Source organism: Nesoenas mayeri, assembly GCF_963082525.1.
Source record: "Nesoenas mayeri genome assembly, chromosome: 3".
NCBI lineage: Eukaryota > Metazoa > Chordata > Aves > Columbiformes > Columbidae > Nesoenas > Nesoenas mayeri.
The window spans coordinates 119,478,115-119,622,293 of NC_137544.1; the positions used below are offsets into that span (position 1 = coordinate 119,478,115).

General features: G+C 38.6%; 2 protein-coding genes across 2 annotated transcripts; one reads left to right on the forward strand and one right to left on the reverse strand.

Annotated features, from left to right (window-relative positions):
• Positions 1-26,512: 26,512 nt before the first annotated feature.
• Positions 26,513-48,006, forward strand: FANCL (FA complementation group L; the record flags this gene model as incomplete). Its single annotated transcript, XM_080341732.1, has 14 exons — positions 26,513-26,608; positions 28,990-29,048; positions 29,979-30,039; positions 30,921-30,977; positions 32,646-32,743; positions 34,835-34,931; positions 38,195-38,263; positions 44,479-44,629; positions 45,419-45,502; positions 46,051-46,096; positions 46,186-46,267; positions 47,070-47,186; positions 47,404-47,475; positions 47,971-48,006. 14 exons carry the CDS (start codon positions 26,513-26,515, stop codon positions 48,004-48,006), a joined length of 1,125 nt encoding a protein of 374 aa, XP_080197858.1.
• Positions 48,007-48,067: 61 nt separating this feature from the next.
• On the reverse strand, positions 48,068-87,322 carry VRK2 (VRK serine/threonine kinase 2; the record flags this gene model as incomplete). Its single annotated transcript, XM_080341512.1, has 13 exons — positions 48,068-48,313; positions 50,512-50,688; positions 51,019-51,192; positions 54,931-55,112; positions 56,800-56,858; positions 59,356-59,476; positions 67,489-67,621; positions 76,470-76,562; positions 77,808-77,916; positions 78,027-78,114; positions 78,922-78,991; positions 79,525-79,580; positions 87,187-87,322. The coding sequence occupies 13 exons, from the start codon at positions 87,320-87,322 to the stop codon at positions 48,068-48,070; spliced, it is 1,644 nt and encodes a 547-aa protein (XP_080197638.1).
• Between the last annotated feature and the right edge of the window lie 56,857 nt (positions 87,323-144,179).

Sequence of the window (144,179 nt, forward strand, 5' to 3'; positions counted from 1 at the left end):
ACAGAAGGGAACGTGTTGCTTACAGCAACTCTTTGCCTATTTGTTGCTGTCATGCTCCATGGTTATATTCTTTTTACCTTTGGTCTGGTGGACTTGCCAGTTGGGACCTGGTGTAGTTACACAAACCAGCAAGAAACGTACGGATCCAAGAGCCAGTTTTCCTTTCTCTTTACCTGCTGTGTTCTCTTTTTTTCTTTTCTATTTTTTCCCTTTCTTTTCTGGCTTACACAAGGGTGGAGCAAAGGGGCATATCTGATTAATCCTTTTCAGACTGGAAGGCTTTGCAATTTTATTACAGGACAAAATTATTATGAACAGCTAAAGCTAGAAATACTCTTTGATACGAGGAAATTTATTTAAAAGTGTGCCTGCAATGCCTGGTAAGACCAGAGCTAGAATATTTGAATAAGCCCTTTGAAGCTTGCAGTCGCCTGAGTTCATTGTCGTCCAAAGCTATAGTCCAAGATGACTGGAGCTGCTCCAGGCTTTGCGAACTTATTACAAGCATAGGTGAGTTGCTGTCATGAAATTGGAGTGTCCATTAAACTTCAAAGGATAAGCTTGATCTAAGTTTTCCTTGTTATAATGTGTAATACTTATTACAGAGAGATTTATTAAGCTTCTCTCATTTTATAGGTTGAATCTAGTGTAGGGTCATGGAACATATTAAGGTTTTGACCAACAGTAAAGAGCTGAAATTTTCATATTTTGCTATTCATGACCTTGGGACTACCTAAAATGGCAGCCACCTTTAATTCAATGCAATTGTGCCTAAGCACAGCTGTACTTTCGCTCCATTGATGTTTCAAGAGACAAAAAAAACATGAGAAGATGACTGTTGAGTGGGTTTAGGAGGCATTTTAAAAGCCAGGCACTATGCTAGGCCAGAAATGAGGGACCCTGTCATGTAAAATAGTCTAACGCTCAGGTGGTAATGCCATAAATTGAGAAAAAAAGATATATAATTTAGTAAATTGAGTGCTCTGTCCTATCCTGAACTAAGCCTGTGTCACTGCTGCACATTAAAGACCTATACTGTGTGCCTGAAAAATCACTGTTAAAACAGTGAGGTTTCACACATACTTCAGTATTGCATTCCTGTCTACTGGGAGTGAAATTATCAACCGGCACAGCACAGCTAATAATCTTATTTTTTCCTAACGGTATGGGGCAAAACTGCAAGGCAGATGAGAGAAGTGTTTATACTGCTTATGCTGGTATAAATCTATAGTAGCTTCTCAAGACTGAGAAAGTTTGGAAAGTAACTTTATTTCCTTTGAGACCGGTTTTACAGACCTGAGGGTGGGCTTCATCTGCCTAAGAACAGCCCTGATATCACCCAGACTCTCTTGGTATAGTTAGTTATAATTGAGCCTCAGGCACAATTAGTTTCACCTTGAAAGAGACGCAAATACTTCAGTGACTATTTTTCTCGACCTACAAGGGAGGTTTGTGTGCAGTAGGTACCTCACTGCAGATGTCGAAAGCTTGTGAGACAAATTTCTTCACTGTGTTTAGTTTTCAGAATTTCCAGGGCTCACTTTCATCATTGTTGCTCAGGCATCACAGATGTATGTGGAAATGTGAAAAAAAATCTTAAATTGGTAGAAGCCCTGTAATACTGGAACACAAACACATACACTACAGAGTGGATGGAGTTGTTTTCCATGTATTGTACTAATACAATGAAAAGAAGCGTTTATCTGTCTTTCAGAGTCAACTAAAAGCCAAACAAACAAACAAAAACCCAAACCAAACCAACTGGATTTCTTTCCTTCTTATGTTCTTTATGGTACATAACAAAAACCAAGTAACAAGGTTGTTTCTGCTTAAAAAACCCCAAACATTTGCAAGGGTTGCAAACTCCATCAGGTTTACAGGACAACCACTCCAATTGTGTTGAGCCACTACACTCAAAGCAGTTCTTAGTTACGATAACAGAAGATCCTACTTTCACTTCACATAATGCAGGATAATTCTTTTATAAACTAAGCTAAATCATCTTTAAGGGTATCACTGGAGTTATTCTGGATTTACAATGACGTCACTATGAGCAGAGCGTGAGCGTGAATTTGTGTCTCACTCCATTTTTAGACGCAGTTCTCACAATTTTGTTTTTATGAAATTGGCCACACTGGGAGGGCCAATGGTACGAATGTGTCAGGCAACAGGGATGTATTTGCTCCTCCTGAGAGCTGACAGTAAACAGAAGGTTGGCCTAGCGAGAAGGTTAGTCTGCAAAAGCTTCCTGCATAACCCATGCAGAAAGAATTAAGATCCTCAAGAGCACCTGAATTGGGCTGCTGCTCTCAACTGCTCTGTGAAGGGTCCTTTCACTCTTTCACCTTCCTCCCAATATAAACTGGGTGGATAAATGCCCATGAAGGTGAAGAACCTCCCTGGAGAATCTATTTTGTGCATAGACTACATGAGAAGTGGGAGGATGCTTTTTATTTTTGGGGGGGTTAATTTGGACTGCTGTACAAGTGTATTTAAATATTTTTGCAAAGAACAACCTTTTGCCTACTGTCCAAAAGAATTTATTTGTTTTCATGAGTTTGTCTCAACCTTCGAGTTATTGTAACAGTTTTGTGTATTTAATATACAGCGTGTGTTAATATCACAGACAGTTTTATAACAGCATTATAACATACACCATTCCCTCCAGCTTTTTATGGACATCTACGCCTCTGCATTAAACTACTGTAGCTTGCGGAATTTACAGTAGAAATCAAGAATGAAGCCTGACGAAAAGCCTTTTAAATTGTGTTGTATACATCCGCCGCATCCATCTTGCAAAAGGACTAAAATGAAGAGAACTCTTATGTGATAATTTCTAGCATCGTATCTTAGTAAGACTACAGGATTACCATTCTGCTACACAAACCATAAAGGAAAAAAGATAGTAGTACAGTAGGAAGGCTAACTTCATCTTTTTATTTGAAGTCAAGTTTAATTATTTATGTTTTCTGAGGAAAATAAAAACAAAATGGTAACTATGTGTTCTTAGTTTAATAGAGGTCTCATTTTAGATTCTGTGGCATTAAAATACAACTAATATATCCTATCTAGAAAAAAAAAAAGCAGAAGAGAACCAGGAGAGAAAGACAGAGGGAGACAGACAGATACCTCTCTCCCTACCTCTGCAAAAAAACGCAGCTAAATAACAAGGAGTTTTATAATTACAAAGTAGTCTAATTATTTATTGTACTCTGAAGATATATTAATTCTTAATTTGAGAACTTCTAGATAACGTTTAATGTAAGCTTTATGCAAGAGATTAAAGATTTTATTATATTTAACAACCAAAAAGAGAAGACACAAAAGCCGGACTGTTCTTTTTACCTTAGAAATGCTCTGACTTTCTATTGAAAAATATAACAGACGACACGAGTTATACTTCACATTATCAGTAAATACCACCATAACCTCACCATGAGGCAACACAGGTTGTCATATCTAGTTACTATGTTCTTAGGAAATAAATGACTTTTGGTTATCATGGGCCGATGTGACATGACAGTGTAAAATCATATTCCAGTCTGTGCTGAGCAAGATGATAACATATGTCGCCACTCTACTAAACCTGTGAAAATCCCTTGCAATTTCTATTTATTAAACCTCATGTTCACCACACTGTACAGTATATGGCTTCTTCACTGGTTACAGTAAAGCACTGCTTCCTGCTAATTGCTTCGGAGGATACAATTTCAATAGTAATCGACCTTAAACAAACTACTCAAAACTCTCCTTAAAGAAATACTATGAGCATTTTTCAGAAGTACGAGTATGCTACCAAATTACCTCAAGGACGGCTCTTCAGTAATCTGTGTCACCTCTTTGCAGTCTACTAATTCAACTGAATTCAGCTCACAATTAAATCACAGCTGACCCATACTAAAAGTACATTACCTGTATTTAGGTTCTATTTACATAATGGTTCTTATCTTCTTTATTACTCTGTCTCTCAATTTTTCTCTTGTTCAGTTTACTACAGATATGCTTAATGGGGAATTACCATCCTGAAGAAATGCTTTGAGGACAATTATGATTAAACAGTCTCTGTATATTAGACAGAAGTAATTCCTGCAGAACTGTCTTTGCAAAGCAAAGAGCCAACTGAAAAACAACTCCAGAGCTCAAGACCAATATGTTCATATAAATGTTCCATCTCTCTTTCACCAAACTAACATGCCACAGTAACAAGCTCCACATTGGGTGAGAAGTTCGGTCCTCTGCTTTCAATGCCACTGAGTGTTGTTATTGTGCATGACAAGATCCTAACCAGCCTTATCAAGATGTTATTTCATAGCTTTTTATCATATCTCTCATGTAGCCCTTGGGTGAAGCTGGTGATGCCAATTGTTTCAGTCTTTTCTTCTTATCCTCTGTTATTCTTGCCAGATGGAACTGAGCTGCCTCTAGTTCTGCAAAACTTCTGTTTGCAGTAGGTGACCAGGACTGTACGTGGTGATTTAAAGACATTAAAGAGTTTTTCATATTATTCTTCCTTCCTCTACCAAAACTTTTTACTATAGCTGCATGCCAAGTGAAGGACTTTATTGCACTCTTGGCAATGCTATCTAGGTCCTTTTCCTTTGATACAATTAATTTAGAACTCACTAAGGTGTAAAAATAGATAAAAAAATCCTTGTAAAGTACATTAATTTGCACATATCAACACTGAATTTAATCTGCCATCGGGTTGATCATTCATTCACCTAACTTGTTTATTTTCTTCTGAAGTTTCTTATTACCCTCTCTGGACTTGATTAACCTGAATAATTTTGTGTCACCTGCAAATTTTATCACCTCAATGCTCATCCCTTTTTCCAGTTCATTAAAAAATGTATTAAACTATGCCACTTCTGCTGAATAGCATGAACTTGGATGTCAAATTCTACTATGGTGAAAACTGAGAATTCATTTCTTCCTCCTCTTTGTATCTCCTGGTTGAATTGATCCATGAGAAAAACTAAGTAAAATCTTTTTGGCTGAAAGCTACAGGAACTTTGTTGGGTCTGGAATTTCTATTGTTGTCGCCAGTTTTGTGACTACTTAATTTCTTTAAATTTTGTGAGGCTTTGAAAGGCTAGACTTCAATGATTAAGCAGTTTATCCACATGTTTATGACATATTCAACGAGTTCTAATAGACAAATTGGTATGCAAATGTCCTGTTGTACACAGATAATCAGAAAACAATTTTTATTTACTAGATCAGGCTCATTTAAAAGCAGTATTTATATTATTCCAGTTCTAGGGTGTATTGTTCTGAGGAGTTTTGACATCGCAACATGTGTCTTTATCTAGAATATTTGTTTGAAGGGGTTAATTAAATTCCTTCAGAATGTGTGGCTCCCCATATTTGTCATTTCTGTTTGAGAGGACACTTGGCACACTCGCAGCCTCTTTTAGCCCTGCAAGGTTTCATTTGCAGAAGCAAACAAACAACCTGTTTCTCCACCTGACATGTAATTGCTCCCTGGGATAGTCTGGCAAGCAAAATCATTACCAGCACTGAGAGGCTAGGTTTCTTGTTCCTGCAAAGAAGGATTTGCAGTTGTTAGTTCAAACATAAAAATTCTCTGTATTTCTAACTAGTAGATTTCCTTGGTTCTCTGTCCCTTGAGAACAAGTTATCAGTTCAATGAAGGCCAAAGAATGGACCATACTATTAATAGTACTCCAAAAGTAACCACACTGTAGGCAGGGGTGTCAGGGATACCTGTCTTCCCCCTGAATGATCAGCCACTGCTATACTGGTGTCCTCTGCCTCATGACGAACGTGAAATTAATAGCATCATTGGAGCCTTCCACTGTCTGAAACAGACTTTTCTGAAGCCAAATGATATTTTGGAAGGTGGAAAAGGGAATGAATAACAGAGGATAGAGGGAATTATTTAATCCACTTGCTGACCTCCCTAAGATATCTTGGGAAAGCTTATTGAGTTTGCTGAGGATTTAGTAGAAGGAAGTGACTGGAAGCTATAAAAGTTTCATTGATGCTTCCCTAAAATTGTAAAGTAATCCTCTAAGTTACATTAATATTTAACTCTACATCTTGATCCTCTGTAATTCCTTTAAAAGGAATCTATATTATTATTTTCCCAGGAACATGGGTAACCATACACTATACACAGGATTAACATGTCTGTCTGGTAATTATGTAATCTGCATGTAACCCATGTTACAGATTTCTTTGCCCTGCATAACATTTTTGGAGCTTCTTGAACAAATGAGAGCTCAATATGCAGAACAGAAATAATTTTACACAAAGGAGTCCTTTTACAAGAAAGAGCCCCTACCTCTTTACTAGATTACCTGTTGTACACACTGTCAGAAAAATTCTAGTGAAAGGGTGGCACATGTCAATTTTTTTTGGTTCTAAATTTGCGGAGATACTCAAAACTTGGAACCAGTTCTGGGCAAAGCAGCTGTGGCTGACTATGCTTGAGCCAAGGGGTTGGGCTAGATGATCCCTTTTAACCTAAACAGTTTGGTGTAAATGTATACAGAATATGTAATGATTATTGTTTAAAATCACTTAATGTTTGCTGTAACTACTAACAGACAGTCTAAACACAGGAACTAATTAACAGGTCCAACAGAGTCCAAGCTCTGTCAAACCAAGCAACAGATGAGAGTAGTTCAGCCTTTGATGAAGCCTGGGATTTCCACTTAACCAACTCCTTTTGAAGTTAGTCCTTCAAAACTTCTGAGATGTTTCAATACATTTACAAAATTTATACCTAGTGCCTCTTCTTTGTGCATAAATTTAGTCCAATTATATAGGTCCAGTAATGAATACAAACTATCAAAACATCGCCAAATTTATGCACCTCTGTCTTGTGAAGAAGTGAAATATCCACCCTTTACTGATTCAGCCAGTAACAATTCAGTTCATTGTCTCAATGTAGTTAAATCCCCAAGACATGATTTTATGGGGGAGAATGTGAAAAATGCTTTAATAAAAACTAATGCCTCATTATTTTTTTCCAGTAAATTAATAGAATGAAGTATTAATTAAACTATTAAACTCTTATGCTCTTTTGGAAAGACTACCTTTTTTCATAATACAAACAATGTATATGTTTCAACAACGGTACTTAAAATTTTTGAAGGAATCTTAACGCCATTATTGCACATTAGACATGTTTTATGATATGTTAGTGTTTAGAGCATGAAGAAGAGACTTCCCACTTCTTCCAAAGCAACATAAAGGACGTCTTGAAAACAGAACCCAACAGAGACAGGAAATGTTTATGGGTTAGAGGAGCATGGGCTACCAGAGCCAACTTAAAATAAGAGGTATCAGATGCTTCTGGTGATGAAAATCTTTGTATAAGGTGAAATGGGCTACGTTCTGTTCCTTTTATTCCAAAGATGAGATGGATTTGAAAAACCTACCTGGCTCCTTGATGCAAGGACTCGCCACATGAGATAATCTCCAGCACATTACTATTGGCAAGCAGATCTTTCACCCTTTTTTCTCCATGCATTACAGAAAATATTAAATCAGTTTGGTGTCCATAAAAACTTTTGATCGTAGGAATAGCCTAGGGTACTATCATTATCTTCAGGAGAACCATTTGTAGATCTTCAGTAGGTAGCACTAATTTAATTTCTTTGCTAAAGTGGCTGATTTTCTAGATCAATATTTGATTGAATATGTTTGAAATGTCTGCAGATAAAGGCCCCTTTTTCTGGCCCAAAGAGTTTTTGAACCACAGAGGTATACTGTTCTAGCTCCCCTGGGATCTGACTGCAAGGAGGTCTCAAAGATCTGTTAGAAACCTTCCTGCTGTTCCTTGTGTTCTTCCAGCAAGACTTTCTAAAGGTTGAGATGAGAAGAAAGAAGATCAAGAACCAAAATGTCTTTATATCCATTTTTTAATCTTTCCTAGTGCTTCTCTTAACTAAAAATAATCGTTTATAACACCAGTTTACAAAAAAACTTCTGTAATAGGATCATGTGAAAGGAAGAAAAAAACCCTAGTGAGGGCCAGTCCTTCAGATTTGCTTTAAGAAGATGCTCCAACAACTTTTGCAAGTCATTGACATTTGAAGGGCTTTTTCTCTTTCATGACACTAATTAAAGCAGAATATCAATGTATCGTCATCTTGAAAGTGATCTATTAAAGAGAGACGCTCAAGGCTGAAAAACCAGGGCAATGGACACATGTTTTAGAACTTCAGAAGAAAAGTTGCCCAGTTATGTTAGATAACTACAGAAAAGCTTAAAAGTGAAAAGATATTCTTAAACAATGATAAGAGATGCTGTTGCAAAAATGGCATGATGTGAGACCCTGCATCAATATATTCCATACAAATTCATGCCAAATACATGCCCACACAGACATGGCCCTTCCTCAGCCCCATGCAGAATGGTGCTCGTGTTCATGCTGTTCAAATGGAGAGGTTTCTTTAAATCTTCAAGACCTAGACATACATTTCTCAGAATGAGACAATGAAATATTGTGGATGGAAACTTCTTGTAAAATTGAGATAAGAATTGCACTAAAGAGTAAACCATATCTCCTATCTTGACTACATGTAGAGCTTGATGTTAAATGATTAACAGTATACGTACTTCTACATAATAAGATTAATTCATCTTAACATTAAAATCAAATCTAAATAAGAGAAAAATGATGGTGATTTGCTTCATAATATTTTAGTTAGAGTTTTGATATTATTTTTAAAAGTATGTTTAACTTGTTAATAAAGTATGTGCATACTTTTTCAATTAACAAATTAGAAAGAAAACTGTATCAAAGATAGTGAAAGCATGTGGTTCCCTATCAGTTCTATGGTAGGAGTTCTAAATCATCTGCTGCAATGTCTAATACCAGTTTTCTGCCATATTTATAAATATTATTTGCAGGGTTCCAAAGTCCCCTGCTTTACAAATGCCTTTTCAATTGCCTAATATTTGAGCAACATAGCATACTACTTGAATTTATTTCAATGTGAAGTAAAACATATCTCTGTCAGCCAAAAATACATAAGCTACACCAATAGCTGTTTAATATGCCATTTCAGTGACCCTGGGAGAGCCTTTCAGTCTTTCCACTTCTTTTAGAAGCAGCAAAATGCACCAACATTTCTGTTAATCTCTTGGGAAATACAGAAAAAAAAGTTTTAAAAAAAATCACTACCACTCTTGTGTCTACCATGTAATTTAGAAAGATGCTCTAACTCCAGTGCCTCGTATGTAAATTGAGTGTTGGGTTTATTTCATAAAAAGAAGAAAAAAAATAGCAGCTTTGCCACCCATTATTTCTGCATCATACCTAAATGAGTAGATTATATCAAAAACACCTCATCCAGTTGCTGTACCAGGTTCTGCTAACCGAAACCATAAGCCTCCAGCAGCGAAGTCAGCTACCCAATAGTCTCTGCATGGATCAAAGTAAGCCAAACAAAATCTATGTTTTGTACTTTCTTCCAATATGTTTTGGAAGCACTGTTAATGAAAAATGAGGTTGATGTACCTATTGCACACTTTTGGATTATTGTTCACAACCATCAATCTGAAACCTAATGAAACAGAGACCACCTACAGTGGAGGGATATTGTGTCCATCTGACAAACTGCATCCAATTTACTAACTGATGGGATGGCATAAGCTGCCACTGGTCATATGATTTTCAGCTTCTGATTGGTAATACATTAAGCATTAGTAATGGGGCAATGCCATTTCCACTATCATTCTCTGGCAAGAGTAAAAGTATTACATAGCACGCTATAATTCTGTGATAACGATAGCATGCAATGTGCTGTCTTCTCCCCTCTGCGGACACAAAAATTGTAGGAGACTTGGCTCTTCCAGACTGTCTTTATGGAATTAACAAAGAAATATGCTTGCTATGACATATATTGAACCTTTTCAGTGCATTTCTGGGTAACTTTATGGGCACATGTGTTATGTATGTCACAACCAAACTCTGCAGGAAGAGATAAAATAGTGCACACATCACACAATGGGTATAAACAATGGACAACTAAGGCTCCAACCTGCATAGTACAAAGAGGTTTTTTCAAAGGAAACTGCTGACTCTCTAAATGGAAGATGCTTTTGTTCCCGCACCTGTTTTGCTCAGTATCTTGTTAGGCTGCTTCTACGATATGTCATACTAATAGGGAGAAGCAAAACAGGGAGAAATTATGATGGATATTAGTTGATCTTCTTGTTATTGCTAGATGTGATTATTGCTTTTTCCTGCTTGGGCTCCCTCAGTGTACTCCTAACAGAGTGCAGCTTATTAAAAACCTTGCTGTTTAAGTTTTACTAGCATAATAACCAGTTCTCTCTTTATGGTTGTTCTGAAGTCGATTCACTGGCCACCTGTCTGTTTGTGAAATAAATGTTAAGTTTTCCTAATGACTATTAAGGTTTTTAATGGATTTTTAGAACATTGTAACTCTTTGAACTTGTCCAGTGCTGTGTTCATGCTTGTGATTTATGCTTAGCAGGTGTTTGTTTGCTATGGGTTTCTAAATGTTGGCTTCCTACTGTAAGAAAGGAATGGGAAGGTGGGAATGGGTTTATTGTATTCTGTATATTGTTCCACAACTACGAAATGGATTTCCAGCTGACACTCTATGTGCTGCTACGTATTAAGCCACAAAACCCTGTCTATGTCAACAATATACCAACTAATGCAAGGGAATTCACAGTTAAGACTGAAGCTCCATTATTAACTCACTAGGTTGTGCCTAGGTGTTGCTGTACATTTTGTATATTGTTTTGATATGCAAGGTGTTTCAAAAAGATGGACCCAATTTCACAGTAGTACTGCTTCTTGTATACATCCTGTATACCAGGAAGACTGCAATAGGTAAACAAAAGCAGGTGGGCTCACTATACAACTTCAGTCTTCACTATGAGATTATGTGCCCTGACTGTTTTAACCAGACCTTTTATATTTCCTGAATTTTATCTTTTGTTATTTCAGTTTTTCAACTTTAAAAAGTTTGTTGAGCACTTGTGATCCAGTAAAAAATATCCTTGGAGACCTCTTGTGTAAATACATGAAATGTTTATCTAACTTCTTTTAAAAGATGTCATTATTCACATCTACAAAACTAAAATCCAGTGCAATTAGCTAGATTAGAGCAACCTAATTTTAAAATGTGTATTACTTACCTGATAAACTGTAAAACCTCTTGTCAGGGTCACTGCAGTGTTTGTTACAAATATTTTGCCCCTAATTCTCACAGACATTATTCACTTTAGAAAGGATAAATGCCACTGTGAAATTACGGATTGTTAAGTGTAACTGAGAGCACTGAGAGGGTTTTCAGAACTGTGCCTATACAAACGGTGCAATGCTGCAGAAATCATACTTTTCGTTAGTCTGCAAAAGCTTCTGAGGCTGCTTCTGTCACATGCAGTTTCATTACCCATAGCCTCCCCAGTCAGCAGAAAAAAAATGATTGTTTTCAGTGGGCTTTGGCTTAGTCCACATTTTAATATGTCTTTCAAAGATGGGGGTTATACATGCACAGCTCCTCTTTTTCACCCAAAGACAGGTCCTACTTTACCTATAAGTCATAATTTAGTTTTGTCCTCAAAGGGATCCATTGCATTTTGGTCACCTTTTCCCCACAAGTTAGGTCATCTTTTTTCCAGTACTGCTGACTGAGCATGATTTGGGGCTTCCTTTTGTTATTACATTCTCATCTTGTCACTCATGTTACCCAAGTAGTCACTGGCATGATTTGTAGTTGACTCTGATAGTTTTAGAAAATGTTGACTTTTTTTCCTGCTAACTTAAAATGGCACTGGTATGCCAGAAAGGGAAAAGAAGATACAGCTCAGCTTTCAGGAAAAAATACAAACCAACCCAATACAAGATACTGCAAAAACCTGCAGCTGGTTATCACACTTACTACTGTGGGCTGGCTTTGATTTACCTTAAGATCATGATTACAGCAGTTTAAATCAGTATCTCACTTAAAATTAAAGCCTACTATAAAGCATGAAATCTTAACAACAAAACCACTACACTTCATGATGTTTGTAGGATTCTATCCGAAATTGATATTTAAACTAAAATAACGTCATATCTCTCCTTTGCAGTTTAGTTACTGGTTTTTATACTTCAGCCATTCAGTGTGTTTGGGAAGTTGCAATGCATACAACTTTATTTATCATATAACTCTCCTCCATATCACTGAGATATCCACTAGAGTTAAGATTGGCTTGGCATTTGCCAACCAAAGGTTGTTATTTTTGTTAAGTGTCTGCATGCTCTTTTGACAATAACTCTTCTGTTTCCTTGTCTCCTCTGCTTAAACTTCATAGTACATACTAGATAATTTAGAAGATCTTCTGAAAATTGCTACTTATCAATGTCTGTTAGCTCCACTTTGTAACTCTCATTTGAGAAAACATATGATTTTATAAACTGAGGGGAAGCACCTTGTAACAGTTCTAAGAGAGATGCTTCTCATACCTGTAAGGCAACTTAAGAGAAGGGACTGGATGTAAGAGATCCCAATTATATCATTTTAATCTTTAGTTTTAATCTGGCTCATGAATTTCTGTGGATTTTTCCATAACTGTATTGATTTAAAAAGAACACAGACAAGGTTATAATAGGCCTAGTTAGCAGTACAAGAATACAAACTACCTGCCAAACAGAATCACGTATACATGTGTTTCTGTAAAATCTGAAGTCTGGTATCGTACCACAGTGGAATCCTATTTTTCTCATTAAGTCTGCAACAATGCTGTTGAGAGAAGGACTTTTTTCTATAGTGTTTGAATTACCTTCCTTTTAAAATGCTGCTAAGTGTGAAATTAGCGTTGTCCCTCAAAGTGCATGAGAATAATTGTCAGTAATTGAACACAGTTTGGGGGCTAATTATATAAAAATTGATATTAAAAGAATAGTACAGGAATGATTGAGTTCCGCAGTTCATATTTAGTTTTCAAATTACTAGAGTTGAAAGGCTGTGGTAGGAAACAAAAATCCATTCAAAGCTGCTAAAGCAAATTAAGGTTTACTAGTCCTATGAAAGACAAATGATTCAGGTGAGGTAATGTAGGGAGGACAGTGAAAAAGCTCTTGACATTTCCCACAGATTTAAATTATCAGGTGTTTTCCGATGTCATATGTTGATTGAATTTAATTTTTCCACTGAATTTCTGTTTAGATAGTTGGGATTTCTGTTTTGGTTTGTTTTTAAAAAAGGGAAAACTCGTCATGGAAGAAATGCCTTTTTTAGGTGTATCAGCTCCAGAATTCTGTTGAGGATCCAGTGGAGTCGGTACATGCTGAGATGTGAGAGAAGCATAGCCTGGCATGACCTTGATCTATGCTTTTGAGTGGGAGCAGGAAATTAGTTTGGGGGAGAATTTTTAACCACCACTTGCTCTAATTGTACAGTGTCAGAAATAAACGGGATCTTGACAAAAGTAGAGTAAATGAACTTACCACTGTTCTTCACGCTGGAAGGAATTTTGCAACGCCAAAAGCAGTTGAAGCACTCCCAAATTTTCCTGGAAGAAGAACTGTAACAAAATAAGACAGAAGGGAGAGAAATCATGTACCCTGTTGCATGTCATAGGCACAGAGGGTTTCAAGACCTATTGTGTATTTCTTTGCAACCAGAAATAGCTGGAAATTGTTGAACAATTAAAAGGAAAAGAAAAAGCCAAATAAACATTCTTCTACCCTAAAACGATATTGGTACAGAAATATTTCCTTTTTAAACTAGTAGCATGGAAAGACCATTAACTGGTATTTTGAACATGCACACGACAGTGCAGAATGTTTTAGATGTGAACAGCCCATTCATGGAACATTCAAAAGACTGGACAAAACCAATTTAATTCAGTTGGTCCTTTTCTAATTGAAGCTTATAAGTCTTGTGAGGAAGATGATACCATTTTAAGATTTGTTTATTATTTGTTTATTATTGTTATTCTGTACGTATACAAACATTCAAAACCAGATCCTTTCAGTAATAGTTTCTGATGCTAGAAATAAAAGGCAACACGAAGGAGCTTTGCAAGTTCTGTGAAATGTAACAGTGGCAAAAATATGCAGAAAAACTAACAGCCACTCAATGTTCAAATACTAAAGCAATAACTATGATTCATTAGCAGTCAATTAAAATGTTCAGGAGATGAAGCCAAACCATTCTTTCTACAGAGGAGATGTCACTGACTGAAGTCGTAAGTAGGGGAAGAGGAAACACGCTCAGATATAACAGCCAACTGTAAAAGCATATGATCAAACAAATTTGTCTACTGAAATGGATGTTCAAACTACAGTTAATGAATCTGATGAAGTTTTTAATGGATTGGGATGCATTAAATCTGTAATATAACACATTGCTATAGGCCCCAATGTGCTTTCTGAAGTAGATGTGCCACATAAAACCCAATTAACTCTCAGAGACAGAATACAAACTGAACTTCACCAGATGGTTCACTCATTTGGAGTTAATTCAGACACTACTGACTGGGTTAATAGTATGGTCACTTTACTAAAACAACAACAACCAAAAAGTTATGAGAACTTTATAGATAAGAAAGACATGAATAAAGCAATCAACCTAAAGTAGTTCCCCAGAGGAGCAGGTGAAGAGGTCACATCTAGACTTAAAATGCAAGAAAGCTTTTCGTTTGGGATCTCAGCCAAGGAGCCTGGCAAGTCTAACTCCGTAAAGAATTTACTCCTTCAACTCTTCTCAGAAAAGGTTTGCAAGAATAAATAAGTTTCACAATTCCACCGGCACCTGATATTTAGGGGTATCTTGTCTCAGATTTTGAAGGGTGTAAGCAGCATGGAATCAAGTAATTGCTACTGACCTGCTGGGAAGCAAAGAAGATCACCTCCCAAATAAAAATGTTTAATTTCTATAAAGGAGAAAGAATATTAGACTGAACAGAAACACACTTTGTGTTTGGCCTGGAGGAATTTGTATATGTAGAAGAAAACAGTGACAAAGAACTAGACTTGACCCTGTAGAAATGGATTTAAGTGTATGAATGGAATACCCCAGAACAAGGGGGTCTGCATACATTAATGGGCTTGCTCCCATTCTTGAAACATATTCATCCATATCTTCTTATGGTTAAGTACTTGCATCAAAAAACACATGACAGTATGTTGAATGGCAGAAGAAAAGCCATTGGAATACAGAAAAGATTATCCTGCAACTACTGCTATATTTTGAGATTAAGCAATGTCCACAATCTCAGCTGCGTTATACACTATTTTAATATTTACTGACATGTAGTTCTAACTCTATAAAACACAACAGAATGCTCACACTGCTTTTAGTTCAGAAATAGTCTCTTGTCTAAGGCCTAAGAAATCACAACTATTTAAAGATAAAATATCCCATATACAAACAGTTATTTTCCTAAGTCCTGCTGTCCTTATGAAGCCTTATTTTATACTAGCATTTCGATTTCAAAATATAGGTGAATTATTCTGCTGTTTCAATCTAACACTGCCATTTAAAAACATGCTTAACTGAGATCTGAACATTACATAGACGGCAGAAATCTTCAATGTTGTGAATGCTGCCTTCTCTTTAGCTGCCTTAGAAATACAAGTCCAAGGTCAATCTGAAAACAGATTTTTCTTAAAAATAACCCTTCCTTACAAATGGCTAGCACGTATTACTGAGTAGTACAACATAACCGCAACATTACTCAGTTTCACCAGAAAAATCTTTCAATGGCTTCAAGGCCATGTTGTTTGAAGGCTGAAACTTCAAAGATCAGCCTCAAATCCTAGGCCTTCTATATGACTGCACTCTTCGCAAAACCCTTCCCGATTTTCTTTGTGATCTTTCATGATTTAATTAGAAACATTTTTAAAAGGCACTTTTTTTAAACTATAGTAGTAACATCTGCATTTTCAGCAGTATACTATTTAATCACATTGGGTTATAAAGTGAAATTCTTAGTACTCTGTGTAATATCTTGAGAAGCCATGCATTTGGTCTTTTAGTGTCCCTGACTCATCAACTTATATTCTTTCATCAACAATTTAATAGCCACTCTTAAGAATGTAATTTGATGGATAATTCTCTAAACCTGTTTCAGTTCTGTTATTTCTTTGAAAAGCTGTGCCTGTACACGTTTTCTTTCTGTGACTACTGCACCTGAAACTAATTCCAAGCATTCAAACCTACAGACTTCAACACAGGGCCAGCATAAACTTGATAGAGCTGTGCTAGAATGTGTTGTGCAAGATTCTGATTCCCAGTTAAGAGAATTTTGTCAGTGTCAAGAATTTGACTTTTAGCTTTAACGAAAACATGTTTATTTACTATATATCTAATGTATGGTGTGCAGTGTAGTTCAACTTTAGACCCCTGAAGTCTCTCTTAAACCCTGTGCTCAGTCCTTATGTGCTTGATTGGATCTAGCACTCGCTGTTTACAGATAGTCCTCTGTTCCAATGTAATTTAGTCAGTGACTCTGAATACCAACTATCTGCAGCTATTTTGCAGCAGACTGGGTAGAGCATTTATTCACTTAATTTCCTTCTTGTTAACTTGACAAAAATAAAACTCCATACAGTAAAGCAGAATATCTATGAACTTCAGGGAATTTTGAATCAAACCTTCCCTGAGGATAGCACCTACTTAAAACCATACCTGACCTGGACAGCTCTGAAGAGGATATTTGTTAAATGTTTACTTAGACAGATAGGCTCCTCTGGGGAGTAATAAAGAACAAAAGCCTAATTTTAAGTGCTTTAAATTGTTTTTGGAATGGTTGGCTTCTTGCTATACAGATATTGCTTGACAGTGCTAAAGTCAGCATGTGTGCACAGTCCTTAAAGAACAGGATTGAAGCACTGAAACTTGAGACTAATCTCTCTGCTCTCAATCTGGATATTGAAAATAAAGTCTGCAGAAATGTGGCCTTTGCAGATTCTGCATAGTTTACCACCCTTGGGACAATTCCACCAATCCTTCTAAACTGAAACCCATAAAAATTCTTAGTACTTCTACAGCATGCACACAGAAAATAAGTTAACCTTATAAGTTATTTTGGATAAACAACATCTTTTTTGTATTTATGTACATCTACATTATACCAGGTGACCAGTCCTTATTTCCAGGCAGTATTGCTAAACTCTTCATGTCTCAATACACCCGCTTCTTGCTTTCTTAAACAAAGTCTTTACAGCACTTCGGTTGTCAAAGCACCGTTGGACTGAATGTATCTTTTGACCCACAAGTGATAATTATGAGGCCTTGTTTCAAAGGTGGAAGGACTCTGTATTGCAACTTACATCACTAGTTAATTCTTGAAAAAAGTAATAAGCGAAGCCATTGTCTGAACTCTATTTCATTACACATGAGCAAATCTGGAATAAAGCTACTGCAGTCAGGTTAAAGTCAATGAACTATATCAGATTTATATTGGCTCAACTGAGATCATAAATTGGTCCTATAATTGAACCTTTAGTTTTAAATATAACATTTGCAATTGGCTGTTCTGCCTAGTGAACACACAACTGTATCTTGACAGACTTCTGAACTTACTAGAATTAGTTGGGAGAGGGTGATTATAAGAGGAACACCTAGTTCCATCAAAGAGAGAGGTAAAGGTAGAAATATGGAGGCACTGACTTTGAAGTAGATTATCCTTGAATTTCATTTGCATTAGCTGTGTTTGTAGACCATAAGGAGTGTTAACTTAAAGCAAAACAGGAGGTGGTAAGGGTGTGATGTTTCTGTCATGCTTTTTTTTTTTTTAAACTTGAAGGAAAAAAAGCTGTAGTTGAGTATAATTGACTGAATGCCCATTTGCAACTGGAGTGTATTAGATGTATTACAGCATTTTCCACTTCAGTTTAATCCAAAAGGAATTCAGTTCATGTGCTTCAATACCATATCATGATGTGAATCAAAGCACAGAACATCGGGACAATCAGAGATTCACTTCAAAAGCACAATGCTGATCTAAACTAAAATGACACTAAAAAGAGATGAACTCCCAGCTACAGAAAGGTATTTGTAGGCTTTGCTGAAGATTGTTTAAACACTCACTGGAAACTCTCCTGCAAAAAGGCCCTGAGTGAATCCTATCTGCATTCTTCCCTCAAGTGGGAAGACAGGCCAAGAAGGCCTGTGAGTGAATTTCTTTTTAAACAGTAAGATAAATGATCTTGTCAAGATCAAACTACACTTCCTGTTTTTTAGCCAGCTAAAACTGATCATGCAATATAAGAATGGCATGTAAGACATCTCTGAGGACTGAATTGTTCCTGAAAGAAACTATTTGGAGAGGAACAAGGACTTACTGAGATAACATTAACTCCTCTGCTGACCTTTAAGAGAAAACATCAATTGCAGCACAGATACCTTTAGCCCAAGCCAGCCAACCTGGCTGGGTTAAGGGCTGAAATACAGGCGTGCTCCCTTTTATATAACATCTTCCATCTTCAGTGCAGATGAAAGCCCTCCTGTGTCGACAGTCCCTTTATGTCCTTTCCACAGCTCACCCTCCTGGGCCAAAAAGGTGTCTTACAAGTCAACTTGCAGAAGAATCCCATGTTACTTGACAACAGGTCATGTTCAGGGGAAGGCAGAAACTGAGAGTGATCCTTCATACAATCAGCAAGGATGTTCACAGGGTGACTAGACTGTCATGCTTACGCACCCACAGCAGCCATCTCAGCTCTGAATTTCTGCTTACAGAGATTTTCTGGAAAAGGCAACATAATCTGCTTCAATCACCTTCATCAAATATTTAAATCAACCTGGATGGTTTTGGTAGAAGCAGAAGGATCTACTGTGTTCCCTCACTCAGGCCGATCAGCTGACAAAGCACTTTTTGGCACAGGAAGGACAGTCAGGTCAAGTGTGTCTTCAGCATCTTCAACCAGTACAGCTATTCACGAAGGGAGTATCTGCCCATAGCCTGACCTTGGGGTACAAACCAGCAAGTTAACTGTAGGCTGCAGACACAGCTTAAATGTAATTAGCTCTTTTGTTTAAGAATAAACTGACTCTAACCACTTCTTGAGTATGTGGTTCTTTCAAGACAAAAAGGCAAATAACTCAGTTACATTTAGAAAAATGGCTTTAATGAACAGGAAAATGGCATTTAATCTTTTGGTGCATCCTGCATTTTATGAGTAAATTCCGTGGGAAACTGTGTAAATGGAACGTAATTATTTTTAAAATAGAATCCTTTGTTATTAGCTACATAACTGTCATGTGTACATAAAGCACCCCGCTGTACAGACAAAAGACTGGAAAAGTTTCCTGGAGAGTTTCTGCTATTGAAAGAATAAAAATTGAAGCAGTGGGGTGAACTTTTGGTTCACAGACGCAAATACTGAATGTTAAACCTGGCTGAGAGAAAATCACTTTATTCTGATAACCGGATTACTTAGAACAAAAATAGAGAAAATTAAGAACTGAAGAGCAGAAAATTAAGGTGGAATGCAATTTAAAGAGTAAGTAGATGATGCAGGCTTTCATTTTCATCCCCCCCAGTGTCCAGCTAATTAAAATCACAATCAAAATGGAAGTCTAAACTTGTAAATATCTTTAGCTAATGATTTTGTCTTTTTAATCATCTTCACATTCAAAGACTTTATTTTATTCATTTAGAGCTTTACAATAAAATGAAATTGTTTTTCTCTAGTAAAATCCTTTTAATTTTCGTTATCTGTTTCTTTTTACATCATACATTATGTATTTCTCTTTTTTCTAATTTCTACACAGTATTCTCTACTTTTATAGTCTGTGCTCCTCTTAAACATTTACTTAACTATTATAAAGTTAAATGTAATAAAGTGCTATAATGTAAACTTTTTGCTTTGCATAAAATCTCTGGAGTTGCATCTACTGGCTTGAAAACTGATCTGAACAAACACTAGCTTTCTTCATAAGGTGCATAACGCAGATAAAATGAATTTTTAAGTCACTGATTACAAACAACTGTAAAATTAGTCAGACGAGTATTCATCTTCTTTGTTTCTAAGACAAATAATGGATTTTCCTCAATTTATAGACTGTGATCCAAGAATAATGGCTGTTTTTCTGTGAGATTTGAGGCAACTCTTTTAAATAGTCCAAGAGCTAAAAGTAATGAAAGACATTCGTCACATAAAGGGCAGCAGTGATTCACCTTTCTGACCTTGCTGTTCTAAAAATTAGTATTTGCTGTCAGTATACATTATACTTCTCAACCATCTGGGAATATGGATTAATTTTATAATCTAAAAATGCATACAAACTTAGAGCCTTTGTTTTGCATGTTTACGCTATGAAATTTACTAAAGAACATATTTAGTTTCTCTCCAAAATTTGGTTTTGTTATGTCAGTTTTCTAAACTGAGGGCAAGTAAACCTTGAAAATGTAGAGAATATGATGCCCAGTGATATAACTCTGTTTTAATGACTTTACTTATTTGGATAATATCGGCATTTCTAGACAACATAGATTTACAATGGGCACTAAGGTCAGAACTTAGCTAGTCGAAACAATATACTTTACCACCATACAAATACAACATTTATTTAGTAACACAGTTCATTTTGACCCCAGTGTTACTTGCACAATCCAGCCACACTGTGAAATCTGAAGATTCTAAACTGGATCCTGGGAGTCAGACTATGAATTCTGAGCTCTGCTTGAGAGATGGTTTTGTATTCCTACAGTATTTAGAAAACCCCACAAAAAGGCAGTGCCAGCACCCAAGAGAAATACCATAGGTTCAAAATTGTTGGATTCAGTGGCTGTTTGATTCGGTGTGAATACATCTCAAGCTGCTAAGCCTTTAACTCTACAGGAAGACAATTCTCAAGTTTCCCATCTGTAATGACTGCCATGGATCCTACAAGTCACATGTGTACAGGAGATCCCATTCACATGCAAACACAGACCATAGGTGCATTTGCAGCCCTTAACAGTTTTCAACCTACCTGGGAAGATTTATACTGTCAGTCCTCACTATGGTATCTGAATTATTTCCAGGTAAACCTATTAGCAGCACAAAAGACCCTCACAGAGCTATCATGAAACATCAGAGAAATATTTTGGGGTTTGTTAAATTGCTAGCTAGAACAAAACAATGTTTTTATTTGTTTCTTATCTTTAGTTTGGTTTTCTCAGAAATTAACAGGAAAGAAGATGTTAGCTTTATACTCTATCTTGCAAGATAATGATCAGGTGTATATTTATATTGGTGTATATACACACATCTCCACTGAAATATTCTCACTTAACACTTGCAAAAGCATGGCCAGATTTTGGCCCAGCATCTTTTGGAATCTCTAACAAGATACATTCCCTGGTTCTAAAAGGCAATTTTCAGCTGGCTGCTTGGAAGATCTCCAAGAGTTTGTGCTCTGCAACGTTTGAAAGGGATTAACTGCATACGCTTGTGCCTCTAGAATCAATACAACATATGGATTGGCCTCATCTTGAGTTGCCACTGACTGCAAAGGGAGTATTTGTACAATTCAGGAAGATGTAATTGGGCTTAAAGCCTCTCTGTTTTTTATGTGCAGAAGTTAATTTATGTGAATGCATTAATGTTCATACATCAGTCACTTCACTGCCAAAAAGAGTGCCAAGATTTTGCCAAGACATACAAAGATGAACATGAGCTTTGAGGGCTCTCTAGACCCAAGACATTTTAAAATATCCAATGCTTACTTAATCATTTTATAGTGTTAATAGATCAATCAGTTTTCTTGGTTTTGGTACCAGCATACATTTTCAGATATTAAAGTTCTTAAATACAGAAGAACATTTGCATTTAAAAATCATCAGGACAGACACACTGGCTGCTTCAGACACTTTTGTTAACAGCTGTACTGCTTTGTGCTGAGGTATTATAACAGAGATGTCCAGAGTCTCCATCTGAGTTTGTGAACTGCTAATAACGCAAAATGGTTTTAAGATAGCCAGAAATAAAAGTATAGTGCAAGATAATTATATGCAAATCACTAAAAATATTTTGTAGCAAAAACTTCTTGGGTAAAACAGAGGAAGGGGGATACAGCAAAACTGTGCCAGTTACAGGATGTGGACTGGGAGGACTGTGATAGAAGGGGAAGTCTGGTGACTCTCACCTGTGTGCTCTTCCAGTGTCTGATCTAACATTCATTTCCAAAAACGTTGGTTTGGCTTGTGGATGAGCCCTCCTGATGCTTTCTTCAAGTCAGCTTTAGTGCTTGTGTCACAGCTTCAGCAAGCCAGGCCAGCCTAAAAACCAAATAATCAAAAAACAATTTTTTGGTCAGTGTACAAAGTAGCCCAGTGCACAAGGGAATCAATGGGCACCAGAGTTGGCACAAGTGAAAAAACAGGGCTGCAGGGTCAGAAACAAGGTGAAGACAAGAGCACAACTGTCCCTCACAACAACCTTTAGCTCTAGAAAAAACAGTACAACTGTATACCATTTAAAGCATTCTTTTGCTGTACTTAATTATGAGACCTTTCATATTTTTTACCTTTAAAAACTCGTTAGGGCTGAAATTTTTAAACTGTGGTGTATGGTGCATTTTGCAGAGGCCTGTGAAGCTGTTTGTGTTTTTAGGTCTGCTTAAAAGGCAGCTAAAATATACTAAATGTTTTTCTAGTATGCCTTTTCCCTACAAACAACTACTGCTTTTAACACCAGAATGTGTGATCACTAGGTAGTTGAGGAATTACCTCAGAAAGAGGTGCTCTCTGAAATAAGAGATGTTCTTCTGTATTACAAAATAATGGAAACTATGAAAGTTTAAAAACACTTGATCGATAGCTTTGCACTTAGTAACACTGACCTTCAGTGGTGTGAAATACTATTGTAATTTTTCAATTTGCTATTATAAAATTCAAATTTTATAAACATATTATTATCTTTCCATTATGATTACTTATTCTCACCAAGGCCTACAATGCTTTTCTATAACATCTAAATGGAAATGGGATTAGGATGAGATTCTGTCACTCAGGGGATTTGCGGAAAAAGGTGGGGATTCACACAGAAAAGGTCATTTCTTAGGGGTGAGATGAATAAAATGACACTGAGTTATGATGAAGGACAGCAATAACAGTATTAGCAATTTTGCATGTTTTAAAATTGATTAGTTTGTGTTGGAGATACTAATGCCGGAGAACAATGCACTGCTATTTTCTTGCCTTTCATAATATCCTTATATAAATAACTAAATCAAGCTCCTAAGAAAACTATGTTAGTTCAGTGAATTTTTTTTAGCTTACTACGTGATTTTACATGAACTCTGTCTTCTCTAAATATACTTGCTGTCTGATTGTTGTGGGATAATTTTACTAACAAAATCTACCCTATTAGATATTCAGAAATTGTCTCTTTCGAGAGCTTAGTCTGCACGCTGCCTTATTTTGTCACTCAAGTCATGAGGTTTTTGATTATTTAACCAGATGAATGTAATATTTGAATGGACAGATGATAAACTCAATTATGATTCTTCCAGCAAACAGTGATTGTAATTAATTTAGTAAAGGTGGCCCATGGCTAAAAGATCAGACCAGGACTCCCTCACCTTAAGAAGAATACCTGTCAAACCTCTTTCTTGCTTTTATTTTGTTATTTTCCTGTTTTAAAAATGCTTTAGTCTGTGTGCCAGACTGAAGTAATGTGAAGTTTCAAGTAATTGCATTTTTATACAAATTTTAAAAGTGTGCAATACATAAAGTGTAAGATAATGATTAATGTTCTCTGGGCTGAAATTCTACAATATTTTATAGTTCTGATACTGCAGTGTTTTTAATTTAGATATGTTACTCCATAACTGCACTTGGCTAAAGTGACTAGACATTTCTTTTAATGTCAGAGACTCTTAAACACAGCCAAAGGAAGAAAAAAACACCAAAAAACACCAACTGTCTGGTTTTGCATTTGATGTAATTATGAAATAATCTCTGTACCTGGTAAAGTACAGAGATACTTCACAATTAAATAAGGTAATTTCTAATGTAATGCATATTGAGAGAAAACAGCCCAAGAGAATAAATGTTTTGATCAAAATGAAATTAATAGATAATCTGAAGGATGGAATTTACTATGAAGCATTGGATTAACTGCTCAACGTGAGCCATGCTGGGTATTGAAATGCACATGAACAGCTTTAAGGGAGCAAACTCTGGGCATATAGGTTTAACAAAATGGTTTTTAAAACCTGTTTGTCCATATATTCAGAAAAATTTCCTTGAATTGGTAACTGAGTCTTACACTGTCCAGAGTTCTCTGGACAAAAAAAAAAAAAGTGACTAGAACAACATTCTTGCAAAGAACTGAACTCCTAGAACTTGACTTTTTCAGGTACACCAATAACTTGCTGGTAGACTGGAAATCAGTGACACTTGCAAGGTGTAAAATCCATGTTAACCATCACCGTATATGTATTTGTATCAGCATGTATTCCTGAAAATCTTACTACGATGAATTTAAATGGCAAATCTTAGGAATCTTTCACCTCTCTATTGGCTCTTAGTGCACTGTACACCTGATGCTTGGGCAAATCATTGGAAGAATTCGGATACAGGACAAAGGAACTTTGGCAGCATATAAAAAGAGCACAAGAGACTTTAACATCCAGCTCAAATGAGCCAAAAAGGCTTCATGTTCATTCTCCCACATAGTAGCCATATTTCTAATAACCACAATATAAAACCACAAAGGGTTTGCTCCCTTTTGACTCCTCCGTTTCCACGCTATCCTCATGTACAGGTCTCCCAAGATAAGGGTACAAGAACTACCTGCAGGTATAAACACTTCTGTTGTTTACTTCTCTTCCAATTTTTCTCTTCCACAGGTACTGAGCTGCTGCCAGCACAAAGAGACAGTGGCTTTCTGCCATAAAAATATACAGGAAACACCTACAGCCACTTCCCAGGTCTGGAACAATTGAGCTCCTGCCATCTAATATTGCTTTTTCTACACTTTGCTGAGCCTTCTGTACTCAAATCCACAGTGAGCACTGGTTTAAAGATACGAGCAACTCAACATGTGTAGGGAGAAATAACTTTTCCTATTACAAGAGATTAATAACTGGAAAAGTTGACAAGATTTAGCCACTTCAGACTTTCATACCCTATCCAACAGTAGAGGCCTTACCAGATGGCCTACATATATAAGGCCTTGTACAAACATGAGTAACATACTGGACGCTAAATAGATCACATTAGCATTTGGTTCCAAGGGAAGAAACCTCTCTCAGGTGCTAGTCCTGCAACACACCTCTTAGACATCATTGGTAAACCACTCATCCCTTTGTAAAACTTTTTTTTTTCTCTTTTACACATATCTATTTCAGGAGAAGCTGCCTCTCCCTGTGCTTTGCATGATGATCAACCTTAGTGATGTGCAAAGCCTTAAAGCCTCCTGAAGCACAGATAATAAACCCCAAAGTTTTGTTTAAGTGCCTTTCCTCAGGCTTTCCAAAATACACTGTCTAAGTTCTGGTGGCAGCCAACCCAGAAAAGTGAGGAGAGTTTTTATCTCAACACCCATGGGAGAGGTTAGAAGAGTTTTTATCATTCTAGACGTGTTGCAGCACAAAACACCACACGATTCCCAGAAAAACAATGCACAAATTGAACCAGCAATAACTCCTTGCCTTGGGTGGCACTGCAATCTGCTCGGCCCAGCTGGCTGCACATCAAGATTCTCCCTCGACGGTTCTCACTTCACGGTGCTTGTCCCCCCAAGACGTGCTACAACGCCAGGAGGCCCCAGGGCTGGTCGGCAGCTCGGCCCAGCTCAGCGCCCAGGAAGGCACCGCGCTCCTCAGGGCTCCAGATGCTGTTCCGCCCGCCTTAACGGCCGAGACACCTCCGCTGTGGTAACGGCCGACACCTCCGCTGTGGTAACGGTCGGCACGCGCCCGCCTTTAACGGCCGACACCTCCGCTGTGGTAACGGCCGGCACGCGCCCGCTTTTAACGGCCGAGACACCTCCGCTGTGGTAACGGCCGGCACGCGCCCGCTTTTAACGGCCGAGACACCTCCGCTGTGGTAACGGCCGACACGCGCCCGCTTTTAACGGCCGAGACACCTCCGCTGTGGTAACGGCCGACACGCGCCCGCTTTTAACGGCCGAGACACCTCCGCTGTGGTAACGGCCGACACGCGCCCGCCTTAACGGCCGACATAGCCACTCACGTGACGGCCGGCACGTGCCCGCCTTTAACGGCCGCGGAGCGTGCGCCGTCTGCCGTCACGTACCGGCGCCACCCCTCAGATAACGGTCAGCACACGCCCGCCTTCACGGCCGGTAGCCCCGCCAATGTAACGGCCGGCACACGCCCGGTTTAACGGTGGCGCCGCGCGCCTCGCCCCTCAGGCGCACGCGCCGCCTGCCGTCACGTGCTGACACCGCCCCCTCAGGTAACGGCCGGCACGCGCCCGCCCTAACGGCCGCGCAGCGCGCCCCGCCCCCTGCCCTCAGGCGCGTGCGCAGTGTGCCGGCGCGGGCGGGGCCTCGCCCGGCGGCGCGTCGGATTCGAACGGGCGGACGGGAGCGGCGCGGAGCGACATGGCGGGCGCGGGGGCTGCCCTACTCCGCCAGTGCCCGCTGCTGCTGCCGCTGAACCGCGAGGGGACGGCGTACGAGGGCTTCGTCACCGCGCAGGTACTGGGGCCCGCGCGCCGCTTGGCCGGTGGCCGTTATCGCACGTCAGGCTCTCCTGCGCTGGCGGACGGCCCCGGGGCTGTGAGGGGGGAAGGCGCTTCCCGCCTTTCCCCTCGCCGGGGCCGGCAGCTGCTCGGCCGAGCGTGGAGCCGCCGGGTTCGTGAAGCAGGAAACGTCGGGGGCCCCAGCGGAGGCTCCGCGGGTTGTTCTGTGCCCTCGGGCCGCTGTGCGGAGGCGGCCACATCGCGATCCCGCGGGTCCGCACCGCTGCGGGACGCGGAGCGGCTGCTGCTCTCGCCGGTGCCTTGTGGGCTGCGTTTGTTGTGCTGGCGAGTGTTTTGACAGCGGAATCAATGTGCCGGAACTCTTGACCTAGGGTAAAGGTTAAAACAAATTACTAATTTTAGCTTTTTTTCCTCTTACTGTTTTTATGAGGTTTCAGCTTAAGTAGCTGCATCATTTCTAAGAGGATGTGGTAAATTGCAGAGCAGGGAGAACAGCATGGACATGATACTGTGAAATCAGTTAATTAGTTAGTCCAGTGAAGAGCTATGACAGGTTGACAGTGAACACTCCTAAGCCAACTTCGCCACCAAAGACACTGTGCAGTGACACTGCAGCCACGTCTCATTGAAATTTCACACAGGTTGCTGCACGCAGACCACAGAAACAGCTCCTAACAGGTGTATTTTCATTTAGAAATAGCATGGGATTTTCTTACCATAAAAATAAGTCAAAAGACGTGGGCTGGGTCACACTTGCATTTTCAAAATTGTTTTGCATTTCAGAGAAGTTTTGCTGTCAAAATTAGGGAATGTTTTCGTGACTCATTCAACTTTCACAATACATTTGCAAGCATATGTTTATATTTGCGTTGTTCCAGCAGCTGCAAGTTTTGAAATGCCCTGTGTGTTAGAATGTATCCTGGAGTTAATGCAAAGGTTAAGACATGAGGTGAGCACCTGCTCTCAGATGTGATATTTTGATTAGGGCTAAGGCCACAATGTAGCCAAGTCTGAGGTTTTGTGCTTAATTTAAGCAGGCAGTAATCATGAGGTTTGGAGGCGTTTGGAAGCAAGTGATGCCAATGGGCTGTATTCTGCTCTGAAACTGGTATCTGGCTTTTGCTTGTGAGAATCACAGGAACACTGAGACTGGAAGGGACCTCTGGAGATCCTCTAGCACGGTCAGCTGGACTTGGGGATGTTCAGTCTGGAGAAGAGAACGCTTTGGGGAGAACTTATTGTGGCCTTTCTGTACTTAAAAGGGGTATATAAGAAAGATGGGACAGACTTTTTAGCAGGACCTGTGGCGATAGGACAAGTGGTGTTGGTTTTAAACTGAGGATAGATTTAGATTAGATACGAGGAAGAAGTTTTTTACACTGAGAGTGGTGAAACACTGGAACAAGATGGCCCAGAGAGGTGGTGGATGCCCCATCCCTGGAGACATCCCAGGCCAGGCTGGATGGGGCTCTGAGCAACCTGAGCTGGTGAAGATGTCCCTGCTCATGGCAGGGGGGGCACTGGATGGGCTTTAAAGGCTCTTTCCAACCCACACTGTTCTATGATTCTATTCACTGTAGCAATCATCTAATCACAGGAGGAAATCTTGTTCTGTTCTTCCTGCTGAAGAAACCTCAGAATTTGTAGACACAATTCAAGGAATGGTGAGCTGGAACAGAGTCTGGAATAAAAGTCTGGAGATGACTTAACTGCCCTCTTCACTTCAAGAAGGAGTTACTCACAAACCTCTTTTATTTCAGTTTTATTTTGATCCTCCCATAAGAAAGTAGGAGGAGGATGATAAATAGGGATAATAACTGAAAACACAAGTAGGTAACATTTAGGATCTGCCCCATATGGATTGCACTAATGGGAAAAAAAAATTACATTTGTGTACTTGGGATTGTTTTTGTTTACAGTTTCCAAAACATTACTGAAATGTGTTCCCAAGTTTCTTGTTATTGTGGTACTTTTATGGTAAGAGTCTGTTTGGACTTGAGGACAGACTTTCACATACTTCAGCATGGCTTGGATTAAATTATACTTCTTGGTTTTGTCCAGATTTGGACAATATTTGGTTTTCTTCTAAAAGGTGTTATTTCTGCTTTATCAAATGTGATGCACTGATGAGTTTTTACTGAATTCTGTGAGTTGGAGATCGAGAGTGTTACAACTTCAGAGTTAAAATCAGCTTTATTTCTACCTGTCACACATGCTGCTTTTTGTCCTAAGTAAAGAAATTCTGAATAATATTCCTGAAAGTCACATAAGACAAACTTTATGTCTTAGCAGCTGGTCTTATGGGGAATACTTCCTACAAGTGTCTAACTATTTTTCTTTGCTGACCTTACTGTTAACTAAATGTTTACTTTCAAGGGTAGAGACTTCCATATCAGGATACTGTTACCAATGGATTTTCAACTGAAAAATGCAAGGTAAGATAGTTCTATGAAAGCAATTTCCAAGTGTATGTAACAAAAGCTTATTTTGCTATAAGTGATGTGGATATGCATATGAATTATTATTTTTCCCAATATCAGTATTGGTAATTAATTCTTACGGATTTCACTTAACCTTGAAACAAAATTGTACAGCGTCAGTGTTAACAAACACTGACAATAAACATTTGCCTATATCAAAATATTTTGTTGTTAATTAACTTTGAAACCTGTTGTAATTAATTTGTTGTATTTATATATAAATCAATGTACTTGGAAAAAATGTTCATTTAAATCAGATTATTCATATGTTACCATTTGGGAAACCGAAAATTCAGTGCAAGTTTGTAAATTTAAGCAATTGTATACTTCAAGTTTTCTCTTTCCTGCCAATATGTGTTAATTTCCGTTACCCAACTTTTCTTTAAAATCTCTGTTCTTATTACTGTGAGTGTTTATCATGGCTATTTGTGGGGGGTGTATTGTGTGCATGCACACAGACTTGCATTAGGCTTTACTGTTGTATTCTGCACTTCTGCCTAGGCCATAGTGAGCAGATGTGGTATTACATAGCTTTGTTATATTCTAGGTTGGATAGTTAAAACCGCATTACAGGTAACTTTGACATTTTCAGGGTATAATTTTAAAGTATTGGTATATTTTATGAAGGCATATTAGCTTGCAAGAATTATGTTGTTGTTTTCAGCAAAGAACAGAGGCTTTTGTAAGTAAATGTTTAATTTTTAATGGGCTTTGGGATAGTGACATTTGAAAGTTTTACATGACTTTGAATATGAAAACTCAAAGAAATATTGAAGTATTGTTTTTTGAAGAAAACTTTTATGTTGTGGTGTAGCAGGCTTTCTGATCTGTTCTAAAAATTATGTACTGTGAATTTAAAATTTACACAAAGTACTGTTTGTCTAGTATAGAGTGTAGCTGGCACCTAAAGAAGATACTGCATGGATATCGGCATATTTTAAAGCAGGTATACAACATTTCAAATAATTTCTGTTACACGTATGCTTATAATAATTTCAAAAAGCTAGTACTTGCATACCAATTCTGAAAGTGTTAAAGAACTCTCCTTGCATTGTGTTGCCAAGATTTATTTTGAAAGGCTTGAAGATTTGTAGGTTGACCTAAAGAGAGATGGATAGAATTTAGTAAATATTTATTTTTCTTCAAGCTTTATTTTTTTGAAGATTGAGATAGAACAATATTTAATGAATAGCTGCTGACATTTTACTGGAATATTTCTTTAATCTCTCAATTAGATTATTGTTTTCTGTTTTTAATAGATATATTTTTTACAAGCTGTTCGCAATGCAAAGATGATAATTCACATTGATTATTGATAGATCTAGCTCATTCTGTGTTGTAGACAATCTCATGGACTGTGAGCTCCTAACTAGGGAGTAAACATGGACACAGAGTTGAGGAAATGGCAGTGTAAATATGTACCACATCTGAAGATAGACAGGGATCCTTAACCATGGACATCATCGAGAAGCAGACAGGTCTGGAGAGTTCTCAAAGAAAATGTAATCAAGAACATTTTTGAGTTATTCTAAAGCTTCTGTTCTCATTGGTGAAGACCAAAGTCTTTATAAATATCTTCATAAATATATAAAGTGTAAAGTCTTCATAAACTATCGAAATGTGTAATGGCATGTGATGTGACAAAAGGAATGGTTAATTTTCAGTAAGATCCCTGTATTCTGGGAGGTTTATTCTGTGACTGAAATATTGAAACATGTTCTTTTATGTTCACTGGTTTGACAATGCTAGAAAAATAGTTAGGTTGGAGTTGTCTACCACTAAATGTTCTCAGTTCAAGAAAACAAGTTGATACTGTGTTCCCTCCAGAGGTTGCACAGCTGTCCAGATCTCGTCAGTTTTATGGTGGAGCTGAAAACTGTTTTGGTAAGTGACAGAATGTATGTGGGAGAAGGGATGTTCTTAGAACTTCGTTTTTCACTTTCAGTTTCTAACAGTTTGTGGTTTGATAGATGGATTTATGGGGGTTTGTGTGTGTGTGTGTTTTGGTTTGCTGGGGTTTATTTGTTTACTTTAGAAGGGGGCATATCATGTGTATGCTGTTTGTGCAATATTTGTATAAATATTCTTCAGGATTTTAAGTGACTGTATTCTTTGGAAATTGGAGTGTTCCAGAAAAATTAAAATCCTGGCCAGGGATGTCAGTATAGAGCCATGCACTTTACAATTATTTTCTTGGAATTCCTGGTATTCTCCAGGTGGTAAAAAAAGCTTATACAGTCAGTGGATTGCTGAAGGTGTTTTCACCTATGTGATGACTTGCCCAATAAATGCAGAAAGCTTGTTTTATAGTTTCAAGACTGCTGTTTACTCTGTTTTTAAAAAATTTTCTAATCTGGGATGGAAAAGTTATAAAGTCTTTAGTTAAGAACACAAAATCGACAATTTTATGTCAAAGATTACTTGCCGCAACCTACTTAACTTGGAAATAAAACACAGTAAGTGTTCTTCAAAACAACAACAAAAATACCTTCCTGGTATTACATTCGTGCTCTAAGGCAGGAACACCTTTCCTCAGTATTGGTTCAATCCCTGCCAAACTGGATTACACTAAACCAGGCAAAGGCACTTGGAACGGGACTGAATAAGAATGTCTACATGTGGCTATTTTGGAATATTTAACAATAGTTATTCCAATCTATATGCCTGGATACACAAGCACTCAGAAAACAGGAGTGCAATGAAAGTAAAATTAACTCAAAAGAGTAAAATAGTAATCCTCAGTGCAGATAGTAAAAACAGAAGACGCTGTGGGAGAACTGGGCAGAAAGGACTGTTATACTGATTTTTTTATTTGTTTTGTTAAAGATGCTTTTATTTTAAATTACTAATAATTTCATTATAAACTTTATTAATTTATTTGTCATGTAAGCATAATTTAAACTTAAGTACACTTCTAAAGAACAAGTAGTACAACATAAATGTAGAACATACGGTTTGTTTTTTTTTTTCTCTGTAGCGTGGCATTACCTTTTTGTTAAACTTTTTTTTTGAGGTATTATGACATAGTTGATAGATGTCTGTACCAAAACTTACTTTCTCTGATTTTTTTTGATGTTAAAATCGAGAAATAGATTTTGTTTTTCTTTTAATTGCTATATAAAGTTGTATATAGCTACTTAAAAATAATATGAGGATTTCATATATGTGTTTTCTTTTGTGGCTGTGGAACCCAGGACACAGCTGTGGGCTTAACAGAACCTTATTTTGAAATGTTCTTTCTGTCAAGATGTTTGACTTCAAATTTACTAGCTGAAAAAAAAGGCACATTTGATATTTGCATCTGAAGACTATGTTGTCAACATCTGTGTGATTTTTTTAAATTGCAGATGTTTTCATTACCAGTATCTGAAGTAATTTACCAAACAGCTTCTTTGTCTGCTTTAGCTGGAGGCTATAACAAAACAAATGCAGTGTACAGTTAATTTTACATAAGCTTAATATTTTTGAATGAATTGCAAAAATCACATGACTAAATAGATGCAAAAATATTGAAATCTCTCTTAATGATGTTTTTAATGTTCTTTTAAATAGGAAATTGCTCTAAGGAATACACAAGACCTGCATATACCACGGCCGCCAGAGTACTACTCCTGTCTTGTCAGAGATCTAGAAACATTGGGTTGGAATAAGTATGTTTATTTTATTTCTTAACAGACATTATCTTTACAATATCTGTTCTTCTTTTGTATTTGAGGTTTGAACATATCAAATTTACTTGTTCTCTTAATTTATCCTGTTCAGAAACTGTTTTGCTTTAAAAACTCTGCTGCTTTGTTTTTAATTAAAAAAAAAACACAACAAAGCTGTACCAACTGAAAGTCTGTTTTCAGTCTCAAATAACTGAGCTGAAAGGTGAGATGCTACTACCAAGAAATCAATTCTGCTTTGGCCTATAAACTATTGGTATAGTAAACATTTAATACAACTTTATAGTTCTCCTTTTTCTTCTTTCCACTATTTTTTACAGCTTTTTTGACTATTCCCATATGCTATGGTTGATCATCGTGTACCTTTATGCTTTCATAAAAACAGTTCATACATTTTTTTAGAACTAGAATAATTATCTTTAAAGAACAATTCTGTCTTGCTCTCTATAGCACAAAGATCTCCTTAGACAAAGGAATAACATTGTTAATCCACAAAAAGGTAAATCTACAAAAAAAATTTTGTGAGTTGAGGGGAGAATTTTGAAAGCTGTAAATCCGGAAGTCCAAACCAGCCAGGTTTGGGATTTCCCCACCCCAGGTGGCAGTACATGGAGGGGTGAGATATAGGTAGTTTCTGATCTTTATAAAACCCTGTGATATAATTTTTGGGTAAAGTTAGAATAAAGCAGGAGTAATGAGGTTTTTTTTTTTTTTTTTCAGTTAGAGGAAGAATGCTCTAATTTTTTCTCAATAAATTGAGTTTCGTTGACTACAGTTGAATTACACTTTTATCAAGACTTTTATTAAGATTTTTTTTAGCTGGTGTAGAGAAAAGAGGTGTCAGAATACTTCCAGGAATCTGTAAGTCTATTGCATTAAAGTTACTCAATGTTGAACATGGAGTAATATATCACATTCCCCACTTACTACCGCTACTGCTTTTTCCAGCTGTTTTTTTCAGTTCCTTCATCTTGAGGCTGTGTCATTTATGTAGATAATTTTTTCTTTTCCCTTCCTTCCTAGGAGTCTGCACACCCTTTGGTGTATGTCTGCTTTTCCTTGTACAGGTGTCTCAACTCTGTTGCCCATTTCACTTGAAAGAGAACCGTTTTTCCCAACATTCTGGCTCAAATGACTGGGCTAGTATGTATTGGTGTAAAAAATATCTTACTTAGGTCAGGAAGCAGATGCTGTCTTTGAGCTCTGATAGGCCTTTCCATCCATCTAGGTGATAAGTTGTACTTATTGGACTGCTTTTTATCTTTATACAACAATGACATAGTAAAAATGCCAAAATATCCACATGCCTGTTTCACTGGTAAATAGGGAAAAGTTTGGACCTTTGGGGAGTTGTTGAAGCTACTCAGCAGAACATATTTCTAGAGAACAATGTATTTTATAATTGTATCCATCTTTTTTGTTGTGGGAAGCACAAATCAGTGACATCTTAAGCAAAGAGTCAGTGATTATGTCAGAAGTTTTAAAACTTATTTACATTTAGTATGTACTTGCTACTTGCTTGGGTGCATGTGTACTGTGTAAAACTGTCATGAAACAAAGGCAAATCATCATAAATAACTCATTTTGTACCTGTTCGGTACTGTTTTCTGCAGAAAATCAATTTCAGAATATGAACCAATACCCACTGAATTTTCCACAATAATAGTATTGATAATAAAAGAGAAGTTCATTGAAGAGAAAAGCAAATCAAGAGCATAAAAGTCTCATACAGTAAGAAACTGCAGAAATGGATCAAAGATTTGACAGGAAGTTTAATGTGTACATAAGTAGAGGCTGACAGGAACATGCTGTGTGTGTCAAAGGTTCCAGTGATGGAAAACTGAAACACAGTGCTCACTGACCACAGCATGAGCCTTGACACAAGCTGTAAATAACCTCAAGATGTATGACTGCATTAAGCAGTAGGCTGGTGTATTAACAGGAGTAAATCTAGACCAGCAGAAATGGTTGGCATGTAGGGCTTCCTCTGATTAATATTTGTAACAGACTAATAGGAGTATTGCAGATGTTTCAAACTGTATTTCTTACAATGCTGTTTCTCTTCTATTTCAGAGTCGCGTATGTGGATACTGGTCTAACCACAGTCAAGCTAAAAGCTGAAGACTCCTGTGGTCGACAGCATCTCATCATTCTGAAGTTAAATTCCAAGGTGAATTTATGTGGGAGAAAATATTTTAAGGCTTCCTTGAAATAAATGGATTTTTGTTAACTCGTAAGGGTTTTAGAGACCTGATTTATTTGTTACTGAGTCTGTTCTGCAAGATAATGGTGGGGTTTTTTTGAGAAATATTTTCTATAGAGTTTTGAGACTTTAACTTAAAATTAATATTGCATTATGATTATCTGTAAGAATCTTTTCATATGAAACTGCATCACATGAAAAGCATCTTATGATACTGTAGTTATTTTACTGGGTTACAGACAAAGCCATTTGGGAGACTTTCATTCATTATCACTCCATCCAGAGACTATGCATATAACAAGAGTCAGAGGATGCTGGGTTGCTTCCTGAGGAAGCCCTACTGTTAAAGCTATAGATAGAACGATTTGTGAAAAACTAGCTATGGAAGTAGAATTCCTTATTTTTAAAAAAATCTTGCTTTTTAGTCTAAATAATTGGCTGATTTTGGCAGTGCTTGCAAAGCAAATCTATGGTATGTGCAGAAGTAGGAAAATGTTAATTCTTCCTAGTACTTAGAACCGAATTCAAATTGCAATATTTCTTCATAGAATTTCTCATTTCCAGGCATAAGTCTCTTGTCAGACTTTCTCCAAGTGATTGTTATTATGAAGGATCAATTGCTTGTCCTTTTTAAACCACGTCTGGCATTTAAACTTGCCACGAGAGGCAGTTCATATGCAAAATGTGGTTTTGGTGATGTGGGGATTTGATTTTCCTTGCTAGACGTACCTAATACATTTGAAAAGATTTTGCTTTTTTTGAAGGAATTCCTTCTTGTAACCTGCTTTAATACAAGTATACTTATTTTTGTTACACTGTTGCTTTGGTTAAGGTTAGTATGTGAGCTGAACCTTTCCTCCCAAGTACATACCGCTGGCTCTTGTCTATGTTCTGGCAGATCGGTTTGGTCAGCCTTTGTTTTCTGAAAACAAGGCATGCATCTTTGCAAGTATAAAATCAAATACATTGGATTTTATTTATCAGAGTTCATTTTGTATCGCATGGGAAGCTGCTTGGGTTCTTGCCATTTCAGATCCCAAGCGTTCAAACAGGCCACTGCAAGAATTTGCGCACCAGGTAGTAATCAAAGTGCTTTGGTAATTATCGGAATGATTTGGCAAGGGTTATGAAAATGCTTTTTCTAGATAAAGTTAGCTGTGTGCTCAAAAATGCAATAAGAGTATTATGTTTAATAATTGCTTAAATTATTCTAAAGAATAATTGGATGATTCCAGACATATAAATTTGAATGTAACTGTAATAACATGATGTCATTGATATGCTCTGGTATAGTATTTTAAAATACTATCTCCCGGGAAATCATTTGCCTTATTTTATAAAGGATTTTACTCAGTGGGGTCTAAAAGCATTGTGTACATATGTACAGAATTGTTGTTGTGTAGTTCTTGGCTATTATCCGGTGCGCAGTACAATATTGTGCTCTTAAAGAAAATTTGACCTAAAATGCAGGGTAAAAGTGCTGAACGTTTTTTGGTTTGTGTTTTTTTAAGTGATAGGAAGTTAGTAGAATCTGTTCGGAAGCCGTTGTTCAAAGGCACCCTATAAAAACTGCATTAAATGAATTTACTTACCAAGAAAGTAAACACATAATCGACTAATGCCACTGCGATTTAAAACCAATCCTATGGAAAAATTGTTGTGACTTAGTTCATTCTAGGCATATTTTTATACCTTGAAAACAAGTTTATTTTAATGCAAGTATTGAAATATTTCATGAAAAATAATACCTACAGGACAAAACCACTAAGAGTACAATGCCTACAATACAAGATCAGTAACGCTACAGTAAAATAAACTCTAATAGCTTTTGTGGATGTACATTTCCAAGTTGTAACTGCTCCTGTCCAAATTAGCTGTGCTCTGTCACTGGTTTTTAACTTGTCTGCTTCCAATCTGATAAAATGGTAAAGCATGAGATATTCAGATTGTAGGAGTTGTTTTCAGAAAGTGGATACCTAACAGAAACCACTAATGAAGGCGAATGAAAAACCAAGTTTGAACAAATTTCCGTGAAATCCATAAATCCACTAGATTATTATTAAAATCAAAGCAGTGAAGAAAGGATGCTGTGCCTCTTTTTTGCTCTTTGCCATGGAGAACAATTATGAACTAATTGCTGTAGAATTACATTTTACATAAAATGAAGACACATTTAAAAACCTCTGATAAATTAATTGCCAGATGTCTGGTAAATAAGGACAACGTCTATGTCAGGAGGTTGACTTTGGATGGAGAATAGTTATGGCAAGCAGCACAGCTCAATTTCGCCTTTTTGTCTTAACTCTCTTTAAGATGGGGCTTTTTTTCATAAATCTCCCCAAGTAAATATCTGCAATATTTTCTTGTGTTGGCATTTTGTGCAATACTAATACAATTTCTATAAAACCACTGTGTACATCACTGGTAGGATTTGAAAGGCTGCATAGGACTAAAGGAGGGAACTTCTCAGGTGAACAAAATTTTGAATAGGTGCTCTTAGAAATGACAGTTTATTTGTTATTAGATATTTCTTTCCTTTGCTACTTTATTTTTCAGAAAATACCAGGTTTTTCCACGTTTCATATTGGATGCTGAACAGCAACAGATTTACTAATGTAAGGAATAGTCAGTGGTTATTTTTAGAGTTATCAAACATTTTTATAGTTTCGGTTTTCTAGATACAGCTAATTTTTCTTTCTTTCATTGATACCTTTTAATTTGAGGAGGGGGTGTGTAGCTGTTTTCATTTAGGGTGTATATTCTCCTTCTAAACAGTTACGTATTTATCTGATTACTTTCAGTTCCAAAACAAAAACTGTTGCCAATCAGAGCAGATATTCTAGTTTAAATGAAATTGAAAGGCGGGGTTTTTTTTATTGTGGTTTTGTTGTTGGAAGTAACCAAGGAGAATTTTCTTTTTTAATATTTGATCTTTTTTTGTCTTAAATTATTTTTGATGTGTCTCTGAACACTGAACAGAGAAAACTCTGTTTTTTCTGTCTTTACTAAAAACTGGTAAATAAAAACTGTTTACATGTAGATTTCTTCTCTAAATGGTAAGTAACATTAATAACCATTGCTGAAAATGCTCTACGTACAGTTTCCTCTAAGAACCAAGTTCTCAAGATGCTTGAAGTGCTCATATTTTATTATCGAATTTGGCAGCTTAGGATCAGTCTGACTTCAAATCGCTTTTAAAACCCCTAACACCTGTATTTTCTTTCCCTCAGTATCCAACAGAACCACCGGATTGCCTTGTGGATTTTCCTGTTCAGTTTGCTGTTTCTTGGATGCCCCAGGTAAACTGCTGTACCGTGCATGTTTTTTTAATAACTGAGATACATATGCAATGTGTAGGTGGTAATGAGGGCTTGGACTTTATTTTTTTACCTCTAGCTTTTTTCCCAGTGTGCACTTCTACACATGCTCATGTAATAATACTGAACTTCATATTTCTTATGATACTGTTTTAAATATTCTCCTTGCCGTGTAGTTATACGTTTTGCAGTCATACTGTCTGATTTTTTTATCTTAAGCTGTTCATACATCTGAACCATCTTTAGGAATGATATTAGGAAAATACATACACAAGAAACAATTGTCTTATAGAAAAGAAGCACTGTCTGTAGTTGACAGACATTAAATAAAAAGGTTGTTCCCCAGTTTGTTATCCTCTATAGTTTCCATAACATAATAAATTTTGTTCACTTGCAATCAAAATAACAACAGGAAAGTACTTAATAGAGTTCTGATTTCATAGTGTAACCGATACTGTTAATATAAAGAACCAGGAGCCATTGCCTTTTTTAGTCTCTCTTGCATTATTTCATATATCTTTTTTCTTACTAGGGCATTAAATGATTAAATGGATTAAATCCATTGATTAAATGGATTTAAATGTGACTGCTTAGAAGTTAGTTTGAATTATCTCTAGAAAATAGTTGATGTTTAATTTCATTTGTTTCAGGAAAATAGATTTTACTTAGATTTCATAATTTTAACTCTCATCAATAAAGCCTGTCTTTATGGTACTAAGTTTACATAGGGAACAGGGCTGAAAGGTTGAATCAGAACGAACGGAAGGTGGGCACAGAACTTTGACTGCAAAGCGCAAGGTTTTGTGTGTCACCTCAGGTCCTCCAAGGCGAGAGCTGGAGGAAATAACTGCAAGAATGGACCATTGCAAATGAAAAACGTATTTAGTTCTGCATGTAATTTTAGATGTCAATTCTCTGCTGTGGTTTGGAACAATTTAAACAGATACTGGTTTTACCTTAAATTGTACTGGATTCCATATACTACAAGCAGGATTTCAAGTAGTGTTTCTAACCTCAAACTTCATACATACTTTTAATAGTGCTTTGTTAATTTTATGACATTGCAGTACATGTTACCACAAATTAACAACATTTCAAATATCCTTGGCAGTCTTTGCCTCTATGTTTACTGTTAGTCACTTCAAAGCTACTAGCTGGACTAATGTTTTAATAAAATATTCTTGAAAAGCATGATAGGAAGCAGCCTTCTTTGACAAGTTGAAGATGGGAGTGAATATATTAATATTGACACTACAAGTAAAAATCTAATGTTAAAAATATGACATTTTAATGCTTACAGTTATAATTACCTGCGGACTATCTGAACATGTACGTTTTGAAATCATGAGATACTAATTTTTGCTGCGGATAGTCTGCTATAATATTGAACCAAATACCAGGCACCTGTGCATTATGCTGATAGAAACGCTTTAGTTGCACAGTAGTTTTTGAAAATTAACCTTATCTGCGTGGGTGACATGAACATAACATGTCTGGGGAAAATAATGTGAATAGTAATTGTCTGAATTGTATTTCTTTTCAAAATGCGTGGAAATCATTGCAGTGAGCAGTCTTTGTGCTGTGGTAAATGCAGGGTTAAGGTTAGATAATACTGAAACACCACTGATAGTAGAATTTAGCAGGTCCTCAAGTGGCTGAAAATTTTAGTTCTTAAGAGGGAAAAAGAACATGCTCTGCCTGTTTTCCAGTAAAAGTTTTGGTACTGATGTGTCTCAAATTTTAATATTTGTTGGTCATATTTAATGTATAAACTGTCAAGCCTTAATTAAAATTATTCAATTGCACTAGAATATAAACTCCCATGAAAGAAAATATAAATAGATTTCAGGTAATTGATTTTTTTCCACCCCCCTGTGTGTGCTGTTGTTGTCTATTTCAGGTTCTTTTCAGTGCTCATGGACTTGAAACTTGAGGGGTTGTTGGATGGTTGATTTTTCCTTATTTTTCTTTTTTTTTTTTCTCTGTATAATAATAGACATGGCTTTATGGCATCCATATTAAAAATGGGTAATTTTCCTTATGGTCCCTGTCTTCCTGCTGGGTTGATAATGTTTTGATGTATTTTTCTTTTGCTCTGATGAGAGGTCTGCCGCTGCTGCTCTGACATATTCATTTGGATGAATAATTATAACTTGCACAATGTCAAGCTGAAGATGGCAGGGTTTTGTGCGTCATGACAAGCCTGGTAGCCAGTGCAGGTGTCTCACAGCATGAGCAGCAACAGCCAGTGGATTCTGGCTCAGAGGAGACATTTTAGACTAGTAAGAAATCAGCACCAAGGGCAATGCCGCTGCTGCTGCTACTGCTGTAAGTGCCAAATAAATGCAGAGTGCTTCTCAATGACAAGCGCAAGAACATCTACTTATTTCAGTTCTATTCTTTTTTTTTCTAAATAACCAGATAAATGTGCTGTCTCCGCATTTCAGCGTACGTTCTGCAGTTTAAATGCATCTATATTCTGCTGCCCTCACATCAGGGTGTTGTTTCTATACTGACCACTGCCCACCTGGTTGGCTACATGAAGGTCATGAGAGTGGAAATTAATGACTAATGAGGTCATGCAGCCAGCCAACGATGAAACTAATATGAAATTCAGAAGGTAAAGTGGAATGAATGAGATTGTTTGGATATTTTAATGAAAATCCAGGAAAATGCATCATCATTGTGCTTTTTCTTAGCAAATGGGCTTCACAGACACCAGCTTTAAATGCACCTATAAATACAAAACCCAGAGATGGCTGACAAAACACTTGCTAAAGATTTCAGAGTGTTTGGTCTCGGTTTCATTGGTGCTAAGGAGAGGGGAAAATTGTTAAAACTTCTGTTAGAGAGAAATAAATTGTTTCCCTATAAGGCATAAACTATTTAGGTGATAGAGGTGATCCCTTTTCTAGCCAACAACTGTTCACTTTATTAAACTGTATTTTATCTATGAATTTATAAAGGGCAAACAATTAACAGCACCTATAGTTTAGCCTACTTTACCTTTTCCATTAGGAGGTTTCCAGTTGTTTCAATTTTGGATAAGCCAATTTCATGTTAGGAAGAATTTTAGAAAAAAAATCTCAGAATAAAGATATATTTTTTTTTAATTGTGCTGCATTTACCTTAATTAGAACATTCTTACTACGATTTGATTAATGTTTAGTTCATCAAGGATTTGGAGTGGGTGTTTGAAGTATTTCCATATAATACCTATTAAAGTTACTGAAAGATGTCATGGATTTTAAGGCAGGTGCAGACTCAAGATTTCCTCGATTCTTCCCAGCCTCTACGGCTCTAGAAACGTGAACTAAGAGTAGAGTGATTTTGTTCTATTCCTTCTTATTCCTAATTGGCACGAGGAGCTTCTGGTGATGAGAGGAGACGAGAGTAGAAACAAAAATGTTGCAAAGCTACAGCAGCCTCTTTCCTGGTAGAAAAGAAGGTGTGTTCCCCTCAGAAACAGGGCCAGAATCTTCACCACCCAAAATAAGCGCTCCATCTCCTACCCGTTGTTGAAAGGAGTGGAGGATACATACAGTCTGAGAGTACAAAGCGAACATTTGGGTCAAAGTTTTCTAAAGCTGCTGAGGAATCATCAAAGTTGATATGTTTACGTGTCTGTTTTCCTGTAAAATAACCAATTTCACTGAGTGGCTACAAACACCTGTGTTGAGAAGTTAAGATCACAGAATCGCAGCCCTCCAAATCAACATTAAATTGCTGTTCAGTTCAGAGGACTGCGTTGGTATAGTTTGTAGCAGTATATATCACATTTCTGCCTCATAGAGCTTCGGACTTTGAGGCGGAATATATACTTTGCTGAGCGAGAAAACAGTCTGTACTGAGCATCACTTACAGCGCCTTTTCACAACTCAGCACTAATTGTATTCCTCGATTTCTACTCTTGCAACTTGAAATTTAAAAAATCCGGAGAAGTGTTGCTGGTTTTTTTTTAAAGCTGTGACACAGGTCATTGGGGGTGATGCTCTAATAAAACCAGCACTGTTAAAGCCAGATGAAAGGATCTGAAGTGGAGTGCTCCAAACGAACGTTTTCTCAGCCTCTTATTTTTCCATATGAAAACTCAGAATGAGTCCGTCTGATCCGAAAATGCATTTTGATGATGAGCTTGGTAATGGTGGACTCTCCAATCCTCATCTTGGAAACTTCTTTGTCCCAGCTGTGGTTGGTTTGGCTCAGGTCTGGTCAGAATCACGCAGGGTGTTTCAGCTTGGACTGTTGTTGCGAAAGATTAAACTGCCCTCAAGCTATTTGTTTTTATAATGGAGTAACCATCTGGGGTTTTTTAGACTCGGGTGGGCAGCCAGTGGTGATACCCTGAATTATTAGTCTTCTTTTCCAAAGAATAGTTGACATATTTCATAATGCATTTGTACAAAGGTTACCAAGAAACAAAGCATTTGTGTTTTTGACATTATTAACAACTATCTTGGTGTAGTGTAAACCAACAAACAACAGGATTATAGCAGTGTTTTCTGAGAGAGTGTTGGGCAATGACCAAAAATTAGTTGGTTAATCAAATAAAAAGGAACGTTATAGTTTGCATGGTTTGCATGACAAGCATGTGATGTCTTTAAATAGCTATAGATGCATTTATGTATATAGCAGGAGACAGCTGGCAACATCAATGAAGCATGCAAATAAGATCAAATGAACAGTGAGTGTAAAAAAAAAAGAGATTTAACTACCTTTTTAAGGAACATCATTGAAAAATTACAATTAGTATTAAAATTAATTGGATTTTAAAACTTATCTGTGGGTTATAATCCCTTGATGTTTCTTTTTTCTAGTGAAACCCTTTGAATTCCCGGAAGATAAAGATAAAAATGATTATGAGAGGATTTATCTGTATGTGATATAGAAAAATGTAAAAAATCAAAATGGAAAGCAACTGTTGCAAGTACCAGAAAATTATGCTATTAATTTAAGTGTCATCAGAGCACAAAAGATCACATTTCAGGACTGTGTGAAAATTATTAAAATACTGGAAATAATAGTACTTAAGATGAAGATATTCTACTCTAAGATGTGGTTAAGTGACTGACACTATTATATCACTTCAGGTATTATAAAAGTAACAAAATGCTTTTAAAGATAATAAGCGTTACATTTGGAGATTGGCAGTATTCACACTTTTCTGCTTAAGTGCTTTCCTACTTTAATATAATTTAATAACAGCGGGGAAAATGTAGCATTTTATTTCTAAGCTACACTGTTTCTTTCTAAAATATGTCTGCATAAGATATAAAAACTTAAATTTCCTCATCTGAGAATGTTCATGGGAGTTGCTGCTTTTTGTCCAGGTGAGAAAGGAAGAACATAATTACTAAAAATGAAAGGGAACCTTTCTGTGTGGATTGTGTTATTTATGGGAAAACACCTCTTGCTTTTCCTTTTGGACCCCAAGAAGTTGTTCTCAAGCCAAAAGAAATATTTTGGTTATCTCTCAGCTTGGAGAACAGTGATTCCTTTTGTGCTTTTCGAGAGGCTTCTTTTGCATTGCTGTTCTGTACATTGTCCTGTATAACGAAAGATTTTTCTGATTCCAGCTAATCCACTCGCAAACATTGAAATCCCTGGAGTGTAATCCGCTGGTTATTAGATGGTTTTGCCTTCTCTTACTGTATTTACATGGTTTGAAATCTAATGTTAAGCACCTGTTTTTATACTCCTTAATTTTGAGATAATGATGACATGGGTAAGCATTATTTCTTAGAGTCTTTAAAAAATAAATAAGCTACTTTAGTGATGTGGGTATTTCTGTGCGTTTAGGAAGTAGAGACAAAATATCAGAACGTTAGAAGTTTAATAGCAGATAATGACAATTTTAACTTTCTTTTTACAGTAGTTCATTACAAGTTAAAATGCGAAGAAATAGCTGTCATCTCTTTGCAGAAAAGTTTTCTGAAAAAGAGTACAAAACTCTATTAAATGCAGGTATGATGGATGTACATCACAACATGTTAGAACCCCCAGGATTAGAGAATTGATGCTCTACTCAGGATACAGTCATTCTTTGCTTGTGTTAATGCAATTACAAAATCTATGCGGTTCAATGTTTCATTGGACACAGTAGATTTTAACACTTCTTAAATTACCTACGTGTTGTTTTTTAAATATTTTGTAGGTAGAAGCTAAAGAAAATTAATTTAAATGTCTTCTTTTCTCAGAACTCCTTAATAGACATTTACAATCAGTTCCTGGTGGCATTAGAATCACTGAAAGAATTCTGGGATGCCATGGATGAAATCGATGGCAAGACCTGGGTGCTGGAGCCAGAAAATCCCACCCGGAGTGCTACAACAAGAAGAATCGCAATAGGTATGAAAAGGTTTGGGAACTAAAACTCGGGGTGCTGCTTTGCGGGAAAATATTGTGTATTTATAAATTATCAACAAAATATTGGAAATATTGGAGTGCAGCCAAAGGGGGAAAAAAGGGGGTTACAAGAGGCAGGTGGAAAGGACAAAGAAATAAAAGAGGAAATAAGAGGCTTATGGTGTTAACCATCTGAAAAGTACCTTAATTCAGATGCTCATGTCTGGCATTTTAAGGTCTTTATATGTATATATATATATAGAATAAGGAGTCTTGTAATTGGAAAGGAGAAACTTGCCACTGTCAGAGGTTAGAAATAGGGGGGGGAATGTAATCTGTGAAAGAATGCTGGGGAAGGGACTGACTTTGATTTTACTGTTTAAAATTGTCTTTGTACTTTTTGACTGTAAAAGTTGATGGGAAATTAATAACAATTGCATCTCTACTACCTTTAAAATTTCACGAAGGTTTCAAATGGATGATGCCATCTAGCTTGAGTCTGATTATTCAGAAAGAAGTCCAAGTGTTAAAGTTAAGACTAGTCTATAAGAAATGCAAGACTGGCAGGTTTTTTTAATTAGTTGCTATTTTTAATTACAGCCCATTGAAATGCAGACATTTAATATATACTGATACTTTGTACAACTAATTTGGATACCTACCACCTTTTTTATTCTTTGTCATAGTGGAAACCAGCCTCAATTAACCCATTTAAAACTCCTTTTAAGAAGGTGAATATTTCTGTTTTGAAATACATGAGTACAGAGAAGAGCCTTTGCTTTCTCACCACAGGGAACAACGTCTCGGTGAACATAGAGGTAGATCCTCGGCACCCAAACATGCTCCCCGAGTGTTATTTCCTCGGAGCAGACCACGGTAAGGCAGCAGCCGCGGGTGTAAGTTCTGTCGCACTCCTGGGGTAAGCTTGGCTTAAGCAGAGCTGGGAATTAAGCTGAATATGTGCTTAGGAGAGTTTTTACCAGCCTCAGGCCATAGCATGCTGGTTTGCTCCATGAGACACTTTTTTTTCTAGTGCTTTCCTAGCACAGTTTAGAGGGAACCCAGTGTCCAACAGGTGACTACCCGATCATCTTTACATTTTAATATAATTTTCTGGGGTTTTAAAAAAAAAAATACCCTGTACATCCTAAATGTTTGGAAATATTTACATCCTTTACTCCACGTCCCACAGCTTTTTCCTAGCTTTTTAAGGTAAATAAGATCATATCTTCACCAGTAAGATATTTTAAATAGTAGTGTAATGAATACCCAAAAGCAACAAATAAGAGCAGTCATTTTACTAAGGTGTCTTAAATAATCAAGAAAAGCTCAAGCCCTGCCTTCCCCTTCAGTGCTGAAATATGAGAGTGGGGGAGCAAAGGGATCCTAAAGATGATGTAATGATTTACGTCCGTTGTTTGCAGCGGTTAACCCTTTGAGAATCAAGCTGAACAACAACATGCACTCATGGTAAGCACCTTCAATAATACAGATTTGAAACCAACATGCTGTTTGCCATTCCTAGTGTTGACTTTTTTCTCTCTCCCTCCTACCTGCAGGGATCCAGAAATCAGTTTATTACAAAACCTGCAAGACCTCTTAGAAATTGATTTTCCATCTCGTGCTGTGTTAGAAAAAAGTGTAAGTTGCTTTTTCGTTTATGATCAGTCGTTATTTCTCCATAAGTAAAATTTAAGTGGTCACTTTTTAACTGCCAGCAAAAATAAGAGACTTAGAGAGGTAATTGGATTAATGTATTGTCATAAGGACTTCTGAACTTCAAGCAACAACTGTCAGAGCTTGTTAACCTTTGATTAGAGGTGCACACTTTCCTGAGGCCTTCAGTGTAGTTTGGCGATTAATAATGGGCTTCACTATTAAAAAGGAAAGAGGAAGTTCCAGAGTAGCTAATGAGATGTGGAATATCCAAACATTCTGTTATGGATGTTGATGACTGAAGTTCTAATTAGGTAGAGCTGCTTAGAGGGGACAAGAGGCCATCCAAATACTGGTGCATCTCAAACAAACTTGGAATTAATTTTTGACAATGCTGTAGCACTGGATTACTAGCTTCCCTTTCACTTGTGAAATCTTTAAATTAATATCTGTGCATCTTGCCTCTGATGTCCAAATGTAATGACGAATCATTGTGTTGAATTAAAAACTCACACTAGGGCCCAGGAATATGAAAACGCTTGTCTAACTAGACTTAATTCAGTGACAGCATGAAGTACAACCTAACAAAGCCTTGTACATCTGGCAACTAATCTCACTCTTTATACCATAAAGGTGTAAACATCTCTATTGAAGGAAAAAATAGTTAGTAATTCTAAGTAACAAAAAATGCTGGAGCAAAGACAAATAGATGAATATCTGTTCTGTGTTACCAGCCCCCTTTCTTCCTTTCAGTTGTACCGTAAGCTAAAACGTGTTGTGTTTTAAGGATTTTGCCAAGGACTGTGGAATCTGCTATGCTTATCGACTCGCTGGTGCTCCTCCCGATCAGGTGTGCGAAGATCCTCGATGCGGACAGCCTTTCCATCAGGCTTGCCTTTATGAGGTAAGGTAATGAACGGGGCAAACCTTGCTCATTAACTCACAGATTCTAGAAAACAGAAGTGAACCCACTCTGCTTTGTGGTTATACAGACTCTGACTTGACACAGACCATGGCAGATGCTGATCAAACAAACTGTTTGGAAAAAACCCTGGTAATGGATTGTTCTCAAATTTGATATGAAACAAATATGAACTTGAATCCACTTCCTTGTGTTGCAGTGGCTACAAGGACTTCCTTCCAGCAGACAGAGTTTTAATGTCATCTTTGGTGAATGTCCGTATTGTAACAAGGTAAGGAAATCTGATGAAAATGAGGGAGCTAAGTAGTGTGTAGTAGCCAAATAAAGGCAAAACTGTAACAGCGTCTGTCATACAACAGAATTTGTGGCTAGCATTTTCCCTTTACACATTATAAAGAGAGGAAAACTTCTAATTCCCATGCATTTAATGCATCAGTATCAACCTAAATGGTGTCTAAACAGTATAAAGACAGCTACACGCCAGTTACCAACAGGCTAGTGTCAGAATAATTAAATAACACACTCCATTGTATAGCATGATACTTTTTTTTAATATTGCTGTAGCAAGGTCCAGTTTCAGGGAAAAAAAAAACAACAGTAAACAAAAAACCCAAAAAAACAACCTCCCAACATTCATATCACAAAATAGTCTTGTACAAATAGTTTAGTGCATATGTAATTACTGAGTGCTGATTTGGAAAGGTTAAGAGAGAAGTTGCCTTTAAAAGATGCATATTAACAGTATTTTTTAAAAATCTTTTTCAAGCCATTGACACTGAAATCTTCAGTGAAGAGACTCTGAGGAAAAACCTGCACGATGGAAACACCGCTGCGCTTACACTGAAGACACTGAAACAGCGACATCAAAGAAAATACAAGGAAAGTACTATAAGTAGCAGCAGTACAAGTATAGCTATAGTGTAGTGGTATGTTTCCTCAGCAAACGCAAGCCTCAGTATACTCGATAAAGAAGTACTAGTGATTCCAGAACCAGCTTCTTGTGATGAGAATGGATGATGATCTGTAGCTAAGTGCTGATTTAGCATTGGTTTTGATTCTGAGAATATTGCTTGGGAGTTGAATGGTGGCAACTCACTTGCACTGTAATGCTGCAGGAAAAAAAAAACAGTAATAATAAACTTAACATTGAATAAGTGTGGCCTAGAAAACAAAGATGCCATCCAGGTATTTCAGTTACCCTTGAGAAAGAAATGCAAAGTCTTAACTCCAGAATTTGCAGGTGTAACTATATTTTCTATTAAGTGTATAACATTAGGTATGGTTAAACACCTTCTAAAGAGATATACTCTATATTTATTTCTGAGGTCAACCACTGAAATTCTTCTATATCTTTAACTTGTTTCCAAAAAAATGTTAATATATTCACTCCTTACACCATCCTGCTAATAAAGTTTCAGCCTGGAAACCCTGGACATTACTCTGTTTGCTTTGCCATTTTAATTAGTGGAAGTTTTTGCACTTCCTAGTGAAGCTCAAGTTCTCCTGGTTTATCAGAGATAGCACAGATATGCCAGAGTAAGGCAGTGGTTGGAGTTTTTTTGGTCTCCAGAATCAATGTCACCCTTAGCTTACCTTTTTGATCTCCATCTCTGGAAATAATCCCCAAACGCTACCATTCTGTTTCTCACATACCCAAGACCTGACAGTGTTTTCCACTGTCTCTTCAAAAAATTCCTACCTTTGCTTTCCTTTCCATTATCCCATTCACAATGTTATTTTTAGCAGTACATCCCACTTCATTTCAAGTCTAGAAATACGGCTCTCCCGGTGAAAATTCGTAACCTAAATTATATTTCTCTAATAGAAATTTCCTGGCTTTTTGTTTTATTCCTCTTTCCAATTAGTGACGAACATGTCTGTTTCTTTTTCTTTAATGAAATGTGGGCCCTATCTAATAGAAAGATACTATTATATTCAACATAAAGACAGCTCAGGTTTTTTCTTCTCTGCTTTTTGTTGTTTCCATATTGTTTTCTAGATGTTACACATATACTCTGAACACTAGGCCAGTGATTGGTCCCTTTACTGTAAAAATGTACTTTTCCCTCCTCCCACAAACAGGAGGGAAACAAAGAGCTAAGTTACTCTGCAGGGGCAGGATCTACAATCCACATTGTGCTCGCACTTCAAGTAGACGGGAAGTTGCACCAACTTTTTTCCCTGCGTCTTGCTGGAAACCTAAAGGTGTCTCTCCATATCTACTTCTTTTCAGACTACAGTAGCTTTTATATAAAATATACAAGAGGGAAGAGATTTGCTGCTTTTGCCGATATCTTTTAAATTTTACATTTGAGGCTAGGAAGCGGCACTGGAATACCCTCATGTTCCAAAGTTGTGTTTGTTACTTTGAGGCGCTGTTCTGGCAGGGCTCCGGAGACTTTTCAGAGTCTGTCTGCCTTGCTAGCAGCCAAAACAGCTTCAGAAATTGTTCTGCTCACCACTTTAGTGCCTGATGCTCGCATGTACCGCTGTGCTTTTTGTGCTTCCTTCTCCTACCTGTCCCCAAGTCTCCAGGCAGTGATCAGCACTCTGCCTGAAGCAAAGGACTTTGGATTAATAAGAAAGCAATCGTTAAAGTTCCTGGTTAGTGCTTATTAGAAATTGTCCTCATTTAGCAAGCTTTTTTCTATATGAAAGAAAAACAGGGTAGAATCTCTTTGTTAAAATACACATAAACTCCATAGAAAAGGAGTGCAGTGTGATTGCTAACATGTACGTTATTCTGCATTATTTTTACTAAAAGCTTGTTTCATTTTTTTCATGTACAGTTGAAGAGTAAGACTGAATATATTCATACAACCCTTTCATGAAGTAAATTACCAGTAATCTTTGAGGTGAGTTAGTTAACTACTAAAATCCTCAGATTAAAAAGTCAGAATTTAAGAACTTAATTAAAGAAGGTTTCCACTATATAGAAAAGGAAACTAGTGAAGTAAGTTTCTACCAAGAAAACAGGGGAGTCCATAAAGGGAGATTATAGTTTCTCAATGTTTTTATCTGCATGCTGGTGCAACCTCAAAGTGTAGTGTTTTACTATCAAACTATAGAAGAAAATGGGGTGTTAGTTTGCTAATTGTTTGGCCAAGCAACTATACACAAACTTTTAGTGTTTGTAGCAAACACACCTGTAGTTTGCACTTCGTGGTACTGTGGGTTTGGGTGTTGAGGGTTTTTTTTTGGTGGGGGTTTGTGGGTTTTGTTTTTGTTTTAAACCCTTATTTGTAGAAAAGCTGCTATTTCCTTCCCTGGGAACTACAACTGTTCAAAGGTAACACCAAAACCTCACCTTGGGTGGGTGGTCAGGCTCCTGGGTCGCAGTGTGAAATCTAACTGGCGTTGCTTCAGGCTGGAAGTGCTGCCGTGTCACCCGAGCGTGGGGCCCGCTCAGGCCATTCGTTTCTTCCTCTTTCACCTTGGTTTGCTTCCGGTGCGCTGGTTTTGGTGACAGCTTCCGTACGTGAACCTGCTGGGATGCACAGACAGGAATTCTGTATGCTGAAGAGAATTCAATAACGTTCACATTTATCACAGGTAGCATTCCAATACTTGAACATGTCAAGCTTGAGACAGGTAAAGGCAATGCCCTGTTTGCACCTATTCCCTGGGCTGACAAATTTGAGTTTTATGATTGGAATAACACAAGCCAGTAGCATACAACAACTTCTGGAGTTTGTGACATAATACTTGGCTATTTTCAAACACTCTTCTTCCTTGCTCACCCCAAAAGGTGGACACTGAGCAAACAGAGCAGACAAACTCCCAGGAGAGACCATGAGTTATTACAAATCCTCACCTGCTGAGGCTCTGCTTGCCGAACCACCCTATTTAATGGACTTGGCTTTCCTTCATCATGGAGTTGTTTGCCTGTTACTCCCATGCAGGCTTTGTTTTGACACATGTGTTCATCACCTTCCATCTTCCTTTGCTTCTGCTGAACTGGTTTTGGCATAGGCTTTGGTAACTGAACCTGTTATTGTACAGGGAACAACTTTGGTTAGCAAAAAGTATTTCAAAAAGAAAAATGTTGCATCTTCAGTACCAGGAACATAGAATGAGAGTAAGGTTTTAATCTTTTTCAAAATAATAGTTTTCAGTGTTTGAATTATCAATAAATGTCCTCTTCAAACAGCACAAAGTTAGAGCAATGCTATATTATGAGTTGTATGTTTCAAAACATTCGCTAGTAACCTTTATTGGGAATGATGCCAGTAAGTCACTGTTCCATTAACAGGTAGAGCTGAATGCATTCTGCATCTCTGGACTGAGTCAAACATAAAACTCCCTAAAATAATCACCAAGTTTTCTGGCTCCGGTAACCTAACTGAAGAGTTAAGGCTTATATTCTTTTACAGTCTTCTAAAATGCAAATGTGGAATACACAGTGAAGAGTTGCATGAGTTAATGCAAGTTTTTTCCTGTGCTGCTCTAAGCACTAAGTATCAAATGATGTCTGGTTTTGGCTCTTGTAACTTGGAAGACAAATGTAGCCAAAACACAGGCTGTATGCCACATGCCTTTGGTACTTTGGCACACTAATAACTCTGCAACTCTAACGTTTGCATATGGGCCTCTATGCAGCAGCTGGATCTGAATATAGCAGCTAAAAAAACTAATGGGCTCCTTTTTCCTACTGCAAATTAAATACATACAGGAGATAGAAACTGCAAAACCTACATACCGTTTAAAATGCCACTAGCACCTCATACATTGCTTAATCCAAAACACCTTTTAAGGATACAATCTGTAGTTCTGCTCTGTGAAAATTACTGATGGTTAGCAACATAAAGATCTAGCTGCTCTGAATAACTCCAGCTGCTTTCAAACAGTCCACCCCAGAAAAAAAATGCTGCAGACAGCCCTGAGAACCTAAAAATTACAATATTCCATACTAATAAAAATGACGGGTTGGTTTTGATGCAATTATTCAAAGTAAGCAGTCAGCTGGCCTTATCATACTTCAGCTGGCCCTAACACTTGCACTGGGGTGAAAAAGCTGAAAATATTTATCCAGTTCCAAAAACTGTGGTAAGTAAAGTTGAAAATTAACACAATATTTTCTCATCTATGTTTGGTGTGCCATTGAAACAAAGAACCAGGATGTAGCCACTCAGGCTTCTTATGTCGTCTCACGATTAGATTCTTGTACTATACAGGGAGCTGCATCTTAAAATTCATGTTTTCTAGCAATTCCTCTTCAAGAAGCTGGTGTTACAGGATCCCTTTCTTGGTACTTACGGGTGTTTACTGGTCTTCAGAAGGGAATTAACCCAAAAGCACCTCTTTCCTGTGTACCAAACGGGTAGAGGTGGAATCAGACAGGTCATCTGGAGTCACATTCTGCTCATAAGCAAGAAGTGAGGAGACAGTGGATTGTTTGTAGTGGCTCCCACTATTCTTAGGTTGCCTCTTTAATGGGAGAAGTGTTTGGTGAATAAAAGGAGAGGTGGAAAGGGAATGCAGAGGGCCGAGATGAAACGAGTCAGCCCCAGGATAACGACAGACAGTGCCGTGAAGAGATGCAGTGGGAAGTGCCTGCCTGTCAGAGAGCAGCATCAGGGCTGGAGCACCGAAGTGCACCAAGCCTTGAATAGCCACAGCCAAACACCACGGCCTGAAAAATCCAGTTCTCCGAAAATAGCAATAAACATAGAGCAAGTTCAGTTATCTGCTCTCTCCAGTTGTATTTAAGTACTCCTTAAGTCCTTTGAATATCCCTAGAAATTTTTCTGCACCTGTTTTGCAGTGAGCATTGCAGGAAATTCGCACACAGAAGCAGCAGAGCTGGCCAAAGAAACACACGTAAATCCAGGTGATCATGGGAGCAGCGCTAACATTCTTACTATCCAACAAGCAAGACACTCAACACAGAATTTCTCTGAAAAAGTGATGACAGGTGCCAAGTTTTAGTAACATGCAGACATTCCCCCTGATCTTGTTCTTGGCCATCAAAACCAATTCTGCGTCAGCCTACGGCACGAGAGTGGTGAGAACTGACACTCTTCACTCCTGGAGTTTTCAGAGGGGTTGTGCACTTGCAAACAGCAAGTGCTACAGCAGCTTTTACAGCCTGGAAGGTCGGGATCAGCTTTGGTGCCAGCATGCTGTCATGTCTTAGGCCAGGCAATAAACATTAAAAAAAATAGATTTACTAGTCAGTATCTGCCTCCAAGAAATCAAAGACTCTTGTGAAGCAGAGATCCAACTGGATCAGCTGGAGATCGGTTACCAGCTACCTGATATCCCAGTTCAGAAAACAGTACAAACATTTTAAAAAGCCTCTCAAATTAGTGAGGACAAAGTGGTTGCCATCCCAGCAAGAGAAATCCTGTCATTGAATTACCTTTTGGGTTTGTTAAAAGACAAAAAAAAAAAAAGTTATAAAACCAGAAAAGTCAATAAAATTGCTAAAATAAGTATCTGTAATTACCAAGATCAAAACCCAGTGCCTTTTTATTAAACATGAACTTTTGTTCTGCCTTCCATAATACGTAAATAGTGCTGACAATTGGTTTGCGAGGCACTTGCTACAATAAAATGTAATTGTATCATGAGAGAAAGGTGACAATCAGGAGATCATGAAAAAATTACATATTCTCACTGGTGGTTAATTAGCCATGCAAAACCCCCTCAAACAGATATTCTCTTCTATTAGGAATGATTACTATGCGGGCCTACAGATGTCAATACCACAGTCATTCAAATACTTCTTTCCCTACTAATTGAAGGTTGTAAAGCTCTGGTGCCAAGGTTTTGCTTCCAAAGAGCTAATTTATGACTAGAAGGATATTTTATGTCTTCAGTTGCAGCAGCTACAAAACTCAGCAAATCAGAACCATCTGTGCACCGATACTTGAATCACCATTCATCTAGCAGCCTATCAGTCACATTAGTTTGCATCCTGCATTCTTGGCTCACGTACGCTTGTGATGGTCCAAAGTTCACCAGAAATATTAAAAATGAATGGTACCTTGACCCTGCCTTATTGCACACGCAGCAGAGACAGAAACGGGGCTCTTGCATACGGGCAGTTGCGCGGCAGAGGGATGCTGGGACTGACATTTCCCAGCAAGTCCAGTAAGACTGCTAATTACCTCAATCGCCACTTATTAAAACACAGCTTTATTAACTGTGTACTTTCAGACTTAAAAGTACAAAAGGAAGAAAATAACAATAGCTGTCAGTTTTAAAATTCGGTGTTAGTGCATCATATAGTGTTCCAATAACAGTTAAATCTCAGAATAATACCTCCTCCACGTTCCTGGCTGCAGGAGTATAAAGGCAAATGACAAAGAGCATTTTGAAAGTGAGAAAATGAATTAAATGCTTTCACTAATAAAGGTAACTTTGCTTTTAATCTGGAATGAAGGAAAAACCTGGCATTCAGGCTTGTCTTCAAGATGTTAGCGAACAAAGTCCTTGACTTCCCCATTATCCTGAAAGTAAATCATTCTCCACAGACCTACCGCTTTGAAGTGAGAGGCTGCAGGTCAAAAGGACTCATGACAGTTCTTCCTCCTTAAGGGTTGACATCCCACGTTTTAGCAAAGCCAGGGGAAACAGGAATTAACAAACATGGTGTATTTCAGGCATAAGAACTGCTGTGTCAGTCTCATTTTGAGATCTTAAGCTATTTCCTCTTCCACAAAAGAAAAGGCAACAATCAAGCAGGAGATGGCAGAAATGATCCCAGAACTGTCTGTCTTACTTTTGAAGCCGTAGCCGCACGGTGGTTTCGCGCGCACGCTGCGGCAGAAAATTCCAGAGGGCCGTCGTAGCGAGTTCCGCTCGACTCTAGTCCAGCCAGCAGGATTTTCTTGAGCACTTCATACTTTGGCTTCTCATCGTAAGCTAAGCCGTAAACACATGCCAAAAACTTGGATGTTTCACCTGCGGAGCATATTTTAATGGAAATTTCACTTGGTGCAGACCTAGAACTTCAGAAAGAATTTCATTCCAAAATGGTTGCCAATCCTACATTGCCAAACAAGATGACACAATTTCAGCTACAGCCACGCTCAAAACACAGAACTGACAGTATCTTGTCTTGGTGAGATGGGAAAAGGAAAAGACAGACTTGGATAAACAAGCTAAACCTTGAGTGCTATATCTCATTATGCACACGAAAGCGAAGTATAAAAATTAATGAAAAGACTTTATCGACAAATATTGATAGTTGTGTGTAAAACAGAAGTGTTTCGTATTTGATAGATCATAATACCCCTTTAAATATTAACTACTCTCACCAACACTATTTCAATCTGCACAGATACTGTACTCTGAAGGCTTTGGAAAAAAGCAACATATTGTTTAGTTCTAATACTCCAACAAATATTGGTTTTGAGATTACATCCTAAAGCAGTCTAACAGCAGCATTATTTTGCTATTATTGAGTGGTTCTGGAAACAGGGAAACCACTAAATGGGCAGAAATAATGCCATTAGGAAAAACATATGGGGTGGATCAAACTTCGCTTTCAGTTGGAGACCCAAGTGTATCCTAAAACCCGAGTACTACACCAGATATTAGCATCTGGTAAAATCCCAGCAGGAAAGATTGATTAAATATGCATACACATCATGAATATATTTTATGTCATACACGATGCATTCCAATAATTCCAATACAGAACGTGAATAAATAAAAAAATAGATCCTGACTTTTGAAGGAAGTTTGGTGTTTTCCCTGGGTTCCTTTTGTATTTCAGTGAAGGAAGAAGCACAAGACAAACTGTCCATTCATTTGCTTTTTCAGACTCTGAATACTGAGCGATAAACCTTTAGTAGACAGTTGCTTACTATTTCCATACCAACAGCTACTTCTGTTTCTAAAATAGTTACTAACACCTTGGATTACATACGGCTAAGATCCCTTATGTCACTCTATGGCGTAGATCACAGATGAGACTGATCAAGATTGTTGTACTACAACACATTGGGGCTGAAAATTTAGTCATCTTTATATCATCTACTTAGTACTCGATGATGGGATAATGCAGGAAAGCAACAGAAAATGAGTTCCTGCAATAAAAGCGTTAAGTATCCGGTGTCAGTAAGCACCATGTATTGCAGAGTGACCAGCGTTCAACAGCATCCATCAATTTACCTTCTCCCCTTGCGCTAACAAGCCTTTGAGCTGAAAATGCTTCAAGTATAAGAAGTTTTACCTGAAGGGCCTGATCCAGTTCCACTAAAGTCAGAAACATGAGTTCAATTTAATTGCGCCCTGAATTAAGGAGTGTGACATAACCTAACAATGAGTATTACATAGATACTGTGTCAGCAACTAAATACAGGCAAAATTCTTCTGTCGGATAGGTGTGTGTAAGAGCGGTTCATGCAGGCTGGATTTCAAGGGCTTGATTCTGCTTGCACACTGTAGCTTGCCCTAAGAGCTCAGCCCTGGCAAAAGCGTCTACCTTAAGGTGCAAAACTTCGCAATACGTTTAAGATTTTAAATTGAAGACTGTTAAATTTGTGTTACTTTTACTTCTGCTTCCCCCAAGTAGAGTAAGACATTTAAGTGGTTTTTGGAACAGGCTAATGAGCTGTATGGTACATAGTGCGAGCACACTTACCACAGCTGCTTCCAGAAGAATCCCATTCCAGCACTGAGTGTGGGAGCTCATCCATGAGTCTGAAACAACATGAGAGTGCAACAATTCAATGTGGTTTTGGAGCAGGTGATTCTTCATTTGGGATTTAGGAAGACAGCAAGCCTCAATTCCAAAGGGAGTGGACCTCCAGGATAGCTAATGATTCACAGTACTGCTTTTAAAACAAAATCTCCTCTTACCAGCTATATTTTTAACTCTTTGGAGACTGCTGATTTCAGCAAGACCAGGCTGACAGCTAAGGCTGCACTTTAAGTTTTTCTTTGCAGATGTTTTAAGCTTTCTAGAAAGAAAAAGCCTTTGAGCTGAAGTTGCTTTTTCTGATTTCAGCGCAATGATTAATATTTGTATTTTGGAATGTACGAAGCACTTCTGGTCTGCCTACTAGTCATTTAGCATCAGGTTCTTTCTGCCACATGGCTCATGGGCCGCGGGGTGATGGCCCTCAGGGCTGCAAGTAGGGACAAAGCGGGAGAGGGAAGTTAGACAATCTTAAGCCCCATGCACTTCATAAACTGAAGGGCAGGGCCACAGACGTACTTTCTGTCCATCCAGAAACAGAAAGAGCAAAGGACACTGGAGCTCAGAATCAATCACACACTAAGAATGGCTGAAGCAACAGCAGCTCTCACCTTGTGCAGACATGAAGCCGGATCATCTCGCAGCAGCTGAAGGAACCTGCAGCTGCACGAGCCCTCTTGCCCCAACGAAGTGAAATCTGTTTGTCTATCTATTAATACTGTTAAGGAACCCTTTTTTGTTTATTTGCTTAAAGGAGCCATAAAGATCCAATCAGTACCAGGATGTGTTCTAAAATGCAAAAAGTTGGGATGCATTGGCTAATAACCTTCAATTCAATTTTCTGCTGTGTAGTATCAGAAATAGGGGTTTCAATTTGGGGGAAATGAAACATTTAAATATAAATATTTGCCTGTAATCTATCTTAAATTCTAATTCAAATGGAGCTTCTCTTCTGATTACAGCATGGCGCAAACATTTCTAAACTGAAACATACCAGCAGTCCTTAATGGCCAAAGCTTCGGCACAGTTGCCTCATCAACCCAGCGTTACTGGAAGACTAAGAACTTGTAGCAAAGGGATGAGAGGAGGAATGAAGTGGTGAGTTTGGAGTGCTGCTCTGGCTCCTGCCTTTCGGCTGCACCCCAGTGCCAGCCCCAGCCCCACACAGACCCCACAGCAAAGGACCCGCACGCTCAGAAGGGATTTGACTGTGCTGGTAATGTATTAACTGATAAGCAACTGGATACACTCATCTATCCGGATGTCTATTTCTGGCCTTTGAAAACAGTATGGGCACTGAAAATTAAGATAAACAGAAGGGGATGACCTGGGGAAGTTACTTAATACCAAGAATTTAATTCAATAGACTAATAGGATATTTCTGATACATGGAATCTGTATCATTTTCCATGCATTTCCTCTGAGCTTCTGTTCACTGGGCATCCTGCAAACGCGAGCCATTTAAGGGTTAACCGCAAGGGAAGAATTAGTGAAGCAGCTTGATTGATTAAATTGATTTAACATTGAATTGTATAAGTGTTACCTTGCAGGGGGTTGTGTAATGATCAGAACTTCTAAAGGAGAAATATTAAACATAACATCCGATGTCAACATTTACAGATGCAATCTGTATTATCCGCAGTCTGCAGGCTAACCTTTTCTCTGCTGAGAGCCCATGCCACACTGAATTTGCAGATTGATTTCTGTGGATCAGCTCTCCCTATTGTGTACCTCTGTTGTGACTTGCCCTACTTAAAAGTTTGCTGCCTTCTCCAATTGCGCCCTTACATTTATGGGCAACTACTCTTCTGTGTAGCTTTCCACAGGCTACACTGGACCACATACAATTAACTCTCTCAAGTCCCAATTGTAAAAGCAGAGAAAGAAAACACTAATACACTCTGTTGCTTTAGTAAGCTGTAAATGAGTCATGCTGGGAAAAAGGAAAGATTTTAATCAAGTTCTTCAATATTTTTGTAGTTAATTGTTTGCAACAGCAGTATGCTTATATAACATTAAAAACCTACATAGAAACATCTGAAAAATAGTATCATATAGAAAGTAAAATAAATTAAATGCACATGTGGAAAAATCTTTCCAGAGACGTCTGTACCATAGTCTCTGGAAAGTACCCATGAAGGTTCATGGAAACACAGAACTTTCTGCTGTGCAAGACGACCTGTACTAAGTCACAAATGCTTTCTTCAAAGAAGAGTATTAAAAACACTACACAGCAGACAAAGCAGCTGTGTACCGTGCCTTTCAATTTCTCACCTCTCTGTAGCAGCACATACATGAGCATGTGCAAGAGGGTATATATGCACAGAGTCCACGTTTAACCACTTCTAGCATCTCAATTAAGGAAAATGGTATTAGCTTTCTTGTAAGGTGCTATGCTAGGAGATGTAAAGGTGTCTTTTTTCAGACCTGTTTTGTTAAACGATGAGGATTTTGCAAGCTGGGATGCATGTGCGCACGTATGTGTTGGCTTATACTTACTTTGTTTTCGCAGCCTGGACAGCTACAGGGTCGTTGAGGTTCTGTTCCCAGGGCAGCCTCCCACACAACCAGTGCAGCATGCAGTAGCCAAGGATTTCAAGGTCACCTCGTCGGGACGGGGCTAAAAAGTAGGGAGGGAGGGGTGGGGAGGGAAAGAAAAGAATAGGAAAAAAAAAAGATGAAGAATAAGAACCTCTTCTTAGGAAGTAAAAAAAGACTTTGATTGAGCTAGTGTTGATGAAATATGAAAAAGCCAAATGGGCAAAGTGTTTTGTTTATTCAGCTGTATTAGCCCTAAAACGCCCCGGCGTTTGGCTGCAGGCCACGGGCAGGCAGTGACTTGTTGCTGCTGTGGCCAGGGTCAGCTTCCTCACCTCCTCCAGCTCCATCCTTCCTCAGCCTGGCCTGTCACATGGACTTGATCCCCGTGGCCTCTGACATGATCCAGACAGCCCATAACCGAGTACCAACACTTTCTCAAAGAGCCAAGCAGTAAAACAAAGAAATAAATGTCTGCTGCTAAATTGCTAACACATGTTCCAGGAAGTCCATGGGGTCCACATTGGTCATGCAGGGACCCTGCGAGTGCAGACTAAACACTGATGGCCTTTCCTGTTCTCCTACAGAGCTGCTTGAACTTGGAAGATATGACAAAAGTGCCATCTAGTGTACATTTACACACCAAAGTTGTCTCCTTACAAGTCCCGTGTTCAGAGTCATAGCACAGGCTAAAATACACTTGCTGTTAGCTTGTGTAAACTTACCACTACTACTTCCAAAATTAAAGTTATTTCAGGAACAACTGACTCTTCTCTTGCACACCCCAAACAGATACGCTAACTACAGAACACAAATACAGTAGATACAATTCCACCAAAAAATAACCCCATCCCCAAACATCATCTATGCAGGAAAACAGGTAACTGAAGTTAATCTACAGATTGACGTTTCCAAGAGAAAGAGAAAAAGAAGTGTGATACTAATAGAATTGCTATTGCTTGCTGCTATTCAGAGGAAACGAAACTTGAAAATATTGCTGCGATCCTGCATGTTCAGTTGCTCTTTGTACACATTTGACTTGCAACCTATAGTTTGCAAGTGAAGACCACGCAGAATCTGCAAAATCATCATTAAAGAAAGACAGATGTACAAGTTAAATTTAAGATCTTCCCAAAGGAATCTGCACTTTCCAGGAAAAAAAAAAAAGAGGATTTCAGATTAGTTTGGTACTTTCTGTCTAGTGTGAAGACGAGTAGTTGAGTGTAGTGCTGTTAATCCAGCTGTAAACGGTTATCACATTTTATGGGCCTTCATTACATAAATTCCAGAAAGTCACTCAGCAAACCTATCTTTTAATTTTAAAAGTCATCTGCTAAAAGCTACGGTGCCAACACATCATAACTGTTTCTTGTTACCATACACACATTATTGTAAAAGCAGAAGATTAGTTCTTCTATGTTCTCTATCTTAACTGCTATTAGACTACGGGATTATTAAAGGCCCTTCAATCTAACAGAATGCTACAACATCCCTTGGGTGTCGTTTATTTTCTGCACTAGATTCAGCAACATCCTAATGCAAGACTTGGCTCTCATATTAAAATAAAAACACACAATCTCTACCACTTGCTGTTCGGTAGTGATTTCTTCAGCCATAAATCTCCTGTTAACTGTGGAACAATTCCATTCATACACATGTGTTCACAACTCCTTTTTCCATTATGGCAATTCCAGATTACAACCATATCAGGCAGCACTTTTGCTTGCAGATCCTCTCATTTTCAGCCGACGCTTTCCTGGCACCTGTTAGCGTAAGATGGGCTACAGAAAGTGGCCTCTTGAGAAAAATTGCCAAAAAGACAATGGGCCGCTTTTTTTCCACTGAGGGACTAATTGATATGAATCTGTAAACAATGCTAAGTCAATCAGATTTCAGAGGCTAACCTAAGATAACTCATTTTCTGACAAAACAGTCCCCAGAGAGTCAAGTTTACTTCACAGTTAACGGTTTGGCCATGACTAATTACCTTCTCGCTCCCATGCAGCTCGTCCAGCCATTTCCTGACTAACGAGGGCAAAGCCATCGCAAACCGGGAGGTGCGTGTGCAAGTGAGACCTATAGAAAGCCGTTTACATGTGTTTGTCATAGAACCACATACAAATGCCAGCATTGGCTGATTTGACTGCACAAGCTGATTGTTTCTCTCTGCTGCTTTGTCAGCTCCGTGTTAGAGATGCCAACTTCCTCAACTTCCTAAAGAATTCAGAGACTTAGTAGAAAATATTCAACTAACTGACCTTTAATTAATATTATCCATAAACAATAGATTTCTAAGCCTAAATAAAGCACTAATACCTAAATCTCAACTATATGTTTACTTGAAAAAATAGATCTGCTAATACAATTGGTGGTTACAAGAATTTTTGATAAATATTAACTGAGAGAAGTCAGTCTGGCTTAATTTTAAATGTGATAGCCATGCAAAAATAAAACAATTCTGCTTGATAACTTGTCACTGCTACAATTCAAAATAGTACTTATTTAAATCAAATTCTTTTCTCTGTAAACTAAAACCTTGTTGGCTCTTTTTTTTTTCTTCTTTCTTTTTAATAGATCTTTGATTTCTGCTTTTCTATTAACCAGAAATTGTTTAATCATTACTTTAGTCTCATATGGAATACTATTTAGTGGGAATATGTTGGCAATATTTTATTTCACAATATTTTTATAGTTTATTTTGTTAATTTTAAGATTTAAGGTCTGATTCTGTCCTCACTCCCGCAAAGATAAATCAGGAACAATTCCACTGAAGTGAATGAATTAACAGCCATGTCAACGAAATCAGAGTCAGGCTCTAAGGAGTTTTATACACACCACAAACACACTCAACATGCAGGCACGGGGTTCAACGTTAACTCAGAATAACGTAACTGGAGCAATCCACCCTGAGATGAAAATATATTCTGTATCTCCATATACTGGATTTGGCAACTATCTGAGCCCTTAATTTATATGCAGATTCCTATTCCAAACCAGAACATAAATGATATCACACCAGCCACAATATGCTCTCCAAACTACACTGCTCTCAAGAACTCGTCTGAAACCCACGTAAAAATGGGAGTGTTCCTTGATGGCCCTTATTAAGCCAACTTTCTCAAGCCTTTTAGAACGATCTAGGAGGCTAACGAGTGACAGATGAAATGTTCTTCTATTATTTTTAATTAGCATTGTTGCATTATAATTTCAACATCAGTGATTCTTTAGATTGGAGGCTTTTCATAACAAGGATCATTTCAGTTGCTCAGATTGCACTGACACACAGTGGAACCTCCAGCTCTCGCTGGCGTTACAGCACACACGCTCCTGTTCATTCACAAACGCCAACTCATACCATAGCCATCAATCCAAAAGCCCCTAAAGGAAAGGAGTGTTAACATGACCACGGAGCAATGTAATTAGGTTTAAAATGTATTATCACAAAATTTTAATATAATAAATGAACTAAAAGTGATGTAACTTCTTGACTCAAGGTTGAGATGATTAAAATAAAACAGACAAATACAAGACTTGTCAAAAATCAGTGCATCTATTAGGGGCAGGAGAAACAAAAAGACCAAAGAAAAAGCTAAGTATTAAATTAAAAATTAAGTATTGCTTCCCCAAGGTCCTGGTCAGTCTGAGGAGTTCACTGCAGCAGGATAGTCACTAACTGAATAGTGGGTGGCTACAGGGAAAAGGTTAGATAAATATAGATAAATTTATGATAAATGTTACTGCTTAGAGACCATTCTGTACAGTTATCCAGTCTCAGGCAGGGCAACTGCCAGCAGGAGCCGGGAACAATCTCTCTTTCCCTTGTGTCCAGTTCTGCAGCGTTAGCTTGGCACATTGCTGGAGTACTCGCTGACAAAAACCACCACCGCGCAATACCGCAAAGAAATCCAGTGCAAACACGGCGTCATCACATCTCTTCCAGAGAACCCCGTTTGGGACATGGCAGAGCTGTCCTGGAGAGTCACAACAGCCTAACGAGCGGACAACATGCATGGGAGCTCCACCACGAGATCTGGCTGGGAGAGAAAACTGTGGTGGCAAGAAGTGCAAGGTACCTGCTCAGAAGCTGGGCACACATTTCTAATCCAACACTCAGAAACTGCAACGTTTTATTTATTTCACACGGCAAAGTTCCACCCATTTTTCACCAGAACACTTCTATTTTCCTTTTATTTTTAGGATTTACAGTTTGTCCCACACATGATCTTTGGGAAACACACACCGAACTGCAGCAAATCAATAATTCCTTTGACTGCCAAAAAAATCCAACAGGCTTCCCCTGACTCTTAACTCTGCATGGACAGACACCACATAAACCTCTCGATCCAGAACTATTTAGAGCTGAAGTTCTCTGGAAGTCATGCAGGCTCAGAAATAATATGTTTCCAGGCATGGGTGTTTATATTCTTGCACATCTTTCCTCACAAAATGAACCCTGCATAAATTACAGTCAACCCCTGCATGTAAAAGAAAAATGGCCAAGCACTGAGCTATGTTTTTAATATCAAACAGCAGCAGTAGATACAGGTTCTGCAAGGATTTGGTAGGAGATCTACGCAACGCAAGAGATGGCGAAACTGGTAATAGTTACTGTGAAGCGTTGTTAAAAGGAAGAAGAGAGTTATCTTGAAATCTATGGCAAACACAAACATATGCTGGAGTGAATTCAGCATAGACAGTTCATACTCTTACGTTCGTCAATGATAGCAAATTAAAACTGGTCTTACGCACTCAATGCACAGGACTGGAGTATTTAAAAAAACTCAATATGTTAAGCGCAGTATATCTCCAGAGAAATTAGGTATTGACTGCATGCCTCAGTGAGTAGAAAAATCTACAAAAATCCATAGGAGACATTGATCCAAATATTACTTTTTAACACTAACTATGTAACAACTTTTTAAATGCACACTGGGTAGGGATATAATTCTCTTTAATTATCAATGAACAAACAAAAATGTAATACTGTTTGTACAGGATGGTCTTTAGAAATGAATACAATTAATACACTCAAATACACTACAACTAACAGCATAGTTGTGCCATATGAAATTTGCATCAAATTAAAATGTTTTAAATGTAAAAAAAACCCCACATGCTCGTTGCAATAAGATGGAGCCACCCAGTACAGGAACGCTGATGGGGTGGGTCAGATCCTGTGGCAAAGCCCAACATAGGGCCCTGACTGGGTTCAAAGTGAAGTCCGGACACAGCCAGGGATGCAGCTGATGTTGCAAATACTTGTGAACATCCGACAGGCCTGGAAGGCCCCAGATGAGCTGCACAAAACTAAAGGGAATAAGTCATCATGCAACTGGGTTAAACTGTCCATTCGACTAGGGAACACCAGTGTTGATTTAAATTAGGGGGAAGTGGTTGCATTTGATTGGCGTTATGCAAGGAGGTGATCAGCTTCAAGCATTGCCAAGAGAAACTTTTGAAAGCAACAAATTAATAATTTGGTTTTACATTTCAGCATGTACCTCAAATTGCTCTATATGTTCAGGTCGCTACTTTATGAGCAAGTCAAAATGTTCTCATTTGTCTAGCTCAATACAGCAACTGGTACTATTCAGGGGTTTTGAGGTTTGAGATATTCATGTTGCTACGTACATTCAGGAAATGCCCTCTGGAAAGGATCTCATTTATATAAAATAACGTTTTAAAATTAGAACTCTATTCCAAGAGCACTGAAATAAAAAAATACTCCACTCTGATAAATTGGGTAACACCAGAATGAAGGCCGTTTATGTAGCTTCAATTTGCCAACAGTGAAGCAGACTAAGGTAACACTTTAGCAGCTACAAACAGTTTCCAGAAGAGCACCCACCTCACTTGGTGCGTGAAACTGCACCGAGACTCAATCCCGAGTTGGGAGTACGGGAGATTGTTGAGCAAAGAAGCCCTCTGCCCCAGCTGGTGGAAGTCTTTTAGTATCCTGAAACATCTCCACTCAACAACTCTAAAGCTCACACAAGGGATGAGATGAGGGAAAGCAGTTGCTGTGTTCTGCCATCTGGACCCGTGCAAGCTCCAACAGAAGTCGCTGCAGATGCGTATTTTCCCTGGGATGCTGAGAGACCTGCTGCAAATAGGAAAGTCTGGTAATTTGACCTTAATGGCTTCAGGCTGTTCCAAGGCCAGAGCTGAGTCATTCGATGTGAAGAGTTTGGATTCTCCGCAAGATACCAGATCATGTTGCGCAGCCTTTTCTGGCAGGAGCATCAGAAAAATCTGCGCATCTTCCATTTGCAGCTATTAACAAGCACTACATTTTCAAGTGTAAGATGGGGATACTCTCCCTCAAGCTGCCTTTCTGAATATTTCATTTTCTGGAGTCCTCTGCTTTTCACCAATTCCGTCATGGCTTTAGCTACTTAACAAGGTCAGCTAACCCATAGATTGCAAAAGATAACAAGTCACACTTGCCTGTGCACACCCTTCACCACCCACGTCTGTAAAATTTCTCTATTCCTTCAAATAAAAGGAATTATTTGTCCTGCAACCACACGCCCATCAACAGACACCTGCCCACTAAACAAACTACCTGCTACCACCATCCAACTGCCAAATCCCACCTACTCCAGTTTCCATCTATTCTCCAAACAGCATCCACATCAAATACCAGAACACAGCCACATTGCTCACGCTACCAGGAAAAACAGCCCGAGTCAGATCTGCAGCAAATGCACTGCATGCTTGGGAGGGCTAGAAGAGCCTGAAACAGATGCCCTCTTCATCACAAAGTATTTTTTAGCAGGTGAAATTGTGCAATTGTCTTAGTAGCAAATACTTGACAGTCTTATTTCATTTTTCCTAATGACCAGAGTTAAACGATTTCAGGTTTTAACAGCGCCGGCAAATTATCAAGACCCTCTACATTACATGGTCAATGGTCCTTTTAATAGAAAAAGCAATAATATACAGTTGTTTGTGCCAACTAAAACTCGTTAGAAAGTATTAGTTTAAGGTAACAGTTCAGCAGCTATTAACAAGCACAAATTTCTACGACAGTTTTCACTTGTGACACTATGATCCTAGCAAAGCTGGCAGCAGAAAACCATTCCTTCTGGTTTAGAAGATTTTGGGGCTGATGGGAGGACAGGGGAAAGAAAAGTTAACAAAAACAGTGGTTTGTAGCAAGAGTCAAAGTTTTTCAATAATCACCATTTTTTTACCTAGCATAACATTAGAATTGACTTTTTGTCTTGCTGACATAGCAACTAAGAAAGTTGTGTTGCATTGACCATATTGATTGCGAACAATGCAGCCATCAGTGGGACTTTGCACCATATATTTTCGATATTGACCTCCCATTCCCTTTTCCATGGCTCTATGGGTCTGCTATTGGATTTGGACTGCAGTGTAATAAACAGCTAAGGTTTAATTAATGGTAAATGAATACAAGACATAGGTTATGACTTTAACTAATTAGGGAATTGTTGAATTAAGTCTGCCTTGGAATGCAAGGCAGTACAATCAATATCCAATAAAAGGACTATGTATGTAATTTACCTGCAAATGTGTTTCCAATACCATCAAAGTGAGTTTAAATAAGTAAGATATATGAAAGGCTACTGGAAAAAGATTACAAAAAGTTAACACTTTATGGCTTCAAAAAAGGTTTTTCTCCTGGCAGAAGGAATGTCATCTTGAAATATCCTCTCACAACACAGATGGTGACACTAGACACAGCTCTCCCTAAAGGACAGTGCAGACTCGAAACATTTTTCCTTGACAACACAACGTTAGAAAATATTGCCTCTGCCTCTACAGAGGAGACCAAACACAAACCAGTACTCCCGACATGAACTAATTAAGTTGAATGGCAAGCTCTTCTTGGGGCATCTTGGTCCACCTTCCAGTACCGCATGTCCAGCAGCCTTTCGGTTTGAATCGTGCTGCCCCCTTCCCCCAGCAGCCCTGGAAAAGCATTCCCAGGTACAAGAAGTCACCACACAAGGGTCTGATCAACCCTGAGCAATTCCCAGGACTACTTCTATTGTATACATCAGCTCACACAGCCTGATTACTCATTCTGTAATCACTTCTCTGAAATAAAAGAAAGAAACCTACCTACTCCCTTGTGAGCATCTAGGCTGGTAAACTTTATTGTCCCATTATGGCCCTTCCTAGGATTTTCCTGATACTGTTTGTGGTTCCCATTGGGACAATATCTGTAGGAAAGTCCATAATCTGCAAGATAAACCTGGAAGACATGAACAGACAAATGAATAATGCTTTTGTCCTTTGCAAGTATAACCTTTATAATTAAGTCTTAAGAAACTGATAGGTTAAGGACAGCCTTAGATCTAAATTTTATTAAACCAAATGGTGCCTCAGGATAAAATATGTACAACTGGGGGCTATAACAGCTGCCCTCCCCATTTAAATCCTTCCACTACTATATTCTTATCTTATTCCAGAGTCGAGCAGAATTTCAGTCTTTTTATTTTGCTCCTAAGCTCTCCCCTCTCCAGGTGGGCATCGAGACATCATCAACTGCAATATGCCTTTTATGTATCCTCACGTTGCTTATGGGATCCCTTCCTCACTTTACTTAGACAGGCACATACACATCTCTGTTCAAATTTTCCATCAGCTGAGACTGTACAATTTCATAAGAGCAACTGAAAACCAGAGGAAAGAAGAGGCAGCAGCTTCCCCCAGCCAGCCTGGCCACAGGGCTCCAGCACTGACAGGGACCATGACCATGTAAAGTGTTAAGATAAAGCAAAATAAACTAGCCCTCCTGCCCCAAATCGCTCCTGAATTCATAATACATCTTAAAAAGTCACAGACTTCACTGTAAGTTACTCTGAAGCAAATCCATAGAGCTAAATCAGCGTAAAAGAAAAAACATCTGTGTATGTTGCAGCAAGCTCACGCATTCTGCCACATTTACCTTTCCACCCCGGCACAGCTGATTTTGTTTCTTATTTTTCCAAAGATACTTTACTATAGCCACCTAATAACCATAGGGAGGAAGCCTCTCAGTTCTCGATGTATCCAGGAGATGCACTTGTATATTGTTGAGACTTAACTGTGAAAGCATGAACTGACTTTAAACTTAGTCCTGTTCACTTTTATGATATTTGGAGCTGAAAACAGAACAGCTCAGGAGAGTTGAATTTTACTTTCAGTTCTTCTGCTCCCTGTCAAGACAAACCCAAACATGCCATCTGGCTCCTACGCCTCTATTTCTCTATAGGCATCGTGCACGCAGAACCGCATCCACGTCAATTCTGCCACTCACATAATTTAGATTAAGGGCACATGTCTGTACTATGCAGTTCAGATTAACATGTTCTACCCCCCAACAGGGGTAGACTTGATACACGCACACGGGCAATTATTGCAGCGCAGCTGACAAGCAGTAACTTGTTGAAAGCAGCTGGAATTTAATCACAATCTGTCCACCCCACAATATCCCATAGGTTATTTTCTCACTCTCATTTTCACACTCCCACCTGGCCTTTGCTCCTCACATTGACCAGTTCTCACATTAGGTAATTGCTTTTTTTTTTTAATAACTATCCAAGTATGGTATTTTCACTTAAAAATTTAAAAATACTCCAGACTGGTATTATATTGCCAATGGAACTGATCTCTGGGGCAAAAGCTAAACCATCTGAAAGAACACAGAGATCATTTCAACTGAATCTTATTATATTATGAAGGAAAACTTCTCTTATTCAAACCTCAGCTTTGTTTCCTCTTTAGCTAAAAAAAGTTTATACATTAAAAGTCCAGAATAAACTCTTCTGTCACTCACTGTAATTTCATTATGTTACTCCTGGTAGAGGAAAAACAAACACAAAAACCCTCAAGAAAACTTAAACACATTATTTTGCACCGCATTCTGTTGAACTACTGATTCCTGTTTGTGCTCCAGGCAACTTCAAATCCTGGGCTGGCCGGTCTCTTGGTTTTACTGTTTGTGCTGCAGGATCTGTGCTGATTTGGAGCGTGTAAGCTGGGATGCACACTCACTTCCTGCAGGGTGAAGGCTTTTAAGATTCCCAATGATGTTTTTCACCTGACAGACTATACAAACTGTGATACAAGATTAAAGACCGTAGGCAGGTTTAAAAAATCTAGGACAAGGCATAAGCTTCAGTGGGTTGACCGATTTGATTTTCTCCTGCATTTGTTCTCCAGCGTATTCCTGATGCTCTGGTACCTGCCCTAATTGAGCCCACAGTTGGTGTGAGAGAATTAATTTCAAACTACTCTAATATCAAGTTTTAAGAGTCTTCTGCATCCTTTGTGGGCTGGGAAGGAGACAGTAGGCTAGAAGGTGTATTCTTCCCAGGCTAACTGGTATATTTTGGATTTTGCTTACTATAGATTTCTGACACATACAGTTGACCAAATAGCATAAGATGAAATACAGAGCGGATGTAAACCTTTAAAAATCCAGGCTATGTCTTTTATTAAAAAGAGATTTTTAACTGTTAAAAAAAACAATGCAAGAAAAACATCCCTGCCAGCTCTCTGGTTCTGTCTGGGCTGGGAACGCTAGCTTATGTGATAGACATTCCCACATGGCAGCCCAGCTTTGGTGGGCTTTCAAACTATCTTAACAACCAGGAATCTAGAAAGTAGCCACAGATATTTGCTTGTCAAACTTGAACGACATAAAGAAGTTAGTGGTTATCCTACAGAGAAATCACAGTAGCTACGTACCCTTAATCCATCTTTAAACCACAGATTTGTTTAAGGTACCCTTGGTAGTATCAGCAGAGCACTTTTACACTGAAAAACCCCTCTAAAGCTGAGAAGTAGCTTTAGGTTACCCTGACTTCGGTGGGAAGACCTGGAAACCAAGCAGCAAACACTTCTTAAAGCCACTCACACGCAATTGCAGAAACATCTATGATTGTATCACCGTTTCCTCCAGGAGCTGGTCACGAATCTCACTGTTGAGCTTCCTTCTAGCTCTGCCATTTTTCGCTTCCACAACTTTTACATGACATTTTTTCCACAAACATGGCAGAGGCTCTTGGCCACCAACAAAAATCAATCCCCTCCAGCTTGTACAAAACCAGCAATGCACCGTTACAACCTTGCCACAACCATTATCAGAATGACTACGTTATTTTAAATTACCGTTAATTTCTTTTTATCAGTTCTCATTATAACCCTTTCATCATTAAAAAAAAGATATATAGTTCTTTATAGCTAGCTGTCACTTTTTGTCAATGTAACACAACGTGCCCTTCCAAATTTGCTGAGAACATGGTGAGTAGGGATAGTTAACAGATTTGTAGGTTGATGTGAGTTTTTTAAGGATATAAGAAGGGGGAAAAGACGATGAATATTAAATATTGAGCAAAATCAAGTCAGTGTTAGCATGTGTTTCAATATCATAAATATTTTTCCTCTGCATGCTTTTTTTTAGGAACAGCAAAACAAATAAGAACAAAAAGAGAACAAAATATATGCAGAGTAAGATAAACAAGACACTTGAAACAAGAAATGATAACATGGGTGATGAAGGTGCAACAAGTGCCAGGAACCTGGACCAGCTGGGTTAAGCTGTGTTACCCTGTAAACTCCTTCCTACACACTTTATTTTAATTCATTTTTGTTCAAGTTTCTCTTTTTCACACATCCCAGCCTGCACTAGACTCAGCAGTGCTTAGTTATTAATAGATTTTGTTATAGATTAGGAGCCAGATTTCTGAAGTCTTCACACTTAATTTCATGCAAACATGAACGTGCCCATCTTACTCAAGCGAACTGCCACACAGGCACAAACAATTATTTATATGCAGAAGCAGCCAGCTGTAGACTCTGCAGTCCTCTTGTCCTTTCTGTGCATGACTCCACCACAGTGCTTTATACCTCAAGTGCTAAATATTTGCTAAACATATAAAATTCTTACAATTTGTATACGTTATGATATATAACTGCCCTGATCTGGGAAGTTACAAGCCTGGCACTATGCATTCTTGTAGTATTCTCTTTATCTTGAAGTACACATAGCAGGAGATCCATTGCTGAAAGGATAACAATGCAGTGATTTTCTTTGTACACTTTCTTTCCAGTGGTTCCATTAATAGGCTTATGTAATGCGCTGTAAATAATTAAGTAGATACCTACTAATAAGAGGGAGATTAGTTGCTAATGGCCATAGTGCTGTCAACTTCAGCTGGATACATGACAAAAAGGCTAAAGGTCGACTGAAGTCCCTCTTGGGCCAGGAAGTCTGAAGCACATGTTTGGGACAGAAACGGCATCTCTCACAAAAGAAAAGCCAAGGAAGGAGGAAAGCAGGTTAAACAAATGAGAGAGGGGAACAAATATTACGTGACTTGTCAGTGGCAACTCCTAATGCTGGAATCAATTGAACTCTGAGATACTCGGGTCATTACTACAAGAAGAAAATAAACCAGTGTAAACAGTTCTATCCAAATGTAGCAGCAGGACTGATGAAAAAAAATAACGCCATCCAGTTGTGAAGTGACATCTCAGATCAGGCAGCATCCATGACTTAAAACTGTTTCTGTATGGTACCTCCATATACTGTATCCTTCCTAAAAATGCATAAAGGAGAACAGAAAAGATTCTCATTTTTCTCAATTCACCTGCTCTTTAGCAAATCTGTCATACTGGACTAAAGAGCAGGAAGCAAAATGATTCACCTCACAATGAAAGAGAGCTTAAAGTTGGAATTGTTTTCATGCATGTTTTTCCCATATGATCAATATGTGAGCTCTGTATCCTCTATGCTGTTCCACTGAAAGCTGCTCTTAAAACTTACGATTTCAAAACATTTTTGTATTCTTTTTTCCTTTTTGGTTAGGGCTATCTATGATAATCACATCTGAGAGTTTTATTCTGTAACTCTCTTGCCTAAGAAATGCTTAAAATCAAAATCAGAACTGAGGTACCAATGCAATTAAAATTTACAGCTTAGAAATCCAAATAGGCAACTTCTGGTGCAGACTTGAGTCTGCAACACTGAAATAAGTCTGCCCATATATTCCATGGGGGGTGAGGGGGAAAGAAAATATTACACGGTAATTATTTTGAAGAGGCATTCTTCCAAACATTATTTCATTTATTGAAAACTCTTATTTTAAGCTTTTGTCTGGAGACCGTTCGGCCATTTTAATAGTATCATATTTTAAACGAGTTTAACGGATTTGAATTTCTTTTTCAGAGCCTATATCAGTAACACATTTTCTGTTTCATGACACAAACAGGTACTACTGTGCACCGAATTATCTTTAACTCACCACAATACTTGGACAGTGCTTCACTTGTTCTGTAATTTATAGGTCTGATCACTTCAGGTTTTGTTCCAGGCCTCTCCAAGATCCGCGGGCTGCGCACTTCCCTCAGTGCATCGCTCTTGTTCTGCCAGTCACCGTGCTGGCTCCACGTTCAGAAGCATATTGACTAGAGAATTGATCTTCTGACCTGTAACTCACTGAATGGCCTCGCTCCCTTCTACTGAATAGATCTGCAGCAAGCTGCTCTTTGAGGTCACTTGATTCTGATCTTCTAACCATTTCTAAACATCATTTGGAGGTCACAGAGTGACAGGACCTTTACTTTATTTGTTTCTCAGCCTTGCCACAGAAGGTAGGGGATAGCAGTATGGATTTCACATGTTCTTTCAAAAAAGGGACTATGATATTTATTGGCTGTGGTATAAACGTACCAGGTTAATTTACAGAAGAGAGAGAAGCAGCAGAAAGTCTAAGAGAAAAAATGATGTCTTTTGGAACTGCAGGAAGTCCGTGACAAATTCGCACATAAAAGTTCACATAAACAGCCACTACATGACAAAAAAAGCGCCAAGATGAGTATAAAGGTACATATGATTGTTTTAAGAGATATATGTCTCTTCACCAAAACAGAATATGGAAATATATTCTGAATATATATATTATTTTTAAGATATTAGTTATGGGTTTCCTTTAAAAACAGATTTCTAGAATTAAAGAATACTTCAAATCTGTTTTCTTTTAAAATCCTAGACCCTAAAGAGCGAGAACTCACTGGCATAAAATTCTGACCAAAAACTCACCACAGAAATTGTTAGGTCAGACAGCTTTGTTATGCCAACTCCCACTGGAACTACAGGTTTCTCAGCTTGTATGCCTGAATTTGAGTTTGCCACCGGCTAGATGCTCTCACTCCCTATTTTGAGCTGAGGTTGATTACTTCACCTCTCAGTCGCACTGTTTTTAAAAACGAGACCAATACACTGCCGATATCCACCATTTCAGCAGAGAGAGAAGGCTGGACAAAACACTTCACAGGCATTTGGCAGCACTAACAGTGTCTGAGGTTTTATCTGAAGTGTCCAAGGTTAGTACAAAACTGCCAAATTAAAACACAGCATTTCGACACCACCTTGGAGGCTACAGGACAGGAGATTCCACATTGTTGTCACACTTAGTCAGCAGTAATACTCCGCAGAGCTTCCCAAAACACAGTTTTGGTAAATACATATGACATTTATTACAAATATGTGGGGGTATAGCTCAGTGGTAGAGCATTTGACTGCAGATCAAGAGGTCCCCGGTTCAAATCCGGGTGCCCCCTTAAAATCCTTTTTCAGGCTAGACATGAGGAAGCTATTTTTTACAATAAGGGTAGTAGATGACTGGCCCAGGTTGCCCAGAGTGGTGGTGGACGCCCCATCCCTGGAGACATCCCAGGCCAGGCTGGACAAGACTCTGAGCAGCCTGAGCTGGGTAAAGATGTCCCTGCTCATGGCAGGGGGATTGGACTGGATGGGTTTTGAAGATCCCTTCCAACCCAAACTATTCTGTGATTTTATGATTCAACTCACCAGCATGTTATAAAGACAGCTTAATTGATAGAAAAGGCTGCTGCAACATCGTGAAGTCTTACTTGGGATCTGGACATGTTTGGAATAGGAAGAAGCAACTTTCATGGCAAAATTACATGTAAATTAATAGCACATGCAAACAGCCAGGCCATGACAAACGCAAAATCCTCTTTGCGAGTACTCATGTACCTGAATCTGTGAGAGAATGTTGTCCAGTACTGCTCCTAACCCAGGTAAAGAACATTTACTGAAGTACGGGGGCAGACAGCACATCAGAGTCAACAGCACCAGGGGAAGGATATTCAATTAGTGGCATATCTAGGTCTGCAATTCGAAAGTTTTAGCTTTGGTGTTGGTGAGATTATTCCTTCTTTTTATGCCCCACAAGCCACAGAGCATACGTCTTTCAAGATATTGTGCAAGCTGTGTCCGGAAGATATTTTTTTGTTTGACCAGAAACAATCCCATTATGCCTCTGATGCACAAGCTAAAGTACAGTACACACTACCTTAAAATACTTTTAGAAATTATCATCACTGTCTATACAGCTGTAAACTGGTGCGGTATGGTCATCATGGCTCCAGCCAACTCAGCACACTGTGGGCACTTGCAGAATTTCTGGGGCCCATGACTGGGAAGCTTATCTGAATAATACCTGAAGAGCTCTAAGTTTTGTTAAGCATACAGAAATGAAAGTTTAATTCCTACCTTACAAATGCAAGCAAATAGTAGAAATTCTCTCCTGCTAGCTCCTCTGAATCAGTATGTGAACTTTTAAAAATGTTTTATAGAAAAATTTCAATGGAAAAGAAATTTTACTGAAAATGTTACACAACAGCTTTCAGCAGTAACGTACACTTTGTATGTTTCGAGCTAGGAGCTACTTAAACTGAAATGTCTATTGATTTATTTACTAAATAGAACAAGTCATATTTCCACCTAAAACCTCTGTCCAGTAATTCATAAGTACGTTCTTTTTGATTTGTCATGGAATTTAGTATTCACGAAAACAAAATACTAGTATAGCACAACCTTCATGCGGACAACATGAGAAACAAATCGGAAAATCACCCCACAAGCTGGCTAATTCAAAAGCAGACAATCAAAGTCAGCTACATGGCTTAAAATTTTATGATTACTGTAAATGGACATTTCCAAACTTATTTCAGTGTGAGAAACAGCAGCATATCTCACTGTCATAAAAATACACAATAGCCAAGACAAAAAAAAAAAGCCATTTGAGTTATGTTAATGTGTTTGGATAGCAGATTGGTTTGCCTCTAAATAGCCTCCTCCTTTGGATTCAGCAGGCTGGTAAACACCATAAACTGAGATTATGTACTGGCTGCTACCACTGTCTAAGAACATGGTTGTTTTAAACAGCCATGATAGTTTTCAAACTATGTGTTTTAGAATGCTGAAAAGTTCAATTTGACTCAATCATTTAACTTGAAACCTGTAAAAAAAGCAGACATAGTTCAACTGTTTAATCTCTAATGGCAGTGAACTGTTTTGCAAGATCTGTTCTTTATCACTGCAGTAGAAAAACAAAAATGGAAAGAAAAGATGAAGTATTGCTCACAGCTAATTACATTGAAGTGAAGCTAGAGATGTCCTTTTTTTTTCCAATAAAAAGGCATACTTAAATTTTACTAGCTGAAGAAAAAAGATGACATCAGAAGAGCATGTAGAATATGACAGGATCAAGACATTTGTTTCAAAACATTTCACCAAAACACTCCAATTTCAAAGCTAGCTTTAGTTTTAGACTGTTATAGAGAAGCAACCTTAATCCTACTTACCTGTTATATCCACTACAACGAGCACGGCATAAGAGTTAAATGCATGGAAACACAATTCATGACAGTCTTAGAAAGCTAGAACTTCCTGAGAATGAAAACACAATGGACCATATCCTTAAACTCTACTAATATACTTAAACTGGCATAATCTAGAACAGCAATTAGATCCTCTAATTTACCACCTTGATTAGTCTACCATCCATACCAGTACCCCAGTCAGCACAGCACAAAGGGAACAAAGTAGTTCCATTCCGCTTTCTCAGACCTTAAGCTCCACAGAGCCCCTCTCAGATTTGTCATGAGGATGTGTATGTCCTTGCATAAACTTGTTTTAATAAAAGAACTGTTAATGCAGAATATTTAAACTTAATAATAACTTAAAACTATTAAGCAGTTTTAAACACATTAGAGTAACAGTGTAGGTAAGTAAACATGCTTACCTCATGTGGATTGGTGTAGCCCAAAAGTAGATTTGCTGCTTTAATGTCACCATGAACATACTCATTTTCATGTATATATTCCAAAGTATCCAACTAAAAAAGGAGAAGAACAGAAAACATCATCATCATCATCTCCACTCTGCCCCTAACCCTACCACCAAATAATTCTCACTTCTTCAGTGAAACCAAAGGCTCTACAGACTGAGCTGTGTGGTTTGAGTAAGAGCACAAGGGCCACCTGGTCTGTCCCCATCAGGCACAGAGCCGATGGGAAATCATAAACAAGCCATATATTTGCATGAGGTATCCCTGGGTAGCTACCTGTGAGTATCAGCTTCTAAGGTCACAAAGCAAGAATGAAACTAGTACTTTATAAACACTGGAGGAAATGGTGAGACCACCAAGCTCTTAAAAAGAACATATAAACCTTCAGGGCTGATTGAATAATAATTTGATCCTGCCAGTTATTATATGGCCTGCATTTCATGTCTCCATTCCCCTGCATCATCATCCTTCTTCAGGTCCTTATTGAGATACGGTAGCCCTAATTGTTATTAAAAAACACATTTGCACTTGGCAACTCATACAAAAGACAACCTAATCCTGGCTTTTGGAGAGTCCAAAGAGTGTTACAAGTTTCTCAGTTATGTGACTACAAACCCTAAATTATTTAGGTTAAAAGACACTAAGACACTCTTTCTGCGAAAACTTGTCATTTTTACTCAGAGTTGCTCTTCCTGTAACATACGACCACTGCCTCTACTCCACGTGCTGTGCAGCTCTGTTCAGTAATAACAGCCTTTCTCAATACAAATGATATTACAAAGGAGCACAAATACAATATTCCTTTAATGTGTGCCAGTTTACACACATTTGAAAACAAGACTGATATTTGCAGGCTGGCCTAGTCCTGGTCTGTACAATCAGTGTGTTCAAACACACTGAAAATTTTGCATTCAGGCATGCAATTGTGAACTTTGACAAATATGGATGTCTAATACAATAGCCTTCAGACACGAAAGAAAAAATCAATACATGTTAAAGCATATGAGAATAGGCTTACACATCTCAGTCTAGACACACATTTTGAAGTGTATGGTCTTTTAACCTATTAGAAAAAAAATTTAGTTTGAGCCCACCCACTTGCAGTCTGCAGAGGTTCTTGAGTTTCTTCAGCTTTTATTTTTAAAAAAGATGAAAAATCAGAAAATACATAGCATTTACACGTGTTTAATTCTAAACTCAAGATCTAGCTAAAGGAACTATATTAGAAAGACAATTTTCTAGTTGAACTCAGCAAGTTTGAGACATAGCAGTTTCCTCTCACTCTGTACATACTATTCGTGCCCCAAGTTGCAGAACAGTCTCCTTCTTAAATCTGCCTCCGCAATCTTCGAAGATTCTTTGAAGGTCTTCCCCCAGTCTCTCCATGACCATGAATCTATAGCTACCAGGAAATAAAGAGAGAAATCCTTTAAGACAAGACTGCAAGTTTGCATCAGATTGAAAGGACTTCAGTCAATTTGAGGCTTAATTACAATTCATCCATCACATTACCTTTTTCCCTTGTACTCAGCCAAGCCTGATCCCCAAAACACTGGAATTCCTAAACATCTTATTTTTTTGAGATTCATCCATTTTCTTACTGTAATAATAACAAAAACACAACATTGAGTTAAAGGTTGCTAGAGTATTTCAGTTGGGGTGTGGGGTTCTTTTTGCTGGTTTTGTGTTCGCTATCAAGCCAAGACTTCGAATGAAACAAATACGACTTATTTGCCAGTTTGTGTAGGAAACAATTCAGACCATAACTTTACTCTGAATTTCTCTACATTCTGCAAGACACGAAGCAGGTTTTTGTTCTAGCAATGTGGTACTTCGTTCTCCTAGAAGGCAGATAAGCAATTATCAATAGCTGAAGAAATAATTCATTTAGAAGCTCTACTTTATTCAATACAGAATGCTTCAAGCTATCTCAAGTGCTTATGTCTACCAGCAAACTTAAGTCATCTAAAGTCTTTAGGACAGTTCTCATTAAAAAAAAAAATCACATCCATGCTTAAGTGTCTGTAGAATCAAGTGCCTTGATTATTACTAAATCCTGTGAAGATTACACACACTCTTAGCTCTGCACATGGAAAGAGTTACTAGCAGAAATACGGTCACCAATTAGTCCATGTAGTACCTGTGTTCAACATTCATTGTTGTGCACTCCGCAGTGTACACATAATAAATCTGATGTGCTTCTGTTGTCCCTTCTGATCAGAAAAGACCATGAAGACATTCAAGTAAAGAAACCTATAGCCATTTAAAATTATAGCGTCAACTAGGACTAGTTCAGTGTATATGGAATGAGCTGGCTATCAAGCTCTAAAGCAACAGTTTTTATTAGATGTAGTCAAACCCAAATTTTTCTTTAAATCTTCCTGAATCAAACTGATATGTTACTTACTATGCTCTAGTTTTGCAGCCCGCTGGTAAAATTTCAGTTCAGAAAATAAGGGGCCATTTTCAAGATATTCCTGTTGAGAAATAAACAAACTTAGTATCAAAAAATGCATTAGAAAGACAACGGTTTCTAATGAAAAGTGTATGAGAAATTCAAAGAGGATGAACCCCCCTTTTTCCACCTCCCATATACCATACCATGTGAAATGTAATTTTAATAGGTAGCTAAGAAGAAAAGTTGTTTGGCAACGCCTTTTCAGAAACAACACAGATTCTTTCAGGAATTATTTAAGACACTATTTTCAGTAATACTGTAGATCAGGTGTGTTTAAGTTCAGAGTCTGACTTTGCTTATGAAACTGTTGAGGGCAGTAACCAAGGAAAGGAAAGAATCAAGTCAAAGAAATACTACGTGTCAGGGAAATGCCAAATACATCCCCAAGCAGAGAAAGTAGATTAAGTTACAAAAAAAACCCCCAAAAAACAGGGAAAAAAATCCAAAAGCCACAAGCATGAAATACAGACCCAATGGTGAAAATAAGGATAGATAATTAAGAGAAAGGACTGCATAGAAGTTAACAATTTAGAAATGAGATCTGCACATTACCACTTTAATTACATGCACTGCATCATCTTCTACAGGAATATGAGTTTGGGGGGAGGCTGCAAAATGAAAAAGAGATGGAGATCAAACTGTATGCAACAAAATATAATTGCAAACAAAGACCAAGCTAGGGTCATATAAGGTGACCAAAAAAATACACTCTGAAGATACCCAACATTTTGTCTGAATTCTTGTTTTTAAAGGTCAGAGTTTTGCCAAGTTCAAAGAAAAACAAAATGAAAACAACACACACACACAAGTTTTAATTAACAAGTCCAGAAACTATTTTAACCCACATTTTCAGAACTTTCTCTCTCAATGCTAATTAAGGAATAAGCAGGATGTCCCCACTGCAGGTTTGCACCACAATGAGGCATTCCATTATAACGGATGATGTTTAAGTCACTGCAGTCAATTGGATAACCTCTGTGCGTGGCTGCTGTCAATCCACTGTCGTGACAAAGACACCACTTAAAAGTTACAACCTACATTATGCCCTTGACAGGATTGTCTGCTTTCCTTTATTACAAATTAATTTGGCCCTGGAACCTTGATTTCCGTCCTGACATTCTTTAGACCCTGGCCTAAGTTAGGGGTAGCACAGCCAGCACCTGCCTAAAAGGGAGACGAGGGATTTTGCCTCTTAGTGCAAGTAGAGATTTCAAAACAATAATTGACCACATGTGCCAATTACAGCCCAGGAGACAGAACCTCTCTGCACAGACAATGCAATCCTATTTTCTTCTGACCCTGAGAGAACTATCAGTTCTCTCTGATACTACTGAAGCTACATGGAGCTATACTGGGATTAAAATTTAATGAGACTAAATCATCTTTCAGAATCATCACTGAAAAAAACTAAAAAGAATACAGTTCCAAGGAAATAAGTGTCCCTTTCAAACTTCTTATAATGATCAAATACCAACAACAGTCCAGGTGTGAAACACTTCAACTATGAGCACACACAAAAATAGACTACTTTTATCCGCATAATAAAAATCAAGTAAACTTAGATCTACTCAAACCAACCAAGCTTACATTTTTTGATGGTCAGGGAACAAAAATATTTTTATAACAGACTCCTTCAGCTGCCATCTTCCTTCAATTCTATTCAGCAACTGGGTTGAATTTGGCAGCATACACACCCCAAACACCCCACTGCCTTCTGCTTGACACTTTCCCATGTGAATTCTTCTGTGCTAATAACTCATTAAGATAAAATGAACATATCCTGAAACAGTAGCTCTGGAAGGTGTGAACTATCCACAGACTCAAATGAGTAGCAGTCACATTCAGAATACACTTTAAAACTATCATGCAACCAGGAAGGAAGTTTTGGTAAACTTTGTTCTTACCATATTATTGCATGGAATTGGGAATTAAGGCACAGGTGCTTAAGTCTTTATCTTTCTCTGCCACATGTAGGCTGTGTGTTAATATCTGAAGACATTAGCTTAAAAGAACACATGCCATGTGTTTTGTTATATTCAACAACATCACATTACGCAAACAGAATTAGATGTGCTCCCTTGCTGACACAGATCAGCAAAGAACCTATGTATAAGAAAATGTATTTTAATACCAAGTTACTTAACAGAGGTTTGGTAGGTATAGAAAAGTACCAAATTTAAATGTATTTGAAAGAGTCTGATCTAACTTCCCTGTAGACATCTTGACATTTTATAAAGAGAGGCCTCGTTCATGGTAATCTGGAACAGACAGTAACAGCTGTCAGGGTAAGGAAGAAGAGCAATTAACGGGAGGTAGCCCAGCAAAAGGGTCTAACCCCCACGGTTCTTACGCTATGCCAGCGTGGATGCTTTTTGGAGTCACACTGAAAGAATATTGTGAAGAAAAATAAAACCAAAACTAACTGGCAATCATTACAGTGTGAAAAGGGAGAAAAGTCAAACAAAGCTCAACAAGACACAGGAACAGATGCTCCATAAAATGGGTAACACGGCATTCAAATCTACAAAAGGAGAAACAGTGTTATTATTTTTACTGCACATGTATGAAACAAGGCATAATATTCACAATGAATAACACTCTAAACTTCTTACACAATTAACTGCATACACACAGATAGGCAAAAGCTGCATGCGTACCTTTTGTAACATCATTTTAATTAACCATTCATATATCAAGCAGCAATACTTTAGCCACTGCTCAGAAATAAGACAGACTATTTTTTGTCCATACACATACATAAATTGTTTTTTAAAAATTGTCTCATTACTATGTATAGTTACTTAACAGACTGGAAAGGCTCCCAAGGTTTAACAAACAGTCTGATTACATACCTCATAGACCACCACCACATACTCTCCTGCGAGTTTAGCTCATAGTTAATTACTGTATACTCGTAATTAGCCATGTGCTAGCCTCGTTCTGTGTGGTAGCACATGGCTATTTATAATATTACAATCAGTTAAATGCTAGACTGCAGGACAGTAAGCAGACACCCTGCAGGAGAGCAATGCTGATAGGCGGGAGGTCTCTGATGGCACATAAGTACACACACAGAATACCAGGAGCACTATATGGTGAAATTATGTGTGCAAAGGATATCTTAAAATAGCATAACAAGTGTGAGAGTTCCCAGTTTACAGTTCATGGTGCTTTTATCAACTAGAGATGCACAATCTCCTTACATCTTGGGGGAGGTGTGTTTATGTAAGCGCACAATTGAAACCATTGTCTGCACAAGTGTTAACTGGGAACACTGGTGCAAGATGAAGCTGTGTAGGGGGCTGTGGCTGTTTTTGTGAGGCTCGTTCTTGCATGCGACAAAACACTGGCAAAGGGCAAAGCTCTATTTTCCCTTCATCCCACCGTTGCAGCTACCATGCCAGTGAAAAGCATACAAATTTAAAATGCACTCTAAAATAAAGCAGTGCAGAAGGATTCACATTCTTTGCCATAATTTCCAACTGTTATGCCTACACAACACAGCAAATAACTTACCTCAAATTAACCCATGTCTAGAATTCCCTAGTTTGACCCAGGCACAGCAGTTATGGTCTTATCATCCACTTTAATCGAGAATTTCATCCATTTTGTTGCTGAGTGCCACAACCTTAATTAATGTAGCTTTCTAAATGTTAATAAGACATGGTAACAAAAGAGTGTTTCTGGATGATCTGTGATTTCCTACAACCACACAGCACAATTGCATGCAGTCTGACAAAGCAACGTGCCAGCTCTATTTGCCAGTTCAAACGTGCTTGTTGTAGTTTTAGCAGTTAATTTGTGGCAGTCACATTTGGAATATGGCGAAATATTTTCAATGGCTCTCACAGAACCAGTTTTGTTGACAAAGTTTACACAGTGGAAAAGAAAACAGCATTGATTTGGCAGTTTGAAAAAACATCCCTGCTCCTGTCCGCAGCTGGTGTCTTTGCCACTGCTGGATGTTTTGACGATATTTGTTTGGGAAACATGAATAAAACAATTTTCAGAAGTTCTTGGGTTGCTAGTATTTAATTCATTGGTTAACTAATCCTGAGGAATGGTATTGTCAGCTTAGTTTTAAAAACTAACCTCAAAAATGCCACACTTCAAAGTTACAGGCTACCTATAAAAAAAGCTGGAAAAATTCTGACCCTGCTTAAGTCAAGCCAAGAGCTGTTAAATTCATCAGCTAACAAACACAGGGGAGTACTGCTGAGAGCACCTAACAATAAAGAACAATCTAAGTTGTAGTAATACACTTACTAAAAACAAAATGTGCACAAATAAATTAAAAGTAGCATCTGTGATTTAACACACCACTTCAAATATTTCCTACATATGGAGTGTACTAAGGCAAATATTTAAAGGCGAACAAAGCACATTGCTGCCCCCCAGACGCCTTTGTGACATCCAATACTTCCCAAGAACTGAAGCATTCAGTGTTTGAAGGGTGTGTACAGTCCATTTTTAATGTCACCTAATGAAGATCTGTTTCTCTGCTCACTTTAAAGACACATCATCATTTCCTGAACAGACTTGCCTGAGTAAGGTTTATGAATGGGGTTTTTTTAGATTATTGTTCTAGGTAGCTTTAAGAGTGTTGAGTTTCATTATACAAATTACATATACATAGCCCTCTGTACCATGCTTGTGAAACCATCTTCCACAAGACCTAACTAAACTGGTTTTGGTAGAAAATTTTGCTTAACTGCTAAACTATTTTGCAAATATCTCCAAGTTAAGAACATTCAGCACTGGTAAGAAATTTTACTACCTTTCTCACTCATCTTTCTACAAAGCCTTGATCTTGATTCACCCGAGCCAAAGTTTTGTATTCCACAGCAACAGAAGCCACTGTTTGACTTTCAAAGTTAATTACTCTAAGCTGGAATAGGTATGACACATTCTTTAACCCCAGGCAGAAAAGCTTGGTATGGTCTGCTCTTACAGCCCTCTCAGATGGGAGTCCAAGCCTCCAATATTTAAAACTTGATGCACAAACTGTTTTCTGGCAAGATTCTGCTCCAGCCCATCTGCTCGTCTGACATGGTGCCCACTCAGAAGATAAAATGCCAGTTGCAGTGTGGTACAGGTGCCAAAGACAACTGAAGGGAGTGCCTTCCATCAGGCAACAGGTGCCCTATCGTTCCTCCGAAGCTCCTCCTGTTATTATATAATACTTCTCAGAAATGCATCCTCCACTGAAGAGAAAACAAACAATCAAACACACACACAACCTGCTCACTTGTGTAAAAAAAGAAAAAAAAAGAAAAAAGAAAAGAGGCACCTTTAAGAGATGCCTCTCTAAGAGATGGAGCAGACTGATCCTGTACCATGTGGTCAGCCCTAAGTAATTACCAAGTAGTAAAATTCAGCTAAATCTATGATTTAGTTTGCCCACAGACAGGGTGAAAAAAAATGGGTTATCTACTCTCTATATGTGTATTTATATAGTTTAATATTAGCGAATAAATCAAAAAATTCTTTCCTCAAGTGGTGTTTGTCTGCCACTGAATTTATTTCCACACTGAGGTTCACATCTGCAGGTACAATGAAACCTTTGCCAAAATGCATTTTAACCAGACAGCTACCTGCTAGTGCTATTAATTACAAGTTTTTGCTATTAATATTCTTTCCATTGAGTTTATAAAAATCATGCTGAACATATACTTTAGGTATCACTTTTACTGCATTTTTAATTCATTTGCCATACTACAGTAAATATTTTCAGTGAAGTTAATTTAAGCAACTGCTGAAGTACTTAATTTCTATAGAATCAATTGCTAAAGCTGGTTTCCAAAGGCAAACCAAGGAATGAACAGTATGACAATGACAGAATGTGCTCCCATCAATGCTTCACTTCCCTGACACATGTACACCCCTGCTCACAGCCATGGAAATTACTCTTTCTGAAATAGAAACAACCTTTTTCTCACACCTCAGCCTGATTCCTAGAACATCAGGCCTCAGAATATCAATGACAGAGACAGAAAAGGCCACAAACACATTATTTTCCTCTTCCTGGAATATGGGATGGGGGAAGAAAAAAGGAAAGGATAGTGGGCTGGTTATACTGGTGAGAGATCTCCAAGTAGGGCAAAAATTCGACTGTGACTTTATCAATATGGACTTTCCTGAGCTTCCCATATTGTAACAACACATGCAAAAATAGCAGTCAAACAGCAACATCTAAACACCTGCTGCAAAGCCAGACACAAAAAAATCATTTCAAAACCTAAAACTTAGCAAGTTGCATTACAATACACACACATACACAATACATTTACAATGTAATAAGTTCTATTTTAAAAGACACTATCTAACAAACATGTATGCATATAATATAAAAACTAAATAATTTGCAAAACCATCCGTTCCATGAGCAAGAAGCCTGCAAACAGATAGTGCTGCGTACAGCAGATTTCACTGTGACGGTGGAATTTTAACAAACCATTGCGTGACCTTTCTGCGTTTAAATTTTCAGTCCAAATTGTGCATTAATAGAGTGCTTGCAACAGGACTAGAGAATGATTTATATAAAGACTGGTGTTAATTACTGACTGTGATCAGGAAGATAAATGAGATAATGTGAGGCTCTCAGTAGCACCCTCCTCAACTCTTGCTTAATTTTCCAGTGTACTGCCACTGTTCTCCACAGGGCTACAAGCTAGTAGTGAGACCACCAATATGTCACATTCTTCCTCAGTTGCTCTCTATTCTGTTCCTTCTTATCAAGGGATAACAGCTCTGAAGTGTCTCACAACAAATTAGTACCAGTAACAAAAATAAAATAAAACTTCTAACATACAACAGCATAGTTAATTCTCACTTATGATCCATATTGCTCTCACTACAACAAAAGCAATTCTTGAATGAACATCTCTACATGGCTTATATTATTCTGGCAGCAGAGGAAGGTCTCCTCTTCAGTACTGTGAGGAATCGGTATTTGTGAGCCTTCTGCTGCTGGTCAAGGGAAAAACACAAAGGAATCAAAGGGAAGGAACAAATCAACAAAGAAACAGATAAAATGGCACAAATGGGAAAGAAGAAGAACAAAACCAGGGAAAACATTTGTGAGGCAGGATAGAACTTGTAGGTAGCAGTTACTTCCAAGTATATAATTAGAAGTTTAGAAGCCCTACACCTGGAGAAACTATTTGCATCCTAGGGCTAATGGTCAGTAAATGGCATTCAGCAGCTTTGATTCACTGAACAAAAACTTTGATGGCATGCAGCCCTTGTAAATATATTTTGCAGAGATACTGTAAAATTTTTCAAGAACATTGTTATAGATTAATGGAGTATGGAGTACACTTAATGGGAAATTAAGCTATAACAACGCACATCAAAATCTTTACACCACTACAGTAAAAATACTTATTAAAAGATATAGCTGGCGAAGTTAACCTTTAATTTCATAAAAGGGCTGTGCTGTTCATATCTGGCAGGCAGGCGAACTTGTCTGCACTCTCCTGTCTCGCTCACCTCTCTTCAGCTCTTTCTGGATTAGCTTCTCTCTGAAAGTTTAGTGGCCCTCTCACATCTCACTGTATACACACTAAAAACTAGTCTGAACAGAACAGAGAAAGAAGGTGCCTCTCAGCACTGAGCACCAGTATCTTACTCTCAAGCTTTGACATCTACTTCACTCCCCTTGACTCTCAGAGACAGCTGAACGTTTTTGTAAGATTAAGCCCCAAAAAAACCTACTGAAAGGTATACTTTTCATAATAAAAACACACATCAGAGATAAAGAGATGGACTAAACACTAGCAAACTATTGTTGCTGTTATGCTTCTTGGATTAAAACTGATTTAGTCCTGGCCAGAAAATCACATTTCCAGTAACAGGAAACCCAGAGCACTCCAGAGCACAAGACTGGCGTAAATCCAAAGTGGCAGCTCATGAAAGCATCCCCATTACTTTGAAGAGCATCAGCTGGCAGTGCTCGTCGCAGCCTGACAGCAGCACCCTGCCTACCCCACAAAAGCTCCACGGAAAAGCTCACTAGAAGCCAGCAAACTGGGCTGGACAGCCCACGGACAACACGCTGCACTGTCAACAACAGGGTGCTATAAGCGTCAGAAAACCACAATTCAGCACAGATGAACACCAGCATGTAAACAACAGTAACTTTGAAAACTCATTCATGGCAGAAAGCTCCAAAGAAATGTACACAGCCCCCTTCTATCACCACCAGTATTTTACCTAAATAAATGAGGCCAAATCCTCCCTGGCCGATCTGACTGCCCAGCCGCCAGACTTTTCCTTCCGTGTCTTTCAGGATCATGTCTTTGGGGAGAGGAACCGGCAGCTTGTACCTGCCTCTATCCTTAGGCGGCATCGTACCTTGAAGGGAGGGGAGAAAACGAAAGGAAAAAGTTCACTTTTGTCAGAAGAAACAAAACACCCCTCGATGTTCTTCGCTCCGCGGGAACCAGCGCCCCGCGATCCCCTCGGGGCCTTTCAGCGCAGCAGCGGGCGGGCCGGCTCCCTCACCGCGGCCTCCCCTCCAACGGCCGCCGGGACGGAGTCGGCCCCCCGGCCCGTGCTCGGCCCCACCGCCCGCTGCTCCCGCACCCACCTCCGCAAGGCCCCCGCGGCCTCCCCGCTACAAACTTCCCGGCGGAGAACTTCCTGCAGTCCGGGCCCAGCCGCCGAGCGCCTGCCCACAGCAGCAGAAGGGGAAGCCCCGGGGCGGGGAGCGGGCCGGCCCGGCGGGCGGGAGTCCCTGAGCCGCCCGGTTCCCCTCCGCGCGGCGGGGAGCGGGAAGAGCGCGTGCGGTTTCCCGCCTCCACCGCCCGCTCGCGCAGCGACACTCGCCTCAGAGGGAAGCGCACAAGTTGTAATGGCGAACCTGACCCCCCAGCCGCCTTTGCTCGCTCTCTTTTAAAGGCGCACTTTGCAAGTGAAGAGGGTTTTTTTGTTTGTTTGGCCTTGGGTTTTCGTGTTGTTTTCTTTTCTTAAATTTTCCTGGGGTGGATTAGAAGGGGGGTGGTCAGCAGGCCAAGAGAGGTTCTCCGTCCCCTCTGCTCTGCCCTGGGGAGACCACACCTGGAATATTGTGCCCAGTTGTGGCCCCTCAGTTCCAGCAGGACAGGGAACTGCTGGAGAGAGTCCAGCGTGGCCACCAAGATGCTGAAGGGAGTGGAGCATCTCCCGTGTGAGGAAAGGCTGAGGGAGCTGGAGAAGAGGACACTGAGAGGTGACTTATTCATGGTGATCAATATATAAAGGGTGAGTGTCAGGAGGGTGGAGCCAGGCTCTTCTTGGTGACAACCAATGACAAGGAGTAAAGGGGACAAACTGAAACACAAGAGGTTCCACTTAAATATGAGAAGAAACTTCTTCATGGTGAGGGTGTCAGAGCCTGGCCCAGGCTGCCCAGGGGGGTTGTGGAGTCTCCTTCTCTGCAGACATTCCAACCCGCCTGGACACCTTCCTGTGTAACCTCATCTGGGTGTTCCTGCTCCATGGGGGGACTGGACTGGATGAGCTTTCGAGGTCCCTTCCAACCCCTGACATTCCGTGATTCTGTGAAACTGGTTTGGCACACACTGAATAAGTTCATCAGGTTGTTCCCTACCTGAGGTAAAAAGAGGCATTTCCGTGCACAGCAGAGACTTCTGGAGCTGAAACAAAGCCACAGAACTGTCAAGGTGTCACCTCTCAGGCCACTTCAACCTCAGGTCTTTCTGCCATCAGGCCACCCCCGTGGCTCCATCGTGTCCCAGCAGTGTTCCTACATGCAAAAACATAGATACTTATCCAAAGCCAATGTTCAACACCTGCCGTGTTTGCACCGGTTGAGGAGACAAAGACTCATGCTGCCGGGAGGACCAGGAGCCATCAGCAGCCCCACAGAAGAGGCCATGACCACCTCGCAGACCAGCAGCCATCGCTCTGTGAAGGTACAGAAGACAAGATACACCATAGTCTGTTTCAGCATTGATGTATAGTAACACATACACTCTGATGCTGTTTTGGAATAGTTAGGTCAGGCTATGTAACATCCCTTTGACTGATACAACACAGATACCTACATAGGTAGCTAAGGTTTAAGATCTTCAGTTTAAGTTTTTCCTCTTACTACCAAAAGAAGATAAATTACAAATTTACAGCATCAACTCCATCCAAATACAAAAGTAACTGAAAATGTAGCCATCTTTAATACAATGTAGCTCTTTTGTAACTTGTACAGTTTAACATTATCATATAGTATAAAAAGACTTAAAGTATTTACCCCACAAATAACAAAATAGTTGTAGTGGGTATTTTTATTATTTTTATTTAGTTAAGAGGGGTACGTGGTGTGGTTTTTTGGTTTATTTTTGTTTGTTTATTTTTAAGGAACAGACAGAAGGCTAAAGATTCTGAAACTTTTATCATTCATTACAAGAGTTTAAAAAAGCCCTCAAAGGCAGATGCACAGGAATGTAATAAGGGCTAATAATACTACTCAGCCAAAAAACCAATATTTACTAAAAACAAAAGTTTTCTGCACATACCAGACCACTTCTAAGAAGTTTATTTGTCACTTAAGTACAGATGTTTACTAGTAAATAAACATAACTAAGAGAACCACAAAAAATTTATCTAGATCTCACTAACACATTTTTTATGCAACTCTGTTTTAGACAAAGCAAAACAAAAAAATTAACACATATACCAAAAAAAAAAACCACAACAAAAACAAAAAAAAACCCAGCCAAAATACCAAAAAAACCCCCAAAAGTTGTACCACAAAGATCAAATACTTTACCTAAGAAAAGCTCTAATCAACTTAGAACTTGATATTGGGGCATTTTGCCCTATAAATAGCACATCACTGTGTTTTGTGGGTGGGACTAAAAACCCCTATTTTCCTGTTGGGCTGAAAGGGAGACAGGACTTTTTTTTTCCCCTGCTAATCAAGAGCCAATTAGCAACCCTCCCAAGAAACATGAGCTTCATTTGGTCAGGTTAAAGCCTCCATTGCCTCTTAACAGTTGCTTTGAGTTAGCAGTTTGGGGATGCGATGTAGAGGAATGAATGGCCAAAATAATTATGAGGGTGGGGGGGTTGGTTGTTGTCTTCTGGTTTTCAGGAAAGCTCACTTAGGATAGAAGCAGTTTTCCTTCAAGTATTGTTGCCTAATTCAGGAATCCTTATAGGAGAAAGGTGTATATGCTAATGAGTGTATGAATATACGTGCAAATGAAAATACTATCAAATTACTGTTATTTTACTTACTAATGGCACAGTGCTGCAAACAGCTGAAGGCCACAGGCCTTTCTCATGAAGAATCTACTCCTCAGGCAACTCAGGTGGGCATTTTCTCATTACTCAGAGTTATATAAGTGGTGGAAGGAGCTTTGTTTAGCTGTTTGCTTTAGTGCTTTGTTAATTTTAGGGGTTTATTTGTTTATTTTGCTTCTTATGTGCATGCTGATATATAATATGCAAGGAAATTATCTGGCCATCTCTTCTAAGCTAATACAGGTATGTTTACTGTTATGTTATTGGAAAAAATTGGTGGTTCTCTACTCTTCAGGTTATTCTGTGGTTATCGCTGGTGTTCTGGGTTGGCTTTTCTGCAACATATATGCAGTGGTCTAGTTTGGGGATGCAGATATGAGTGTAGGTCACTTTATTTAATGGATAGCAGGACTTCTACTTGTTTTCTGTGTAACTTTTGAATGTACAGCTCTGCTCTCTAGCTATGTGTTCAAGTGTCTGATGCTGTTTAGTATCTCACCTTTTGGATTTGTAGATGCCCAAGAGGCTTTTCAAAAGCTGGAACTAAGCCTATTGGGTTCAGACTTAGGAAGCTTTATCCTGGTTTGTGACTCAGAAACAGCACCGTACTCCTAATATTCTTTCTAGAATAAGTTCTAGAGGATGGCAAAAAGCCATTGTGTATTATCATGAGTTGTGTTTAAAAAGTGTGGTGATATTCTTAGAGAGTGCTTTATTTAAATATTTAATAATACTGTGAAGCGTTTTTTTATCTGTCTTGAGGCTGTATTTGGTTTTGGTTTAAAGCACTGCATGTTAAACTTTAGGTCAATTTGCCATTTGTTTCAGGTTTTTTTCTTCCTTGTTCAAATATAACCTTGAGTGTAAATATTTCAGTCAATTAGATGAAATCTTGCAGTATCGGGTACACAAGCACCCTTAAATTTGCTATAGTAGGTGAGCAAACTTAACTTTTCTCACTGGTGCTTTGTGATACTTTTGTGGTATTTGACACTGATATTTTAGCACTTCCACATTTAATTCTCCTTCTTCACTCCAGATCTTCTTGCTTAAAATATCATGGCTAAATTTACACTAGAGATGTAATGTCTCTGTATTGAGACCATTGACAACAAAGTATTAAGTTCCAGACCGCCTCCTGGTTTTTGCTGAGAGATGTGTTTGTGTCTGTATGTCTGCAGAGAGTCCCACACGCTTACTGTGCTTGCTGCCAGCGTCTTAGAACTCTTAAAGTAACCACTTTTTACAGTATCAAGGGATTTCCAACATCCGGGGTCATGTTGCTCATCTCAGTCACTGTCTAGGTGCACTGACACCCATTTTAAAGACTCTTGACTCTATTTTGTGTGACTGGCCCCATGATTGTGATCACATAATTACAATAATTAGGAAGCTCACCTTAGGATATTATCAGAGCAACCCACCCAAACATAAGTCCATATGGTTTGAAGTAGCTAATGAGTTAGTTAATGTGCTATGTCCAGGAGTAATGGACACTCAATATGGGTGGCACAAAAACATAATTTACCAACTTCCTGACTGATTAAGGTTTTCTATGTAGACAGTTCTTGTATTTTGCATCTCACAACAAGTTCAGAGTATTAAAGGCTTTTATGTGTTAAATGGAGCAGAAGAAAGCAACTGAGACTTTTAAAAGACAGGCAAGAAATTAGTCCTCTCTTTAAAGAAAAACAAACAAACAAAAAAATTGGAGATCCTAGAACTATTGTCTTAAATATAATACTAAGAACAAATTATTTGAAAAACTCTCTCAAAATACAAGTAATAATGATGGCAATAGGTGAGATTTGCTTAAATGCTATGTAGCCTGAATGAATGAATGACTCCCACACTTCAAGAGGGGCTGCTGTGGCCTCTGTAACTTGTCTACCTGGTTTCCCTTGAATGCTCACCGTGCTGCTGGTGCCATGGAAATGTGTCATCAGTTTTACATCCTGAACTAACCAGAATATAGGATAATACAACAAGGTCAAACCTTCTGACAACAAAAGCACCAAAGTCCCTGAAACAGGGAAGAAGTGATTCCTGGTTTTTGAATGAGCTACAGAATCTGTCTGTCCCGTCAGAGTCAGGATTCCTCTCCCCAAGTGTGTTTCAGGTCTGGCATCATTTTAGTTCCTGTTGGGATGAGATGTTGCTCCCAGATTCTGTCACTATGACCGAAAAGACAGTCAGATGCTAGGTATGTTCTTTATCTCTTCTCGTATGTCAGAGGCTTTACTGCTCATACCTTTAGAAAGCAATTATTTATGAGGATTGAAGAAAAAGTGTTTTCTTAGCCAGGTTTAGTTACTTTCAGAAATGTGCAAAGTGATAACGTAAGTTTATTGTTGCTGTGGGAATGGATTGTTTTTTACAGGGGGAGCAGAATGTCTAGTGGTTAAAGCAGCGAAGATGATCAGCAATGGTTTTTCTTATGGGAGTTAATTCAGAGGAATCCTAATCCTGACTCTGCTAGTGACTGACCTTATACAAATAATTTCATATCTGTTTCATTGTATCCATGTGAAGCAGTCTGGGTGGATTGTTTTAAAGCTCTGAGATTCTCAGGTGAGACTTAATGTGTATTATTACTCTGGCTATGACCTGATGGTGAACGTTAGCCCTACCTTATCATGTGACATGTGATGCATTAGAAGTGGTTTCACATATAGACAGCTTGAGTCTATGTTCTTCTTTCTATCATTGTTTCAAGTGTTTTCTATTTGAGCTTCTCCACTTCAAAACACATGAAATTTGCCTGAAGTTAGTTATCACAGCTTCACAAAGAAAATAAGTACGTTTGCCTACACTGGTATTCTTGTGCGTTTTATCCTGGGGATAAAAGTGCGGGTCCAAAAAGCAGGAGTAAGGTTGCTAAGGTTATTACTTGAGCCCTGTGTCTTTTCAAAGGATATTCAGGAATGGAAATGAATGAATTACAGGAAAATTAGCAGTAGCACACCCATGTTCTTGGTCTGCAGGAAGCAGTGATTCTTCCCCCCGCCCCCCTACAGCAGTGTATGTGAAACTGTTTAGAGAAACAAAGAGGAATTTGGCAAAGCACTTGAGGAGAAGATGCATATACTCATTTAAGTCTTTCAACTTTTGAGATTATGCACATAAAGTTGTCTGAGAAGGGAAACTCATCTGTCATAGCATTCATTATTCACATATCAATGCTACTTTTTATATATAAACTTAATTATGATGATGGGATATATTAAATATGACTCATTTTACTGCAAGATTGATTTTTTTTTCCCTAACCTCAGAATAAATATTGATCTTCATGATCTTTAAATGTAGTGCAAAGGTTGTTATATTAATGGCATATTAATAGAAAGTAGTCCTGACCATGCAATATTAATAGATTTGCATCATTATTTCTCAAACCCAATCCAGAAGGAAAGAGGAAGGGTGCTGATGTCGTCTTTCCCAGGAGAAATTGGGAAGCTGTTGCATTTTAATGACTATTCAGACTACTTTCAATTTGTTGTTGTGCTTTGGGTTTTTTTGTGTGTGGTGGTTTTTTTTGTTAAAAATAGTGGTGAAGTGGTGAATAGATTGTATACTACATCTAATAAGATAGCAATATGTTGCTTTAGCAGCTTGCCCAGAAAAGCAAGGTGCTGTCCTTGCCTGATAGTGCTGCACTACCCATTGCCATGCAGTCAATTCCGTGAGCAGAACCATAGTTGTGAAAGGGGACTGATGGGGTAATTTGACAGTTTTCGTTAGTAAATTCAGTCTCTGTGGCTCCAATTTCTTCAATAGTCATGCCAGTAATTTCCTTAACAGCTGATTTTTAAAAGCAGTTAACTTATTCGAGTGAGGCTTTGCCCTGCTTATGTGACTCTTTTTTTTCTGTCTTCTAGGCTTAGAACTGCTGTTCTAATGGTTGGCTGAAGCAAGACAGATCTGTTATTTTAAAATATTCCTCATAGAATAGTTGTATAAGAGTTTTCTATGAAGTCTGCTCTATAAAGTGCAGGGATAAGAGATCATGCCTTGAAATAACCTTTGAATAATAATGTGTAGTTTCTAGAGGTCCTGAGAAAGCAGTACCCACTTAAAGGAGAAATACTTGTATGCCTTTTATAAATGCTGTTTTATGAGTGGTGTTTCTGTTTAATACATGTTTTGAGTGTTTTGTGTCAGGTTGGCATAAGTCAAGAGGCAAGATGACAACTTCTGTAGTTTACAGACAGAAAGGAAAATGTATGTTTCTAGTATGACATATTACCATATAGAAAACACTTAAAGTTAAGAAAGTGATTTGAGCAACTAAAAATCTGATAACCTGACTTAAACAGTTTGCAGCTTTAGAACCAATTTTGAAAGAAAGAATAATAACACTCCATAATGACTTCAAGATATTTAATGCAGAATCATATGGGAAATTATTAATTAAGCTGGAGAATGAGTAAGTGCATGAAGTGTGAAATGCTGGAAAAATGGGCAAGGAGTAATAAACTGAAGGGGGAAAATTGCAAATGACAGACATTACTAGTTTCCTAAGGATCTACCTCAGGACCTGTTCAAGTCAGTATTACTAATTTTGTGAGCAGCAACAACAAAATAGAAATGTCCTAATAAGATTTTCTGATGAATATGAAGTTACGAGGCACTGGAGTATTGATATAGGAGAAATATAACAAAATTTCGTGATACGAAATTTGAGGCTATGCTTTTTGAGATCGCTGGTTTGCAAGAAAAAGGGAAAAATTTCAGAATTACTATGGGCTGGTAATGTGACTTAAGAAGTCTGAAATCATGCCTGATTGTAGGTTGTGTCAGATCAAGTAGTTTTTATTATGAAATTCAGAGTACATATTTGGTAGTCTGTCTGTGAGAATTTATCTTTACTGTCCTGTATATTCCTTGAAGTGTTAAATCATGAATGTTATCTTTAAAATGATACAGGCAGAGAGCAGTGTCCATATTCGGTTCTGTTGTGGAAAGCAAAGCTAGATCATGACTGTAAACTGAGTTGGAAGTGGACCCTTTCTGCTAGAAACTGGTTCTTGTAAGAAACAGAATTGAAAAGAAGTTAAGAAATCTCTGGAGTAAGGAAAATTATATAGCCTTTTCAGATGCTAGGTATATTGAGGTGAGGGAACACACAAATTCCTTTGCATAAACAGTAAGTGGTGGGGAATTAATTTGATAGATGAATCAGGAGATGGGCAGAGGACAGGGAATATTTTTTGTACTTAGCAAAATAACATCAGAAACACCATTAAAGATAATAGGCTGAGGGTAACATAATGTGAATTATTTTGGGATATGCTGGGCTAGATTTTTGAATCAATCTGTCCTTCTATTTCTCTGCTTCTTCATGAAGTGAAGACCTATTACTTGGGTACACTTTCATCCCTTGAATGGGAAAAAAAGCAAGAACTGCTGAGTTTTGAGATTTCTACCACCCCTCTGCAATGGAATTTCCTTAAAAAAGGAGCTATTTCAGCTCATTTAAGCACCATTGTTAGTCTGGTGCTTCCAAAGTGATACAATAATAGTTATGCACTATTCAAGTAAATTAAGGCAATGACATTTGAGTAGTATTTCGGTAACATCCTGGGCTCAGTTTGTCCCAGAACTTTTCAAGGGAAAATCTGACCTGCTTATTTGTTGACATAGTATTTTGATGAAAACGTAACTTTTTTCATTTTTCCGTGATTTTAAAAATAGGTAACTACATATATATTAGAGACCGCAACAGAAACAACTAATGTATACTACAGCATACATAATATACTGCATATGGTACTGTTAATTTGCTTGTTTTTATGTCTCTCTGCTCTTTGCATATCTGCTTGTGTGTGTGATTGGAGCCCATATGATTTGAAAAAGCTGATTGCCTGCTGTGGTATTTGTCCTATACAAATTCTACATTAAATGACAAATTTTAGACCCATCAGAGACAGAAGACTAAGTCCACCCATTGAATTCCTATTTGTATTATTACTTTCTAATGAATTCTGTGCTACAGCAGGTGTCAAATCATATCTGTTGTTTTGCAATCGAGTATGAATAGAAGATGTATTGCTATTGCAAATGAATCTAATATGAATCTAATGAGCAGTAATGAGCAACTGTTTTGTCATTATTGAGACAACCACTGTGATGCTAATAAACTCTCATTTCTGCTCTTTAGAAAAAAGCACTGACCAGGATTTATAACATGGCCTTAATGTCCCAAAAGCCTGAGGCAAAAGAGAAAAGTGGAACCCCTAAACTGAGCATAATTTAGTCATTTTCTGTGTGGCAGGCCTCTTCTTTTCTCTTATTAAACTAAACCCGGTTTAAGTCTTTTGAGCTTCCTTACATTTGAAAGGAAAAAGATGAAGAATGAGTGTCTATTAAGGGAACAAAGTTAAGAAGATGGGCATTCTACCTTAATTTTCCTTATTGTAAGTACACTAATTCCATACTTCTACACTTGACAGTGCTTTTGTAATGATAAAGGCAACTATGTACAACTGTTCTAAAACCAGTTACTTTAAAATTAACAAGCCATTAAATCAATATAGAACTGTAATATATTTTGAGGTAATATCACAACTGTCTCTTAATTGAAACTTATTTTAATTTTTTAATTTATTTTTGTGATTTGTGGATCCATAAGACTGCTGAATAAACAAAAATATCTTTGACACAGTAGCTTCCTATGTAACTGATATGTAAAAGAGTTCTGACTCCTGTGTGGCTCTGTGTTTTCCAAGCATAAATAATACATAGAATGATACATAAAGCTGTGTAAAAGGGACAGCTGGGTACATGGTACTTAGAAGTGGAGCACAGGAAAACTAGTCAGCAATGCTTTTCTAAAAGCTAAGTACTATACTTCCATCAAAAAATAATGCTTCTGTGTATATAGTCTTCATGGACTCATCTTTCTGTGCAATAAAGCTAGATGCACTGTAGAGATTCATTTCAGTATTTCATTTTGAGGTTCGAACTGTTCTGTGTAGGGTACAGCTGTTTGTTTTACTACAGTACACTCCATACTTGCTTTAACTGCTGAATGGAGACTATATTGCCACTATTTAAGGTATTATATAGACACAGCAGTGAAACTGAATTTGTGAGCGAGACAGGGGGTGGGCTGTAGGGCAAATTACAGCAGTCATCTCTCAAAGTTGCAAATAAGGTGTCAAAGGTTGTGTGAAAGCCATAAACTGTTCCTTCCATGCTGGAGCATTAAAAGGACTTTTGGCCTGCTGAGCAGTAGCTTGCAATAGTTCTCATTTACTGATGTTTCAATTCCATCTCAAGGCCTAAGAGAGGAGGGGAGCAGGAAGACAGGGTGCTGCTAGCTTTCTATCAGTTGCTCTGCCAATGCAGTGGTGTTAACTGAGTTGGCCATTATGTCCAGCTCCTCTTCCCATCATCAGTAATATATGGATCATATTTACTCACCATTTAGGAATATCACAGGGTTAGTGTTTAGCAGTGCTTGATGTGCAGAGTTGAAAAAGGCAACTCGGCTTAACAGCATCAGTATCCTGGAACTCGCCAGGAAATACCTTTCTAGATATATTCATGTTCACTCTGAAATTCACATAGCTTCATTCACTCCCAAAGGAGTCAGTTCTTGTAATCCACAACTATTGTGTAACACAATCCAAGGGGAGACAGTTGGGAGCTTTGCTTTGGAAGTATAACTCTGATCTGAACTCAAACAGATGACAGGAATCTCCCTTTGATGGGGCTGGAGATAAAGTAGTCATTCAAGGCTTTGTGTTGTTCACCTTGCAGCCAATGTTCCAAAGCGGCTTGTGTAGGAAGGAGATTGCTGCTGAAATTTGGGGCAGACAGGTTTGGGGAGCAGTTGTTGTTTAGACCATCTGTGAATTCTTGGGTTATGCAGGGAACTTTCCAGGTGCACTGGCTTTGTGATGAGGGTACTGTTTGCAAACTCTGTCAAGTCCCACTTGGGAAATTGCACCAAGAGGATAAAATCAACAGCAAAATAAAGCACTGTAACTGAAATAATTAGAAATTCAGCTGAGATTATTACAATTTTTCTGCTTGCATAAGATAAATGTGCCATACAGCCTTTGACAAGTGTCTGTCCCTGACATTGTCATTAACTCACTAGAGTGACCTACCATAGTTGAGTGGTTCATCAGATTGATGCTTTTATGGAAAGCAGGTTGTCATGGGAAGGCATTTGATGAAATCTCTTAAGGATGTAAATATCACTTGCAGGAATCCAGAGGCAACCTCCAAATCCCTAGACAATCTCCAGAGACATCCATGCTTTTGCTTATGGCTCTTTTCTGTTCTGCTGCCTCCTCTGACCAAATGTCAACAACAAATTAATCCAGGGGTCATCAAGCTCTAATAATCTGTCCCAATCCATCCCCTTGTTCACATAGAATAGAATCATAGAATTGTTTAAGTGAGAAAAGACCCATAAGATCATAGAGTTCAACCATAAACCTAACATTGCGAAGTCCACCACTAAATCATGTCCCTAAATGCCACATCTATGTGTCTTTTAAATACCTCCAGGGATTGTGATCCAGCCATGTGACTGTTCCCTGGGCAGCCTGTTTCAATGCTTGGTAATCCTTCCAGTGAAAACAAATTTCCTAATTCCAATCTCAGCCTCTGTTGCCAAAACCTGAGCCAGTTTCCTCTTGTCCTATCACTTCTTACCTGGGAAAAGAGACCCACGCTCACATGGCTCTCTTCCTGTCTCTGGGGCTGGAGCTGGGAAAATAACACACCTTCTGTTCTTGCCTGTTATACCACTGCATGTGTGTACACACAGTCAGTGAATCTTCTCTGTTGTATCCTTTCTGTCAATGTGGCTCAGTTAAGCACCTGATGGAGTTAATGCTTGGGGAAGGGGTACTAGAAACTACCTGACATCCAAGGAATTTCGGCAAGAGGTTTTGGTAGGCATGTGGCTAAATTTCTGGAAGAGGTGGGCATGAAATGTTGCAAGGAGAAAGTAGCCTTAGCTCTACAACAGTTGTATGCAGCATAGCTTTATAAAGTTATATTGAATTCTATTTGCATTCTTATGAAACCATTATCAATGCTACAAGAGCCATGTGTAAGCCAGCAGCAGTATCACCATATAGATAGCATCCCGTTCAGCTAGAAAAATACAATCTTGCACTTTCTCTGTTAAAGAGCTGACCGTACTGTTAAGGAGTGAAGGGCGCCTGAATCCAAATGGGGGAGGCAATATGCATAAAGAAAATAGAGTTACATTCCCTATTCTAATAGGTGGCAGAAAATCTATAAAGAAGCTCTTTGTAAATTTGTTCACAAGGCAATGAAAAAGCAATAATGCTGCCAAGGTAAATGTTACCCATACATAAGATGAGCCTACTGTGTACTAACATTATGGAAGGGCTATATGTACTGCACAGTATGGTAACATATGTATAAAAAGCACCATAACTAAAAGGTGGTGGCCTCCAGGGAATCCTTGCTATCAGCTGTAATCCAACACTGCTCTGGGCCTCCAAACCTCTGCAGTGCTGCTAAGCCTCCTTCAAACTCTGGAACCGCACAATTTAAGGTATACTGTGTGAGGAATGGCCTCCCATTGTATCAACCATATAATGTGTAGCTGGCCACAGCTTTCCTTCTTCCAGGAGGGAAAGATGGCCACTTACCAAGTGTAGATGTTCTCAAATGTATGGCTACACACAATGCATATTGACAAACAGTATTTTTCTCCACTGAAAAATAGCCAGATTATTTTAAAGAGTCTTGATGATGTGAAGCCAAAAGCTCATAGCCAACAGTTAACTGTGCTCTATTTTGGTGTTAACTTCAGAGATGAAGTTAATGGTCACATCACAGGATTGGGAGAGAGGAAGCAAATCTGTATCTCAGTTTTCCCAAACTTGGGTTCTTGAAAATGTCTAGAAAACATTTTGGTTTGCTTTGAGTACTGACTCTGAAATATGAAGTATGGAGGAGAAGAAAGATTTGCAAGTGTCTTATGAGAATCTTTTGCTTACAGGCTAAATGTCATCTTTCTTTCAGAGTAATTCTGTCAGCTCAGTTCTTCTGTCCTACCAAGTTTTGGCAGGCTACAGATTTGGCCTCATTAACTAGATTGGGTGTGGAAATGACAGGGTGAAGTCTTATAGCTGGTGATTGTTTGAACAGATGGTCACAGTGACTGTAACAGTCTTTGCGTCTCTGAAGTTTCTAGACCTTTCAATGGTACGCACTGTCAGGCCAAGGTGTACCACTGGATATTTGTATCCCTGGTTGCTGCTTCAGTAAAAGGAAACTCTGTTCCCCACCTCTGCATAGTTGTTTCTGCTCCTAACTTGAAAATAGATGCCATCATCCAGTGACCTGAACATGTTAACTGTAGCATATTGTTACTTGGATATATATATTGTTTCTGGTTTCATAGCAATTGTGCTCAGTAGTTTAACTTGATTTTGTAATCCAAATAAAAATCAGTTCAGGCTTTTACTACCCTGCAGAAGGTACTTGTTCCCTATAATTAGCTGTATTAGAATTACTTAATTGTGACCTAAATTCTCAAAGTTTCCCTCAAGCTATCAGTGATCTTGTCATTCTCTAGCTCTCATGTGCTTTGATCCTTGACTCTGAAGTGGAGTTTCACTGTGACTTTTAAATCTATCTTTTTTTTTTTTTTTTTTAATATCTAAATGTACAAAGCAGCGAGGTTCATTTCTAGTTCTTGGGAGATAGTTCTGTCCCTGGTTCTTCTATACTATTACAAACTTATTATTTGGTGAAAGGAAGAGTAAGACAATTGCAAACACAGTTTCTGGGCACTACTTTCATTGTTACTGTGATGCTTTCATATTTGCCTAATGCAAGGTTTAACTTCATCACTGTTCTTATGCAGACTTCCTGATTAAATAAGAGTTTATGCTTGGTAACTGCCCGGATCACCTTTCTGTTGTGAGAATGGACTCTCTGGAGGGTCTTAGTAATGCTGAGCAAAAACTTGGTGTCACTCCCTGGCAGAAAAGCTACCTTGCCCTATGAAAACCCTCCTGCTCTGTTTTTGCTCATTTCCTTTAGCGAACAGTTGCTGTCATAAGCAACCTGCTGCTTAGTGCAGGAAGCCTTAAAGCAGCTGTGCTTGTGATTCCTGATGAGCTTCACAAGGGATGATGCTGCAACCCTCAGAGGAATTTGCTGCTTCAGTTGAGCTCTACCCTTCTCAGAGCCATGCTGCTCTACGTGACACTGTGCTGCTGATACTGAATGTCACTGTAATGCAACTGCATGAGGCAGGCTGATGAAAAAGTCATTATAATTTTCAGTTAGAAAAGGCAGAACCTTAAGAGTCTAAGTGTTAAAAGATTTATGTTCTTTTAGTCAGCTAGTCTAAGATGTTTTGTACAAGACTGTTTGGTAAAGTTCAAGGGTAACTTGATTTTGAAATTTTTGTTGTTATAGCAAGGAGATTTTTTTTCTTTCCTGATGGAAAAAGAGAAATTGCTGGCATAATATAGATTTTAAAAAAATAAGTGAAGAAGGAGGTTTGTGGGTTAAACAAAGAGGTCATTTCTAAACAGAATAAAAAACATCTTCATGTTGAACTTTGTAGCTGGAGACAAAACAGTTTTATGAGATTATTGCAAAAATAATCACTGATAAATACACAGGCTCAGTCTCTGCAGAATGGTTCTAGTAATAATCATTCGGCTTCTGATTCATGCAGTGAAATCCAGAGAATGGAAAGAAAAGGACATCCAAGTGTAGTAAGTGAAAAAAGGCTAATAGATATTTTACATTCCAGGTGTAAAGATCTTGTAAAAAGAGAATAAGGGAAGAACCTACATTTTTATTTTTGGGGAGCAAGAATGCTGGAGACTTGTGTAACTCCAAAGAACTTTATATTAAATGCTTGGAATTATATTTTCATTGATTTTTCCAAAGGGTTCCCCATGATGCATTTTTAAGGTGTGGTGGATAAGCAGAATATTATTTGCAGCTTCTCATTCCAGCTTTACAGTAAAAACACTGTGATAAATGCAGCACACACAAAAAACATCTGTCAGAACCTGACATAATTTCCTCTTTATAGCTCAGAGTGGTTTTTCATTAATTGATTGTAAAATGAAAATATCAAAAAACTTGTTTAAAATGCACAGTAAAAACTATAAATACTTAAAGGGCTGTGTTTATACATGTGATTTTCATGCTGACATTTGAATGAGCCATGAAACACAAGCAGATGAAACAGAAATGTAGACAGAGTGTTGAAAAGGCCAAGAGTTCAGTGCGTTATTCTTCTGTTTTACTAGTTACTGTTAAGGCATGCAACACGCTTTCAAGTTTTTTGGAAAAAACCTCAAACCTTATGTTCTATGAGCTAGTATGTGCTGAACTGTCCCAAGTGACATATGATGCTCACATATGAGGTCATTTGAGGATTTTGCAGTTTTGCAAAGAAAGCAAATGCTTTCTAGTTTATGCATCAAACTGCAAACTTGCAAGTGCAAGTCTTTTATCTGCACCAAGCTTGAGACTACGGACTGTCATAAAAGGGGGGGAAAAAATCCTGTTAAAGAACTTTTACTGCTTTGAAAGGAGAAGGAGCTCAAAGTGGAGTACAAGCACTTGCTTTTAGTGGTGTGATCACAGCACTGAAGTTGCTCCTAGGGTTTAAATGGAATCCAAACACATTTCAGGGTTCTGCTTCAGCAAGATGCAACAGAGTATTAATCTGACATTATTAATGGATATTTGGCAGAAGCATGAAGTACCAAAGGGAACCAAACTCACCTCTATCAGCATTTAAATTTTCATAAGACTTGCATCTGTTTTGCAAGTGTACTGGTGCCTGTCCAAGGTGTATAACATGCATTCAGAAGAATCTGGACATTTTTTCAAAAAACTTCTGTAACTTGTGTGTGGGTGTGGTTTTTGGTTTTTCAATTCTGCTTTCTCACTTTATTCATGTTTATCATGTCATTCAGTCATGTGAAAATGGAAATAGGATTCCAAGATGATATTTTTAAATAGGTCAGCTGGACTTCGATGTAATGTTTGGAGGTCAGCACAGGAAGAAAAGATTAAACTAGTGGTGACTCATCAATAAAATGAATTGGATACCTTTCCCAAAAATACCAGTTCTATCATGCTGATACTTGAACCAAAGTCTTTGCAAACCTATTTGAGTCAAGGTGATAAGAAGCTGGTCAGTATGTTTCATGTGTGTTTTTTCTGTAAATGTTTACAATTCTTCAGATATAAACATGAATGTTTGAAAAGTTTTGTAAGCTTTTATGCAAAAACCATTCTAAATACAACTTCAGAAGTTGTTTTGGAAGCCACGGTAGTTCAAGTACATTTGGCAGTCTTTAGCGTTATAGCACGTTCTGGGTAACATTTGCTCCTTATGCTCCTGCATGTTTTCCTGACGGATTGCTTTGCTAGACTCAATGGACTGCATTGTACTTACCAGTCTCTGCTCTGTTCTCCAGCCATGTTCTACAAATATGGCCCACAAAAATCCATTTTGCTAGTTTGACACTTATCCCAGCCTTTCAGGAAATTCTTCCAAGCAATTCTGTCAACAAGACCTTTGTCATTACACATAAACATCATAAAACATGATCTATCTCTTCTCCTTGTAGCATTTGACTCTTCAGATGAATTCAGAAGGAACCTCATCTGAGTCTTGGACAATTTTTTTCAACAAGATTATCTTCACTGGGATAGGTATACTTTCAGTCTGATCAGTTTTTCTTTGAGGGTCTGCAAGATTGTGGAATTTTCATTCTTGGAAATTGCTATGGTGATGGTCGATCTATTGTGCCTAATGGCAGCTATAGAGTGCATACAAATGTCTATTTTTTCAGCTGGCTTTAAAAGGTGATTACAGGGCAGTTTTCTACTATCCATCTGTACGTAGTGGTGTAAACCCTGAACATGCAGTGTGATCCATTGATTTGACTGATTTCACTGAAAGTACTTTCACTTAGTGGGTAAAAAGGGTAAGAACCCTTTTTAACAGTTTAATCTTTTTACCTGAAAAGTTAACAAGATATTTGTGATCAATAAAAATGTAAACACCTTCCTATTCAGAAATCCACAGAATTTCCAAATTCCTGCAAGTAATTCGATCATCCTCTTTTATTTTGAAGATTAAGCAGTGGAATTAGCTGAATGTGTACACCTGAATTTCTGAGCATGAGAGAGAGAAGAAAAACAAGGCCAAGTCTTTGTGTCACATAAAAATTCCAGGGAGGAGGACTGCAGGCTTAGTCACTGACTGGTAAGGGGTCTTGGAATTTGAGCAAAAAAAGCTCTTCTTGTTGAGTCCTGCTGTTTTCAGGGAAACAGAACCTCAGATGTTCTTTACAGACAGAACTGCTTGGAGGGGATGCACAGCTCCATTGCCAGTTCTACCTTCTAACTAGAGTAAACTCAAGGAGTCTTGAGTTTTTGGCTAACTGATCAGAGAAGGAAAGTGTAGTCCCCTGTTGTGGGAGTAGAGCTGCAGGGGAAACAGGGCTCAGTGCACCCAGCTCAGGCTTAGGAGCCTCGCATCAGCAGCAGGAGCAAAGTGACAGCAGTGGCAAGTGTCAGCTCTCACCAGGTGTGACACTGCAGCATGGAGACTTTAAATGTTGTAAAGACAGCAATGAGTATACTTGAGTTTAGGGATTTCCTGAAATTAAAAAGCAAAACACAAACAAAAACTTAGTTGAACTAAAGCTGACTATATGAAAGAAGTGTGCTAGTTCCAGGTTCTGGAAAAAGAAGCTGCTTTGGAATAAATCTGACCTGACAGTGAACTTCAGAATAGGCTGATCTTCCCAAAGGAGCTTCCTAATTTGTACCTATAATGAACACATCATCTATATAACTGATTCCTGTATTTGAACCATGCCGTGTTTGTTCCATTATATGATGAAATACAGATGTATTTCCAGACACACTGGGAAGCTATTTCTAAATCATCTTTTGCTCCACTGCTGACTAAATAAAGTGATTCCAGGCTTTCAGGATTTAAAACAGGTTCCTATCTAAACAGTTGTTGAGGGTTGCTTTATAGTCCCTGTAACCAGAGAGGGAGTCCTGCTATTTCACAGGGTGCTTGCCCAGCACATGGAGAAAATGGAGTTAATAGCTTATGCTATTTTCTCCCACAGTTTTCAGAAGCTTTATTCTGTACTGTAGTGTGCACAGTCCTCATGCTGACAAAGTGACTAAAGCCTGTCCCTTTCTAACCATATGGTCCTTATGTTCTTTCTAGCAAGGCAAAAAACCTCTTATGCTTGTTTCCTGGGATTGCTTTCAGAGGGGTGGCCCTTAAAAACCTCAGATAAAGCAACACCACCTCTAAAGGGAAAACTGGGACTAACTTTACCTCTAGGTAGTTAGCTAGAGCAACAGATTTCTGCTGTTAGAAAAGACTTCTGGCTTTGTGACCTGCTGTGTCTATACCACGATAGTGACTTCTATACCATGTCAGTGACTTCTCTAGCCACTGTTAGAGGATGACCCTCAATCATCCCATTATTGTTATTCTTCCCTCCTTTGCCCTTTTGAGAGAAACTGCCCTGAACAACCCAGTTGCACTGAAGTGGTACCTGTGAAAGGCTTGCTTACATTAAAATAAGAGATACAGTAGTCTTCAGTATTTTTAATGTTTAAGTGATATTTATGTATCACATCAATGCCAATAAAGTGGACGGAGTATCACCTGTGTGGCTATACAGTAGCATTCCCCTTCTGCACTCCCACAATTTAGACCTTGCTGTTATGAGCAATGTTGTGAGGATAATAGGAAATATCTTTTGTTTTTCCACCTGACCCTGTGCATGTAAATGGTGTGCGTTTTTGAAGTGCCTGAGTCCATCTCTCTTCTATTACATTATTTCTTATGGGAAAATCTCTTTACTATCTGTAAAATCACTAACCATTACAGTTCTCAGGAATGTGGCTGGATCTTGATGTATCTTGACTAGATCTGAAAAGCAAATTATTAATAGTTCTCCTGGAGTGTTTAAGCTAGGTGTCTTCACTACTGCAAAAGGCAATCATTCCTTTCAAAAGTAGCGAGGGTTTCTCCTCTAGCTTTCTAGCTAATCCTTTCTCTGCTAATCTTTTTTGACAACACCTGATGTTCCAATTTTTGCCCCTATTGTTGGACCAGCTTCAACCTGATTCTATCATGATCTGTTTGGGCTTGGAGAATATACAGCTGTTGGTTCACATAGTAAATTTAACTCTATATTAAGTGTACATAATTATGAGAACTTAATAGTTTCTTCATGATGAGCAGCATGCTGCTCACCCAGGAGCATCAGGTGTGCTTCTGTGTGTCTGTCACTTCCTTGGGTTTGTAGTGACTGCCTTTATGCAACCTGCTTCCTCTTCTTGCTCTCTTCACACCAACCTGTGGCAGCAGTTCTGACCTCCAGCACGCTCCTGGCAATATGCTCTGGACGTCTGCAGTTTCAGCTGTCTGCTGTTACAGGGGCATGATTTGTGCTCATGTTTGCAAGACAGGCTTATGCAGTGCTGCTTCCCTGCTTTCTGTAAGCATTCTTGTGTATAATGAATTGTACACACCTGCAGACTCTGATGCCTGAATGCTGTAGCAGGCTTATGTGTCAAACTACAATGAGCAATCTCTAAAAAACAAACAAAAACAACAACAAAAAAATAACACAGCAACCAACTTTGTTGTAATGTAATCAGAAGGGGACAATACATGTTTCAGAGCATACTGGGCACATTCTGAAGGGAGGCAAGGGTGTTTTAGGTGACTTTGATATGCCATTACTGCATTTCTTCTTTTGCTTCTCAAGGCTTAGATCTTGGCTGAAAAGGTTCCATATGCTGGCTAGAAACCCCCAGGAAAGCCCAATCCAGCACCTTTGAGTGTGACACTGTTAGATATGTTTCCAGGAGGTGTATGTGTTTCAGCAACAGATGGGGAAGCAGGTCTGCTGTGGCATTCTTACAGATTTAACTAAAAGCTTCTTGTAATGCAGCCTTACAAGAGGCTCTTTCTACCTCTTGTTGATGCAATTTTGTCCTTTGTGTAGCAGTTTTTATGACATTTACCTGATCCCTTTTGACTTTCTGAAATCCTGTAGCCTTATGTGGATTGTAGTGGTGAAAGGTTGCAGTTAAGTCACTGAACTTAAAAACAAAACTTGTGTGATACATCAGGTGACATATAGGAATGAAATATTTAAAATCTAATTAAATCAAAAAGGTTATATACTGATTTTCAAGATCTGTCTGTTCTCTAAAACAATGACAGGAAAAGTCATACTTGGAATAAGCAATACCTCTATCAGGAGTTTCTTAGACTGAATTTTGTGCAAGCTGAACCTCAAATGACCCAGTTTTGGTGCCAGCCAAATTTCCTCTTGGAAGTTTCCTTTTTGGGTATTTTCTCTGCAAGTATGCTTTTTCACCTGGAACTTCTAATAACATTTATTATTGACATAATTACTATTCAGAACATTTCACCAATGAATACACAGCAGTAGCACATACATAGATGTACCATTACACATATACACATGTATGAGTGTACAAACTCTGTATTTGTGATTGTGTGTTGGTGTTTTGGTTGTGTTTGTTTATTTTTCTGTTTGTTGTCTGTTTTGGTGTGGGTTGTTGGGTTTTTTTTTGTGGCAGCATTTATCCCCCAAAATTTATAGGCATGTTGAAGTGGAAAAGAAGCCTGTGGTAGTGGATTGTATGACTCTCTCAAACCACCAAAATCAATGCTCTCAGTTAAAAATGGATCAGATTACATGGAGTATGAATGAAGCATGCATCTATATATGTCAGGATGTGTGTAAATGTAGGAGGTTTTTGAACTTAAAACTAAACTTCACTTTCTCCTGCTAAGCCTGTCACCATGTGCCCTGAGCTGAGACAGCCCCTTCAACAAATTGTTGTGGGGAAATAATTAAGCGTATGGTCATCAACTCTTGCCATATTTTCCTCACAACATCATCAGCAAGCAGATGCTTTCTGTAGTCAGAAATTCTTGCTTACTAACAGAGAAATCACAAATATGACACATTGCCCAACATTTGGGCTTTATTTATTACAGGATGGCTACAGGAATTTTAAACATGTAGTATAGAACTAATGAGCCTCTTATCTATTTTTTTCTGAAAACGTAGAGCTTCCATACTCACCATTTCCAGTCCCTTTCTCTTGTCTTATTAAGCCAGTATCACTTTAGAAATGAGGTCTTAGGATAAGGAATTTGGACATCTAGTCAGGATGCTGAATTTTGAATGCTAAGGATATTTAGACAACTGTGAAAAGTTGTGGTTTGATCCATAGGATATGCAAGAATAGAAAAAATGGTTTATCAGAATTTTATCACTTAGGAAAATCTGTTTTTTTCAGGCCATATCTTGAAAAGCACAGGCAACTGTGACCCCAAGCTTATGACTCTAACCTTACCTTGGATCCCCATGAGGCACATCAAATTTCAAGGCAATTTGAGCAAGTATGTGGATTTTAGAGCACTTAAAGTGTCGACCTTTAAACAGAAATAGGTACTCAACCTTGGAGTGCCTGCAGTCCCTGATAATTAACAGGAGGATTTAGTTTTTAAACTGTATTGTGGAATGTAAAGCTCTTTGTTGATATTATTAAAATAGAATTTTTAAGCTATGACATTTAGATTTTGCTCTTAAAGATTCTAATGAATAACACTACTTAGAATATGTCAGAGCTGAGCTCTCCTTAAGGAACTTTATCTGCTATATTCTGGAACTGTCTTAAAATGCTAAAATGCACTTCATTGTGTATTTCCTGAAGAAAATACTTGCAACGCATTATTTTCTTTTCTTTCCTAAAGCCAATGGCAAGCAGTGGCAGATGAAAGCAAGCAGTCTAAGCAGCATGGACACAGGCATGTACCTCACCGGCTCTGGAACATGACATGCTGCAGTACTTAATTTGTGAAACACAAGAGCATATTGTGACATTAACTGCAAATTTTGTGATTGGTCTCTCATGCACAGCAGCTGGCCAGATGTTGCAGTGTGGTACAATAGCACCAAACGGTTTCAGTAGAGGTCAGGGAAAACAAACAAACAAAGCCAGTAAAAGCAAGACTGGAAGTCCAGCTAGAGATAAGGTAGTGTCAGGAAAGACAGAAACACCAAGGGGAATGGTGGCAGAGGTAGAAAGAATTCAGCTTTTCTTTCGTATCTATGTACCTCATTGTCTTTCCATGAACATGCATTTGTACTCTGGAGTAAAAAATGTTTACTTATTTAATTGGTATTCTAGCAATAATCATAAATCTGTCCCGTAGTACTGTCTAGTATCTTGTGCATTCTTTGGTTGAAACAGGAGGATGTTTCCTGAAGTTCTAGAGACAGACTTACAGTTGGTATAGCAGCCATGAAAGTTCTTTCACCTACTTAAGTCTTTTGTTGCCAATTCATCTGCAAAAGCCTCTCCTCATGGTGAGTGCAGTGCACTTGTATTTAAGATGGTTTTGCTCATGTGAAACTGGCCTTTACATGACTAAGTCCAAGTTCTTCATCTGTATTGTATCTTCTATATTTTCACACCAGTGCTGGGCACAGTCCAGCCCTTTCTCCCTCAAGTGATGTGGTGTGTGGGTGTTCTTTGTTGTTTTTTTCTTACTCATCATTAATACAAATGCCAAATGAGTGCAGGCATACCACAGAACCTTCTGGCTCCCCAGTAGGCAGCAATACACCAGGTTGAAATGTGTCAAGTATCTATCATTACCCTTCACTTGCAGACCTTCGAACAGCATCTTTCACTGCTTCTGGCAGACTATTTCCTACAAGCTATCCTGAAAAATTAATATCTAGTTGCTTGGATAGGGGGACTGTAACATGGATGTATTAAATAATTCTATCAAGTACTTTCTGCGTGCTATTTTTGTGAGTGTGTTAATACAAGAATCATGGACATAGTCTGGCCTGCTTTTGCTTTTTAAGAATCTTGGTTTCTTATTGTTCAGCATATTTGTATTTCATAATAATTTCCTATGTCTTTGATAGTTATTGAAGCTGAAAACATGGATACCAGGTTGCACAGTTAATGCCACAAGTCTTGACGTATATGTGTGTGTATGATGTGTGCACATGTTTAAAAAAACCTTTCCAATTTGTTTCTAATCTACTTCATCCTACTCATTCACATGGTCTTTTACCATGAGAAACAGTAAGAAAGAGTGGAAAGGAAGTGGTATCTGCTTTGTTTGCCTCAGTGAGAGTTCGCTCTTCTGGAAAAAAGTGGCATGTTTCCATTCAGTGAAGAAAGTTGTTATAAACTCAACAAGATACATTTACATGATTTAATTGAAACTATACAAATTAAAAACATGACTGATAAAAGTGCAAGTAGCTAATATTTAAAATTTTTAAACTGAATTCACAGGCAGATTTCTATGTTGAAATTGCTAAGCCTCAGTGATTTGGATTTCTTTTTTTTGTAGTTGCTCTATGCATGTCCTCTTCTTAGATTTCCTTAGCTTGAAAAGAGCTGTGGAAGGAAAAACCCTTTGGCCTGTTGGCCTGACATTGGAGACACAAATTTGAATATCACATCAGACAAGCTAACTTCTTACTGGTCTGTCACCCCTGGCAAGTTCTTTGTCTTCTAAAATGTTGGTGTTTTGGGATGTGGAGAATTACCTTGTCTGTACTTTTCATGGCCATGTGGTATTAAAAGACAGTAAAAATAGACAACTAACAAGGGAACATCTTTACAAGAGGGCAAAGGAGCGTTTAGACCTGTGGGAGATGATTCTTTCCCCCTCTCTTTTTCTGTGTCGCACACACACATGCACACACTCAGATGCACACACACGTCCAACCCAAGATGTGAGTGATCAATGCACCTGCTGAGCCAGGCTCCTGCTGAAATCACAAGTGAATCTGAACAAAACAGCTGCCTTCCTGACCTCCTGTAGCATGCTCTTCAGGACAAGGTGAACACATCCACCTAAAATCATGTTTTGTTTGCATCCTCCTAACTGAAACAGCATTAAAGGGGGAAATGGGAATTCAGAGCTGCCAGCTACACTATCTCTGCTATCAGTTCACCAATAAGGCCTAGTACAGACCCGCCGAGCCTCTGGATAAATTGTGTTTTCCAAGGGTTAATTAAGCTGTCTTGAGCTTCTGCATGAAGGGGAACAAACTGGCACTTGCAGCGTTTTCTGAAACCTGCTGTCGACATTACAGTCCCTGCTGCTTTTAGCTGTATCGATCTGATGCCTGACCTGTGAAATCCTTGATGGCTGCTAACACTGGAAGCTTACTGGAGCTTTCCAAGGGAGCTTCAGGACAGCTTGTGTAGTCAAGTACAATTACCTGTCCCTCCAGGAGCGCCAATTAGTTCACAAAGAGCTGGAGCAGAACAAATGTTTTGTGTGTGATTTAGAATCTTAAAAAAAAAAAAGCTTTGTTCTGTGTGACTCCTTTGTTTCTAATTTTATGATTATTGCTCTGTTCATGACAACCCACACTGCATTTCCTTACATGTCTCATAAAGGACTACTTGGGCATGAGAAAACAGATTTACGGTTGTTATTTTTAACTGAAAAAAGTCTCATGTGCAATGCTAAAGCCACCCTTAGTAATTTTAAATATCGTGGACCTAAAAGTAGAATGCTCATGCATTGGATATTTTCAGAGCCTTAGATTAACTTGTTTAAACCTGGCAGCATGTGTAGATATTTGTGCTGTAATGTTTGTAGCACATATATACATATATATGTATATATATATGCATGGATTTTGCTTTAAATTCTGGGTCCTTATTTTCTGAAAGCAAAAAGACAAACTGTTGTACAAAACACCCAACCCGTAGGAAGAGTGGAAATTAAAGAGATCACCATGTATATTACAGCCAGTTAATGCAGTATTTAACTTTTGAAAGTAGAAATAAGACAGTGGACCAAAACTCAATCTCTGTTATTCCAAACAATCTTACTACTTGGCTCAAGTTGTACCGGAGTAACAGAGCAACATTGGCTCAGTAACAAATCTCTTCAGTTAATCTAACTAATAATTAAATAAATAAGGACCTAATAATTTAAGCAACCAGTTAGTGTGGACTGAGTCCAAAATATGCAAAATTGTGTGTATAAATCAGACCATAGCAAAGGTGGTTGCAACAGGAAAATTTTGGATGGTTGTCAGCTGGTGGTCAAAGATGACCTGGGGTCAGTGATGATGGGTTTCATAGGTATTGCACAGCTCATCGCATGTTGCTGAAAATGGAATCCTTGTGCGTGGGGTTTTTGTATGGTTTGTGGTTTGTCTTTTTTTTAGGGGGGGGGGGGCTGAGGGAGAAGGAGGGGAGTTGGGGGTGTTTAGGTTTTTTAATCTTCGCTTTGAAGAGTGATAGAGAATATGGCTTCCAGTTTAGGGCTCAGGGTTCAATGACATATCCATTACATTTGGATTCCTTCCAATCCTAAGAACCCTTGGCATTGCAGTTCTGCTTGAGAAATGGAAGGAAAGGGAGTGGGATGCAGACCTTTTCATTTCAAGGTCACTGGTTTGATGAGGTCTGGGTTAGCAGTGACCAAAAGTTATTACTGTGTGATGACTGTTTTGATTTCCAGTGTGAAATGAGACGATGGTCTTTTAGTCCAATTCCCAGTTGAAGAATGTTCATAGTACAGAAACCACCATTACAACTGACACTAATTGGCACTCTGCTTAGCAGATAGACCAAGGATTGAATGAACATTAGAAAGGATTTATATTCTAATTCTTTGCTGTTGTCCTTCCAAAGGAGGCTTGAAACACTGCAGTGCAGCAGGAGGGAGACACAACTTGCTGTTTTGTTTACTATCGAGGTGTGTCTTGTAGGGAATGCAGATGTCCATGCCACCAAAATGGCAATTCTCACATGTCAGATTAAAAAATAACAGTTGATCCACTGGGCAGATAACTAACTTTTATCTGCCTGACTAACTAACTAACCTATGTGAATGCTAACAAATTCTTACAGTTTTTAACCAAAGTAAATTACCATGTACTTTGTTAGAAAATTGGGAGCACTTAGATTTAAGGCTGAAAAAAATCCCGAGTCGCCCCTTGTGCATAAGAAAAAAATTCTTTTGTGCTCTTGTAAGGACTTTGTGAAAGTTGGAGTTTCCAAGCCTTTCCATAAAGTGTGAGCATATGTAGGAAATGACTTTTTACTAACTCTCACAGTCTGCTTTTATTGTTAGTCTAAGTGTCACTAAATCACAGGCATCAATTTAGGAGAAAACTTAAATTTGGCTTAAGTGCTTTTGTCAGCTTCTTTTCATCAACTTTGGGAACTTGTCTTACCTCTTGAACTAGATGTGTTCTGATACAATAGGACCAAGAGAAATCTACCACAGGAGCTGCTACAGTGAAATTTGCTGTTGTTAGGTAATACAGCTATTTCACTGTTGCTTGTAGTCTCTGAAGCTCTTTAGCCTGTGCAGGTCAGCATCTGATCATTCTTTTTCATAGAATCTGGGTACCTGTGTCCATACTTCATAGATATGCAAGGAGGATTCTTGGTGCATTTGACAGCCATCTTCCTTTAGAGTTGAGATGGAACATCTTGAAAGAGGTCCAGGAATGTCTCATGCTGAGGAACATTATTCTTACATTAAACTTAATCAGGTGTATTCATGGCAACAGAACCACCCATAGCGGGAAGGATCGTTGCAGTGTCTCCTCTAGTTGTGCTGCTGCCAGGTTCTCTGACTCCCAAATGCCTCTGTGAAGATGAAAAGCCTGGACTGTGGTGGAAATTTTTTTTATTGGATTGACCAAGTGACATCGCACAGAATCTGGAGGACTAAGATTTATATATGTGCCTGATTGACCTTCAGGGTGGTGAGACAGGTGCCTGCCATTCAAAGGGACATTCACTGAGCCTCAGAGATTTCTAAGAAATCTACTGGCCCTGATAGAGCAAGATGATCCTACAAAGGATGAGGTGGTATGTTCTAAAGGTATTTTTTGTTTGGACTAGCAGATCCCACAACTACATTCAGCCTATGATCTTATCAAATGGTGGGTGAAGAGAGGAACGGATTTGGTCTGGCTTCCACTTATACTCACTTTTTGCTCCAAGTATCAAGAAATGCCTGATCCTTTGAGCATTACGTGCTCGCGTAGTAACTGTGCTGAGCTATGAAACGATCAATTATTTATGTGGGAAGCACAGCAAGTCTGAGTGACATTTCTGTAACCTGGAGCTTCACAATTAATAAATAAAACCATTTCTTCTGCTGTCACTGGCCTGTATCCTTGCTTGCTGAGCTGCATGCTGGGCAGCCAGAAAAGGAATTGCAGGGGCACAATGCCATACATTTGCTTTGCTGGTGTAATTACTTGGCAATGTTGTCAATATTATCTACCTTGTTTAGAAGAAAAAGGATATTACTGTGAAAATCTCTACAGTAATATTAAATTAAGCCTTACTTAGTTATTTGCTAAGGAAGCATCATAAATTATATTGCAGCAAGCCTTCAGAACAATTCTGTTATTTGGATTTCTCTTCCCTGCTACTTCATACTGAGTCCAGGAAAAGTCTATGATATGGTGGGCAGAAACCACAAGGTTAACAGTAAGGAATAAGTGTTAACAGCCACAAATGCTGCGGTATTCCATGCAGCGTAGTGATTTTTTGTCCTTTGGGTCAGGGTTAAGCACAGTACAGCAGCACTTTCAAACTACGCTCTGAGTATGAGAAGCTGCAAAGGAGGTCATCTTGTGAAGGGTCAGCAAAAGCAAAATAACAAAGTATATCTGTGTGTGGGAGGGAAATATTTGAGATCTTGGTGGTACATGTAAGAGAACAAGTGCAATCTTAAGAGTTTACAGCATCCAACCCTGGAAGCTCATTGGTGCCTCTTTAGGTTTCTGATTCAGGTCTCCCTTAGAGGAGGGCAATTAATTTCACCAAAACTTTGTGGATTTTTACTTATTATATTGGACAATTACTTAGGCTACAGTATGGGAAGGATTCAGGTACCAAGATGTGCAAAACAAAAATTTGGTTGATTGACTGATCAAGGTCTTTTGGTAAGTGCTTATTCACATGGAAACCAGCATACAGACTAGCCTGGAGGCTTAGCACTTCGTCTTTTGGGATTTTTTTTTTTTTAGATTGGGTTTCTACCTGCAGCTCATTTTATTTTTCTTATGTTTAAGCAGTCCAGTCACCTTTTTATTCTTTTCCTACAAGACACACACAGAAAAAGCGATGGAACTCAAACTTCTATTTTCCTATAATTACAACAGCAACTTTGATTTGAATACTTCAGAGTGCCTGACTGAGGAAATGTAATGTGGTGCTGAGTAGCTCTTGTGGAAGAAAAGTAGGTGTGCTCCACAGTTCCACTGAGCCACTGGGAGTGGTACGTGGGGCACATACTGTCCACTTGCTACAGCTTCCCATTAAATTTGTGAAGCATGCAACTAAAAGTCCAAATGCTAAGTGTGTGTGATGAGTTTAGTTGTGTAAGGAAAAAAGCCCACTTAAGGTATTAGCATAAAATAAGCCAAGGTGTTTATTAAATAATTATTGTTGTTCATCCCTCAGCATTAAAACAGTTTGAGTTTTTCAAGTGCAGATATTTGATTCCCCTTATCTGCAATAATCATGTGTTCTGTGGCCAGAGAGGTGTTCACGTTAAAAAATATTTAAAAATTTGAAATCCCTTTGCATAGCTTACAGTGTCCCTACTTACTACTGCAGCTCTCTAGTGGTCTTCATAAAAAATGGATTTGGGCAGATTATAACCATTCTTCAAACATCTGTGAAATATTGCTATCCACAAAACACTTGGGCTTTAATTGTTTGAAATGCCTGTCTTAAAATGATCCTTCTAGAAACTAGTTAGATTTTTGCTTTTCAATGTAAGCAACATTTTTATGTTCTAAGAAAAAAAAGCCACAGCATTGTCAGAAGTGCTGTGTTCCACTTTATGAACCCTGAAGTAATGGCTCTGCAAAAGTATATGCAGAAGTCTGTTATTGACTGCAAAGGCATTCGGTGCCGATTAACTGTGAACTAAAGCATCATTTTCATTCTTATACCAGCATCAAGATAATATTCCATTTGAACCTCTGATTTGATTGATACATCTCAGCAGCAGGACACTTAAACTTTTATGTCATAAAATGAAAATGAAATATTTTATGTCACTGAACACAACAGCCTGGCATGTAGTAGTTAAAATCCAATGGAGTTCCAATCAATCCTGTAGTTACTAAAATACCCAGAATCTTGCATTTTTGTTCAGAGAGGGCTTCCAGGAAAATGTTGTAAAGTTAAAATGGTGACTAGTCAGTATTTGTACTTTTAAGGCTTTAAAATTTCCCAGCTTACGAAAGCTGCTGAATATAGACAAGCAGTTGTGTGAACAGCAGCTTGGAATACAGAATATCCAACTTGCTTATTTTGCAGACTGGAAACTCTATATTTTACAAGTATATTGACCTACTAGTGTTCAACCTGGGGATCTAGTTTCAGAGATTCTTTCCTAAATATTATTTAAATAACATACTTGTAGTAAAATGCAAGTCGTCAGGTTTTGTAAGGCAAATATCTCTCCATTAATCTAGAAAATATTTAATTGAATATATCCTCTCAGCATTGAAGTAATCTGTTGCTTGTATTATTCTAAAGGAAAAAAAAAAGTGAAGATTGTATTAACTTTTTACATGAACTGCCTGTCTTGACAAGTTCTTAACTTCAGTATATTGTGCCTCATTAGTACTTTAAAACCTGCTGAAGCTAAACTGCATCTTACTTGCCTATTAGTTCAACCTTAGGCCCATCAGTAGAGCATTACCCAATGTCTTGGGAACAATTAAGGCATGCCTTCCCTACCAAACAGTTTCTAAGTGGACAAAACATATTTAACAGTAGAGTTTGTGGCACTCAGAATGGAAATGCAGTGAAAACTACTGGGAATATGCATTAATCCTAATGCTGAACAAGTTCCTAATAACTCACTTGAAACTCCTGGGGATATAGTATCAAGTATGTACTCTCTAAATGCTACTAATGAAACATTTACAGTCTACAGTGATAAAAGGAAAATAGAAGAGTTCTGTAGCCATTTAAGGGGCTATTTGAACAACACCCAGAATGCAAACTTAAGATGCATGTGAATATTGATCTTTTCAGCAAAAAGACTTTATGAATATTATTCATACCATACCATTAGAAGCTGAAGTAGCCTGGGAATTAAGCATCAGCAGGAGAGCAATTGATGGATTTAGACAGGTCAGACAATGTCATTCTAAAAGCAGCTAATCAATATGGACAAATGTGTCAGAAAGGTGATTTGAAAAATGACTTTATAATAAGGGAGGGAAAAATGCCAGGTTCCTTAGGTCCCCAATTTTTCCTCCTTCAGAATTATATATTATTAAAACAGGGTTGTTAACTGTTGCACATTTCCACAAGCAGCAAAAAGAAATCAAGCTAAAATACCACAAGGGCAAAGCTACAGTTTCACCCCGCTGAAGATGAGTAAATAGGCTGACACCAGGGGAATTTTGCCCAGTGCAGCTACTGTGGTCTCCCTGCTGTCCAATTTTACAGCTGGGCCATACGTTATCCCACCTTGTTTTGAATCCTCTTTGAAGCTGCAAACTTAGTACCAGAATCTGTGTAGCATTTTGTTGAAAAGGGTTGTTCTAGCACTCCTGAGGAGGCAAAACCTTTCTGAGCTGGATTCCTTTTGCAACAAAAGAGCTGTGATGGCTTTAACTTGCTGGCTTAGGTAGCTTTCCAGCTGCTTTGTTCTCATTCAAGTGGTGCAAAGTGGTCAGAGAGATGCCACTTGATTTCCAGTTGGACTTCTTCAGGAGTCGACCGCCAGCCATTGGATATTGTTAAGCTTTTGTCTGTCGGATTAAAAAGTGCACTACATTAAAGTGTAATGTTATTTGCTCTTGCAGTTCTCCATAACCTATCTGCCGTCTGAACAGCACACGTTTATCAGAGCTTGTTTAATTCTAGACTCACTCAGCCAAACTTCTCACTGGCAGATAGTCTCTCCAAAGCACAAAGAAAATCTAGTGACTAATGCTTAGGGCTCCAGGTTAATGCTAAGTAACTGTTTCTACTTCTGATAAAAACTTTTTATGTGACCTGTTGGACACATAACCAAACCTGTCCTTTGCTGCAATTTCCCCACTAGCAAAATAAGTACAATTGTACTTCACTGCTTGAGAAGTTCATACTTATGAACCTCCCCTGAGATATTCTGATGGAATAAAAGAAGTACTTAGAGGATTGTTATTTCTGCTTCTGTCGAAGATATGGCTACCTTCAATTTATTTGAATCTCAAAAAAGAAGAAAAACAGATCATTGAAAAACAATGGATGTAGAAAGTCTGAACAAATTTCTTGTTCCTTTTGGTTTCCTCTGGCTCAGGAAACACTGCTAATTGCATCAGTCCCTCTGAAATTCTTCCCTATTGTCTTTCCTGTTTGATTCCCATCTGTTTGATCCAGTAGTTATATGTGTCAGCTGAGAGGTGTTTTCTTCCCCAAAATGGCCTTTCTTTTTGAGGCCCATCTGTGCCATGTCACCTGAGTAGTTACTTTCAGTTCCAATATCCTGTGAGTGTTGTACTGTGTCTGAAGTTATTCTCACCATTTCACTGGAAGAAGAAATGCTAACTTGGGTATCATCAGTAACTTCTTGATGGAGTTTGTCATTACCCTTTGAAAACGTTCTCATGTCATGAGTGTGGATGAATATGATCAGGATGAATGTGGTCCCTCTCTCCCTGCAGAAAAGAGGGCTCCTGGGGGAGCTTGGCCATTGCCACTCTCTGGGCCTTCTAGGGAGGAATGAATAGAACCATTGTAATGTGGTACCATCTGGAAGCAATTGGAGACAGTGTAAATGAGGAACAATGCAGGCAGGTTCCATAGGCTTTGGATTGCGTAGGTACTAAGTCAAGAGATGGCAAATACATTTCAATGTAAAAAATAAAATAATAATAATACAGGGCAAGAAGGGCAGTCGGGGATTATTTACTAACCCCCATTTATATAGCATGCTGATGAGGAAAAGGATTTTGCGAGTTGCAGCAGGGCAGTAAATAAATCTCAGCTAAGACCTAGTGTATGTGAATGCCATTGTACTTAGAGGAATGGAGATTGGTTCGAAGCTATCATACTCCTTTTGCTGCTAGTTACATATTTATTAGACATATGTGTTTACTCAGTTTGGAGTCTTGGTTTAAGGACTGAAAAAGATTTACCTGTGGCAAGGTGCGGATTATGCGTAGCCTTGATTTCACCCTGGTGAACAGGGTTTTCTGCTCTGGATCTGAGCTGGAGCTAAACCTTAGGGGACAGTTGTTGAGCTCACAACAGAAACCTGATCCCTTCCCTTCCCCTTCTCCCTTTCCCATCTGATGGCACAGTTCACGAGTTTTGGTGTCCAGGTTTCTATTTCTCCTGCTACTGTTTGTAATTATTTAAATAACACAAAATTTGGTCTGTGCAGTAAATACCTTATTTATTACAGGTCTGTCAGTTGTTGGTTGTATTAGTTCTGTGATCAAGTTCAAAGGAAAAGCCTTTAGGAATACCATTTTCTTTTCTTTCCTCCACAGTCCTGCCTCTTTGGCATGGGTGCTCACAGCAATTCCCACTAGTAGCAATAGGTATTGAATAGGGGTTTTTCTCCTTTTAATGCTATTTCAGCAGCATGAGGTCAATGCTTCTTTCCCTCTGGTTTTCCCACCTCAAGAGAGCAACATTTTTTGAACAGCAATCCCCAGTGTTTAGAGCTCTGATGTCCCCCAATCCTGAAGCTCATCTTTGCTACTAAGAACAAAACCGCATTCTCCATAGTGCGATATACCCATGATATTAACCTTGTAACCCGCTGAGCTCCCGTCGCCATCTGCAAAAATAGATCTGGAGTCTGTTTACAAATCATAGAGATATTCCCAGGAACGCTGCATTGTAAAACAACAGTTTGTCTTGAATGTATTTTGATTTTTCAAAACAGTTTTATCTTGAAAGCAATCCTGTAAGCCTTATCAAGCAAAGCCCTAGCTCCAGTGTAGCCGTTTGCTGAATTAAACAGCGCTAAACATTTAACATTCTAAATGAATTAGGCTGGGAGATGTGAAGAAAGCTGAGCTTTAAGATGAAATGTAGGACAAACTCAAAAGGATGTTTTGCCTGTTTCATTCAGCATTAGTATCTTGCCTATAGGCCTCCCTTTGAAATAATCTGTGAACATGGTTACCATATAATTAGCTGAGCAGTAAGTTAGGTGTTTAAAAATATTTTTTCAGGTGCTTTTTTGTATTCATGATAGCTTCTCAACACCAAAAATCAATCTCAATCAAAGCTGCTACTGAGTTTATCATAAATTATCATGAAAAGGTTTTCTACTGAGTAGATGGTTAATTACTATCTAATTTGAATAATTTTGCATATTAATGAGAAATGAATGAAAATCATTTTTAGATTTTTAACTTCAGCTGAGAAACCCATGGAGATAATGGCCCCCTTTTAAGATGCATGTGATCCTGTTACTAAAGGAGACTGAGCATTTTTTTTCATTTACCAACTTGTTTTAAATTGATTAATGGATTAGCGTTTTTGTCATTAATAAACTATATTCAAATGAAAGAGAAGTTCATTATTTGACTGTGTGGCCTTATGTCTGCTGCCAGGAAAAAAAAAGTGACTGAAAACAGATTAAGGCTTTGCTTAGGGAGGATGTAGCCTTGCACAATCCTTTGTAAATGCCAGCAAGCTAGAGAACTGCAAAGTTATGCAGAGCTGGTTTGAGGTAAGTAGCAATTCACATGTTTTGCTGTATGAAAAGGTATCACAAACATAACACCCTTTCTTCTCCTCAGCACCCACAGCTAACTGTGAGTGGGTGAGAGCCCTGCCTGTGGAAAATGCCTGCTGCAAAAGGCTGTAGAGCTATTTGGCCATGGGAATTTCAGCCTGACGTGTGGAGCAGCCTTTGTGCTTTTGGTGGGCTCCTGCGAAAGGGGGAAGGACCCAAGGAGCCTTAGTGGGAGCTCATCCTGCATTGATCTGCTTCAGGCTTCCTTGTACACCACTTTACATGGAAATGAGCTCAATTACTGCTGCCCTGTTGCTTCTCTGCATCAAACCAGTTCTGCATCTGCAGTGAGAAATGAGGCTCAAAATATAAATTCACACAGCAATGAGAGTATATGTCCATTAGAAGCTGGGAACTGTAAACGACAGTAGATCTGGGTGCTCTGCAAACCTTCTGTATTTGTGTTGTCCTTTATGCAAGACCTTTAGGGAGGTCACAGTCTGTTTGCAGAGTTCCTAGAATAATATAGCCCTGATTCACAGTTGCATGGTTCTCTGAATGCTGCAGCTGTAGAAATAGTAAATAAAGATAAAATACACTCACCACTGTATGGAACCACATGCTTGTTCAGGGATGTGTAGTTAGTGTTGCATCTATTAGCAGTTGGGTTTCTGGGATTCCTCCCTTCTGATTTTCAACCATGCAGTGTTTATAATATGAGCAAAAGAAACTCACAATGAAATTGAAAGGTTATACATTAAAAATGAGTATACAGTGCACTCTTAGAATAAATAATTAATTGCCAGAAGATATCAGTGAAGCCTAAGGAGTGACATTTATATAAATATAACAAGACTATCCATATTTCTAATGGCAAATGTTTAAAGACAGGAGGAAAAAATTTTGTAGGGAAATAAACCATCTTGCTTCAGAGCATATGCCAGACATTACCTAATGTGAGCTTGGGAGCAGCTACGCATGCTCGCTGTGAGAGATGTTTGACTGCTTGTCTTCCTGCAGCACTTGGTAATAACCTTTGTCGAGAACAGATTGGTAGATACTGAGTATTTGTCCTGTGGTCTACCTAGTCATACTTTTTTTTTAATTGTTATTCTTCAGTTTGACGAAAGGGAAAGGCAAACTCAGCACTCTTTAATAAATCCTGAAGCTGTTTGCGGCTATGATCCTTACTCCTGATTCCAAGGTGCTATGTTTGAGGGGAGCCTGAACTTTCCTAGAATCAGTTTCTTAAAATACTATGTTGTGATGGCTGAGTTGCCACAAAATGGCAGAGGCTGAAATTTTCAAAATGGAAAAGGGTATTTTTAGCATATAATTTTCATTCTTGATAATGATAAACACATAGCTAAATCTACCTAAAGATTTGGAACATAGATTAATGTGAAATGTAACCAAAACTGTAGGGAGATAAGACTATTTTGGAGTCAGCTCTGATCCTTGCTATGATCCTTTCCTTACTTCCATCTATATTTTTGCAGCACTTTAAATGTTGTTTCTGAGACACACAATGTTTTAGGGATTAGCATTTTTCCATTTAGGCAAAGAGTTTGTCACCTCCATTCCCCTCCATTGTCTGCTTCCTTGGTTTTACTTCTGGGGACAGCTACCATGTGCACAACTAAACCAGCGTTTGGTTGGATTTGTCTTGGCTAAGCTGTGGACCTCAGACTGAACCCCAATTAAAAATGGTACTTCACATCAGAACACAGAAAATATCAAGATGGGAGCTGTGTATCAGAAGAACCTGGTTAATTAACACAATTTCTTTAGTATGGAAGTATTTTTTAGAACTTTGAATGAAATACCTGTAGAAAATAAATGTTGAAATGAACAATATGAGAATTTAGTTATCATCAGTATGCTTCTTTTGCTTACTACCTGTATATCCAAGACCACCCAAACATTTTTTTCCCTTTTCTTTAAAACATCATTGCAATCTGTGCACTAACTCTAATAAAAAAAAAATAAATCCTAATAATTGTAACTCTTAATGTGTGAAAGCTCCTACATTTCACCAGTTGTACAAGCTGATAAGCATGTGACTGGCAAAAAATTCTACTCTTTTTTCTAAGTATTAAGCCATACTTTGGAGATGTTTATATTAATGTCTCTTGCAGAAAGTATTTGGCCCAGCTCTCACAATCTTCACTCAATATTCTGATTTCAAAAGAAGTTCTGCCAACAGTTTGACCTGCCTGTAATGGCTGACTGTCAGTAATTTTGTCCCTAGATACACTACTTCCACAAAAATAACTTCTAGTTGTAGAGAATCTGCAGGTGTGGTTTGTAAATCAAACCAATGGTTTTGGTCTATAGGTCTGTAAGAAATAATGAAGCTGTGAGATCAAGAGACATGTTAGCACCTTAAAGTCACCATGCGTGTATGCACAGAACTTGGTGCCTGCCACTGATACTCAAGTTACTCTAATGAACTGTTTTCTGGTCTCTTACATTGTAGAGGAGACTCTATAACTTGTATATTTTCTGGTTAGTAGAGTATTTGCTATCATCAGAAACATCAGCAGAAGGTCAGACTGCATGAGAATTGTGTGAATATTTTTGCAGCTTTCATTAGCAAAATTATTTTAATTAGTGAAGCCCAAAGTAATTGAAGGAGAAGGTCATTTTATTTGTTTAGGATCAATGCCTCCATCACCATCCTGGTAGAACAGATTTCTCCAATTGTGAGGACTAATTCTAATCTGGTGTAAATCAAGAAAAACTCTACTAAAGTAAAATAGAGCCCCTCTACTATAAAACTTGACTCCTAAACATGGCTTGAAGGGTGAAGAATGAAGCTGGGTGTCTGTTCATATTTGGTCCCTTTCAGAGGTACTTTGCCTCCCTGTCTTTGGACTGTATGGACCTATAGGACCATCTGCAAAGTATGATACACCTTTATGTACATACAATATCTTGGATATGACAGACAGACATCTCATATTGTTATGAGTGAAGTAGGTCACCAACCTTGTTCAGGTTGTGAGCTGCTCACCCTGGAGACATGAGCTGGCAAACTTCATTCCAGAGCGATCATTCTAACAAGTTGTAGTAAGGAGGAAAGGTATTGCAGTCTCCTTTATCCTACACCTGAACATGAACGTTTGATTGTATATTTTCTGTATACCTTGTTATTTTTTCAAGGAGACCATACTTAGCTAGAATGAGATGAGCAAAGGCAGCCAAAAGTTAAGAGCTCTGTTGGCATTACATTTTTCTTCATTTTGTGATATTTTCACCTTTCACCTATATACGTAGGTTCATGCATAAACTTCTGGTGCATGTTTTTCTGAACTTCTCTCTTAAGTGGCACAGCTCTAACTTCAGACCCAGTCGTAAGAAAGGCGCTGTTCCTAGAAGCCAGTGAGATTTTTTTTAAGATCCAAATGCTTCAAACACTATTTGAAATGATCAAGGCCTTGGACCACTCATGGAAATTACCGTGGGCCAAGAAGCTAGGCAGTTAAAAGCAAAACACCACAAATAATTGTTGAACTTATTCTAAATCATATGAATTCATAGAGTAATGACCAAACTGTAGCACACAGCTCCACTCTCACTTGTATTGAGTGTAAATGTATAGTAGTTGCAGTGAAGTCAATAGAGTTTTTTGGACTTACAAAGGTTACCGAATGTCAAATTCTGCTTCCAGGCTGAGAACAAAATAATTCTAAAGATATACTGAGAGCATGATCCTAATTTGCTTCAGCAGCTTTTGGCCTTTTTGTCATAGAAACCCAGGAAATTACAGAAACCTCAGATTTGTGTTCTTTTGAAGACTGGGTGATTTTTTTCAAAGACCATCAGAGGAAGCAGCATGTGTACCAGTTAGGTAATGACCTGGTTTTGAAGGCCTGGTGGATATGCATGCCCTCAACTGGAACCAGGAGCATTCACTTGCTCAACTGGAACTGGGTGATCTTCATTTCCTCGGCTGGAACTGGCTACCGCAGGGCAGGCAAAGTCCTCGCTCTGCTTCCTGCTGTGCCCTGAAGTGCACAGGCTTGACATACTTTAAAATGATGAAAACTTGCTGAACTCCGAACACAGCTCAGCCCAGGGCTAGCTGTTGAGACAAGCCATGGAGACGTTCCGCCTCATTTCAACAATTAGTGGATTATCCTTATGCTGTTTGATTATCTTTGTTATAGCCTTGTGTGCGTTACTGAAGTCTAATTCCTGCTGATTTCAATGTGTAAGATGTGCTTCTTGTTTTAATGGTAACTCTGGAATCTGGAATTAACTATGCCAAATGAGGTTGCATTTGGAGGTCCAAGTTAATTTCTGTTTAATAGAAATAAATACAGGTGACTCTCCCTCAGGAAAACAAGGTCTGCAAGGTCATTTGGCTTGCTGAGACACGTGGCTGATGCTTTTATGCCAAGCCTAAATGGTGGGCAGGATCAGAGAAGTTTCAGAAGGGAGTTTTGAATTTGCATATATGCAGATCAGATAGCTGAAAACAAAATGTCTTGAGAAATGAGGGTCCCATAAAGGAATGGGAAGTGTAGAAGGATGTCCTTGTGTCTCCAAGTTGAAGTGAAATACTGTAGCTGTGCTCTTATGGCCAAAAATAGGCTGCTCTTTTAAACTGGATGCTGGTAGAAGCATGTTTTGGGATGACCATGCTTGGGTAAGCCTTCAGATGCACCCACTGCTTTGAAATCCCCTGTAGCACATGCTTAAATGAATTGTGGGCATGCACCTCCAGCTGTTCTGTCTGCCTTTGCAGGAGCAATGTCGAGCAGAGAAGACCTCATTCACTGTCCCCTGCTGCAAGGACAGACAGGAGTTGTACGCTGCCCGAGTTCATTAGCTGGTCAGACTGCCTGCAGGAGACAAGCGGACACCAGTGATACGGTTCCAGTGGCGACTTTGAATCTAGAGCATCTGTGGGACCGTCATGCCAAAAATAAGGTAAGCCACCCTGTTTTCTGCACGTGCACACAGGATGTTAATGTTATACCACTTCCCCGCAGAACAGATCCCATAGCTGAAGCTGCAAAGCTTCCAGCCCCTGTGTGATCTGTGAAGCCTCAGCCAAAACATCAGCTATTACAAAAGGCACTTCTTATAGATGCTGTGCTTCTGAAACAAGGCTGCTTTTTTTTTGTGGAAATGCAGTGACCAATAACATGAGTTTGTGGGATGAATTATGTCTTGACACTCATCCAGGTAAAGCAGCAGAGGTGATGGATAGTTTGGCAGAAGAGGTGCAGTTAGCATATGAAAGGATATCTCTAACATATGGACATCAGTGTATAGTTGTGGATTAATACACAGCTATTCTTCTGAAAAATAGGTTTTAAAATTGTCCTTTTTGCTTAAAAAGTCAATGAAGATTTAATTATAAACCCAAACATACCTAATACATATGTAGGAGAGAACCTGAAAAATATTTAGAGGACACAGAATGAAAACAAAGCCAAAACTTGTCAGAGTAGCTATTAACGACAATGGGTTAATGCCAGTTTACACCACCTGAGAATCTGGCCAATAATATGTATTTATCAAACACTGTCCTATGTCACTTGTAATATTTATTTTCAGTCTTCAGGATACCTTTGGAAAAATAAGGCCCCCCTTGTATTTCAGGGGCAAGTCTTAAACCCTAATGTTGTTCTTCTGTTTACTTTGTGTATGTAGAATAAGCTAGCTGTATATAGTACCTTAGAAACTGTGTGTTTCCACGGGTTACAGACTTTCTTATATATTTATATATGAATTATATGACTAGTTTTGTAAACTTGTACTTCTTAGGTAAGATGTTCCAGAAATCAAAATAGTCAACTTTAAACACTACAAGTACAGCTGCAGTTTTAAATATTTTATAATCCAATCAAATTGTTTGAGTAGTAATGCATTTAAATGTTGTTATGGAATCCTCTCTAGACTTTTTAAAATGGTTACTCTGTTCTTGGCTTTGCTATTTATGAAATTCATATGGGATGACATTTTTAATAATAGAGCATTTGACTTACAGAGTAGCAATTCCTGCAGTGTCTCAGTATAATCTATAATTTTCTGACTGAACTTTCAGAGGGACACAAACACATATCACACTTTTATTAATGAACATATACATCTGTTGATGTTGCCATAATTGAAATGACCTTAAGTGAGAAGACCTACATAAGTCATTTAGCATTTTTTATGAAGCCTGGGTGAAGATGCTGTACAGATGCAGCTTTAGGAAGCTGAAGCAGGAGTACAGAAGCTGTGCTACAACAACAAAGGGAAATTTAATTTGGAAAAAGGTACAAAGAAAAGCACAACCCACGTACAATTAAGCAACATCCAGTACCATAGAGCTGGACAGAAGAAAGCTATCGAGGAGTCTAAATTACCTCTTCTCCCTGGAGAGGATGGCACTGTCAGGTCAGGGCTGTGCTAAATGCTGGGTAACATGAGGGTATTTGATTGCAGTTGCTTTTGCTGTGCAGAGGTTGTGGATAAGCTGAGGACACCACTTCTGAGAGGCAAAAGTTCCTTAACCTCCTCAAGCACAAACATGTGTCAGAAGGGTATTTACAAAACAACAGCCAGGGCTTTGGAAAAGGAAGAGGGGGGAAAAAAGCCTTCTATCTTGTCCCCTTCTCTGCCTGTAAAAGTTCTGGTTTTAGGCAGAGGTGTGGATGTCATCTTTTTCTGCCTTAAAGTTTGTGATGACTTCTTGCTGTGCTCTCACAGGTGTCTCCTGTGGGAGTGATGGGCTGGGAGAGCCTCAGTTGGGCTGTGATGTTTCCTGGCCAGCCCTAGGCCAAGGGGAAGGGTGGTCCAGGACACACTGAGAACTACAAAAATATAGCTATGGTTCCTAAGGTGACCTTGTTCTGTTTCAGCAACATTTCTGCTACCCTTTCTCTACATTTTTCTGCATCTACTTAAGTGTATGGAATGGTTTTTCTAATGATTGTGGCCAAACCAGATGCTCACGTGGTAAAAATCAGCATATGTAGCTCCACTGGCTCCAGAAGCATAAGCAAAGATAGCTGATGGTTTTAATTTGCTCAGTTCTGTGGGAGAGTTTGATTTGGAGTTCAGACCAGAAAAACTTTGAAGAAGAGAGCCTACAGGTGGACAGATAGATCCTGCTCCCATAAACACAGTTGTAAATTTACCACATGAAAGTTCTGGAGCTACTCCAGATTAACTTCACTGAAAATGAGCCTGGAATCAGGCCCTGTGGTGCCTGAGTTACCTCAGACTGTTATTAATTTGAAGAGAGAAAATGAATTCTTGTTAAGGGGAAATAAGCAGTCTTTATTAATAATAATTAGGGAAGACATTAGTTTTGATATATTGGTTTAATTTGGTAAATAGACAGATCAGTAAAAAATAGAGTTAATAATTTCACAAACTAGTAAACATTTTCTGTAGTTTAATATTAATTGCGTTTAAATTTTTTTCTTAAAACTGTGCATTTCTCTTGCAGTAGCAACTACAGCAGAGTGAGTTGTCTGTGCACTCCTGCTCTGTTGTAGAGTCGGGTACCTGCTTTAGTCCCTGGTGATGGGGTGGGATCACCAAAGGCCACTGAGCCTGTGATCAGAGAGGCAGCAACACCAAGCGTGTACGTGTGTCACCAGCAGCTGGGACACTACATATTTAATTTGCATGCCACTGCACTTATGAACTGTTGCTCAGGATTTGTTTCTCCATATGCTTTTTGTTTGGGTTTCAAGGCACGTAAAAGATGGTATGCGCTGTTAATGTAGTACCACTTAAAGGCATTCAGTGCTAAGGTGTGAGTCCCGTTACTCCAGACCCTGAAGGCTTTGGTTGTGTGTTTGTTTAGATTGTAAAATATAAGGGGGGGGGGGGGGGGCGGTAGGAGGCTTGGGATTTGTATGCCAACAGCATATTTGAGTCCCTTTCCTGTCATTAAACTGCATCTCCTCTGAACCACCAATGTAATGGTTTTCACTGGCTGAAAGGGAGTGGTGATGTTATCACCACTATCACTTCTGAAAGATCACACTGGTGCTGTGCTTTCCCACCTAATTGCGCTCATCCTCTTCCTCGTGACTTCTGGTGGGATCACAGCACAGAATAAGGAATTACTGCAATCCAAATAATTATTTGACACAAACGAAGTGGAGAGAACACCAGCATCAAATTTCAGCAGAAGCCATACACTAATGTACCAGGATCATTGCATTCTTTCTAGTCAGAGTGATTGTATGTAATTTTACATGTAATGTTCTTTGAACATATGGTTTGTAACATAAAAATCCCTTCATTTTAATTGACACAATAGGCTGGAATGGCTTTTTTTCCCTTGCCAAAGTACTTGTTATGGTCTGTATCACCTATAATGTGCATTCTGTAAAGCTCCTAACTAGGTATTTGGATGGTGGAATGCAAAAGATTGCTATTTATGAGACCGTGAGACCACCTAGTGGGTCAATGATTTGCATTTTAAAAGTTCATTAATATGTACTAAGATGATAATAATGCCAGTGTTTCATCAGACCAACCTTCATCTCATTCTAGTAATAAATGTATTTTTAAAATGTCTTTTAACATAAAACAGAGGAACAAACAAATGTGTGGTTTTTTTCTTCTCAGGTTGCTCTGATTGAAAGCTTAAAGGACACTGGGCAAAGCATTTGTCTTCCAACAGTGGAGAAAAACTTTTTGTTTTCCTCTCCATTGTTTTTAAGAATGCACTGGAGCCTTGAAAGTGAAATCTGTTTTCTTATCTAATCCCTTTTTCTTCCTTCATGGACACATACTGGTTTGCTATTGTAAGGCTGCTTAGGAGTGCTAGGCTGCCTGGCATTGATTTTTTTTTTTTTCTTTCGTTCTTATTTAGGAATAGCACTACTGCCTATTTGTTTAGGAGAAAAGACAAATATAAAGAATTATGTAGGTTTTTTTCACACGTATTACAAAGAAATTTAAACTTTCTTCTGACAACCGTGTATTAGTTCTTGTGCTCTGAGGCCCATCCAGGTTTCACATTGAACAGTTTTGCGTCTCTGTACCGGTCTCCAGTTGAAGTAGCCTTTATTAAGCATAAGCAAACACCTCTTCTTCTCAACTCCAGGTTCATTCTGATCCATATTCTTTTCCCTTCCACAGAGAAATTATTAATAATAATAATTCCTCTGTCAGAAATATTATATTTTGATTTTTTTTTGTCTTTCAAAACCATAGCACAGGGGAATTTACTTCAGACTCCTTTTCATTAAAGTTTAATCACAAAGGCATATACAGAGTTAGGTGAATGCCTGCATGACTTGTCTGAAATATAGGTTAATTAAGCAAGCTAAATATACTTTATAGAACAGAACAATAGAGCAGAGCGTTCTGCAATTGAATTCAGAAGATTCTGAGACAAAAGTGATCATCCCAACATTTGCACTGAGCTTCCCCAGGCCTGTTCTGAACTTGATACAACAGCATAGACTAGTGGCAAGAGGAAAGATTGTCACCAGGACGCCTTTGTGATGCATGGCCTTCTGGGCTGTGACCCTGCTCAGGCTGAACCTGCAGCGACAGCATCCTGACCTGTGACTGTGGAAACAAGTCCCTGAAGGATTTTACAAGATACGAATGTAAATTATAACTACCTTAAATAGCTAAAGCTACTTGCTGTTGACTAGGTAAGTGGAAAAAACAGCCTCTCAGCTAATGAAATACCTAATGTGGTAGCAGTTACATAAACTCACAGAGACAGAAGCAAGTTGGGGCACTTCCTTCTCTTTTGGTCATGGAGTGCTCGGTTAACTGCAGTTCAACATATCTTTTTTTAAAAATATGGTGTTTTCCTGACTGTATTGGCATTAGCTGTCCTTTTGTGTGATCTGAGATCTGAGGTGACAGTAAACTTTATTTCTTAGTCAGTTTGATTTCATCTACTTCAATTTACTTCCATTTCTCAGTGGGTTCACGCTGTCATTACCTCCAAACCCACAGGATGAGCAGACTGAACTGTAAGAGCATTTGCCAGTTGTAATGGGGACTGGCTGCTTCTTTTCCAGCTCAGAAGGCTTATGCTGTTTAGCTATATTTAATTCAGTGGATTTTCTTTTAAATATCTGTGTCAGAACAAATTCTGCAGGCCTCTAAAGGAGCAATAACTCACCTGGTTTCAGGAGGGGCTTGCTCAGTGACAGAATGCCATGTTTGGCAAAAGGAGCTGTAACAACAATGTGCAATGGTGATCCCTGCCAGATTTCCCTGGGAAATAGAGCAAGGCCACATGTAGGATGCGAAGGAGACTAGATTTGTGTGTGTGTAACAGTCGACATTATGGACTTTGACATTTTGCTTATCTGTTCCTGTCTACCTTATATAGTCATTCACACTTACAGAGTAGATGTAAAATGTGAAAGAAAACTGACAATCATCTTCCACACCTTTTCTACTGTTACTGATGACTAAACGAGGTGCAAAACAATGAAAAATCTGCTTTGGGGAAAAATCTTGTCAGACCTAGAATAACTGTAGGACAGATTCTGAGTAAATCTGCTGGACTTGCTTGTTAGCTAAACCAGACAGTTTCCCACAAAGACCTGATGTTGTTACCTGATCTACCTCTAGACTTCAGAAGAATTAATTCTAGTGTGTGCTGCCAAGTGCTGCTGGTCTTCTGCTGGCCTTGGGCTGTGTTGCTGGAACTAGGAGTGCCATGGGTGCTGTGGACATGAATATATTTACAACTCTGAACTGTGTCTGTCTCCAGGTTTAATAACTTGGGCTCTGATGCAAACTTCATTTAGAGTGGGGTGAGGGTAGGTTGAGTGCCAGGTTGTAGGAGTAGAATCTGACTCAGAGGACTATAATTGATTAGTGATAAATTAGGATCAACTAGCAGAACTTCACTACATTTTTACAGAGTTGCTCTGAGTTAAAACACTGAAGAATCTGGCTTTTTATCCACTCTGATGCTTTGGGATATGGTCTGCAAATGTTGCTTGCAGAACATAGGTTTATGATAAAGAATTTATTGGAAACTAGTAAGAATTATGTACTTAAATGATCAAAAATATATATGTGAGTGTAGTATTATAGGTCATGGGACTCTTTTGGATACTGGGAGACTGTGCCCTTTGGTGAGGACACTGAGGAGCAACCCACACTTGCTGCCCCTGACACTCAAATCCTTTGGTGCTTGGAATTCTTACCTGTGGTAACTGTACTCTAACCGTATCCTGCTGCAGGGACAGAGCTGTGTAATTAGGAATAAGCTCCTTAGAGACACCCATCTATCCCCTGTGTCTGCAGCAGTGAGAACAGGAGGTACCAGGACTTCAGTTGCAGACTGAAAAGCATGAACCTGCCTCCATTTAAGTCTATGGGACACAGACTCATAGAAGGTGTCCTCAGGTGTACAGTTTGAGGATAAGAGTCTACTCTTCTATACTGAAGAATACTGTGATCATGCCTAGAAATAAAGCAGCAGCCAGAGACAAAAAAAATAAAGCAAGCATGTAAAAATGTAGAAAGCAGTAGTAACATAAGGACTGCAGGGTTCATGAAAGGGATATCAGAGAAAAAACTATCATATTTTTTGCCCTTATATCTGTATTTCTGCTCTCTTATCACTCTGAGTTTTGCACATTCTTTTTTCTTGCCCCTTCTGTATCCCTCTCTTCTCTTGCTCCTTCCCTGGTATGATGTGATACGCCGTAGCTTAAAATCTTGGTGCTCTTTTGAACTGCCAAGTTTAGAATTCTGAAGGCTTTGAGTGGTAATAGCTGAAATATTTCATATTAGTGAAAGGTTAAAGCTAGGTCACCAGTTCCCGTGTACAGTTTGAGAGAAAATTAAAAATGCTCGGATTTGCTTACTTCTTAGTCTGCCAACTACAGCAAACATGCAGAGTCAGTCTTTGCTGTTCTCGCAGAAGTGAAGTGCAGAAAGGGGCTTTAAGTGCCTGTTTGTAACCCTCCATTTACAGGGCAGGGAGACTTGTGTGAAATTTCTGTACTTGGGCATAAATTGCTTTTTCTCTTGATCTCAGTCTTGGTGAATAAGGTAGTTTTTGTGTAGTGGTACATTTGAGTTGTGCTACCTGGTGAGTTTTGAACAAATGAAGTGCTGTAGGATGTGGGATTTTTTTCCATCTTTGGCTCTGTGTACCTTATAGGGTCTGGAGGGTGAGTGAAATCACCTATATATTCTTCCATGAGTCAGAAAAAATAATGATGTCATTTTTTTCAGGACCAAGGGTTTTTCTACAATGCTTATGGAATATGGTTCTTCTTCTTCTGGGGAATTTGAGAACAATCTTCTCATTTTAGGACAGATCTCCATAGTGTGATGAAAGAAAATAATTGTACTGTTCTCCTAGTCACTAGATTATCAGTCCAATTTAGCAGAGATTTAGGGGTGGGGTTTTTTATTCTTTTACTACTTTATCCACATATATCTTTTAAGTCAATTCATTTCCTCCCTATTCAGATGTCACCTGGAGTGTCACAAATCAATACCTGACCACGTAATTTTTTGGTGTAGGAAATGAGGCATGTTTAGGGGGTTACAGGAAAAGAATGACAGAAAAGGGCAGATTTTAAAGCAAAATTAACACTCTGGAACTGGACAGATTGACATCAATCAATAAAGCACAAGGAGCTTCTCAATGGCAGTTGCTTAAGCCTCTTCTAGAATGACCATTTACAAGGGAAGGTCATTCAGTTTTTGTGCCATTGTACATCTCAATCCTGCCTCGTGATACGTGGAAACACCTTCCTTTGCAACTTCTGTGGTTCTCAAGTTAACTATTAATGAAATGGCTATTGGATTACATTGGTATTTATTACTGCTGTGCTTCCCAGTCACTAGAATCTTGGAAATGATCCTTTCTATACTACCATCCAAGTCATTACTGTGAGTAATTAGAAAGCTGGGCTGTACCCTACTGGTAACCTCTTTCCACCTTGAAATAATCCCATTTACTTCCACTGTTTGTTTCTTGCCCTTCAGCCAATTTTCAGTCTATGTAGCCTGCCAGGTTTTTTCCTATTGTGTGAATCTGCACCTTAGGCTCTAGTCTCCCATATGGAAATGTTATTTTCTGAAAATAAGAACTGAATTTCTTGTATCCAGTCTCCCTCTAATAATTCTGCATTGTACTATCATGCTCATATATCCAGTATTTCTTTCCTTTTCCTTGTTGGAAATGTTTGACAAACTGTTTCGTTGCTGGATCCCTTTTCAGAGGCCTTGGATTGTCTCTCCATCTTCACGTTCCCATCTGAGTTCCAAATTGCATCTGTGAACAGATTCTAAGTCCTCTCTATAATTATCTCTGGGCTGGAAACCCTCTGGATAGTGAACTGTGAGAATTTCATGGGTAGAGCATGAGGTATCTGGTCTCCATCTTTGTGTAAATCTCTGAAGGGGCACTAGTGTTGCACCATCAGTGTTTTTGCAGGATAAATGGGGGGATTGTGATTGTACAGGAAATTTAATTAGATTTAAGGCTAATTAAATTCATTTTTTTTCATATTAACATGTTCACAAATATTATTGCATCTCATTAGATTTCATTCTTCTATCCTTACTGCAAAATATTCAGTGGTAGTTTCAGATTACAATAAGTTCATTATGAAGATAAGGTGGAATTAGTGTAGGAAGCTCAGCTGGTTGAAGGGGTCTGTGCTTTAATTACTGCAGAGGGTGTGCATATTAATTACAACACAAGTGATATTTACTGTACCTCAGGAACATATGACAGGGTAAAGATACTGACAGCACCAGCTAATAAACGCAGTATGATAATGAGGAAAAAGACCATAAAAATAGAAGGAAATAAAATTATTCATAAAGTATATTGATCCCAAAGTAAAGACATTAAGCTCTGATGAAGGGCAACAAAAGGGAAGCTCCTCACTTTATCAAACAAATAACCAAAGTAGAGAAATGTTAGCAGAGAGACAGATTGTCATTATACTGGTCATGTGACCGCGCTCTAGAGAGTACATGTGAGCAGTAAAATAGAAGATTTTTTTAATAAATCAGCAAAAAGTCAAGTTTTTACCTGCAGGATATCAGGTCACAATGGTTCTAATGAAGCTTGGGGGCTGGACACGTTGCAAGGTAACATTTGAAGACTGACAGAAACGTATCATCCTTTGGATAAGGAGCCGTCACCAGCTACACAAAGCAGCAACATGGCTAATTGGTTTAGGCTGCAATAATTGCTGCTGTGTGTGTTTTGTTTCCTAATACTAATTTCGAAGCAATTGTTTTAAATCATTTTTTGAGCCACTGTACAGGCAGCCTCCCATCCAACAGGCATTTAAGCATGTACCAAACATGAAATCCAAGGGAAAGATCTGTTGTGTGTATCACAGCTGTGGGGTCAATGCAGCTTCCTCAAGGTGTGGAGGCCAACTCCCTCGGCTGTTTGGCACCAGGGAACCTGTTAGAGCTCTGTACTTCCCTGCTGGCATTTATACCTGCTTTACTACTTGGCAGCAGCACAGAGTAGCGCATCAGGTGTGACTTCTTGTGATGGCACACCATAGACTCAGGCTTCTGTTGCTCAGCTTCCTTGGGCCTGGTACTGACTGGACACTTCATTAGGATTTGTCAGAACTATTATTTTCATCTGTCTTCTCTTTAGTATAAACTAAGGCTGTGCAAGTGAGTTGAAAAAAAAAAAATGTAGTATGGATAATTTCTTCCAGACACTATCTTTGTTATTTTGAATTACCAAAGCTTCATGTGTCCGTATTATCTGACTTCAGGCCTTAGCCACCAAAAATGGAAAGTAAGAACCTCATCTTTTGCAAGTAATGACTATATGCCCTGATAACTCTGTAGTAATCATTTTGCCCTGACTATTTATGAAGATTTTGCTTAAATAAAATCAGTAGAAGCAGTTCAGTCCATAGTGCCTGCCAGACTAGTTTGGTGTCTATGAATAAGGCAGGGACCATACAGCGTATGGACGTTTTAGTACATACAATTATTTTTACTCTAGATGTTGTGCTACATTATGTGTTTTCCTCTAAGGAATTGTTTTAAGTTAGGTGAGTGAGGTGAATCTGGCAAGTCAGCTTGCTAGCCATTCATCTCAAAAGACCTATGTTCAGATCACATTAACTACGTATATACGTATATATCACATAAACTACGTATGTCTGCTGCTTTGCTGTCATCATAGCCTTGGCAGACATTTGTTACCAGTCACAAAGCTCCTTCATGTTGTGCATGTGTGTCAATCTTTGCTTAATAAAGACATCTGGATTGAAACAGCCACTCTTGGTCAGGATCTCTGTACTCCAGTAAAGCCTGAGGTGAATACCTGGTTCATTCAAAATGATCATTTTACTTTTTGGAGCACTGGTTGTTTGGTTTTCTTCTCTTCTTTCCATCTTACAATTAACAATCCATATTCCTTCCTTACTCTTCTTCACAGGTCAAGGAAATAGTGTAATACTTAGATTTCCAGTGCACTGGTTAACATTAATTTTGAAAGAAAAAACAAAAAAAAATCTGTTACTGGTATTACCACAGCACCATTAAGTCAAATACTTATTTCCATCTCTAAGTTTACTGGCTACTGCTGAAGTTCCTAAATCTTGTACTCTGTTTATTCTGTATTAATTCAGCTTTGTATGTGGCTGTGTCCCTGACACTGCTGCAGTCTAAGGGCAGAAACGACAACTTCTTAAACCACTTTTTTTTTTGTAGAAGTCAGTTACTGGTTTTAAGCATTGAGCAAACTTAACTGCACTTTAAATATCGGAGCCTCTTGAATCTATAAAACAGATTGAAAATACTGCAAGAGCAGTTGGTATCTTGACATTTCAGGTACTTTTATCTAAAGCCAGGAAGCTCAAGAATATACAAAATAAGAACACTATAACAAAAGTATATGACCACTTTCAAAGCTTCAAAAAAGGTCTGGTTTTGGGTAAATGTTTGGTTTGGTCTTTTATTCAAATGAATTTGCCTCTGCCTAGTTGTAATTCAGTGAGCAAAAGACTAATGGCTTTCCAGTGGCCTTTGTGAAATGTGTTGGTGTTCTTGGTTCAGTTCCCAGTTTTTGCAGCAGTAAAACCCCTGTCGCTATGGGCACTTGTGCTCCTGTGTTTGACAGAGGGATTAAGGTTTCATTTACTCTCTCACCCTTAGAAATGGTCCTTCCAAGATTAGGACTGCAGCAGATTTGAGGACAGTGGGGAAGCATATGTTCTTTCTGTGCATGCTTCACATATCCTTAAATTTCACAGTTTCTGGGCTCTGATTCAGTGGCTTTCAGTGATGCATTTATCAACAGATTTTTACAAGAGGAAAAAAAATTACAGAGAAGTTAACCTCTATCCTAGTTCCTCCTGCAGTTGCTACTTGTGAGGAACAACAAGGAACAAAAAGCAAGACAGTGATGTCTTTATTTTTGATGATCTGAACACAAAGAATTGCTGATCTAGATGCTAATGGTTAAGGACTAATTTGAAAAATTTCATTAAAAATAGAATTTTAAGCCTTCCCTTTTGTATCCCACTGTAAATCCATTGTCTTCATTAGAGATATTATCTGCTTAGCCCTATAAGGTATACAAAGTCATGCTGACCACATATGCTTAATTAAGTAAATGTACCCCCTTAAGTCATAGCCTTAAGCCTAGGAGCCATTCTCAGTAAATTGGTATGTTACATTGACTTAAAGCTAAGCATTTGGCTGAAATGCTTAGATGAGTTCAGCCTAACTGTGGTCGGACAAGAACTGGGGCACCTGGCATGTGGATGTATGTCACAGGTGTAAATAAGCGGCGTTTCGGTCATGTAGAGCATAACGGTATTTCCAGGATCAGAAGGAACTCTGATTTATGCGAACAGTCAGTGTGACTGAGATTTATTTTAAAGGACTAGCAAAGTAGGGCAGAAAAGAGTATTAGTGGATTCGGTGTATTTAGCCTTTCAAGGTTCTTTTTTACAGGGTGCTGTGTAAAGACCTCATAAGGAATCTGGACTTCAAGGTAGATCCTGGTTTGAGTTCAACATCACTTAAAGAGGAAACCAAGCACAGGAATAAAGGGGCTTTCCTTACACGCTTTGTATTCCTCTCCTCCCCAACAGCTCCCACTGCTCCCTTTCTACTTCCACAGGAGCTGAAGTGATATGTTGACCATACTAAATAATTTTGGCTAATTAGCGTTTCATAACATTTTGAGCAATTCCAGGGCTAATCAGACTGCATACTTGGCAAATATAATGAAGTGATGTACAATGACATTCAGGTTCTTGGACACGTTTTTATGTTTTGAAGTAACTCTAACACAAGAGTCAATGAAGTCAGCTCAGTTGAGATAGCTCCTCTGTAGGACGGTGTGAGTTGTCAGTCAGAAAGGAGTACGATACAATGCGAGGGTGGCCAAAGAGGATAAATCATAAAGAAAATATTGTAATGCTGCCATGTAAATCAATGGCATGTCCTTACCTTGAAAATCTTGTTCACATTTGGTCACCTTATCTCAAAGACAGGACAGAAATAGAAATGGTTCAGAGAAGGGTAAAGAAAATGAGTAAAGCCATCTGAGAGCCTTTCATACAAGGCTACATTAAAAAGGGCAGAATTATTACTTAATTTGGTAACACAAAATCATAGACTGTCTTGAACTGGAAGGGACCCACAAGAATTAGTGTCCAACTCAATTTTTTTTCTTAAAAATCAATTTAATTAATAATTTGCATCTCCACTGCAAATTATTATTTATTTAAAACAGTTACTATGTATTTGAAAACAGGCTTACCGTGTGCCACCCCTACACATTTACATGTGAGGCAACAGGAGAAGTCAGTGAAGCGCATGCGAGGCAAGTAGTGGTTGCTGCCAGGGACAGGATGCCGTGTTATGAGAATTATGCAAAGACAATTTTGAAGTTGTTGCTCATTAGCAATTTAGCAGCTAAGAGTTCTCTGTGCAAACAAGTGCCACTTCTCTTTGGGGTTTGGCTTTTACTTCTAGTTTTTGCTCTTTGTTTTTTGTCTTGTCAGAGTTTGGTAACTGAGCCAGAACTGCTTCTAATATTTTCCCTTTCTTCGTTGCCTCTGGTCTCCTGGTGACTGTAGAATAAGAAGCTATGTACTACACAAGCTTTTAACAGCCTGATCATTATAAAGCAAGCATGATCATTAAATGATCCTCACTTTATTAATGCACTTTATTAAGTATGTTTTCCCGTATGGCTGGCAATTGTACTTGGGGTAAGTTAAGAACAATTACAATGCTGAATAAATAAAAATAACATAGGTAAGTAACAGTAAATCATTAGTTAGGATTTCCAGGTCACTTGGAAAGATAGGCACCCTCTATTGCACCTTAACTTCATGTTTAGTCATTGAGGTTCCTGTTCTCTGCTTATTTTCATTTGTAAATACTGTAAAAATTTGCCAGGCTGCTTTGCTGCAAATAGAGACTTTGAGTTGAACTGGTGCTTGCTTTTCTCTTAAATTCCTTCTTAGATAAAATAATAGGATGTTGTGAACGGACTGAAAACCTTTCTTAGCCTCTTATTTGGGCAGTCACTTGTAAGCTTGCTTTTTTTTTTTTTTTTTTTCAGAGGAAAGGCAGAAAGTATTTGTTAGCAATGTGTGTCTGATTTGTAAAATACAATTTCCTTTAGGGATATTTGAGTACAAAGACTTAGCTTCTGCTTAAATGGAACACAAGTGCTTTCCTACTAAGTGAATTTGAGCTGGAGAGGTCTGAGCAAAGTATGGAAAAAATACAGGCAAATATTTCTCATTAAAATAAAAAGAGCTACATCTGAGGTATGCAGTGACCTTGTCGTGTTTGCTTTACCTGAACAATGAGAGGTCAAATTATATGAGCACAGATACTTGCAAATACTGAATTTTATGCTTGTATTTCTGAATCTTCACAGAGAAAAATATTTCTCACTGTGCTGGCAGCATTTAGGTACAGCCCATTACCCTTGCTAGCCCTATGCTGCGATTATACAGGAGCTTTGTGCTGTACGTATTGCACCCTACATAACCTAGGCAATCCATCCCAAAGGGAAATTTTTCCTTTGCCTGAAAGGTGTCTCCTCCTTGCCTGTGGCTCGCAAAGGATGCTCCATTGTTCACAGAACTGGTGTTTGGCTCTTGTCTAGACCAATGTTCGCTCATCACAATACCCCTGTCAACACTGTGCTCTGGATGTGTTAGCTGCACTGTATTACTGTTGTCAAATGGCTCTGCTGTCATGTAGTATTTAAATGTAAAAGATATAGGTGACAATGTGAAGCTGGAGATTTGTGCTGAAAATCTGGATTTTAAGTTGTCTGCAGCGCAGAAGTTGAAAAGCTGAGACAGTTTTACAATAAATGTAAGCAGTTTAAGCAAGCTTGTAGCTATCAAGATGCGGGTGTGTGTTTTCCCCTCTGAAATGTGCTGCCTTTCAAGAACACAAGTGTGGCATTTAGGTGACATGGCACTGCCCATCCATGTGCCCTTTCTGGGTCTGACTCTGCTGTCTCTTCCTGTCTGCGCACACGGTAACTCAGAGGGTCTGCAGTGACCCTGCCACAGGCTACACGACCACTGAGCTGCAGAGAAGCCTGAACTTCTAGTCATATAGGAAAAGATGACAATGAATAAAATGCACTGCTCTTTTTCACTTTTATCAGTTTTATTTCAGATCCTCTTTGCTAGAAAAGCTTTATTTTTAAATTATTTTTTTCTGAGTTACTTGCCTTCCTGTTTCTACTTCTTTTTCTTCCCTGTTTTGATCCACTGCTCATAGATATTCCTGGTCTTCTCCTGGATAGGGTTGTGGATGAACTTCCTAAAATCCAGTGTTTGTTGATAAAAATTCTGAGCTTCTGATTTAACTGGAAAAAAAATATATCAGAAATAAGATAAGACTGCTTTCCTTCCTCTTTATCTGTTACACTAAAGCAAGGCAAACAGCAAAAGCTACAGCAGTCCTCAGAGAGGTAATTGGTATCAGAAATAGATTGTTTCTTTGTTACCCTAAACTGGAGTGCAGACCCAAAGAAGAAACAGAATGTCTCTTGGTCTATGCCCTGTAGCTCCTGGCAGACTGAACTGGAAATCCAGCTGGATTAAAAACCAGGTGAAGTTCCTTGTGCAGACTGTGCCAGTCTGGCAGTGTCTGTATCAACACACTTCATGGCAGTCCAAGGGTCTCTGCAGACTGATACCAGCTTGCTCAAAGCTTTCGGGAGCTCTAACTGGAAGGACTGGGCAATGCTAAAGAGGTCCTGACCCAAGGAAGGGTTGAGCTCATTAAGAGTGGCCCGTAGGGCATAAACTGTAACCTGAGCTATAGATGTAGCTATGTTTATAGAAAAAAAAAAACAAGTTTCTTTATTGTTACCTTTCTCATTTTATTGCAGGCCCTATATTCCTTCAGAAAAGATTACCTTTCCTTAAACAAAACCAAACAAAAACCACTGACACTTGCAATTAGTCATTACCTACTGTTGCTTGCAATTTGCTGGCAGATCAAGCTACAATCTGTTGCACTATGACAGATCAATTTCTGCAACTCACAAATTCCTTACAGAACTGAGCCAAAACAAAACAACTTTCTCTCGCCTTCCCCCCTCCTCCTGGAAAGAAGACACCCCCTTCCCCTACCCTTCATGCTGCAGCCTCTGGTTAGCAGAGATCCTCAGACTTTTGTCGAAAGGAGCAGATGGGAGGCAAAAGAGGGACGGGTAAAAATGAGGCTGTCTCAATGTCATGCCCTTAATCTGAGTATATGTGCATGATAATGTGAGATCAGTGCCACTGCTACAGGGCGGCCCTGAAATAGTACTTCAGTTATTGGCTACTGTACAAAATACATTAATACATTTTGTATTTTTTTTTTTACCTGAAGTTGCTCTTGCATCGTAATTTAGATCCTGCCCAAGACTTGGTCGGGGGTGGGAAGAATGTTTTGTATCTGATTATTGGTTACAAGATTAGGCACAAACATGTTTCCTTTCAGGACACACTGACCACTTGCTATTTTGTGAGAGCCGCCCTTCGTCTTTCCTTTGAATGAGAGGATGTCAGGGACCTGACAATGGCGTTGCAACATGTTATTCTTTTAGAGAACTGTAGTCATCTTTGCGTTCTCTCCAAGAATGCTTAATTAAACAGCACTAATGGTTAGGACAGGAAAAGTAGGCTAGAGTAAGCTGTTCTTTTTCTGCTACCTTTTGTAGCTTTTGTCACCTGACTTGCTAAGCCCACCTTTGGTGAAAAAATAGCACAGTGACATTTTGAAAACATGCGATCCCTTGAGCCTGGAACCTAACACAGACAAGAAAGCTCAGCTTGATTCCAACACTGCTTTGTGATGTGTACTCCTCTTTTTCAAGAGCTGGGCTGCAACAGCTGCTAAATACAGAGAAAGGGGGAAAAAGGTTGCTATTATAGAGAGTTTAGTCATACAAAAAGCAGATGCTTTGTATGGATTTTGTAAGTGAACATGCTCGGTGTTCCAAAGCATCCTGTGTTTGTTGCTCACGCTACCTTCACTAATTTTGCATAGTGATGAGCAGCCACTAGATTATTTGATCTCTCTTTTGCTCAGTTCCCCAAGCAGCTCAATCCCATGTAACATGCGGTGCCAGCGCATTCTGCTGGGGTCAGTGAGCACTGATATTGGGCAGCTTCTCGCAGGAAGCCCTTAGCTTTTCAAAGAAGGGAGGAAAAACCAGCAAACCTTCTCAGTGTTATAAAAGTGCATCCCTGTTTGAGGCCAGATTTGTGGAAGTGCTCACATTTTAGCACCTGAATGGAGCAGCCAAGTTGTTTGAAAAGTGCTGGGAGCTGCTACTGCTGAGGATAACAACGAATTCCCCCAGGTTTATTGTCAGGGACAGTGACGGCAAGGAGATTTCACTAGCAGAATGCATGTGACATGTCAATGAAATGTTAGAGGGAGGGTCGCTATAGCAATATATGTTCACTAGATGTTTTGTACCGGAGTGTTGTCCCGCTTGTGACACGCTGTGCAGTAGGTGTAAGGGCAGCCCCACCATTCTTCTCTGTGCCTTGTTTTAGTTTATGCTGTCATTTACTACTGGAAAAGCTGAAAGCCTGAGCTGAATGTTTTGGAGTTAAGAAGAGAGAGCTATTCTAGCATTTTCTTCCTTCCGTAAGTGTTTTTTTGAAAATGTGTGCCAGCCTCCTCAAAAAATGAAGTTTTGCTTCCTCAAAGTATTTCAGTCTCTTTGAATAAAATGACATGCAGGTAGCGATGCTGAACCAGAGTAAAGGGAGAGAAGTGTCCTCTCAACAGTTGATAAAACTCCCTCATTTTCTCTGATTTAATTTTGTCTTGTCCATGCATGGCACACACTTATTTGCCCAGTAAGCTGTCCAGAAAACTTCAGAACACCTTTTTTATTGCTAATATTACTGTGGCTCTTTCCAAGGCAAAAAATTCAAGCTGATGTTTGTAGCAAAGATGATTAAGATTCTGACTGTAATCTGACACAGAAATGGAGAGGATGACAACCTGTTTGTAAACACCTTTAGTCACTACTGACAAAGACTTTTTCATATGTTTTTAAGGATAATAGAAGACATTGTAGTTGTGCTCTTGCCCTTTAAGAAAGCTATGCTCAGGAAGAGTGTGTGCATATTGAAGAGTTACATGTAGTTAAACATAATCATTTGTTTATTATCACTTAATAGTGCTGTTCTGGTAATGAAGCTAAACTTCTGAATTCCAAAACTGAAATGAAAATTCTGAAATACACTCCATAGAAACTGTCTTGAATTTGTGCAGAAACTCAAAGATACAGATGGGAATTGAGGCTTTATCAAATTATTTGGCTTTCATTAGAGCTGAATAAATAGTAACACATGAAACCTAATTCTATCCAATTTCTTTGTTCTGGTAAATTACTACCTACGCCTCTAGCTTTCCTAGTTCCTGTGTTCCTGGAGCGGCAAGTGCTTTTTTCCCCTCAGAGCATTTTGTTTAAACATTTAACCCCTCTTTGCCCCCCTCTTCCCTTCTCTCAACAATATATAGATATTTCAAAAGTAGTACATGTGGAGATGAGTATGTCCGAATCAGCTCTGAGTACAACTCCTGTATTTGTTGTCTTTTTGGGTTTTTGATGCTTTCAGCATTCTTCACTTTCTGTATCATGCTGGTAAAAGGAGGGAATGTTTTTATTTGAACAGAGCAG